Source organism: Equus quagga, chromosome 13, assembly GCF_021613505.1.
Source record: "Equus quagga isolate Etosha38 chromosome 13, UCLA_HA_Equagga_1.0, whole genome shotgun sequence".
Taxonomy (NCBI): domain Eukaryota; kingdom Metazoa; phylum Chordata; class Mammalia; order Perissodactyla; family Equidae; genus Equus; species Equus quagga.
The window spans coordinates 68,088,962-68,225,365 of NC_060279.1; the positions used below are offsets into that span (position 1 = coordinate 68,088,962).

Genomic DNA, 136,404 nt, shown 5'->3' on the forward strand with positions numbered 1-136,404 from the left:
ACCCAGTGTGGTTGCTGGGAATCATGCCAACAAGGTACGAGATCAATATTTCTAAGTGGCTCTATTCCAGAAAGTCAACCTTTATTCCTCAAAAGCTTTCTTTTCATATCTGATTCTGTATGTTTCTCTCAAATATAACATTCCCGTCAAAGCCTTGGTGTTATAACCAATTTTTCCAATTGTGTCCTGTTATAAGGAGAACAGATTCTTATTGGATTTATGCAAGTAACTATATTGCCATGAAAACAATACTCATTCATTAAGAGTTTCAAAATCCTGGAGGGATCCAGTAGGGAAAAAAATAAATAAATGTTTCAATTCTTCTTACAAAGGTATAATTTACCAAATTGATATGTCATAGTTAGCTTGAAAGAAAGGAGAAAAAAGTTTCCTTAAATTTGAAAAGAAACACAGAACATTTTTAGAAATAACAATATTTCAAACAAAAGTCATAAAAATTATAATCATCCTCATCAGTTCATTCAGTCCTGTGTAATTGTTTCCTGATTTTAATCTTCTGTTAGCAGTTTTATGAGGTCATCAGTTACCCTGTTAGAGTTCTGTAATTTCTTTTCTTTACTTTTTTGAGGAAGATTAGCCCTGAGCTAACATCTGCTGCCTATCCTCCTCTTTTTTGCTAAGGAAGACTGGCCTTGAGCTAACATCCGTGCCCATCTTCCTCCACCTGATATGTGGGACATCTACCACAGCATGGCTTGCTAAGCGGTGCCATGTCCACACCCAGGATCCGAACCATCGAACCCCGGGCCGCCAAAGCAGAACATGCACACTTAACCACTGCACCACTGGGCCACCGCTAGAGTTCTGTAATTTCTTACCCAGTTCAGTTTGATAATCAGAAAGTTCATCAGAAGCCTGTATTCTAGAGTGTCAGAATCCTTTCCGTGAATTTCTCTGAAGATGAAACATATTTGCAAGCATCAGAGGAAAAGAGCAACCATCTGCAAATGACAAAAGACTCAAAAGGACAATTGACAAAGGAACTTGGCTATTTCTGTGACATAGAACACTTCAAGATGATAACTAGAATTATGGCTGACAACCAGGATACATCAGAATTTTAGGAATGTTATATAATTTTTAAAACATTTATATCAATAACATTTACCCACATAATACTACCTAAGAAGGTTTATCATCACTTAATTGACAATGCTTCCCATGTAATTTAACATAAAAAATAAGCCAATTAGTGTATTTATAGAAAGAGAAAGAATGAATTTCTTTGAGTAGTCTCAGGAGTCCTCTGAAAACTCTCAAAGAAAAATTTTTCTTCAGGTCAAATGAAAGACTTCATTTAGGATTTGAATTTTGGGGGAAGCTTGTCAAAAATATCAAAAGTTTAAAACACGGTCAATAGGAAACAACACTTACTGCACAGCAATGCTCAGTTATCCATTCAAAGTGGCAACAGAAACAGTCTAGGGCACAGAGAGTTAAAACAGTCAAAAAAAATCTTAATAGAGAGACGTCAGTCTTTTTGAACATAGAAAATTATTTTAACAAAACAGAGGTTTTCTGTCTTTTTAGGTAGACTTATTCAAAACTAAAGAAAAACCTTTTATAAGTTCTTTATCAAGAGTAGACTAAAAGTCCAGGAAGATTATCCTTTTAAGAGAGAGAGAGTCAAATTTTAATTTTTGCCCCAGCTTATTTTTGACACTAAAACTCATCTGCTTAGATTTACTTCAATCTTAACCAACTTGACCATGTATAAAACTTTTTTCTTTTTTTCTTTTTTTTTTTTTTTGAGGAAGATTAGCCCTGTGCTAACATCTGCCACAAATCCTCCTCTTTTTGCTGAGGAAGACTGGCCCTGGGCTGACATCTGTGCCCATCTTCCTCTGTTTTATGTGGGACACCTGCTACAGCGTGGCTTGACAAGCGGTGCGTAGTTCTGCAGGCGGGATCCAAATCAGCAAACCCCGGGCCACCAAAGCAGAACATGCGAACTTAACTGCTGCACCACTGGGCTACCCCTAAAACTCTTTTTAGGGTTACTCTTCCACAGACTTTCCTTAACTTTCTTTTTACATTCCAAATTTGCTCCATGCTTGCTTTCTTCCCTTCTACTACTTTAGGATAAATTTATCTTTCTTAACAAAACAAAAATATTTCCATTCTTTATAACTTCTTCACTGAAAACATACATTTTACTTTCCTTGAAGACAAAGATGTTTTCCTTATTAATTTTTAGTAGCTTTAATTACCTATATTAACTAGAATTTTTAACCCTTACAAACCTTAGTAAAAACTAAAAAGCAAGCAATTATAAACTGTCTTTTACATTAGCATTCTGTGGCTTAGCAAGTTTATAAACACTTTTCCTAATTTCTAGAAACATGCTGCTTCCTAGTGCAATTTTAGTAAAATATAAGACATGTTTACTAATAGACCCAAACATCTTTTAGTTTCTTTGTAATAAGAAGCCAACAGTAGATAAACCTAGACATGCCTAATGATAATGTTTCAGTATTTTGTCTTATTTGAAAAATGACCCAGATAATCAGTGAGTTTTTTATCATTCAATTTTACCCAACATAACCTCAAAGTTTCAAGTTACCAGAGAGATTTTGGAAGTTATCTTAAAGATACATGCCATAACATAATTATTTTTAAAAGTTCACCCAACACTTTTAAAGATTGGCACCTGAGCTAACAACTTTGCCAATCTTTTTTTCTTTTTTTTTTTTCTTTTTCTCCCCAAATCCCCCCAGTGCATAGCTGTACATTTTAGTTGTGGGTCCTTCTAGTTATGGCACATGGGATGCCACCTCAGCATGGCCTGATGAGCGGTGCTGTGTCTGCACCCGGGGTCCAAACCATTGAAACCCTGGATTGCCGAAGCAGAGCATGCAAACTTAACCACTTGGCCATGGGGCCAGCCCCTCGCCCAACACTTTTATCTTTTTCACATCTATTTAGTCTACTCACTCCCAATAATAATTTAGATTGCCTACAAAACTGCATGTGACATTTGGCGAAATTAGCCATCATTTTAAGTTATTATTTTTGTTAACTAGTTTTGTAATACAGATAACATCAGCTTATTTGACCAATAAATGTAGAATTTAGGTTGCATGTCTGCATCATATCCAATGCTGATAACTCTAAGGACATGTCCATTTTAATCAAACCAATAAACTGAAATAAGCTTTCAGTTTCCAAAGATTAATTTTATCATGTTAACTTGAATGACATTTGGGTCAGTTTCTATTACGTTTAGAATTTATGGAAGCACTTAGCCAATTGAATAGAGCTCTTTAGAAATTATACCATCTGAAGGTAAAATATCACACATATATAACACACATACACAGAGTCTCCACACCTATTGTCTTTAAACTGCTATGAATCAAGTACAATAATACACGAGTCATGAATCCAAATTTTGTTTTAAGCCTTTTTACTAATATTTGTGGAGAAGACACTCAAGATGCTAGATTTTTGGTGAGAGCATTCTCATGGCTATTTTTCTTTCCTTTTTCCTTTTCCTCATTGTAGGAATTAATGAGGGGTTAGATATTCCCTGGCGAGTTGGCAAGTTCTTTGAGATAAGGGAAACGGGTGGAACCTGAACTGCCTCTAGAGCTGCATTTACAGTCTTGCAAGGATTTTTTTTAAGGACAGTTGCTCTTCATAGGACCTGTGTTCACAAAATGATGGTGTTAGCATGATCTGAGGGTGGAGTTTTTAGCCTCTTGATGTCAAAAGGTCACTTAGACATCCGTGTGGGCCCAGTTGATGGGTTGGTGATCTCAACTGGCATGAAGTAGACAGGGGATTCTAATTCCTGAAAAACAGCTCACACACCCATTACCATGGTGACCCAGGCTCCAGGGAGAAGTTATCTACAGAAGCCTAGAGGGAGTCAGATAGCATATTGCCTAAGCAGCACAGTTAACAAAGGGTGGGTAAAGAGCTAGAAGCTATAATCGGTAATTGTAAAAAGGAAAAAAAACCTTTAGTTCCTAACTATTCAATCATCAATGGCTAACTGTTTGCCAGTCTCAGGGAGAGTTGAGCAGTTCCCCTTCTCAGCATAAACACACTTTATAGTGGCTTTTATCCAGTCCACCAGGCTGGCTTTTCCCTCGGGAATAACCTCCCATGTATCTGGATCATGTACAGCCATCTATGATTGTTCAATAGTGAGCTGTGGGTCCTGTGTCAACCCAAATATGCTCTTCTACTCTACAGCAATAGAAATCAAAGACAGCCCCCACAGTTACTCTCACAGTCCATTTTAGTAAAGATTCTTCAGGAAGCTGATGATACAATCCACAAAATGAGCCAGCTCCTTTACACCGAACCCCTGGTTTCAGTAGTTTCTTGGTTTCGCCCTCTCCCTACATTGACTACCTTCTTGGTGGCCAGAAGTCTTAGAGGTACTTTCTGTTGCCCCTGCATAGTTTTTCCTTTCCAGATGGCTTTGCTCTTGGGACCAAAGCTCAGATCCCCAACCTGGCACTTTCTTGTACTTTCGTTGTAGCTATTACTGATAATACTCAGGGGATTATATGTTTAGCATGCTGCGTCTTATTTTGCATTTCTTTGTATATCCAATGAGCCAGCTCCTTGTGACTTGGGTCTGCTACCATTTCTAAATTCCATTGGTAACGTTTACCTTCAGCAACTGATCGCAGCACAGCTGCAGTTTCATACTCTGGTGCCTAGGTAGCCATCCAGCATCAAAGGCTCCTCATCCCTGGCCCTTTTATCCTTGTTCTTCCTAAACCATACATTTCCAGAGCCAGGGCTGTTCTAGCAAATCCTGCTTCTCTGACAGTATAACCAGAGGACCAGGAACAGAACTTGCCATCCCAAAATATGCCTCTTTAGCATAAGGGCTATTTTGAGCTGATGATTATTAAAAAACAGCAGACACAGGAAAAGTTATGAAAACCTTGTAGAAGTTACCTTTTTGTAAGATAGATTTACCTTTACAAGAGAAATCTCCGTTTGTAAGGGTGCCTCACCCTCTGTGCCAGGAAGGAGAGGATGACTCCAAATCTCTAGAAACTCTCATCAATGGAGAAGGCAATGACTTAAGTCTGCATAGCAGCTTTACTCTTGTTTCCTGTGCTTTTCCTGGTAACCTCCCATAACTGACCCCATCTTAACAACAGAATGTTAAAGCTATTTTTCAGGGACTGCTTAGCCAGGCAGGAGCACATGAAGAAGAGAAAATTTTGATCTACCAGTCGAAACTGATCCTGCCAGTGCTTCCACATCCCAGCCTGCCCTCCCTGATCCCTTAAACCTTACCCCAGACCTTGGATGGTGAGAGAGATTTGAGAGCGTTTCCTCCTGTCTCCTTGTAGAATGATTTCATAATAAAACCGTATTCTGGGGCTGGCCCCATGGCTGAGTTGTTAAGTTCATGAGCTCCACTTCAGCGTCCCAGGGTTTGGCCAGTTCAAATCCTGGGCACGGACACAGCACTGCTCAACAAGCCATGCTGAGGCGGTGTTACGCATGCCACAACTAGAAGGACCCACAACTAAAAATACACAACTATGTACTGGGGGGCTTTGGGGAGAAAAAGGAAAAATAAAACCTTTTAAAAAAAACCAAAAACGTATTCTTTTCCCACAAGCCGATGCAGTAATAATTGGGTTTTTAAAATGTGCATCATGTAGGAGAACCCCATCTTTGTGCAGTAACACCACCAACTAATTTGGGTTCTGGACCCAATTTCCAAGGTGTATATGTGGGATTTCCCCCACACCAAACAACTCAATTGAACTCAATTCTGAGGCTATGTACCTGGGGATAGCAATAGATTCCACAGGTTAAGGATTCGCTACTACAAGACTGCCCCCAACCCCCACCACTTCAGAGGCCAGTCAAAAGCCCAGGTTACCTGTGCTTATGCCAAACTGGCTATAAACCAGAGGTTCCCGTGAGCCCCTCCTTGGGTTTAATTTGCTAGAGCAGCTCCCAGAACTCAGAGAAACATTTTACTTACTAGATTACCATTTTATTGTAAAAAGACATCACTCAGGAACAGCTGGATAGAAGAGATGCATAGGGCAAGGTATGTGGGAAGGGACACAGAGCTTCCATGCCCTCCTCAGAGGCACCGCTATCCCTGAATCTCCATGTGTTCACCAACCCAGAAGCTCTCCAAACCTTGTCCTTTTGGGTTTTTATGGAGGCTCCTGTGGGGGAGAGAGTCAAATCCTCTACCCACTCTAGGTCCTTCTGGCCAGGCTACAAATTAAGTTGACATGAGACAGACTAACAGTAGAAAATCAAAGAAAGCTTTATAACGTGTACATGGGAGACACTCAGGAAAACTGAGAAACTTGCCAAACTGGCAGAGGCTCTCATCTTAAATACCATCTTGGCTAAAGACAAAGGAGGATGTTGGGGGTTGGGGGGAGTCAGTTATGGGAGATTACCAGAAAAGCAGAGTAATCAAGAGTAAGGTTATTATGCAGATTTAAGTCCTTGCCTTCCACATTGATAAGAGTTTCTAGAGATAAGGTCATCCTCTCTTCCTGCTAGAGAAAGGGAGACACCTTTACAGATGGAGATTTCTTTTACAAATGGAAATGTCTCTTGCAAAAGGCAAATGGTACTTTTCAGAGCTTCTCCCATGTCTGAAGTTCTTAAAAGTAACCAGCCCAAAATAGTCCTCATGCCAAAGAGACAAATTTTGGGGTGGCCAATTCTGACCCCGCACACTTCATTACATAGGCATGACTGATTCAACCTCCAGCCCCTCTTCCCTCCCTAGAGGTCACAGGATGGAAGTGAGAGTTCCAATCCTTTAATTACATGGTTGGCTTCACTGGCAACCAGCCCCTCATCCTTAGGTGAGTTCCAAAAGTCACCCCAATAACATAACAGAAGACACTTTTATGGCTCTCATCACTTAGGAAATTCCAAGTGTTTTAGAAGCTCTGTGCCAGAAACAGGGATGAAGACCAAATATATTTTTCTTTTTCTTTTGTTTTTAAGATTGGCACCTGAGCTAACATCTGTTGCCAATCTTTTCTTCTTCTTCTTCTTCTTCTTCTTCTTCTCCTCAAAGCCCTCGAGTACGTAGTTGTATATTCTAGTTGCAGGTCCTTCTGGTTGTGCTATGTGGCATGCTGCCTCAGCATGACTTGATGAGTGGTGCCATGTTCATGCCCGGGATCGAACCCAGTGAAACCCCCTGGACTGCTGAAGCGGAGCATGCAAACTTAACCACTCGGCCACAGGGCCAGCGCCTATATTTCTTATTATAAGTCACAATTTCACAAATGGGTTTATTATTTCCATGACCATACTGACCCAAATTACCCTCTCTTCACTTGCAATCCTGAGGATGCCAAATTTGACCCTGAGTCCAGAGAATTCCTTTTACAGGGTGCTCCCCCTAATTACAGGGCAGCACTACTACATTTTGTTGGGACTGCCAAAACCATCCAAAAGGCGCTAGAGGGCATTGACATGGTTGCCAGGTATGGAAGAGTTTCCCACCCAGATGCCCAGATACTTCAGGCTCATGTCCCTCTGATACTGGCTCAGCACAAGGTTGATGTAAGGGAAGCCATATTGTAAAAAAGAATCCATATTGTAAGTTTGACTGACCTCTGATTAACTAACTCAGCTGGATATGCACCTTCCAGGAGATATACATGCTCTGTAGATTTTATGGCCCCTCCCAGCTATGATAACTTGATAACTTTGTTCTTTTGAATTCCTTAAGAATGTGATGACCCCCGGGCAGAGAGTCTATGCTGACAGCCATCATCAATGACAACTGAAAGCTCAGGGTATAGGGTGTTGCTCCAGTCTCTGACACATATCCAATAAAACAAAAGATTATCAGGAACTAAGACCAGATGTCTACCCAACCCAGAGACCAGATGCCTCCCCCACCCGGAGAGCAGCCCCCTATATAACTGGCCTATAGTCTTTGTTCTGTAAGATAGTTCTTTCAGACATTAGTCAGCCATCTTGCCCCTTGCTAGCAAGCTATAATAAAACCCTTTCTCTCCCTACCACCTTGCCTCTCGACCTTTGGCATCTCTGGCAGCAGGCAGATGACCACCCGCCTCGGGCAATAACACCTCCACTCCTGCCACTTCTGGAAGGGTCTCCCTTGAACAAATTTCCCTCAGTGGAAAAGGACCCTAACTCCCTCCCCAGTGAACCCCCGATCTAATTTTGCCCCTTATGGGAATACACAGGCAAACCTCTACTAGGAGTTATGAAAACTCATGGTTCCTCACCACGTGATCTCTGGACAGCCAGTCTCTAAACCCCAGGCCCTGAAACCTGCATTCGTGCAGCCACAGCCCCCCTCTGCTGTCTACCTTCTTGCCGCACAGCTGCCCTCTGACCCCAAGCCTGTCCCTGCTACTCCCTCTGCCCCCTTCCCTAACCTCCAGGACTGGCAGCCACGTAAGCCCCTACCCTAGGAAATTGGCAGCCCCCAGGGCTTGTCCCACCTCCTGGGGACAGTCACCTCCATGCCACTCTGGTAATCCATTGGGACGATAGAAATCCACAGTCCTTTTTGGCCCTATTAAACACTGGGACCCAAGTCACTGTCATTCCAAGAATCACTCTAAATTCCTGAACAGGAAGTCCTTCTATGTATGGGACATTGCTGGTAAAAACAATCAAAGGTGTACAAACCCATTCGGATGTAACTATTGGGACCATTCACCTCAAACAGCTTCCTCTGGTGGACCCCTGACTCTTTCTTTCCCTATTATAGGCATGGATGCATAGACACGATGCCATGGCACATGGAATAAGCCCAAGCTCTTGACCTTCCTGGTAGGACTCACCAAATGGATGCCAGGGACACTTCATCACTAGGTCAAGATGGTAAACACTCCCCAAAACCACCGTAAACAGGACACTAAGAGCCTAGCCCATCTTTAAAAACACGGGAATCAGCAAGTCCAGAATCTCCCCTCTTAATAGCCCCATTTGGCCAGTACTTAAGCCAGCCACTAATGAGTGGTGGCTCACCATTGACCATGGAAACTCAGTGCTCATGCTCCCCCGATTAAGGCTCCAATTCTTTTTTTTTTTTTTTTTTTGCTGAGGAAGATCTTCCCTGAGCTAACATCTGTGCCAGTCTTCCTCTATTTTGTATGTGGCTCAGCACCATAGCATGGCCACTGACGAGTGATGTGGGTCTGCCCCCAGGAACTAAACCTGGGCTACTGAAACAGAATGCGCCAAACCAAACCACTAGACTGAGGGGTCCACCCCCAAGACTCCAATTCTTAATATTATAGAACTGATTGAGGACACACAACAGGCCCAAAGAGTGTCCTCCATGGCCACTGGCCTAGCTAATATGTTCTGTTCTGTTCCCATTGCAGGAGAATCCCAGGCCCAGTTTGCTTTTACTTTTTAAGAGGCTCAGCACACATTTATGAAGCTCCTGGTGGGATATTTAAACAGTTCCATAATCTCACAGGACCAGGCCACCACAATTCAAATCCCTCACAGTTGGAAAAGTGCTGTTTTGGGCATTATATTGATAACATGCTGAGGGGCCCCTGAGGAAACAATATGGGTACATTTGCACACTCTCATAGACCACTTACACCAACGTGCCTGGCACCCTCCCCTCACGAGATCTAAGGCCTCTAAGGGCTGAGAAATCCCCCAACAGTCAACCATCAGCTACTCACCATTAAATCACCCCTCCGCTCAGGCACAGCACACACACGTTCTTTCCATGTCCTGGAGGCAACACATCCCTCCTCTCTCACTAAGTCTTCACCCTGTCTGTGCAATCACACTCAAGTCTCCACCTGCCACTGGGACAAAACCCAACAGTGTGCTTTGGAAGCTGCCCGGCAGGCTGTCCAGCAAGCCTCACCTCTAATCCGTGCCCACCCCCCACCTCCCCCACAGTCCTGAGGCGAGTCCTTGGCCACACCTGACTATGCCTCCTGGAGTCTTTGGAACAAATATGATCCTATCTGGCTTCTATGGGGTTTGGACTAAGTGTATACCCCTAGCAGCAGCCCAATACACTCTCCTTGAATGCCAGCTCTTGGCATCCTCTTGGGCTCTTAGGGTTAGGGCCCTTAGAAACTAAGGCCCTAACCGACCCCTACCCAAGAACAACTCTGCCTAAGTTCCTAGAATGCCCCAGGTTAGAGAGGCCTCCCAGCAGAAGCTCTGCGTGGCCACTGATGCCTCATGGTAAAATGAAAATGGTACCTTCAGGAGATGGCTGAACCGGGGCTGGCCCCATGGCCAAGTGGTTAAGTTCGCGCGCTCCGCTGCAGGCGGCCCAGTGTTTCATTGGTTCGAATCCTGGGCGCAGACACAGCACTGCTCATCAAACCACGCTGAGGCAGCGTCCCACATGCCACAACTAGAAGGACCCACAACAAAGAATATACAACTATGTACCGGGGGGCTTTGGGGAGAAAAAGGAAAAAAATAAAATCTTTAAAAAAAAAAAAAAGGAGAGGGCTAAACCTGATGTCAAAAACCTTTCCAAATTACAGGAAGATGTGGTTTCTCCCACTCTCAGCCCCTTGCCCGAGAGCCTTGAGGAAGTGACAGCAGTGCCCCTATATCCTCCTCCTCTGGCTACCTGGGGGCCCCTTCTTAACCGATGGCAGCACCACGACTATAGGTAATGCAGCTGCTGGAGGACTGCGGCATCTCCCCCCGCCCAGCCCCAGGCCCCTCTGCAGACAGGGAGGGTGCTCCCAGCTCAGCCCAAATGGCAGGACTTGTAGCTGTTCACTCAGCCCTTAAGGAGGCCATCAATGGGGCCTTTCGCAGCTCCATGTTTTCAGATTCCTAGGCTGTTGCTAAGGACCTTGCGGTTTGGTCTGGCCAAAGGCTGAAGGACGATTTTCTCATACAAGGCAAGCCCATCTAGGGCACCCAGATATGGAAGGAATTAGCAGGGTCCCAGTTGCCATCACTGTTAACGTTTCTGCACACACTAACCTCCCTACCCCAGAAGCCACTGTCAACAATATTGCAGACTCCCTCGCTAAGCCCTCCACACTCCACCCCATCCAGACGCCTCAGGGTCCCTGCCCTTCCCACGCGACTTCTGGTGCTCAGGGAATTCTTGCCTTAACAACCTGGACTCAAGTGAGGGGACTGCCCCTGTCCTCCACCATAGCCCCGGCTGTGATAGATGAGTGCCTTCTCTGCTCCCAAACCAAACAAGAGAGACTATCCAGATGGGGACATGTTCCCCGGGGAGACTGGTCACACTCCCACTGGCAGGTTGATTTCCTCAGCCACTGCCCTCTCCTGCTGGGGCTTCCTGATACGCCATCATGATCATGGATACTCACGGGGGACTCCTCTTGGCGACCCCCACCCAGAAGTCCTCCTCAAAACAGATCATCTCTTTCCTTACCACTTTTACTCTGTTCCCTTTGGGTCACCAGACATTACCGACTCTGACCAGGGTACCCATTTCACCTCTCAGGAGGCCCACCGTGGGCTCTCCCACACAACAGTCTTCGGAAAGTCCATCTAGGTTCCATCCAGGGGTGGGCCTCCTCGACGTCATCATGGCCTCTTAAAGAGGCTCTCCTCATGTTACTTTCAGGCAAATGATCCCCAAGATGGATCCAACTCTTGCCCCAGCCCCTCATCTTGCTTGATTCTTGCCCCCTGGGCCTTCATACCCCACATACCAGTTATTATTCAGCCCCCCAAATTCCACTCTTGGTCATCTCTGGCAGTCCTCAAGCTTTTTACATGCCAAGATGATGTCCTTTTTATTTTGTCCCCTGACTCCACTTCCCTCTTCCACTATGATTTTTTGATCATCTCACCATCTGCTTCATGCTGGCGACCAGATTCCGGGTAGACAATCCAATATGATCCCCTCACTGTTGAGTGCCCCCCAGGCCAGAAGCCCATCAGGTTAGTGCGAGATCATTTCTCTGGAAACCTTGACAACGGTGAGGACTCTCCAAAAGGAGCCACTTCCGTGCCAGCCATTCTTCCCCAATATAGTGGCCACAGGCTGGCTAATGAGACTAAATTCCCCTAATTTACGATAAGTAGAAATTATCACCGGGAACCAAACAGTGGCACAGTTGGGGTGTCTGAAAGAGGGAAAGAAACTCTCCACTTGGTACATGTGAGCCATACTCAGAGATGAGAGTTTAGCGAGACAGCAACAAGTCGTGGCCTCACCTATGTGAGACAGGGTGACCCACAACCTTCTCTCAGAGCAACCGCCATCAGCAGTTACTCAATATATAAGTAACTCAGCTGGAAGGAACACACCACATGCTCATCAGGTGTCAATGCTCTCTACAGCTGTGGCTGTTCTTATTGCCTTGTATGGCGGGGTGACAGGGTTCCTGGTAGACCCCTCGAGAGTAACTATCACACAGACCCAGTGCTGGAACACCACCACCCCTGCCTGCAGTTGCCCCCTGGGGTGGAAAAGCCAGGAATGTAGGAGAGGCCTATTGGAAGCCTGCTCCCGAGTCTGGGCCTCAAAGAGACTGAATCCCTTCAGGCAATGGGCCCTCCAGAAGAAAGTCCAAATGATATTTGCCCCCCAATTTCTGTACACCAAATATTGCTACAAGCTAACTGGCCCTTTGGCTTCCAGCACATAACACCAATCTGATTTGTCCATTGCCCTCACGGGGTGGCCCCAGGAATGCCTAAACAGCATCCGTAAGATCTCCCTGAGCCTGGGATATGAAGTGCCCAGACTCTTGATGGGCTTTAGCTGAACTCCTCTGGGAACTGAAAGGGCAGCTGCCAGCTCTGTAACCAAACGCACCCCTGATGACCCCAGGGAGCTCTTCATTTGTTCCACGAGCTGCAGGCACCAGTTGGGCACCTCGGTCCTGAGGGAAGCCTCCAGGTTATGGCAGGCAGCCTACCCCAAGCCCATGACGAATACGCCAACTGGATAGCGACATGGGAGGGTCTCCCACACCCTGGGTGGCCACCACTCCAGAGGACCTCAGCCCTGAGTGAGATGGACTCATCTCTGTCTCAGACAACGTCGTCCCAGCCCAAGAGTTCGCCTCTGGAGATGCCTATGCTTCCTACACTGGAGATGACACCCAGGGACATGTCACCATGTCAGAGACCTTGCCACTTGCCCAAATGGCCAAGATGTTAAAATATTCCACAATATTACCCAAATCTTTGAACAGATTCCCAGGGACCCTGAGGTCGTTGCTCTGTTTTCATGATGGGACTCTTCAAGTTGGGAACAGTGGCTATGGACTGGATTTCAGACTGCTGCCTGTATAACTATTATAGGATTGATTACTATAACCCTATTGAGATATGTACTGTCTTGGTTACGATGTGTCCTGTCCCTAACTTTTAACAGATCTGCTACCCAGGCTATTAATGTCCTCACCATGGACTCCGAGGCCTCCGTGTCACAGTGTGGATGGTAGTGTAAGCCCAGACAATCGGCTTTTTGGATTGTGATGCAAGTGCTTGACAAACTTTTGATTGCCGAGGCATCCACTTCAAAGACGGCTATATCAAATAAGCACATGGCAGCCACACAACTAGATAAAGAGGCAGGCTGCCCCCACGCGACACTGCAGGTGGGTTGAAGACCACCTCCCCACCCCGGGCTTGAGAACTCCTCTTGCGATTGAGAGCACTATTCTGTGGGATCCAGAGAGGAACAGCTCCTGCCCCACAAAGCCCACAAGCCAGTTGGAGATGGTCAAGGAGACAGGTGAGCCCAGTGGAGGTAATCAGCCTCTAACAGAGGGGCATGTTAGGTGCCCCGTGGGAGCATGGAGGAGGGAGCATCTAACACGCACTGAGGTGGAGAAGGCCTGACACAGACCTGAGCGGCCGCAGAGTGCCAGACTGTTTACAGAGGCAGCTTAGCCCGCCCATCACCATCCTTGATTTCCTTTGATCACACGGATGGAACGGTGCCCTGTTAGTGGTCCATCTATTCTGCCCCAGGGTTGCTCGGCCCTACTAACCATCTCCAGAACTCTGCGGGGCAGGACCCTGATGCCGCTCATTATGGTCACTGCACCCACCTGGCCCCTACTATCTCGGGCTCCTAGCACATTGCCACCAGCAGCTCGGTTCTGTAGCAGCGTCTCCTACCACCCACCCTGGCCTAGAGAGAGGAGCGGCAGAGGAGCTTCTTAGCCGTGCTGGGTCCCCTCTCACCAGCACACTCCTTCTGATGGGTAGATGGGCGCATCTTCCAGGTCTTCCCGGAGAGCAGCCGTCCAGCGGGCGCTCTGCCTTTCAGACCGCATCTGCTCTGCTGGGCCCACTTCTGAGCCTTATAATCCCTTCTTCCACTGTCTGACACAGTAGTTCTAGCATCTCTACCTCACTTAGAGTGGTCCATTGCTTGTTTCTATGCTTCTAGAAGCCCTCCCGGTAGCGTGTTGGCACTATCCCCTGGGCGCCTGGCCAGGGTGTTAAAAATCTATATCGTGGGAGAGTGCTGCCACAGCAATAACCCCCCCTTATCCAGTTTATGCTCTGTGCCCCCTTGACTCAGCACTCTCAGCGTCCAGTCCCAGACTCACCTGGCCCCTGCCCGCACCCTCAGCTCCCTTGGGATATGGTCTCTGTCCTCTCAGCATCACAGCCAGAGTGGAGGTGTGGGCCAAAGCTGGGGTGCCTGTTGTCCTGCAGGGCCCCAATTCCTCCTAACCAGGGCCCTGACCTTGGCACAGCAGACCTGTCAAGGTTGAGAGTTTAACCTGCAGAGCTTGGCTGCTCCATGCTAAGTCCTGGACCCCATCCCCAGCTTTCTCCGCCGTGTGCCCGCGGGAGGCGCGAGCCTCTTTCTGTGCTCCTAAGGAAGCTCTCTGGCTTTCACACTGAGCTTTTGATCACCTACAAATCACTCTGAGTTTTTTCTTTCTTCGAAGACTTAGTTGTGCTTAGCAACAGCCAAGCAATTTACTGTCCTTACAGTTTATCCCTCCCTCCATATTTCTCAAACTCCTGGTATATGGAACCCACAAGTGAATTCTTTTCCACTAGAACACCAACCAAGTCCATCAGTAGTGGAGGTTTTAACAATTTCATTGTTACCTTGTGCTCCCCCTACCAGCGGTGAAGGGTCCTCCTTGCCAGCCAGGAGTCAGTGGGCCAGCACCGGAATCCCATCCTAGCATCTGCTTTTAAGGTCCCACTCTTTTTTTTTTTTTTTTTTTTTGAGGAAGATTAGCCCTGAGCTAACATCTGCCAATCCTCCTCTTTTTGCTGTGGAAGGCTGGCCCTGAGCTAACGTCCGTGCCCATCTTCCTCTACTTCATACGTGGGATGCCTACCACAGCACAGCTTGCTGGGCGGTGCCGTGTCTGCACCCGGGATCTGAACTGGTGAAGCCCCCGCCGCCGAAGCAGAACGTGCACACTTAACGGCTGCGCTACCAGGCCGGCCCCACTCTTGATCCCAATGGTCATGGTGCGAGCTCCCTAGGGGGCAGACTTTGCGATGCAGATTAGCGTGCAGGATGCTTATCAGGGAGTACTCCCGGGATCGACATGCTGGAAGGGAAGGAATGGACATAGGGTCGAACAGAGGGAGAAACTGGACTTCAACACTGTCCCAAGTTTAGGCGAAGAAACTGGGCCTTTAAACACCCCACTGACCAACCAGGGATGTGGGCCGCCCAGAAAGGAGGCCTGACCATGATCAAGATGATTCTCTTCAGCTGAGGAAATTCCCAGAGAGGCCTGACAGCTGAGGGCTGTCTGCTGGCAACACTCCCAGCAGCTGGGATGTAAGTCGTTCCTGGAGGGACTAATTACAACTCGTCACGGCATCGACTGGACTGTGCGTACAGGTGCTGGCTGACCATCGACCAGGGAATGGTGAACATTCTCTTCAGATCAATTCAGATGTTTCAGTTAAGCAGGAAGCAAGTTCATCTGTGGACGGAGAGATGAGGAGCATGCACTGTGCCAGACACGGTCTAACTCAGACCTGGAATGTGAGGCAGCCTCAGCAGGGCCTAGGAAGCAGACCCTGCTCTAGGGTGGGTCTGTTTGCAAACTGGGACGCACTCCCAATTAGTCTTGGAACTTTGTGCTTGACTGTACTTTTCGGTATAACACCTAGCTGGAAAAAAGTATATCTGGAACAACTGGGGCATATAAATCGACTTTTTCAACTGTAATTTTTATGAAGTTTAAACACAGATCAAGTATTCCTGATAAAAATGTCGCATCCTGATTGAGATGTGCTGTAAGTGCAAATTGCTGGATTTCAATGACTTAGTACGAGAAAAAGAATGTAAAATATACCATGAAGAATTTTAAAACATTGATTACATGTTGAAATGATAGTATTTGGATGTATTGGGTTAAATAAAATATACTAAAATTAATTCACCTATTTCTTTTGCCTTTTGTTTTGTTTTGTTTTGTTTTTTAGGAAGGCTACTAGACAATTTAAAATCACCCCGGTGGCTCACGTTATGTTTTGTACAGGGCTGGGTTAGGACCAAGCCAGAGGCGAGGCACAGCCATGCGGTTTTCACATTGGCCACCAGGTGGCAACCTTATCTCAGGACTGCGTTTTCCAGACTCCACGAGGCTGGTGGAGTGGGTGATCGGCAGAGAAGACAGGTCTTGCTAGAAATTTAAAAAATAACCAGGTTTGTGCTTGCTACTCCTTTTTTTATGTGAATAGTTTTGACGTAGTTATAAAATACAAGTCCTTTGCTCTCTGAGTTTCAGACCCCCTCCCCGCCCCCCCTCCCGCCCCAGCAGTGCTGAGTGTTCCCTGAAAGACTGGGCTTTGAATAATATTTTTAATAGTTTTCTTCAAGCCCACTCCTCTGCCCAACGCTGCTCTCTCATTTTTATTTTCTCCCTTTCACATGTTCATTCTCCACATCAGGTTTAGCTATTTTGGCTTTTTTCATGTCCTTAGTAATTAAATCGTATGCCACCTTAATGTCAACATATTATGACCCACTCTCAGAACACCTAAAACTTCACCAGGCAGAGAAAGATATTGGGAAAAATACTCAAAGGGAAATGCAGAAGGAGCCAAATTCCACTCCTACCAAGACGCCTGGTTAGTGTGGCCTCCTGGCTGCCTCCCCAAGACCACCCTTGTGGGAACTCTAGAGGGAAACTACGAGATATGGAGAAAGCTGCGAGAGGAAAGGATGATTTGAACTTGGGGTTGTGTGTGGTCATCGTGTGACTGACGGCAGAGGCTGTGGGCTTGGCTGTGGGAGGAGAAAATGGGAAATGAACAGAATTGTGTCTGCTTCTCCCCCAAGTCCAGTGCTTTGGGGCAATGAATGCCTGACCCAGGCCCACCCTTGACAGCTAGTACAGGTGCCCTCAGGGTAAATGGGCTGTGCAGAAACTCTGTGCAGGCGAGGAGCTGAGGGCAATAGGAAGACCACCTCCGCAGCCCCCCTCCACCTCTCCCAACCCCCAGCCTTCAGAGCTATGGATTGCATAGCCTGGCCGAGGACTCCTGCCTTCTAGAAAGCTCCATGGGCCAAGCTGGCTCCGGCACGTAGCACCTGAGTTCTACCCCAGGGTGGAGTCCTGAACAGGGAGCATGAGCTACAAAGACAGCTTCCAGAGAAGGCAGGGGGTGCCCGGGTACCTGTAGCCTGGAAAGGGAGCGGTAACACCGCCCCCTGGTGGGTGACATGGAAAATTGCAGCCCCCTAGGCCCACAGAGAGAGACGCAGTCAGTGCTTCAGTACAGCTACTTTTATTGGGGACTCTCCGGGTTGGGATGGCAGGAACCACAGGCTCAGTTGGCAGCCAGGGTCTGCTGAATCCAGGATACGAACTCGGTGACACGGGTGTACACAGCAGGCGTGGAGGTGGAGCAGACGGAACTGCCCCAGGACACGATGCCCACCAGGGTCCAGGCTCCATTCTTCTGGGCGACCAGAGGGCCACCAGAGTCGCCCTGAGGAGGAGAAAGGACTTGTGTCCAAGTCTGAAAGGGGATGCCAGCGCCCTAGTGTGCCCTGGTCTGGCCGAGTCCAGGGCGGGGCTGAGAAATGACGAGTGTGGGCTCAGGCCATACACAGCTACTTAGATCCGGTACAGTGGCAGCCCCAGCTCTGCCACCTACACCTGGAGGGCCTGGGGCAGGTGGCTTACCCTCTCAGCCTCACCATCGTCTGTAAAATGGGCCGAAAACAGCCAGCCCCCGGGGGGTGGTGGGGGTTAAAGACCCCTGGGAAGCCCCGCCCACGCCCGGCCAGAGCGAGCCCTCCGGGGGCATCTGTTAGTGCTGGTCTTGCCTTTCGCTGGGGCACCGGGAAGGGAGCAAGCTTAACAGGTCGTGGCAGGAAGGAGTGGCCCTCCTGGCCAGACCAGGGTGGGGCACAGTCAGTGAGGGTGGGCACGGTGTCACCCTGCCGTGAGAACATACCATGCAAGAAGAGACGCCGCTGGCGCCAGCGCAGAGCATCGAGTTGGCGATCTTGCTGCCCCAGTACTTCTTGCAGTCGGTGTTGGACAGGAGGGGCAGGACCGCCTGCTGCAGCTTGTCGGGGGTCTTGCTGGCTGGAGGGACAGAGCGAGTGGCGTCAGGGCCCCTCTTCCCACCCAGCCCATCCCAGGTGGAAGGGCCCGGGGACGGCTTGGAGTCCTGCCCTGGCCTTTCCAGGTCCTGGTCCTTCACCATCACGGTGACCATGGAAACCGAGCTCCGCCCCTTCCCTTAGACCTGAGCGGTGCCTGTGGGACTCAGTTCCCTTGCGGGTCCACACCAGGCGGGGGGACTCGGCTTCAAGCACAGTCGTTCAAACAAGCCCTGCCCTGCCAGCCCCGGTGCCGTGTGTTGGGCGGAGGGGCCTCGTCTCCCTTTCCAGGCAAGGGGCTCCGCGTCCTCCTGACGGGAGACCCTGGAGGGGACCCGCCACCCTCGGCGGCCGACGAGGGAGCACCCTCCCCCTGTTGCCCTTTCCTGGCTGCTTCTGTCCAGTTAAAGGAGCAGCCGGGCGAGCCGTGGCCTGGGCAGAAGAATGGAGGACGCTGGAGGAGGACAGGCAGGCAGGCAGAGCGAGCAGCCGGGGACGGTGAGATGCTGGCCGCGCTCTCAGGGCCCGAACCAGCCCTGGACATTTGACTGGCAGCCCAGACTTCATGGCGAGCTGTACCCCCCGCCCCAGGCCTGGAGAGAAGGCCGGGCTGGCTGTAGGACGCTGCGGCACTCGACGCAGGTGGTGAGCGGGACATATGATGGTTATTATACTGATGATATCCATAACATATGATGGAATGCTATTTGTAGGTGTTTCTTCAACTTACAGTTCAAGTGTATCACTACTCCACCTCGTTTTTATTCGTGTTTGGGAAGCTTTTAATTAAGAGGGTTTAAAATAAAGAAATAGATTTATGATTGTATTGGAATTTAGACCCCCCTCCCCCAAAAAGAGCCATATGAACCCCACCTGGAGACTCCTGCTGCTCAGGCAGCCCCCACCCCAGACACAGCTCGCGGGTGGAAAGCCCACGTGGTGCTCACCGTCGTACTGGGTCTTGCCCCAGCCCGTGGTGACGCTCAGTGTCCCGGCGGGGAAGTTATCATTAGCGCTGGGTAGGCACACGGGGGACACGGTGTTTGAGAGGCGGGCGGAGGACGCCAGCTTCACCAGGGTGATGTCGTTGCGGATGGTGAGGGAGCTGTAACTGGGGTTCTTGACAACCTGGGGGTGGGGCCAGAAGGACGACATGAGGCCCTAGGATGAATCAGCCATCTGCAGGTTTCAAGGAGAAAAACTCCTTTCCTGGCGGCCCGTTCAGGGGAAGCAGACCCACAGGAGGCCAGAAGGAGGATCCTGACGCCGGCCCCATCCGCATTCGTCTCCTGTCTCTCAAGCAGCCAAACGGTCTTCCTCCTCCTGCTCCCACCCCCAGCCTCTAGGCCGAGCCTCCCAGGCTGGGCTAGCAGGGCCTGGACGTACCTTGGCAATCTTCAGGACCTGGATGTTCTCCTGACTTGAGCCCTGGTCGAACTCCCCAAGGACGACCCGGTGGGAGGTCCTAGAGGAATCACGTGGGGGTTAGGGACTGAGCACTTTCTAGGCTCCCTGCCTCTGACCCCCACGTAGCTGAAAGCGGAGCCCTGAGCCTGGGGCCCTCACGTGACGCTGCAGTGGGCTGCGGTGACCACCCAGTTCTCGTTGATGAGGGAGCCGCCGCAGAAGTGGAAGCCGGAGCTGTACTGGAGGAAGACGTGGAGGTCAGTGCTGGCTGGACGCCAGCAGCCCGGAACCGGGCCAGTACCCCAGGCTGTCCCCCACCATGCACGCAGAATCCCCCCTCACCTGCAGGGACACCTGCCAGGGCCAGGAGCCAGGGACTGCATCTTCCCCATTGACGATCCTGGACAGGCCACTCAGCATGGGCTGGATGGCCGGGACCCCGCAGCCTGGAAGTGGGGGGGAGGGTGAAAAAGGGCTGAGGCCGGGAGCCAGCCTGCAGAAGTTCTGGTTTCTACCTCAGCCCAGGCCAGCACAGGGTCCCCCTGCCACACTCCCTGCTCCTCTAGGAAACTCTTCCTGGTGCCCCCCCAACCTCTAGGCTCAAGGATCCCCCACATGCAGCCTGCTGACCCCAGTCACCTTCCAGGGATGGAGGGATGTGGCTGCTGCCACCCAGGGCCGCCTGCCTGAAGGAGCAGGAAACAGGCAGAGAAACCAGACCACCTGGCTCCAGGCCTGGGCCCACCCCGCCTGGCTGCGGGACCTCAGGCCAGTCACTGAACCCTCAAAGCTCATTCCCCTCAGTAAACTTAGAGAAAACAATGCTGACCTCACAGGTCAGATTCACTGGTACATTGGTTGGGCAAAGGGGGTGGAATTAAAATCGGGTACCCCCAGGTCAACGGGGAATTGGGAACTCTGACACGTTGCTGATGCTGGTGTGAAATGGTACCTTTTCCACAGCTGTGCTCGCTCACGCTGAATTCTCTATGCGGAGAAACTCATTGTACAAAGTTCTAGTTTCTTAATTACTTAATAAAACGAGACTTTGATGACATACCATACAAGGACACGTTGAGGAAACAGAAAACAAACAACTTGAATTGTCCCAGAACAAGGAGAAAAGACAGATGTACTGATATGCCCAGGACGCGTTCGCCTGCTCAGGACCAGACGAATTCTCAGCACTGGCCCCGGGGTTCCGGTTTGGCCCTGGTGGGGGAAGCTTGGCGGGTGCAGCCCCGACGACAGGCCAGGCGCCTGGAGGTCATACGGGCCCTGCTATAGACCCAGCACTGCCTCCTGCCCCTGGGGGGCTGGGGGCGGCCACCGACCACTGGCGGGAGATTATCACCAGAACATGTCATCATCATCTTTTTTTTTTGGCGAAAAAGCTAGAAGATAAACAGTGATGTATTCACACAGCTGAGCACTTTACAGTGACTAACGTGAACTAGCTGGGTCTCCCCATCATCAGGGACAAATCTGCGACATTGCATGGGTGGAAAAAGGCACTTTGTAAAACTGACGTGGAGTAGATACTGTTTAAGTTTCTACAAATTTCATCCATTGTTTATGGATTTATCAATCTGTAGTAAATTTGTAAAACCTCGCACAGAAATGATACGCAGCAAGTTCAGAATAGAGTTCACGTTCCCGGGGGAGGTGGCAGCAGGGGAGTTTAGCTGAATCTATTTTATGTTTTAAAAAGAAATACCTGAAGCAAATGTGCGAAATGGTAACATTCGTTAAATCCGGATGGTCGGTCCATGGATGTCATTGTTTTCTGCATTTTTTACTATTTCCTCTTTTTTTTTTTAATAGGAAACAAAATGCTTAGCAAGTGGCTGACACAATATATAAAATCCCCAGGGTGGAGGCCTTGGGGGTTCCCTTGTGACCATATCCTTACTCTGCCCACAGTACCCACCCTCAGCCACTCCTGGGGCCTCAGACCCCAGCGGGGGCAGATCACTCTTTTCCACCCTCCTGTGAGGGCTCAGGAAGCCCCAGAGGGACGCCTCTCCTCCCTGCAGCCTCAGCTTGCCTGTCTGGGTGTGAGGCCCAAAGGAGCAGGGAAGGGGACTCAGATCTCTGTCTTGGGCCCCAGGGCTCGCTCCGGACAGAGCCCCTCTGACCCCTCTGATGGGGCCAGGCGGTAAAGCCACTGGGGGCTAGGGATGTCCTCCCCAACCTCCTCCTAGGCCTGACTGACCCCCAGGCCCGACACTCACCAAAGGCAGCCCCCACGAGGGCGAAGCAAGAGAGGAGCCAGAGAAAGGCCATGTTGCTGCAGTCAGGGAGAGGTGGAGCACCTGCTGTGGGGTCCCTTTTTACATCCCCTGGGAACCCCCAAGCCCCGCCCAGACCCCCAGGCCTGCCCAACCAGAGAGCCACCCTCCTGCTATCTGGGAACCTTGGGCCATGAGTCGGGCCAAGCCCCTCTCACAGCCCAGCCTGGCTTTCAGCCTGCGACATCCCAGCCCTGGGAAAAGGGCAGCTGCCCTGGCCCAATGTCACCCACAAGCCTTGGCAACGCCGGGCATCCCCAGGGCACTGCAGGCAAGGCCAGCGCCCAGGCAGGGAGCCCGGGCCCCGTGGAGCCCAGCTGTGTGCCGAATCGGCCAGGACGCAGGTGCAGGGGACCGTGACGCTCCCGGTGCAACAGCGAGGATTCCAGCTCCCAGTTACAGGCAGTGGCACCACGGGGTTCAGAGATTCCCCACTGAGCATCACTGGCAGGCCACCAGTACCACGAACATAGGCTGTAGCCTCTCAGCAAAGAGGGTTTTCAATGCAACAGTCATCAAAAAGTAAAGCATTTGCAGATATTCTGGGTGATCAGAGGGTCCCCTCGAAACCGACCCAGCCAAGCAGCCTCAGAGCATGAGGGGGTGTGGGTGTGAGGGACTCGCCCCCACCGTGGCTGCTAGCTGGTTACAGGTTGGCAAACACGCTGCCAGACCGTCCCATGTCTGCCCCTGGGCTCAACTGGATTCTCTTTTTCTGTGATAATTCACAATTTAAGGAACTGGTCATTGCATGAAGTTTTAGTTTCTTATAAAATAGGGCTTTGATTCCACCCCATAAAGTAGCACATTGAGGAAACAGAAAATAAATGATTTTAGTTATAGAACAATGGGAAAAGGACAGATGTACAGAATACGCTGGGGATGCATTTGCGGTAAGTAGAGGCCAAACGACTTCTCAGCATCCTGTGCACAGGTTCCTTCTCCCCGCTGGGCCAGGCCCCGGTCTAGACAGCAGGGCACCCGCAGGGACAGAGCACACGGCACCCCTGCCCTCAGGGGGCCAAGAGGCTGGTGAGAGAGACAGACGCAAAATAAGAATATAATGCGAGAAGTCCAATAAGCAGGGGGCGGGAATGGAGAACCTGCTGCTCCAGCTGTCCGCGTGGGCCTCATTGATGAGACGGCTTGAAAAGAAGGACACGGTGGGCCAACTGAGTCTTCTTCTAAGGCCTCGGGGGCTCTGTGGTCAACAGGGTGGTGGTCACTTTGGGAGAAGCTGGTCAGAGTGAGCAGGGGACGGTGTCACTGTTCTTGTCAAAGTAACGCTGTGGATTGGAACTTGATTCAAGTTTTATTTGTCTTTGATTTGTGAATTTAGTTTTGTTTGAGAGTTGTGTGTTTTCAGCCGGGGGCATATTCAAAATGTTTCTCCACCCCGGGAGCAGGAGCCCTGACCAGTGGGAACAGTGGCCTGGGCAGCGACAGGCTCCCAGAGGCCCTGAACCCCGTCTGCGGGGAAGAGCTGGGGCGGCCAAATTTCAGGGGACACAGAGGGTGTGGCCAGCCGCTGTTTACTGGTTCCGAAGCTTTTTGACATTTTAACAGGCTGTCAGCCCGGGCTCTGTGCTCTGGAATCCATACTTGAGTTCCAGGCCAGGGTGATTTATTGAAATATTAACATTTGCTGGTTTTGCTTTTTTTCCTCCCTTCATTCCAAGCAGGTAGCCAAGCCATCTGTATTTTCCTTGCCTCAGGGATTTTTCCAGAGCAGAAAACAGAAGCAGCCTGAAGTCACTGGCTCTTCAGGTCTGTTGTGAAAGGAAACTTCTGGTGACTTGAGTAGAGGAGGAATGTGGCTTGGAAGGTGACATAAAAGGGGAGGGCGAGCTGCCTATCTACAGAGATGAGCACCCCTGAGGCCCCCAGCAAGAGCCGCCATTTGTGCCTATCTGCTGGTGTGTTTTTCACTTTGATCGATTCCTTTTGGCTCCAACCCATCCCCCATTCAAACCAGACCCTGAGGGGAGCACTCCCTGGGAACAGGATGATCATTTTGTTACAAAGCATGATGGCCTTTGCCTCTTGCCTATAGCCATCTCCCTCTTCCTGTCCACACAGAGGGTTCCCGGGGAGGGTCACCCCACCCCAGCTCTCAGGGGGGAGAACTCTGATTAATGTAAGCCAGTCAAGGCCAAGAGGGGCCGGAGAACCCCAGCCCACCCTTCCTGCACCTTGGCAGTCTTGTGGGGATGTGGCATTTCGGCCGCCGTCTGGAGGCCCCGAGAAGAAAGACAGAGATCCTGACCCAGAATTAGAACCATCGTGAGCTGCGGAGCAAAGCCTGCAGTTGCCTCCCGTCTCTGCTCGTGTGCACTCATGTGAGAAGGCAAACCCCTACTGTTTAGCCACTGCCAGCCATGTGGGTTTTTTTACAAAAAGCATCTTAGGTAAAACAAAATAACCTTAAGAATGGTGCTAGATGGCTTCCATTTTCCCCTCCAGGTCCATCCTCTGCCCCTCTGTACTCTGCTGGCCTCCAGCAGACGGACCCTTAGGGGTGAGACTGCACGACAGCTTCCCGGGCCCTTGGCTTCCTGTTGGTGTCAGCGAAGGGGAGGCCCCAGAAGGAGCAGGGCCCAGAGAGGGGAGGAGAGAGGAGTCAGGTATCTGTTCTCCGGGTTCCTTCCCTGAGAGGCTGCTGTGGATTGGCTGCCTCCCTTGACAGAGGCCACAGCTCCCTTCAGGTGGCCCTCCCTTTCTGAGTTCCATAACTGCTCCGCCTCGTCCCTTCAGCTCTAGGTGGGTCCCCATTGTTGCCAGGACCCTATGCACCTCACTATCCTTTGTTGGTTTCTCTAAGCCCTGCCCACACCTGTGTAAAAATTCCCTTTATTAAAACTCTCCTCAAATAACCCGGTTTGAGTGTGCCATCTGTTTTCAGGCAGGACCATGAGTGATGTAGTAATTGATGCCCCAGGACCACAGAACATGGGATTCTGGGCCTGGGGTGCTCACCCACTGGAGGAGTCCATGAATAGCCTGTTTGCCAGGGAAGATGAGACCCTGGTGGTCCATGGCATGCCGCAGCATCACAGTGGCTCAGATTAACACAGAGGTGGCAAAGGCTGAAGTGCAGGTGGAAACAGGCCCCGGGGGGGGGGGGGGGGGGGGGGGGGGGGTCACGTGGCACTAAGTTCCCACAGCATCGGTGGCACTCACGCATGCTGGGGAGTCATACAAATGGCCAATGAGCAGGGGAAGAGACATCAAAACCGCCAGTCCTTAGGGAATGCAAATCAAAACCACAATGAGGTGTTGCTTCACACTGATTAGGATGGCTAATATAAACAAAAAACAGAAAAGAACAAGAACTGGAGAGGATGTGGAGAAATTGGAACCCTTGTGCACTGTTGGTGAGAATGTAAAACGGTGCGGCCACCATGGAAAACACTATGGCCGTTCCTCAAAAAACTAAAAATAGATTTACCCTGTGATGCAGCAATTCTCCTTCTGGGTATACACCCAAAAGAATTGAAACCAGAGTTTCAAAGAGATGTTTGTGCACCCATGTTCACAGCAACATTACTAACAGTAGCTAAAACATGGAGGCAACCCAAGTGTCCATCGACAGACAAATGGATAAACAAAATGTGGTATATATACACAATGGAATACTATTCAGCTTTAAAAATGAAGAAACTTCTGCCATATGCTAGAACATGGATGAACCTGGAGGACAGTAAGCTAAGTGAGATAAGCTAGTCACAAATAGACCAATACTATTGAGCCCACTTATATGAGGCACCTGGAGTATCAGATTCATGGAGATGGACAGTAGAATGGTGGGCGCCTGGGACTGAGGGCAATGGACGGTTTAATGGATATAGAGTTTCCGTTTTGCAAGATGAAAAGTTCTGCAGATGGATCCTGGTGATGTTTGCACAACAAAATGAATGTACTTAATGCCACTGAACTGTACGATTAAAAATAGTTACGGTGAATTTTACGTTATATGTATTTCACTACAATTTTGAAAATTGAAAAAAGAAAAGCCACAATGAGATACCACCTCGTAACTACCATGATGGCTATAATTTTTTAAATGAGAAATAAGTTTTGGCAAAGATGTAGAGAAACTGGAATCCTTGTACCTTGCTGGTGGGAATGGAAAATGGAGCAGCTGCTGTGGAAAATAGTTTGGCAGTACTTCGAAAAGCTAAACATAGAATTATCATGTGACCCAGAAATTCCACTGTTAGGTGTATAATTCCCCAAAATGAAAGCAGGGACTCAAACAGATACCTGTACGCAAATGTTCATTGCAGCACTATGCCAACAGCCAAAAGGTTGAAAAACCCAAATGTCCTTTGGTGGATGGATGGATAAACACAATGTGGTGTATCCACACAATGGAATATTATTCAGCCATTAAAAGGAATGAAGAACTGATGCATCCTACAATATGCATAAACCTTGAAAACGTCAGGCGAAGTGAAAGAAGCCAGTCACAAAGGACTGGATACTGGACAATTCCATTTACATAAAACATCCATAATGAGCAAATTCATAGAGACGAAAAATTGGATTAGAGTTACCAGGAGCTACGGCGAGAGAGGAATGTGGAGTTACTGTTCAGAGGGTACAGAGTTTCTGTTTGGGGTGACGAAAAAGTTTTGGAAATAGGTGGTGGTAATGGTTGCACAACATTGTGACTGTAATTAATGCCACTGAACTGTACACTTAAAAATGGTTAAAATGGCAACTTTTATGTTATATATGTTTTACCACATTAAAAAAAGTTAATGTAACATACCAAATATACCTACACTTTAAATGGGTGAATTGTACGGCATGTGAATTCTATCTCAATAAAGCTGTTAAAAACCCCTGTGGTGTCAGCAGCCTTCTTCTGATGGCCCGAGAGGCAAACGCAGGGGAGAGGAGCCGCTGAAGGGTGTGAATGCTCCCCCTCGAACGTGGGTTGACCATCGAAAGCCCTGAGCTTCAGAGGGGACCCTCATCTCCTGTGGTCACAGGACGGATGTGGCTGAGGACAAACCCAGAACCTTCAGGCTCTGGGATTTTAAGGGTTGAGGAGTATAGAACCTGTTAAATACCCATCGCTACCAGGTAAGGAACGGGTGGGGGAGGTGCGGATCCCTGAGACATGAGTTGAGGTCCCCTGAGCAGACTGAGCAAGGCTGCAGAACTTTGAACCCCCAAATCTCCATGAACCCCCACCTTGCCAACACAGGCATTTCCAACCCCCTGTCTGAGGAAGCGAGGCTCTCTCTGCATAAAAGATTTCAATGACAACCCAGGGCTGTCACCTCACAAGGCCACCTCAGGTCTTCTCAGAACATACTCCGCCAGTCCACATGGCTTCTAGACCCAAGAAGAGAGTAGATCCTGCAGTAGATTGAAAAAATGGTCCTGATTCTCTACATCTCCCTATACCCACCCCTTTTGCCCTGAAACTTTATATGGAAGGTAAGAGACTGAATATACAACGGACAACGGCCGGACCATATAGAAAAACAGGACTCGGACCCCCCATCTGCAGCCACTAGCCCAGGAAACCCAACAATAACAACTGGCCCCAAAAGGCCAGGACTTGACCAATAACTGACACCTTCCCTAATCTTTGCCCCCGCTGCCAACTCAGGACTAATGAGCAAAAGCCAAGTCTGCACCCCTAACCAATCCCATAGGACGCCCCCCTTCCTGTTAGCCCAACTCCAGCTTCCCTGTGCCAACAGCTTCGGGGCGCCCCTGAAGCCTGTCCGTTTTCCACTACAAAGCTCTCCCTCCTGCTTTTGAGTCTCCTCCAAATGCAAGCGACGGTGGCTGACTCCCTCGCTGTAGCAAGCTCTGAACGAACAGCCTCTGCCTGTTCTCATTTGGGTCGTGGTCTTCACTGATTTCCACGAAGACCAACTGCTGGTGGTGGCCTCCCCCATTCATTTGCCCTCAGGGGTCCAGGTAACCTCGCCTACATTTCCAGCCTGTCGCTGCGTCTCCCCACTGGTATCAGCCCTGACTATGGGGCATTGCCCTCCTCGTGGGTTCTGAGCTTGGTGTAGAGTCTGGGCCTGGCTGCTGAGCCCCAAGTCTGGTTTCCCAGTTCACTGTCCTGACAACACTGGGAGCCTCTGAAGAAACTCATTCTCCCCTTAAGTCCACCAGAGTTGACTGTTTTGCTGGCAACTGAGAGTCCTGACTTCTAAAACAAGCCAGAGATTTTGACTTGTGGGACCCTGGGCTGTTCTGTTGCAAATCCTAAATCCTGAAGGATTCAAGACAACAGATTTGTGCTATTGAAAAAACAAGGGAAGAATCAGGTTTTCCAGTCCCAGAAGAAATAAAGATTCACTGGTGTGGCAGGAAGTGCAGATAACCTATCAATACCTATCCTGCCACACTTCCAGATTCTGTTTGTGGGGTGGAGAAGGCCTCAGCTAAAATGCTTCCTTTCCTGACTCCCTTGCAGCTAGAGGTGGCCTTGAGACACCGTTCTGTCTAATGAGATGTGAGCAGACATCATTGGATGGGGCTTTCCAGAAGAATTTTTTAAATGGGACAGACTCAGTTGGTATTGCTTTTTGCCCTTTCTTCTCCCCCTTCTTTTCCTGCCTGAATCAGATGTGATGTTTGGAAGTTCGGCAGCCATTTTGGAGCCATGAGGAAGATGCCACAGGCTTTGAACTACCACATCAGCTTTGGACTGTTTGCCTTTAGAACTCTTGTTAAACGAGAAAAATAAATGTCTAATTTGCTGAATGTATAGTTTTTCAGGTCTCTGTTTTTCACAGCTGAACACAACCTCAACATACACCTGGGAATTTGAAATACTTGAGAATTTTTCTCCAAAAAATATTAACTTAAGATTCCCTGAGCTAGAGGAGAAAGGAGAGTTTTTGTTGTGCATCTCTGACAACAGGCTTGAGATCCTGCCCATAGCCATCTCCTGTCCACTGCTCGACCAGGGTTGGGGGAAAATAATAGGAAACAAGGGGGTTTGAAGGAGGGCCTTTGCCTTATCACCTCTGAGCAACCTTCAGGGTGGCTCCATTCCTGCCTTGCTGGGGAGTCTGAGAGCAGAGAGGGCCACCTGTGAAGACTAGGAGGCTGGACCTTCCAGAGTCCGCCTGAGCCTAACATAGCAGAGGGAGCAGCCAGATGTTTCCCCCGTGCCTGCAAGGGTGCAGAAATGGCTAAGAAAGAGGCCTAGTCCTGGGGAGGCCTGGGGATGGAGAAGAAAAACGGCCAGCTGCAGCAATGGGGTGCAGGCACCTCAGCAAGCAGCAGTGCGGACACCTGAGGAGGCCCAAGGACCAGCCCCCCCTCCCCATGTCTGGACACATTGCCAGCCGAGCATGACGGGGGGGACCCTCCACGGGCTGAGGTTTGGTTTCAGACTCCTGGCAGAATAAAGGATCAAAGTAGAAAGCACGTTCTCTAATAGAAAAATAAAGAAACCTATATTTCTTGCATGCCCGTGTTTAGGGTTGAGAGTCACCTCATCATAAAGGAGCAAAAACGGGGTGGGGTGGGCGAGGGGCACCCGCCCAAATGTCCCAGCGGGAGGATGGGGAGGGAAATCATGATGTAGTGATGACGGACGGGAAACACCACTCAGCAGTACAAAGGAACCCGCCGCTGACACACCAAGAACACAGGTGAAGCTCAGAACCTTGAGCGAAAGAATCCAGACACGAAGACCATATCTATGGTTCCATTTATATAAATTTCTAGAACAGGTAACTCTAATCTATGGCGAAAGAAATCAGAACAGTGGTTGCTGGTTGCCTCAGAGGAGGCGGAGTTGGAAAGAGGCAGGAGAGAACTTTCCGGGGCGGTGGCATTATTTTACATCTTGGTTGTGACGTTTGTTACGCTGTATATACGTCAAAATCCAACCCTCTGTGCATCTCACCATATGTAAATTATAATTCATATTTCATTTTTAATAAAAAAGAAGGTTGAGATTTGGCCTTCTCAGAGAAGCGGCTTCTTCACCTAAGGAGACTGACGTAGGCGTTCCTGCCTCAGGGAAGATGCCGGGGTCTTGGAGGCCCGGGTCCGGAGAGACGCATGCGCAATGGCCCGCATCCTCCGCACCGCCTCCATGCTGGGCGGAACCTGGAGCCCTGGAACAGTCCCCAGCCCGGGCCAATCCCGGAGGCAGCTGGGCAGAGGTTGCATCAGGGGCCTCCTGTCCCCAGCAAAGCTTTTCCCCCAAACCCAGGCTGCTGGCAGAGAGCTGACCCCGATGCCGCTCCCCGTGCGCACTTGGATCAGGTCACCTCCTGAATAAATTTCGTTGTTACCCCTTTTCCTTGCCCATTAAACACTCTAGACACCACCCACCTGCAACGAGGTAACAAGGGCAGACCTAAGGTTTTCTAAAATGACCGACAACCCTCAAACAAGGCCATCCCTTCTCCTGGGGAGTTTGCGGGAGCAGAGATGGGTGAGCTCCCCAGGAGTCTAGGAGAAGGGGCAGGGTTCCAGACCCGAGAGTGGGAGATTAGAAATATTAGCGAAAAAGCGGAGCCCCGGAAAATAGTCTTCACTGTACACTTGGGTGGCTAAACGACTTCTGGGTCCAGAGATCCATCAACTCATCCATGGACTCTGATGGACGCCGGCCGTGCGGCTGGCCAGCCCCAGCCGAGGCAGAAGTGCTGCCCGCGAGGAGGGGCCCCGGCCCAGAGGCGGAGGAGAGCTGGGTGTTCTTACGGACACGAACAGCACCGGCAAAGGCCTCGAGGCAGGAAGCTCAGGGCACGTCGATCTCTGGAGAATGCCCGGCATCTAACTCTCTGCCCTTGGGGGGTCCTTCCTCGGGTTTGGGGGTCGGCGGAGCGCGCTGTCCCATGTCCGGTGAGCCGGAGGGCTGCGGGTCCCGCCGCAGCCAGCTTCTGGCCCCTCCCCGGGGCAGCAGGGGTCGGGGCACCTGCAGCTGCGCCGGCTCCCAGGCCTGGGCAGGCGGTGCGCCAGGGGCGCGCGGCGGGCAGGGCCCCTGCCACCTGTCGGCTCCCAAGGCCACGGCCACGGGTCAGCTCTGGCTGCTGCATCCGCTCCCCCGCCTGCCACGTCCTCCCCACTCAGGCCCCTCCAGCCCCGCGGCGGCTGCCACCTGGCACCAGGGGCTGCCACCGCGCCTGCACAGGCGGAAAGGCGCCGCGGCGGCCGGAGGATCACGGCCAGCCGCTCCTGCAGTTTCTTCATCAGAGCCCTCCTCGGTCGGCCCCCCTGGCCTCTCTGCCTGGCCTCCTGCCCGGCCTCCTGCCCTCTGAGCTCTTCCGTCCCCTCTGGCCTCGGGGCCTCTTGTGACATTCAGGCGCGTGCAGCCAGGCCTATGCTCTCGCTGTTCCCTCTGCGTGGACGCCTGCGAGCTGTGCTCGGTGCCCGCCGGCAAACTCTTAGGTTGCAATTTAAAGGTCCCCTATTGAGTGAGGCCCTCCTGCCTCGGTATTATTATTAATAATAATAATGATAACTCCCTAGCTGTTAGTAACGTATATTTTACTTTTTTTTTTTAACTCTTTTCCCTAGACTTACATCCTTTTCTGTGTAAGCTTGCTAAAGGCAGGAATTCGTGTTTCTTTTCTCTTGTTGGTCTCTTCCAGTAGGGCCTGGTAAGCGTTGGTGGGTAGGATGGATGGGCTTGCACAGACAGTATGGTTTCATGCAGAGCGGACCACACTCTGCGTCCTGTTTTGTGAGCTGCTCTCCCACCTAATACACCGTGGCCCCCGTCCCTGTCCTCCGACAGTCTTCCAGAATGCGCAAAGGCACCAACAGGCAATTCAAGAAGGAGTGGGACAGAGGACTCGCAGCTTGGATTGTGTGTTAGGCCTGGTCCTAGCGTGCTCAGGATGGGTCGTGCGCTTCCATGATGTGAGACCCATACTATAAGCACCTCCATTTTACATACTTAGAAATGGGATCAGAGAGGGTAAGTAACTTGCCCAAGGCCCCACAGCTGTTTTGTGCTGAAGCCTGTCCTGTGAACCACGGCACGGCAATCATCGATGCAATGGAAATTACAAACAGCCATGAGATGTCATTTTCCCTGTGCATTTTGGGGAGCTTGCCCTGCGCCTGGCAGCCTCACACTCAGATTTCTCCCTCCCCAGTTTCCCAGTTGCTGGGAAAGGACCCCACTGCCCGGCCCTGTCGCCCAAGCCAGAAACAGGCCTCTCTCCCCTTCGCTTTCCCGCCTGGTCCAGCCTCCACTGGCTCTTCCCAGGGCGATAGCAGGGGCTCTTTCGCTGGCCCTTGGGCCCAGTCTCCGGCGCCCCGGGATGCCACATGCTCAACTCCAGGAGCCCGTGGCGCCTGGGTGAAGGGGCCTGGCTGCCTGTGAACAGGCAGCAGGTGGCTTGCCCCTCTGAGCCACGCTGCACACAGCCCACGTGGGCGCCACAGATGCCGAACCGCGCCTTCCCTGAGCCTTCTTAGCCATCCCCGTGAGCAGGGGACGCATCCTCAGCCCCCTGGCCATCCTCGCCCTCACTTGCTCCTCGGTCCCCACACCTCCTCGCTACTTGACCACACGAGCGGGGTTTCGAACAACTAACGGACCAACTGATTTACTCGTCTGAGGTCCTCCAAACTGTGAGAGACTAGCCTGGGGCTCAAACCCTGCCCAGGCCTGGCTGCTGCCCGCAGGACCCCTCCCGAGGCAGGGCCTGCAGGAGGAAGCCCAAGTGTCCTGATCCCTTCCCCTTGGCCTTGACTTGGGGTTGAGGGCTGCCTTGGTCAGCCCCACATTTGTCCCTGGCCCTGGCTCCAAGCCCAGCCACGGGCTGCAGCTGCTGCCGTCCCAGGCCCAGATGCCAGCCCTGCTTGGGCACATCCTGCCCACTTGGGCACATGCCCAGGAAAGGGATTATCACTTCAAGGTCTCCAGATAACAGGCTGGTGTGTGGGGATATAACAGGGAGCCCCCAGGCAGGCACCCAGCACCTCCCCAACCATGGCACCGCCACCTTCCGCTGGCTCCTCTCCTGCTGTGCCCTCCTGGACACAGCTGTTGGTGGGTGCTGGGGCAGGCGGAGACCAGGAAGACTGTCTCCCCTCCCCTCCAACCCCGAGGCCAGCGAGGGGCAGCAGGGTCCCTGTTCCCAATTCCGCCATGTGCAGTGCTGTGAGCCTGAGTCAGTCTCTCTCCTGCTCTGAGCCCCGCCAGCCCCATGTCTACAATGGGGACACTGGGAGGGTTGGGCCAGAGCAGCCAGTGTGAGGCCCTTGGGGAGGAGGTGGACCTTCCTGGGGCTGCTCCCAAGGTCTCGCACCCTGTGCAGGGGACAGGGAGGACAAGTCCAGAGGGATGGAAAGTTCTCTGAACAGTCGGTGGCTCCCAAACATACTCCGATGCTGAGCAGGTGGGAAGGCGTGGCTGGGCCCCACCAGCCCTCTTGGGCCCTTTAAGCTCGTGCTCACCGAGCACTGACCTGTGCTCCTGTGTCAGGAGCAGAGCGAGTTCCCGCAGTGCCCGCTAACACAACTTGCATCCTTAGACCGATGAGGTTAGCAACTGTATGAGCCCCATTTCGCTGATGGGAAAACTGAGACTCAGAGCAGTTAAACGGGGCAGTGAAGGGGCTGAGTTCAAGCCCACATAGCCCAGCCTCCCAGCCCGTGCTTTGGCCCTGCCACCTCCTCACACTCAACCTATTGGGCTCGTCTGGGCTGAAGCCCATGTCAGACTGAGTGGTCTCTGGGGGATTCCTGGGGTGGTGGCATCCAGGTGGGGGGCTCAGAGTCGAATTCGGCCTCCACCCCTCACCTTGTACTGCCACTCCCAGGCTGCCAGGTCCCCATGACCCACCCCCTGCTGACTGGCCTGTCCAGGATCATCAATGGGGAAGACGCCGTCCCTGCCTCCTGGCCCTGGCAGGTGTCCCTGCGGTTGAGGGGGGATTCTATGTGCGGGGGGGCACACACTGGGGTACTGGCCCGGCTGGAGGCTGCTGGTGTCCAGCCAGCGCTGACCTCCCCATCTGCCTCCAGGACAGCACCGGCTTCCACTTCTGCTGGGGCTCCCTCATCAGCGAGAACTGGGTGGTCACCGCTGCCCACTGCAGCATCACATGAAGGCCCAGGGTCCCCAGGAAACCCCTTGGGGTGCGGGGAACACCCTCAGCACTGAGGACTAATCCTTAAACTCCTTCGTTCCTCAATTTCCTTATTTGGAAATGTGTAGAATACTCAAGACCTGCCCGTCTCCCGGGGGCTGCTGGGAGGAAACACAAGCAGCCTGTAGGCAGAGTGGTTTCGGTGGGCAGTGGTCGATATTTTGAGCTCCCATCTCTGTGATCAACACCACACATGCACATGCACACATGTACACATGCCTGCACACGAGTGCACTCACACTCATGCGCACACGTAGCACGTTGCACCCCCAGCCTGGCCCCACCACCTCACAGCAGGAACCCCTTCCTTTTTCTAGTTCTCTCCAGAACCTCCGACATGGTCGTGGCCAGGGAGTTTGACCAGGGCTCAGACGCCGAGGACACCCAGGTGCTGAAGATTGCCCAGGTATGGTGGCCCCCGGAGTCCAGGTGTGACCCCAGGGAGGGGAGGCCCTCAGGAATGGGTGGCCCAGGCTAATGGGGCTGGACCAAGAGCTGAAAACCCCCAGGCTGGGGGAGTGGGAAGGGGCACCCCAGCTCCTCCCAATCACCCCAAAACCCCATCGCAATGGGGCAAAGCAAAAGGCAGAGTGTGCGAGGCTCCCCGCAGGGGAAGGTCTGCACCCCGGCCTGGGCCTGGGCCTCGGGCTCCTGGGGCCACGGAAGGAGGTATGGGATCAAGCAGGCCTTTGTCCAGGGAGCAGCGTGGAGGCAGCGAGGGGAAGCCAGGCGCCCTGGTTCTGCCTCCATTCAGCCTCTTCCCAGACCCCAGCTGCGGCTGTCTGGCCCCGCCCCACAGGTTTTCAAGAACCCCAAGTTCAACAGGTTCACCCTCAACATTGCCATCACCCTGCTGAAGCTGGCCACGTCCGCCATGTGCCTGCCCACCGAGGCCGACGACTTCCCTGCTGGGATGCTGCCACCATAGGCTGGGGCAAGACTAGCCGCCCCGGTGAGTGACCGCCGGCCGAGTGGGAGGGTGGTGGAGGCTGCAGGGCAGGGCACGGCTGCTGGTGCTGATCACTCACCCTGCCCTTTCAGGTACCCACACCCTTGACAGGCTGCAGCGGGCGGCCCTGTCCCTCCTGTCCAACCAACGCGGAGTGCAGGAAGTTCTGGGGCAGCACCGTCATCGACCTCATGGTCTGCGCCGGGGCGAGGGGCGCCTCCTCCTTCATAGTATGGCCTCCTGGGCTCCCTGGCACCCCTTCCCGCCCAGCCTGGCGGGGGGGCGGGGGGGGGGGCGCGGTTCAGGCAAAAGCCCAGGCCAGGGGCTTGGGCAGAGGGAGGAAATGGAAGTAGCAGCAGGCCTCTTCCTAGGGCCACTCTCTCCCTGGGTACTTCCTTCTGAGTAGTTGGGAAGACAGGGCTCCTGGTGGATCACTCATGACCTCAGCAGAGGGGTGCCAGAGCCAGGGGCTCTGGTACTTCAGCCACTATGTTGCAAAATTCCATTGATATCTGCGTCTGAGCAAATGGTACTTCCTGGAGTTGAGCAGTGCACAGTGTGGGCAGTGGAACATGGCGGTCCAAAAGGTCTCCAGGTTGAGTCAGGCAGCTCTTCCTCCCTCATAGTGGCCTCATGGCCAGCACCGCCCACACTTTTTTTCTTATCAATGAAACTAGCTTTATTGACCTCCATTATAGGACCCATCCTAGGGGGTGGCCCAGACTTCCAAGGGAACGAACCAGAGAAGCAGCTGCTGAAGTTTCCTTCATAATCCCTCCAATATGCATGTGCTGAGTGTCTACTGGCTGTCAGGCCCTGGACTGCGCTCTAGGAACAATGTCCAGGGACCCCTGAACCAGGCCCCCTGGGCTGCCAGATCCAAGCCCCCTTCTCCCTCTCCCGCAGTGTGACTCTGGAGGTCCCCTGTTCTGCCAGAAGGATGGAGTCTCGACCCTGGTGGGCATCGTGTCCTGGAGCAGCAGCACCTGCTCCACCTCCAGCCCCAGCGTGTACACCCGCATCACCAAGCTCATGCCTGGGTGTGGCAGGTCCTGGAGGCCATCGGAGCCCCAGGCCCACCCTTGCCTCCTGGCTGACCCTGCTCCCACAAAGCCTCCATAAACCAGTGGAAGACATGTTGACAGTGTCAGTCTCCTGTGTTGGGGCCTCTGAGGCCTCACTCTGCTCCCGAACTTGGGCCTTCACTGGGCCAGGCAGCAAGGGGGTCCCCGGGATGGCCTCTCCTTAGTCCCCCTCCCCAGACAGTGGCCAGAAGGGACACAGCCACATGAAATGGGACCTTGGCTCCCACCCCTCACTCAATGTTCCCACCCTCTGCTGCGGGGTCCTCGCCATCCAGCACCTGCTCAGCATGCTCAGTGCCCCACTCTGGGGAGCAGGCAGCTGGGGGATGAGCCAGCTGCTGGCCCTGCACACCTGTGGTCCCCGGGAACCTTCCCAGGCGCGGCCCCCCGGGGCTGCCTCTGTCCCAGGCCCACACTGGAGCCAGGTGCTGCTCAGCCCAAGGATTCATGATAAGGAGGGGATGGTAAGGCCAGCTGTGATTGGTGGGCTGGGGAAATATAATGGGGGTCCCTCAGGCAGACCCCACACTACCTCCTGAGCCACACACCATGGCCCTTCTCTGGGTTGTCCTCAGCTTCCTCCTCTTTGGCATCAGCTTTGGTAAGTTCGAGGCTCAGGCAGCCCTAGGTCCAGCCTCGCCCACCCCCTGCCCTGAACACCCAGAAGCAGGGAACCAGAGGGTCCAAGTTCTCATACCTCTAACTGGCCCCCACACCTCGGCTGGCCCCCTGCCCAGCTGCCCCTCTCAGCCTTCCTGGGGGTCTCTGCTCGGCTCCCTACTCCTAGGCCTGACCGGGGGCCCCCTCCACCGCCTGAAGGTCCCTCAGGCATCTCAAACTCAAGATGTCCCTTGGACCCTGCCTCGTCTTGGTCTCCTCCATCTACTCAGAAGCCGAGGGGTCGTCTGGGCCCCTCCACCCTCCACACCTGCCACTGAGCTCTGTGAATCCTGCCTTGGGAATGTCTCCCATATCCATCCCTTTTGCCCTGCCCGCTACTCTCTGGACGTGGGCAGCCTCCTTGGTTTGTGGTGCCCCAGGTGGCATAACGCCCTCACCCCAACCTACTCCTGCTGCAGACCCAGGCAGAGAGCACCAAGCACTCAAGCAGGACATCCCAGCCCCCATGACCCAGGACCCTGGGCTCAGAGAAGGATGGACACTCTTCTCAGGGCAGACAGCGGGTCGGGGAGCTGCCCACGTGGGGGTCCCCAGACTCAGCCCCCAAACTCTGGGCCCCAACTCCAGATGCTCTCAGCCTTTGACACCCTCCATAAGGGCACCTGAGGGTGGCTGCCGGCTGGGTGGAAGTGGCCTGAGTGCCCTAACTCTGGATGCCAAGGTGCCACAGAGGGCAAGATGTGCTGGGTCTTCACCTCTGGTCCCCTTGGAACACCATCCACTGACCTGTGGCGTATCCCTGCGCCCCAGGCTGCGGGGTTCCTGCCATCTACCCCGTGCTGAGTGGCCTGTCCAGGATCGTCAATGGGGAGGACGCTGTCCCCAGCTCTTGGCCCTGGCAGGTGTCCCTGCAGGTGAGGGGGAGGCGGAGGAGGGGTGGGTTAGATGGGGAGGGGTCAGGCAGGAGAGACAAGGCTGACTTCCCCTCACCCCTCTCCCCAGACCAGCTCCGGCTTCCACTTCTGCGGGGGCTCCCTCATCAGCCAGCACTGGGTGGTCACCGCCGCCCACTGTGGGGTCAGGTGAGGCTTGGGGAGCGGGGGCCCCCAGGTATCTGGGAACAAGCTTCACCCCCTGCCAACCCCATCCCGGTGGGGAAGGGTCTCGACAACCTGCAGGCTGGGAAGAAGCTGCTCCTCACCTGGCCGCAGGCAGAGCCCCAGTCTGCAGGAGAAAACCTCCAGGCAGCACCCCTCCCCTCAGCCCTCTGCTCATGACAGATGGTCTAGTCCTGTGCATTCAGGGTACAGATGGGGAAACTGAGGCCCAGAGCAAGAAAGGGATGCCCGGAGGTCACCACGCGATTCAGTGGCCCAGCTGGGGCTCATCCTGCCTGGCACACTTCCTGCCCGGGCGCCCCTCTGAGGAGGCAGCCAGGAGCCTGAGCACTGTCTGACGCCTCCTCTCTCCCCAGGAAGACCCACCGTGTGGTGGCCGGGGTGTCGGATCTTGGCTCTGACGAGGAGGCTGTCCAGGTGCTGAGGATCGCCAAGGTAGAGCCAGGTGGCAGGCTGAGGAGGGTGGGCTCGAGCGGCCCCAGCAGGGCTGCCCCTGGGCTGCAGGGACAAGGGAGGGGCCTGGCAGGCAGGGTCACTGGGCACAGAGGACCCCGGCCAGCAGCTCAGGCCTCACCCCACCTGTGCCTCTTGGCCCTGAGCTTTCTTTTCTTCTTTCCCAAGTACTAAAGCTCCTTTCCAAACACTAAAGATTGTTTCTGATTATAAAATAAGTCTGCTCATTGTACAAAACGCAAAAATATAAAAATTACATATCAGCGATGTGTCACGTCATTTTCCCACCAGTCTCCAGAGACTTTGTCCAGCCCCCTGTGTCCTTTTCCCAACACCTTGCCTGACTGGCACTGTGCCCTCTGAGTCTCGGGGCCCATGCCCCCCCAAATCTCCCAGGTCCTCCCTCAAAGGTCTGCCCACCCCCACTCTTGTCCCCACAGGTTTTTGAACACCCGCTGTGGGACCGGTATGCAGTTCGCAACGACATCGCCCTGCTGAAGCTGGCCACCCCTGCCCGCCTCTCGAAGACTGTGTCCCCTGTCTGCCTGCCCAGTGCCAACGCCAGCTTCCCTGCGGGCTCCCTCTGTGCCACCACAGGCTGGGGCAAGACCCGGCATAATGGTGAGTGTCCTTGCAGGTGCTGTTTAGGAGCAAGATTCGTTCTGATTTTCGGTCTAAATTCCAAGCACAATTGTAAATTGCAAGTCATAAATCTTTCCATTTCTTTATTTAAAACCCTCTTAATTAAAAGCCTCCCAAACACGAATAAAAACGAGGTGGAATAGTGATACACTTGAACCGGAAGTTGAAGAAACACCTATAAATTACACTCCATCATATATTACGGATATCATCAATATATAACCATCATATGTCCCGCTCACCACCTGCGTCGAGTGCCACAGCGTCCTACAGCCAGCCCGGCCTTCTCTCCAGGCCTGGGGCGGGGGGTACAGCTCGCCATGAAGTCTGGGCTGCGAGTCAAATGTCCAGGGCTGGTTCGGGCCCTGAGAGCGCGGCCAGCATCTCACCGTCCCCGGCTGCTCGCTCTGCCTGCCTGCCTGTCCTCCTCCAGCGTCCTCCATTCTTCTGCCCAGGCCACGGCTCGCCCGGCTGCTCCTTTAACTGGACAGAAGCAGCCAGGAAAGGGCAGCAGGGGGAGGGTGCTCCCTCGTCGGCCGCCGAGGGTGGCGGGTCCCCTCCAGGGTCTCCCGTCAGGAGGACGCGGAGCCCCTTGCCTGGAAAGGGAGACGAGGCCCCTCCGCCCAACACACGGCACCGGGGCTGGCAGGGCAGGGCTTGTTTGAACGACTGTGCTTGAAGCCGAGTCCCCCCGCCTGGTGTGGACCCGCAAGGGAACTGAGTCCCACAGGCGCCGCTCAGGTCTAAGGGAAGGGGCGGAGCTCGGTTTCCATGGTCACCGTGATGGTGAAGGACCAGGACCTGGAAAGGCCAGGGCAGGACTCCAAGCCGTCCCGGGCCCTTCCATCTGGGATGGGCTGGGTGGGAAGAGGGGCCCTGACCCCACCCGCTCTGTCCCTCCAGCCAGCAAGACCCCCGACAAGCTGCAGCAGGCGGTCCTGCCCCTCCTGTCCAACACCGACTGCAAGAAGTACTGGGGCAGCAAGATCGCCAACTCGATGGTCTGCGCTGGCGCCAGCGGCGTCTCTTCTTGCATGGTATGTTCTCACGGCAGGGTGACACCGTGCCCACCCTCACTGACCGTGCCCCACCCTGGTCTGGCCAGGAGGGCCACTCCTTCCTGCCACGACCTGTTAAGCTTGCTCCCTTCCCGGTGCCCCAGCGAAAGGCAAGACCAGCACTAACAGATGCCCCCGGAGGGCTCGCTCTGGCCGGGCGTGGGCGGGGCTTCCCAGGGGTCTTTAACCCCCACCACCCCCCGGGGGCTGGCTGTTTTCGGCCCATTTTACAGACGATGGTGAGGCTGAGAGGGTAAGCCACCTGCCCCAGGCCCTCCAGGTGTAGGTGGCAGAGCTGGGGCTGCCATTCAACCAGATCCAAGTAGCTGTGTATGGCCCGAGCCCACACTCCTCATTTCTCAGCCCCGCCCTGGACTTGGCCAGGTCAGGGCACACTAGGGCGCTGGCACCCCCTTTCAGGCTTGGACACAAGTCCTTTCTCCTCCTCAGGGCGACTCTGGCGGGCCCCTTGTCTGCCAGAAAGATGGAACCTGGACTCTGGTGGGCATCGTGTCCTGGGGCAGCAGCCGGTGTCTCCCATCCTCACCAGGCGTGTATGCCCGGGTCACTGAGTTTATTCCCTGGGTTCAAGAGGTTCTTGAGACCAATGGAGACCCTGCTCACCACCACCACCCATCTGTGTAAAACCCAAATAAACCCATGAGAGCAACTGCATGCATCTTCACTGTCTTCGCTGGGGTGGGTGAAAGGTGGGAGACGGCTGCCTTCACTCAGGCCCCCTCTGGGCAGTTCAGAGCCTAGATGGCTGGCAGATCACCCAGCCCCACTCTCTTCTTTGTAGAGATGAGGACACTGAGGCCCAAGTTCACATGCAGAACGGTCAGAGCCGGGAGCAGCACCTCCTGATTCCCGGGGCTCTCACCTCACCTAGGGTGCCAGACATACTCCCAGAGGTCTGGAGAGGGCCCCGCCCCAGGACAACGGCCTCTCTGGGCCCCCACCTCCTAACTTGGGAGGCCAAGTCCATGTGTAATTCAAATAAGACACTTTGGAAGAAGTTCCACAGGCTGAAATTATGAGCTTCTTTCTACGAGCAAAGTTCTGGATAAAGTCTGTGAAAGCGACTGTTTGTGTGGAATCGTGTATCCTTCAGCAGTGCCCTCAGCAGTGAGCTCTCTGCCTTGGGATGTGGGGGGCCCCAGAAGGGCTCACCCTGCTTCTGGAGCTGCTCCTGTCCCCACCTCTGTCCTCACTCTGGCCACCTGCCCTGGGACCGTGCTGTCTTTGCATAAGACCTCAAAGCCCAGGCCTGGCCACAGCCCTCCCCGCCCAGCTCCCCAGGTCTCATGGCCATTTGCAGACCTCATCCCCACCTTGCAGGAGACACTCCAGCCTCAACTCCCCAGCCCAGCCATTTCCTCGGGCCTTGGTTTTCTTCTGAAGGAACCCACTTTTTCTTCACCCTCCCAAGAGGCCGCCCACAGCCTCACCATGGAGCCCCCTCAACCCCCACTCCTAGCCTGCAGCATCTGCCTTCCCACCCATGGGCCCTCTTGCCTCTCACACCTCAGGAGGCTGCTTTTCATTTTTAAATTTTATTTAAACGTAGACTATTAGTCAAATGATTGGAAAATCAATAATGAAAAATAGTTTTTTAAGGTTTTTTCCTGGTGCAGAGAAGGAACAGGCCACAGCTGCATTTGCCTTGTGGGGGCAACAAGAACCCTCCAGGGCTGACGTCAGCCCAAGGAGTCACCCGAGGCTGTGCGGCTTGAGGAGCCTGTGCGCCCTTGGCCCGGTCCCCAGCACTGGGACCCTCCCTGGACCTGCAGCACACTCAGGGAAGACCACCAGCCCGGCCTCAGCTCCTGGGGGCCCAGCTCTGCTTGGGCTCCTCTGAGGAGGCACCGTCCCACATCCTGCCCCATCATAAATATGTACAAACCCCTGGACAGTCTAGAGCACCAGGCCCGGGCAGAACTGAGGTTGCCTGTCCCCATGCCCGTGGCATGGCGACTTTCTTGGAACATGTACCCGGGGCAGCTCGGACCACCACTGCCCTCCTCCCCTGCCCTCCATCCCTCTGGTCATCCGCTCTCAGGCGGCTGCCAGCTGGCCCAGGACCCGGCGGAACTGCTGGGTGCTGTGGCCCAGCTCCTTGACCCTGTCCACCATGTCCTGGGCGGCAGCGGGCGACGGGTACTGCAGGGCGGCGGCCTTGGTGGTGGCCACGATGCCACGCAGCAGGTCGCACAGTAGGTTGCTGTAGTGGGTCACCTGGCTGCGCACGTCAGCTGCCTTGGCCTGCCGCGACAGCGTGTCCCCGATGAACACCAGCTTGTGGGCGCTGAGGATGACGAATTTGCTGTGTGCCACAAAGATCTTGGGGGGCTGGTTGGTGGCCACAGCGGTGAAGAAGGCATCCACCGCGTTGGTCAGCGTGGTCAGGTTTGCCTCGCACTGCTCTAGGTAGAAGAGCAGCAGCTGCCGGTCTGAGGGCCCCAGGCCACCTGTCCGCCCGGGGGCCAGGGGCTGGGCTGGTGTCCAGTTGGCCAGGTCGTGGTCTATGGGCCGTGACACTTCCTGCTCCAGGCGCTCAAACTGCTTCAGCTGGGGCAGAGGAAAGCAGAGTAAAAACCGCGGCCACAGAGAAAAGGGGGAAAAAAATGGCTCCCTTCTAAAGAGGGACAGTCCTGAGAGTCAGCAGGGGCGTGGGGAGCAGGCTGTCTCTGTCCCATTGGCGGAGCACACATCCTTACTAACCTTCTAGAGATTCTCCAAATAATTTTGTCGCCAGTCTCAAAAGGTATGATTCCATTTATATAAAGTTTTTTAAATGAAGAAATGATAGAAAAGAACAAAGCACAGCCGCGGGGGTGAGGGACGCCAATCTCTCGGCGTGGGGACTGTCCTCTGGTCACCCAGGATGTGATCATGGGGGAAACTGGGTGAGGGGACACAGGACTGCTCTGGACTCTGCAACTTCCCGTGAATCTATAAATATTTCAAAATGAAAAGTAAAAAAAAAACAAAAAACCCAACACATTTTCTCCTTAACATATACATTATAAAAAGATTCAAATACACCAAGCAGGAAAAAAGACAGCTGTCATCTGGAGTCCTATGCACCCAGAAACAACCTCTGTTAAGATTCCGGAAAATCTTTTACAACTGTACACTGAAGCATTCGCAGATGAAGTGATACAATGGCTCCAAGATGACTTGGCGGGGAGAGGGGGCATCTAAGACAGGATCAGCCGCTGTGCTGAGATGGGGAGGGGCTGGGTAAATGGCACCTGGGAGTCTGTTTTATCCAGTGGGTACCTGAGGGACTATTTTATAAATATATTTACATTTTCCATAATAAAAACTGTAAACAAAAGATTACGATATCTGTAAAATTCCAGAAAACAAAAATTCACACAAAAAATTGGTGAATATTCAACTCATTTTCCTTTAAACGTGAATATTCCTATTTCCTTCTCAATTAGAAAACTGGAGACACACCGTATACAATATTTCGAGCCTACTTTTAGCAGCCAACAATAGGCCATTCATTTCAGGTCAATGAGTACGCATAAAAGCATGTGGCCAAAGCGAACGTTCCACCAGTGGCAGCCCTCGCTGGGGGTCATCGGGGTGGACCAAAATGTCCTCACCAGAGCTGGTTCTGGCCAGGGGGCTGACTGGCTGTGACCGGCTGTGCACAGACCCAGGGACAGACAAGTTCCATTCCACCCACGTTTTCAAGCCCGAATTTCATTAGCGAAACCCACCTGAAACAGCCCTTCCTAACACTGGAACCCTATGACTTGCCCCGCTTAGGCAGCCCCTTCACGAACTTCCCCAGCAAGACAATACCCTCAGTTTTGTTTTGTTTTGTTCTTTAAGATCTTATTTTTTTCCTTTTTCTCCCTAAAGCCCCCCAGTACATAGTTGTATATTCTTAGTTGTGGGTCCTTCTAGTTGTGGCATGTGGGACGCTGCCTCAGTGTGGTTTGATGAGCGGTGCCATGTCTGCACCCAGGATTCGAACCAACGAAACACTGGGCCGCCTGCAGCGGAGCGCACGAACTTAACCACTCGGCCACGGGGCCAGCCCCAGAATACCCTCAGTTTTTTGTTTTAAACGCTAGTGGGTCTTTCTCATTCTCTGACATTTCTTAACAGCTGAATAATATTCTACTGCACGAATATTCATACTTTATTCAACTAGTACTCTACGATTAGACATTTGCGGGGGGGTCCAGATTTTTCTGTGATATGGAAATGGAGCAATAAACATCCTTGTCAATATATTTTATGTGCCTGTATATTACCTGTACTTTATGTCCCTGGCTTAGGAACTCTAGATCTGTAGAGTTTTTCATACATATTCCTACCTTATATTCCAGCTTCTAGTAATTTACCTAAGTGATCAGTCAGATATGTGAAGAGATTCATTTTCAGCACAGTACTGTTTACAAAAGTAATTCTGGGAACAACATGGATGTCCACCAACAAGGGACTGCTTAAATAGATGCTGGAAGATGTCAGAGGAAGATAAAGAGGATCAAGCACATGGCCATTTCTTAAACCATTGGAGATTCCATGCATTATATATATATATATATATATGTAATTATTAACATCTATTCCTTCACCAAGCATGTTCTATGTGCCAGGCACCTCCTAAACATTGTATAGTCTTTACTCATTTAACTCTCACAACGATCCTGAGACGAATACAACTGTGATCCCGCCTTTACAGCTGAGGACCCTGTGGCTTGTGTCCTGGGTCTCTGGGTGGAGCCGGCAGCTTTCTGCTATGCTGTCCTTCCCCCATGCCTGGGGGGAGGGTGGGAGGGAAATTTTATGGGTGACATTTCTGTTTATTTTGCGCTAGTCTGTATTTTAATTTTTTAAATTATCTTCATAATCAGAATAAAGCTTCCTTAGTTTTTTTTTTTTTGTATATCCCTTTTCTACCATCAGGAAATGATATGAAATATGAAGAAAATTCTATGTCTGCAGATAAAGCCAGCAGTATTATTATAATAAGGAAAACTGGGTATCGCATAAACATTCAACAATAATATACATCATGTGGCCTTTAAAACAGTTTACGAGAAACGTTTAATGCCATGGAAAAATCTTGAGAAAAAAGCAGACGTAAGTGCTCACAAAGTATCATCTCAAACACAGAGAGAGAGGCCCCTAGGGGGCAGGAGCAGGACTGGACACCATGCCCAGTACCCGGTGACCACCTCTGGGTGTGGGGGGCTTACTTCTGCTTTTTCACACTTTTCTGTGCATGCTCTATGAAACGTCCACCATCATTACTCTGCAAACAACTTAAACACCTGGAGACAGCACACGGCAGAGCAGGGCGGCCCCGGAGGCTCAGCTCCGGAGACAGGCTCCGAGGGAAGGCTGGGTTCGCTGACAGAGAAGCCTGTGCTGGGAGAAGCCAGGGAACCTGAGTGTCCTCACCTGCTGCAGCTCCAGCTGGCCCTTCCCCTGCCGCATGATGTTGCCCTTTTCCAGCAGCTCCTTCTGGGTCTTCTCAAACTCTTCTTTCCCCTGGACGGGAGACATGAGACTGGGCTGAGGCAGAAGCCCCCACAGGCCCGGTGGGGTGCAGTGCAAGGAGAGCTGCCACCAGGTGGCGCCGCACTCTACACCCAGGCCCGTGCTGCCACCACCAGGCCCAGGGTGAGCGCAGCTTCCTGAGGAAGCAGTTCTCCTGGGCCTCCCTCACCTCCTGCCAGGACAGGAAGGGGTCGGGCACACTCCTGGTGGCCACGGCCATCCTCCCTTCCCTGGCTCCCATGCCAGGAATCACATCCAAGCCCCTCTCCTCAGTGTATAGGGCATGCCCACTGGTCCCTGACCACTGGGCCCTGGGACCTGCCAGCTCTCAGCCTAGAACGCTCCTCCCAGGAGGTCTACTTGGCTGGCACTCAGCTCTCTGCTCAGAGCCCACGCCTACCCCACTTTCCCATTGCCTGGCTTTATTTATTGCCCCCATGCCTGGAAATATCTTTGTCTTTGCTTAGACTTGAGAGTCTATCTCCCCAAACAGAAAAGAGCCACCTCTGCCCTGGTCTCTGGTGAGAGAAGCCTGGCCCCTGCAGGTGCTCGGGAGCCATTCCTGGCTGGCACTGCAGGACCTCTGATGACATGGCCATGTCGGCCCAAAGGCCTGACGTGGAGAAAGGAATGGGCTTCAGGGTGGACACCTAGCCTGGAAGATGAAAGTGAGAGGAGGGCCCAGGAACTCACTGAGGCTGGGGCCCCATCCTCCTTTGGCTACAAAAGCCCTCTGTGTGTCGGGGATCAGGGTCCCCACTACAGGGGTAGCAAAGTCAGAGCCCCAAGAGGCCAGGGTGCTTCCCCAGGGGCCCTGGGAACCTGGGCAGGGCGGGCACCCACCTGCAGGTGGACGTAGTCATAATCCTCCATCCAGCCCCCCTCACTGTTCTCGTACTGCCCGTCTGGCGAGTCCTGGGAGGTGAACTTGGGAGGTGATGGCAGGGGCCGGGATTGGATGCTGCTGGCCTTGTCGGTGGGGTTGGGGTGCAGGGGGCCACCCCCCTCAGACCCTGCAACAGGGGCCTTGGTCCGTCTGAAGAGCAGTGAGGCGTTGCCATGCAAGAAGGAGGCCAGCTGCTTGGCATCCTCAGGCACAGCCCGTGAGCAGGCCACCAGGCGATCCAGGTCTTCAAGAGTGGCCCCAGGGCCTCCGCGGCCACTGTCGAGGGCCTGACCATGGGCCACCAGTGTCTGGTACACGTCCTCCATCTTCTGCAGTTGCCGGCTGAGCTTGGCATGCAGTGTGCGGTCAGAAGTGTGGGCAGCATTGCCCACAGCACTGCGGGCAAACTCCAGCAGCTCATGGACGGCCCCCTGGACAGCAGCCACAGCAGCCCGCAGGTCCGGCATTGGGGGCTCCTGAGGCTCGGGAGTGCTGCGCCAGCCCCCACATCCACCAGCACTACTTGCCAGGTCCAGAAGGTGGGCCACAGTGGTGCTCACGCCCTGCTGCAGCCGTGCTAGGGCCTCCAGGGCCACCTCCAGTTCCAGGGGCTCGCGACCTGGCACTGCCGCCTCCAGGGAAGAGGCTGACTGGCTGCTGCGCGAGCTGCCTGTGCTGGAGGCCGACAAGCGCTTGGCGTCAGCCAGGGCCTCCCGCTCAGCTGGGGGAGGCACCGCGTACACACCGTCGTCGGCCACGCTACCATCAGCCGCCTCAGGAGGAAGAACCCGCTCGCGTGGCACGTCATAGAGGGCACCAGGGCCAGGTCGCCGCAAGCCGGGGGGCACATCGTAGAGGTCAGGAGCAGGGGGCGGCACATCATACACATCCTCAGTTGGTGGCGAGTCTGGAGGGGGAGCAGCAAGGACCAACGGGTGGCGGGTCGGGTCAAAGGGCTTGGCCTTGGCGAAGGCAGGGGGCACATCGTAGGTTTCCTCACGCAGCAGTGGGCCGTCGGGCACATCCTTGCTCACCGATGGAGGAACATCGTACACCTGGGGGGCCGAGGGTTGGTCAAGGCTGCCTGTCCCTTGTAAAGGACTGCCCACCCGGAAGCCTCAGAGCAAGACCTGGTCACACACAGACACAGCCCAGATGCACACATTCATCACAATTCTTGTCCACACAGGTTATAACTCGTTAAGAGTCCAACTCTGAAGCCAGACCTAAATTCAAAATCCTGGTTCTACTGCTTAGTAGTTGTGTCACCTAAGGCAGGTAGGTGACTCAACCTCTCTCTGTGCCTGTCTGCTCACCCATAAGATGGGAGGACTCCCTCACAGGCTCATTGTGAGGATTACATGAGTTAATTCACTGTGTAACTGCAAACACTCAGTGAAAGGGAAGCTGTCATACCACTACCATCACCTCCACCACCACCGCCACCACCATCATCATCACTACCACCACCATCACCACTATTATCATCATCACCACCACCACCACCACCATCATCATTACCACCACCATCACTTCCACCACCACCTCATCATCATCATCATCACCACCGCCACCACCACCTCATTATCATCATCATCATCATCATCATCATCATCACCACTGCCACCATCACAATCACCACAACCACCACTTATATATCCTCTACTCCCTGCATGTACCTGGCTGAGCTATTTGTGTGTTATATTCAGGGTGATGATGGCCCGGTCCCCAGGAGAGTCCTGGTTTGTGCCTGATTCCCCCTCAGAATTACTGGTCACCCCCTTTCACTCTCAGAAGTGTCCTGGTTTGGATGATAAATTCTGTGGTCACCTTACTGATGACATCCTGTGAGATCCTCTCAAGAACCCGCTGAAGAAGGGGCTACAAGGGGCTCTTTCATAGACGAGGAAGCTGAGGCTCCTCAGTTCAGGGGAGCACTCAGTTTCCACATCTGTCACAGAGCGAGTGAGGGACAGAGCCAGGGCCTAGAGTCAGGTCTCTTGGTGCCCCAAGTCCTGCAGATGTGAGCCTCCACCTCAGTGCACACACTCAGGCACATCCAGAACCCTGAGCACCCATCAGGCCTCAGCCCGTGAGGCCCCAGCATTTCCCGACTGCTCACCGCATGATGGTTGGACGGTGGCAGGCCCTTCTCCACACTGGGGGGCACGTCATACACGTCTAGTGATGGGTCCCGGCCATTGGGACCCTTGACAGCCATGGGGGGCGTGTCATATACCTGGGGGCAGAAAATGTGCAGTGACACAGGTGCCAGGGCCACCTGAAGGGATGGAAAGAGCACAAACCCCACAGCACCCACCCAAGGACCATCCTGGCTGGGGCCACGAAAGCCCAGCCTCCTGGGCAGGACCAGGCTGAGGTGCCCCCACCCCTAACCCTGACACCTACCTCTTGGCCATACTGGCTGGGAAGCAGCCCCCGGACAGGGGGCACATCATAGATGTCCTGGGGCCCTGGGGCCAGTAGGTGGCGTGGGATGTCGTACTCGTCCTGCTCTGGCTGGGAGGCCTCAAACACATAGCTCTGCCCCACACGGGTGGGCACCACCACCTGGGGGCAGACAGCCGACGGTCACCACTGGCCTGGGCAGACAGCCTCCAGGATCCACCCTTAGGCCCTCAGAGAGATTCCACTCCGCCGTGAGGGTGCCTCAGAGGCCACTCAGAGGCAAAAGCGTTCTCATCCCTTTGTATTCTCTGCCCTTTCTTCAAAGAAATGCAGCACTTGGGGAATACTAGGACCCCCAGGGTTTGCTTAGAGCTACCTGGCTCTGGCCAGGAAATGGAAGTGGTCTCTCCAGGTAGATGACTCGAAGGGTTCAGAGGAGGGTACATGTGGGTGATGGGGGAGAGGCCACCCTTGACTGGGGCGCCTCTGCCTGATGACACCTTCCAGCCGCATCCTACTCAGAAAGGTCTGCCCAGCAAGGGGCTGTGCTGACTGCAGAACCCAGCAGCTGCCTTTGGCTCCAGGACAAAGGGAGGTGCCGCTGCCAGGTTGTGCCTGCCTCGGGCTGGGCCCAACAGAGGTGGCCTGCAGCAAATCCCAACAGTGAGGGCCTGGGGCTTCAAGGAGGCAGTGGTCTAGCAGAGCAGCAAACAGTGCCCTGGCCCTCCTCACTCCCTCAGCACATCTTGGGAGACTCCTGAGCACAGGGCCACCAAGGACTCCCAGACTTCAGGGTCAGTTCTGGGGCAGATGGAGGGACTGGGCTGTTTTGGAAAGTCAAGTGTGGGTGTGAGGGAGTGGCCAAGACTAGAACCCACTGCACCATACCCACTGCACCGCACCCACGGAGCCACTGAGACCACCACTCACCTGAAGGGAGGAGGCCTTAGCAGACGCACCTCGGCCTAGAGAGGAGGCCAGCCCCTTCCCCTCCCTGGTGCTCATCCCCCGACCCAGGGTCCAGGGCAGCAAGCTGCCGAGAGCCCTTCTTGCCAGCACCCGGCCTGGAAGGGGCAGCGCGGCCTGGCAGGCAGTGGCGTGTGGGCAGCCTCCCTCCCGGCAGGCACCCGGCCCCGTGGGAGGGGCCTGCAGCCTCTTCTAACCCAGGAACGGCACGCCTCCCTCACGAGGCTCCCTGCTCAGCTCTTTGGCCCACAGAAAGGCCTTTTGTTCCCTAATCAAAGGGGACGTCTGGGACAGGGTTGACTCAGGCCTTCCCCACACACATCCCTGGAGGCAGCAGGGCGGAGACAAGGCCCGCCCTCCTGCTCAACGCCCCCAAACCCTGCATCCTGTTCCTGCGCCCAGCCCCTCAGCCTCCATGACATCGACAGCCAGCTCTGCACGCCTGTGTGCCCTAGAGGCACATGCTGGGTACCCCAGGAGCAGCAGAGTGTCCCCCAGAAGCGTGGGCACCAGCACTTTTCTGCTCAGCCTAGGGCCTGGCAGAGCCCCCTGCTGATGCATCCTGTGCCCGCCTCCCGGGCAGCTCAGCAGGGCTGGCCTGCGACACCCGGCCTCTGAGGCTGGCTCTGCGCAGCGCCTCCACAGGGTACTCCCCGCCCACTGCACCCACCCCCGTGTGTCTGGGAGTGCAGTTGGCGGCCTTCCCCAAACTCATCTCTCTGCTTGCGCCCCAGACTTGAGTCTCCTCCAGAGTTATTTTTAGACGCTGGAACCTGCCAACAGCAGGGCAGGCGGGGCAGGCCGGGGCTGGCGGGACGTGGCAGGTTGGCGGGGCCTTGAGGCAGGGCCTGAGGCATTTCCAGGCCCTGCTGGCCTCTGGAAGGCGGGTGGAGACCCAGCCCCACGAAGAGGGGTGTGCGTCCACCCACTCTGCGCCCCGACAGTGCTCCTTAGTCCCATGCTAAGGAGAGAGGGCAGGGAGCGTGGGGGAAAGGCTCTGGAGGCTGGACCCCAGGCCTGGGCTATCAGCCGCTTACCACTCCTGCGTCTGAGTTGGTGACAGTAAGCAGCCATACTGGCCAGTAAACGTTTTTCTGTTAGGAAAAAATAGTAAGGCAGCACCAGTGCAGAAAAGCTCATTAGGGAAGCTGACTCTCCAGAGAGCTGCTGAGCCCGCTAATCACCGGCCACCCTGCTCTGCACCTGAGGCCTCATTAGTAGGATCCGGAGGCCCCTGGGGGTGGAGACACAGGCCGAGTCCAGGAGGAGCAGAGACTCCGACCCAAGACCCACAAGCACATCTCCATGGTGCAGAAGGCAGACAGACACACAGAGGCCGAGAAAATATGCACAACACCCACCACCAGACACACACCCAGAGACAGACAGACAGACCCAGGCAGGCGGGGCCCATCAGGACGTGAAGAGAGAGCAGGAGGGAGAAGTAAAGCTAGAGGCTCATTTCTAGATCCCCCGGGAGCACCTCCAGGCAGCCTGGCTGCTCACCTCCCTTCCTGCAACATGGACATCACTGCACATGACCCAGGCCAGCTCGCCCTGGCACACCCCCAGTCCCACCCACATCTAGGAGCCTCGGTTTCCTCCTCTGGGAAATGGAGCACTGCTGGAGTACTGTGGGACACAGGAGGTGGCCATCTAACCTCTCATACAGAGTGAGGGACACGCCTGGCATGGGTCCCCTCCCCGCGCATCAGGAACCTGGGGAGGCAATGAAGCTTCCCAGGGTGAAATCCAGAAGGAATAGGAGTTCAGCTGTGCCTCCCACAGCGCCTGACCCAGCACCACAGCTGTCTCCTTAGGCACAGCTGTGGCCCCTCACTCAGAGGCACTCCCCCTACGACAGACTCACAAAATCACCTCCCCCTCTGGGGGCCCCACCTGCTTCTGTCCTCAGCTTCCTAAAGCCACTCCCCAGCCCTAAGGGTGCTGACCTCTCCCCTCAGTCATGCAGGCCACTCTGCTTCAGGCTCCCGGCTTCTGACCCCTCCTGGCCACCAGCCTTGTCATTCACTCTCCAGCTTCCTGGGTGCCTGGGCCCCATCCACCCACCCACAGCCCCGGCAGGGCACTCCTCAGCCCAGCTGACCCCTACCCCTGGAACCAGGAGCCTCGGTTTCCCAGACTTCTTGAGGTGGAAGACAAAGCTTACGAAAGCACAGCCTTGAAATGTGGGCACAGACACACCAAGATGTTCATCGCCTGGCTGTCTGTGAAAGACTCGGGCAGTCAAAAACCGCCTAGAGCCCCCAGGGGAGGGGGCAACACAAGAAAATCAGGGGCAGCCGTCACTCACAGTCATGCTTAGGGACCCAGCAAAATGCTTTCGACATCTAATGTTGGATTTACAACCTCAAAATGCAAAAGTATGTGTACAAATCTGTGAGAGACAAATAGACAATATGCTAGACAAAATATGCCAAAATTTCCCAGTGATTACCTCTTGATTGGGGAATCTCATCTCTAGGCTTTTTCATACATTATGCATTTTCTGTGACAAACAAGCATCGTTTTCACAATTATAAAATAAAAGCAGACGCAATGAAGGCTGCTCAGCCAGAAGCAATGAGGCTTCTCAGGGAGGGTAACACAGGGCTCTCCCTCCTGGGCCATCAGCCAGGTCAGGGCCCTGAGGGGCAAAGGCTCTGGGCAGCCCCACCAGTGGGCCCGGGAGAGAGAAGCCCAGCCAGGTAAGCCCAGAGGTAGTCGGCGAGCAAGCCCTTGGCATAGGAGCGGAACAGAACCAACAGCCAAAACATGGGGTCGAGTCTACAGCCCAACACAAGGGGTTCACAGCTGCTTCCCAGACCAGGGGGCTTCCACGCCTGCCCCAGCCTCAGAGATGCACCAGGACAAGCTTGACTGAAAAGATGGGGAGGGAGAGGAGGGAGGGGAAAGGGTGTGCCTCCCTGGGATGGGTGCAGGGCGTGGACTGTGTGTGTGAGTGTGAGTGTGTCGGAGAATGGACTATGGCCTGTCCCAAGGCTCGCCGGCCAGCCACTGCTCTCTGCTGCCTCCCCACAGGACAGATGCTCCCCTGGCAGAGCTCTGCTCCTCTCCCTAAAGCCATCTTGGGAGCAGCCCAGTCTGGGCTATCCCAGTCCAGAATGACAGGCTTCTGCCACCGGCCTGTCTCTGCCAGGCAGCTGAAGGAGCAGGTAGAGCAGGAAGCAGGCACCAGTGACCCAGGGTCCCCTGGTGGTCAGCGTCCATGGAGCCCCACTCTCAGCCTGCCAATGACCTCCAGCCAGGTTTCCTGGGTGCCAAGCTCCACCCTGTGGGTAGGGACAGGACAACACAGCCTGCTGATCCACTGCCCAGCTGGCATGGACAAGCCAACCCTAGACCGGCTCTGAGGACAGGCTCAGTGCCATGGGGTAAACGCCCACTTGGCTGCTGTCTCTCCAGATAAAGGCGGTTCTGGATTAGACATGGCACAAACACGAGGAGGGGGCTGAGTCCCAGGAAGCTGATCCCAGCAGAGCCAGGCCACTTCTCCTAACAGCCAGCTGCTGTGCCCACCACCTGCTCTCCCACTAGGGCCTCTGGGGCACACCACCCACCGTGGTCTCCATCTGAGGAGGGGTGAGTCAGGAAGCTGGGGCTGGGTGCCCTGCGGCATGGGCTGAGTTGTTCTGCATCCTCCTGAGTGAGCTATAACGGGGAAGCAGCCATGGAGGAGACAGAGCTGAGTATGACAGCTCTGTTCTCAAAGCCCACGGGACACCTCCTCTGCTTCCAGGCCTCAGGAAACGCCACTCCCTAACTCTTGAAGGGACTTGGCATGGGAAGACACAGGCCAAAGGGAAGAAAAGTTTGCTTCTGATCGAGCCCAAAGCTGAGGGTGAGGCTGAGGGTCTGGCCTCCTTCTTCAGTCCCGCCGCCTCCTCACAGGCAGATGGACTAGGCACGTAGGGGCCCACAGCAGGCCGGTGTGGAGGTGAGGGTGCTGGGATCAGAGCCGTGTCCCCCGGCCCAGCATCCCATCAGCAAAAGTCCACAGGGACTGGAACCAGAGTCTCTCTCAGGGTGACCCTATTATGGCAATCCCACAGGCAGTGTCCTCCCCACATTCCAGAAGTCACAAACAGGTCACCCTGCAGGCACCCGCTGGCACACTAACATGCCCCAGAAGAGGAGACGGGCTGGACACCTGCGGAGCAGGGCTGGTCAGAAGATGTGCTCCACCCTCGTCCAACGGGCTGACACACACACCCAGGGGAGGCCCTGGGCACGAGGTGGATGGCCTCTCCCCTGTCCCTCCCTCCTCTCCCTGCTGGCCAGGATGCAGCCATGCTGGCTGGAGCTCACACAGCCGCCACCCTGGACCATGAGACACGAGCCCTACATCAAGGATGGCAGAGCAACAAGACGGAAGGAACCGTGGCCCGACAGTCTGCCATCAGTCCTGTACTCCTCACTTCCAGATCACGGTGTGTGAGAAAGAAACGTCTCTATCGTCAATCCACTTTTGGGTTTCTGACCACCCTCGCCTAGCTGCTACACTGCGCCCCATACTTGACTTTTCCCCTCACAACCCTCTTTTTCCTGGGCTCCCCGCCCCAGTCTGGACCCCTCAATGCTCCCCAAACCCTCCACTCTGTGGGCAGAATGACTTTCCTAGGACACCGATTTGGGCAGGTTACTCCTATGCAAAACCTTCCCCCCTCAGGAAGGCAGCTGGTCCTTCAGGGGGCACCAGGCCCTGGGAGTCTGTCCCCAACCTGCTGCTCTGGCTCATCGGCCAAGCCTCACCTGCCCACTTGGAATGCAGACACTTTTCCATACCTCCAGGTCTTAGACAAGCTGCATCCTCTGCCTCACAGTGACACCTCCCACTCCTGAAGGCCACCTCATCATCCAAGGCCAGCTCGGAGGTTGCACTGCTGGGCTACCCCAGCCTGTTCACACCCATCTTCACCAGAAGGATGAACACATTCCCCAAATGTTCACTTCCTCCCGGTGACACCAGACCAAACATGCAGGCGCTGCTGGAGCCCCGGAGACCCCAAGCGTGCTTATCTGGGCCCTGCTGTGACCAGAAACTGGGGCCCGGGCGAGCAGGGGCGCTGCCCAGCTGTGCCAGTGTGGCCTTACCTTTGCTGGTGGCTTCGTCCCCTCCCAGTTGCGTGCGTCCAGGGAAGGGGGGACCTGGTAGATGTCATGCCCTATCCCAGCAGAAGGCGGCACCTGGTAAATGTCCTGGGCGGGACTGCCAGGCCCTGGTGGCACCTGGTAAAGGTCGGGAGCTGGGCTGGGAAATGGGTGATGTGGCATCTGCTTTGAGAACGTGGACGTCTGCTTGGCCGGAGGAGACTGGAACTGTGGGCTGGGCCCAGGGGCTTGGTAGAGGCCTTGCTGAGTCTTGCTGGGGGTGGGCACCAGGTAGACGCTGTCGGGCTGGGGCTGGTATGCAGCAGGCAGCATAGGCGTGTACTGGGTAGCCGGGGTGTGCAGGCCAGGCTGGGGCAGGGCTGAGGTGGCAGGTGGGCCGGGGCCGGGCCCTGCCGGCTTCTTGTCATGCATGCCCACGAGGATCTTGAGGCGGTTCCCGGGCACAATGCCTTGGCGCCCATGCAGTGAGCAGAGCCACCAGCCGTCCAGGCCCTGAGTGTCCCGCTCTAGCACCGTCATGATGTCGCCCTTGCGGAAGGAGAGCTCATCGGGGGACTCGGCCACGTTGTCATACAGGGCTTTGGCCAGCACATTCTGGGGAGAGAGGACACAGGTGGGCATGAAGGCAGGAGGGTGTGCACTGAGTGTGCACTTGGTGGGCCACTGAGCTCCCACCCCTCCAGGACTGTTGAGGCTTCTGGCCTTGGCACTGAGAAAGGAACTAGGCAGGGTTTGGCAAGATCCTGGCGCCTCCTCCCCCACTGCCCCCCACAGAAAGGTCCTGTTGATTTTGTGTTTTTTTTCAAATAAGCCCAGAGAACACCTCAAAATCCTCTTGACTGCTGCCACCACCTACACTCCAGGGATGGCACTCAAGATACCCTTAAAAACCACCCCCAAAGTCACACTACAACCCAGACCAACACTGGGGCGAGTAGCAATAATGACAGTAATGGCCACCACATTCTGGGAAGAAAACAGGATGCATACCCTCCCTGCTCCAACTCATCAGTCCTCCTGCCCTGCCAGTGCAATCAGCCAAGAGGAAAACACGAGAAAGAAGGGGGGAGGGAACACACAGAGACAAACGGTCATCATCTGCAGACCATATGATCATCTATGTAAAAACCCAATAAACTAGAAGAATCAATAACTGATGAGAAATGTCACGGAAAAGACGTCGCACAATAACAACAAAGGCTACAAGCTCTCCAGGAATTAATCAAGCAAAGGCTGCACGAGACCTCAGAGGAAAAAATGCTTACGCTCAGACAAAGGGCTCAAGGGAAAACCCGAATAAAGGGGAAAACATACCAAGTTCATGGTGGGATGATGAAGCACTGTAAAAAGCCCATGTGCCCAAGCTTACTTAATAAATTACAATTACAATAAAAATGCCAGTAGGATTTTTTTTTTGATATATCAGACCAAAGAAAAAGAATCCTTCTAGAATTAAATGGGGGACTAAAGGTCCATGAACAAGCAGGTCAATTCTGAAAATGGTAGGCAAAGGAGCACTGGCCGTGAGGACATGCCACACTCTAAATCAGTGAGCAGCACTGGGACCTGCAGCCAGGACAGGGCTCAGAAGAGGCCCTGCTCTACGGGAACTCGGTACCACATGGCGAGGGGAAAGGTAAGACTGCATCAAAGGTGACAGCAGGCAAACTCAGTCACTGGAGGAAGAAAAACCAATTTGGACACTTGTCTCACATTTAAAACCAACGAGCAACGAAAGACCTAAATGTGAAAGGTACAACTCTAGAGCTAATAAAAGAAAAAACAGCAGGAGAATATCTTTGTGACCTTGATGTGGGAAAAAATTATAAAACAAAACCCCAAAAACAAAGACCCCAAAAATACAAAATATAAAGTAACAACAACAAAAACAAATAGATGGATTCAACCTCATCGAAATGAACAGTTTCTGTTGGATAGTGGACAACACAAAGCTGACAGGGTGACAGGTCACCAAATGACAAGAAAGTGATTTATCTAGAATCTGGAGATGCTCCTACAAACCAGCAAGGATGAGACAAGAACACCAACAAAACTTGGAGTGAGTTCTCTGAAAGGGAAAACAGAATGGCCAAGATCTCCACAAAGGATGCTCAGGGTTCCAGCCAGCAAACCAGGACACGCACATCGGTGACTCTGCTCTGTGCTCCAGTAGGTGTCCAGGTATCTGGTGAGGAATGTCAGGCATGCCCTCCTGACTGAGAAGAACAAACAGGAGATCTACAGCCCAAAAGCCTTTACGTAAATGTTACAAACGTCTATAAAACAAGTCTACGTATTTTTCACAGACACTTATCCAAGGACAGATTCCAGACACATTACATTAGCATGGGCGCTTCTGGAAGAAGGAAGGGAATGAGACAGGCAGCAGGAATGAATGGGGAAAATGAGAAAAGTGCTCTCATACAGACCGAGGCCCGCCAAAGAACAGCACCCCTAGCCTGCCTTTACTCCTGTGATGCTCACAGCTACCCCAGAAGTGGGCACCGCCATGAGGCTCCCTTAGTCAGCAAACCCTCCTGGAGCAGGGACATGTGCTCCATGGGGCCCTGGCACGGAGAGGCCCTGCAGCCAAACAGCTCTGGGGAACTTGAGGGAGGCTGTGGGACCAGAGGCGGGAGGACCACAGCACAGGCAGACATTGAGCTGGCAGGCCCAGCATGCCACTGGGATAGAGAACCCGGGCAGGGAGGCCTCTTCCTTTTCAGTCTTTGGCCACTGCTGCCACTGCCCCCCGCCTTATGCAGGTGCCAGGCTCCGGTTGGGCCCAGAGATATCACAGAGGGTCCCCAGCTGGAGCGTCAAGGTCAGTTCCAGGAAAGGGCAGGAGCAAAGGGGTGCCTGGGTGAGAGGCGGCCAGGGCTGCCTTGGCCTCCTAGGGCAGCAGGAGGCCCTGGCTACCCAGAGAGCTCAGTGGGCTCAGCAGAGGCCCAGGCCTCACACATGAGAGAAGCCAGGCCTGTGGAGAGGACAGTGCCAGGCCATCTAGGCTCTGGCCCCACCAGCCAGGCCTCAGCTCTGGTTGCCCTCCTCTTAGTCTCCTGCAGTCTGAGGACACAGAGCCTGGTCTAGACCCCTGATTTGGAAATGGGACCTGGGTTCTGGCTACCCACTTGCTGTGTGACCTACCCCGCCTGGGCCTGAGTCTCATTCTGTCCCCTAGACTCCATCTCCAAGGGGTCAAGCAGGAGCTGGAATTCTAGGTGGAAAAGAAAGGCCACATCCCCCTTGGGCAGAAATAGCAAGTGGGAGCTGGGGCCCTACTCGAGAAAAGAGTAGGGGTGAGGCCTCAAGTCCAGGAGGGTCTACCCCCTCCCTCCACACCAGTATCTGCTGCCAGAAAGTGCCCCTCTGGGCTCCATCTCCCCCGCCTGCTGTACGGAGGATTAGGGAAGAGGACCGAACATCACCAAAGAGGACGGTGGCCCAGAAAGGAGGCCCAGGCAGGCAGCAGGTGCTCCAGGCCCCACGACTGCACTCTCAGGCCTGCAGAGAACCAGCAGGGAGCCCATTTCTCCAAAGCAGCTCAGAGCCTCCGGCCCCAGAAAGGGCCAGAGGCCAGGGCAAGGCCCAGGGCAGAAGGCAGTCCAGGCAGATTCAGCCCAGCACCAAGGCGAGCAGCAGGACAAAGTCCTTCAGAACTGCAGTTGCTGCAACGCTGTCCACACCATGATCACAACAGAGTTGTCAACGCACTGAAGCGTAAGTTATGCCTCAATAAAGCATCAAACTTAAAAAATGAAAGAGGGTAAGAAAGAGTGTTAATGTCTGAGATGAAGGGGGATGCTTTCTCTTCCTGTTTTTCAGAATTTTTCAATTTGTATTTAATGAGCATTTCTTGACTTTGGGGTTGAAAAATACACATCCTGAAAAAGAAAACAGTGGACTACCTCCCAGGCTCCAAGCCAGGATGGGACAGAGGAGGCTGAAGCAGGTCGAGGCCAGAGCCCCGGGAGGAGCAGGCAGGGGTGGGGGCTGCCCTGCAGCCCACCGGAGCTCACGGGCCATCCTCAAGCTGCCTGCAAGAAAAGCATTTCCCAAATATGGTCTGCTGCCTGCCTCAGGGAATCACATCCCACCCTCCCCCAGTGACCCCAGAACACAGAGCCACCCGCTGGGTCCCCTAGCCCCTACCCTAGTGACCACAGGAAGTGCCAGCAGAGTGAGTCACAGGAAAATTCCCCTCAGGCCCAGTCAGAGGGGGCGGGTGCAGACAGAGGGGACTGCCCCTCTGGAGGCCCCTCACCTCTTAGGAGGAGGGCAGCCCAGGGAAGGCTGGCAGAGGGGCCTCACCCAGGCCCCAGAGGGCAGGGCTGGGCATTCAGGAGGGCTAGGGGGCTGCAGAGCTTGGCTGAGGGCAAGGCAGGCCGTGGAGGGGGAGGCTCCACCTGAACCCAGGACAGCTACTGGGGCCTCCTGTGCCCAGGTGGCCAGCCCCCACCCCCTCGGCATGAGCTCACTGAGCAGTCAAGGCCAACTACGGTTACAACTGTATAGTCTGGGGTGGCACGGGGCCAGGCTGGCAAGCACCTCTTGGGCTGGGCACATGGTCCCAGGCGCCTGGCACCAGGAGCTCCTCTGCGTCAGCTGGTGCCCCCGCCCAGAGCCCCAGAGGCAGCCTCTCCACAGCCCAGCCCTTGAGTCCTGGGTACTGCTGGAGCCAGAGCGCTCCAGCAGGCTGAGTACCCGCCCCTTTGGGCCTCGAAGCCTCCCCAGCTGCTCCTCCTTCCTTCTCTCTCGAGTCACTCCACAGCAGCTAAGACCAGATCTCGGCCTGGCTCTCCCCCTGGGCAAGTCCTTTAGCCTCTTTGAGCACCCAGATGCCCTGTGCTAAGACGACAATCCTGGTTTCATAGGATGGTTCTTTTGCTTAAAAAAAGATTTGCCCAGCTCTTGCTCTCTGCCAGGTGCTGGGCTAGGCTCTACGAGATGGTGTAGGCCCAGCTAGACCAGGTCCCTGCCTGCATGGGGCTTACATTCCAGCAGGTCAGACAGACACCAAACAACTTGCTAGGGTGGGGGAAAAAGTGGGGTGCCAAAAATAACGTGAGACAGGGCCACTGCATAGAGGGTGGTCAGGGATGGCCTCTTCAAGGAGGAGACACTTCAGTTGACTCATGAAGAATGAAAATCAGGCAACCATGAAACCAGCCAAGGAAGAGCATGCAGGTAGAGGACCAGGCATGAGCCAAGCTGCTAGAGCAGGCAGAGGCCGGGGGAGACAGGGCTGTGCCCTCCGCGGCAGGCAGGTGGGGGCCAGTCACACTGCAGGATGCCATGGGATGATGCACAGAGAGCTCAGTTAAGGTTATCCAAATGGTGACATCTCATGGTAGGAGAAGCCCAGCTAGGGCAAAGCCCATACCACTGAGACGTCCTGCTCTGGACACGCTCCCCCAGGACCCAGTGTCTTGCCCCCAACTTGGAAGAGGGGCCAACCCCCGCTAAAGCCTGGCTTTCAAGCCTCTCTCACTGCTGGGCCAATTAGGTGCTTGCCCCCAAGCGTGCAAGGGGACAGCACTGTGACCTCTCAGAGGGCACACTACCAGGGCACCATCACAGTCCAGGCAGACACTGCCAGCCATCTATGTCCGAGGCACCACAGAGACTGCTGCCTGACTTCCTCAGTCTCTGGCCACCTCATTCTTGCCTCTAGGAAACCTCTCGCTGTCCTCCTTCAGGACATGACTCTGGTGCCACCCCTCCAGGAAGGCTCCTGTGCCCCTCCTAGGGCACCCGCTCCCCACTGCCCCTACCTCCAAGTGCTGACCTACATGTCTTGTTATTGCCCACTTCATGACCCCCAACCCCGGGCGCCCAGGATGGGAGGGGCCTGTCTCCTTCAGCATGGAATCCCCAGGCATACACACAGCAGGCCCGGCCCAGAATGGGCACTGAGCACGTGGCTGCTGAAGAGGCAGGCTCAGGCAGAAGCTCTCCTTGTGTCCTGCCCTCCTTGGGAGCAGCATAGCCACACCTGTGGAAGCCAGGAAGGCCTTCTGGGGCTTGCTCACGCCAGAGGGAAGGGGCAGAGGAGAACCCCCCCCCCCCCGCCCCCAGCCTGATGCCAACACTCCCCAGACAGTGGCCAGCCAGCCAGGCCAGCTCAGAACAACACCCTGGTTGTTGCACATAGGAGCCAACAGGGTTGCCCCACAGGCCCTGCCTGCCACTGAGAATGGCCCTCATTGTGTCCCGGGGTCCTCTGGGCGACAGAGCACAACAGCCAGGCGGGCCCTCGGACATGGAGCAGCTGGGTCTTGGCCTCCAATGGGCGTGTGTCTGGGAGAACTGCAGCCCTCTGATGGGTATTTGGGTCTCACCCTTGGCTCTGCCAGCTCTGGGTATCCCCAAACCCCGACTCTGGGGGAGGGTGCTACCTGGTGGCTGGGAGTGGTGAAGGGAGAGATGCGACTGATAGGGTCACACAGTAACAACACTGAGGAAGAGCACTGACCGTGTCAGAGGCAGGGGTTGGTCACCTACTTCAATCGTCTCTTTTAACCTTATGGGACACTATGATTATCTCCATCCTATACATGGGGAACCTGAGGGCGCAGGACAGTTACTTGACTTGCCAGGGTCACAGTCAGAAAGCAGCAGAGGCAGATCTGGAAGGCTCTTGGGGTAATGCTTAGGTTCACGGAAGCCAGGAATAGAAACTTCACAGGCCTTTTCCATCCCTTCTTGTCCCCTACCCCAACACACACCCACACCCCAGCCCCAAGCACAGAGTGTCACACACAGCAGTCATTCGAGAAACACTAGTTCCCTTCATCCCAGAGCCATCTCAAACGCAGGCCAAGTTTATTTCTGGGGTATTCTGTTTGCTTGTCCCAAGGAGCCCCCGGTGGTCAATGGATACAGGCCCAATGTGCATGTGCCCGACTAGCAGTCTGTGCCCACAACCCCTGCTCACTTGTGCCCTGGGAATCCCCCTGGAGGGGCAGCAGCTGCAGGCCCACGGGCCAGGGTACTGACCAGCCCCTCGCCCTGCCTCACAGGCTCTGATGGGGCCCTGAGGGCAACAGCTATGCCCTGCCCATACATCCCCATGCCTTCATCCTGGGCAGAACTCCAGGACTAGTCAGCCTTAGCATCACTCTCCCCTAATACTACCAGGTACAACTGAGTGGCCAGGGTCTGGGCTCAAGGCCTCAGTGCATGGCTGGCAGGGAGCAAGAATATGGCTGAGGCCACATTCTAGAGCCATCCCAGGAGTGTCTGAGGCTCAGAGAACAGAGCAGGTGCCCCATGCCTGACACTCAACAGGCAGAAGACAGGTCTGTAGAATGAAGGACTAAAAACCCACTGGTGGTGGGGGCTGGCCCCGTGGCCGAGTGGTTAAGTTCGCGCGCTCCGCTGCAGGCGGCCCAGTGTTTCGTTGGTTCGAATCCTGGGCGCGGACATGGCACTGCTCATTAAACCACGCTGAGGCAGCGTCCCACATGCCACAACTAGAAGGACACACAACAAAGAATATACAACTATGTACTGAGGGGCTTTGGGGAGAAAAAGGAAAAAATAAAATCTTAAAAAAAAAAAAAAAAAACCCACTGGTGGGAGGCCACTGCCAGTAGCTCCCTCAGACAAGCACAAGCCACAGCCTGGCCTTGGCTGCAGCAGCAATAGCAGATGCCTCTGTGTCCAGGGTCAGCTCTGGGCCAGAAGCAGGCCCCTGTCCCAACCCCTGCCTGGGCGTCCCAAGCACTGTCCCTGTGAGGCTGGGCAGAGGAGAAGAGGTGGCATAGGGAGGACCCTCCTGCTGCAGGACATGGCATCTGCAGCCCCCAAGACACCACAGATGGTGGGAACAGGCAGGCCTGGGGTCAGAGTACCAATGAGCCTGTGTGAGCAGCGTGAGGGCCGAACCCTCCACTCTCCAGCCCATTCCAGCTGCTGGCAGCTTGGGAATGGTCCTCAACCCCCTGAGAACCCTCACCACTACCCCCCAGCCCAGGGAATTGACCCAGGCTGGGAAACTGACCCAAGGTGGCAGATCCCAGACCTGTGTGCCTGACCACCCATCACTCTCCTTTTCTGTCCCTGGGGCCCTGCAGGGAAGACTCACAAGATTCTTGAGTGGACTGGCTTGTTCACTCTCAGGATTTGGTCTCTTGGCAGAGGGCTCAGCATGAGGCTGACCTTTACTTCAGGGACAGCACCAGGCCCAGCATAGGGGTAACCCCCGCCTCCAGCCCCAGAATTGTCATGATGGAGGAGGAGAGGCAGAAGACAGCCCAGGTGGGACAGGGATTTCACTCCTTACAAGGCCATGGTTTCTCCACCTTGACATCTAAAGCCCCCTAGAGCTCTGCCACTCTCCAGTCCTGAGTAACTTTCAGCAACCCTAAAGCAGCACCATCTCTGAGCACGAATGGAGGGGAACACAATGGCACAAAAAGTAGGGTTCTCTAGATCAAATAAAAGTACCAAACCCCTGATTTCTGGGATGGGCAATGGAGATGGGGGCCTGAAACAGGGCCCTGCCCCTTCACCCTCTGAGCTCCTCCTGCCCCAGCCCAGAACTTGGCTCCACTCCTCAGAGGTGGGAGGGAGTTAGGGCAGGAAAACAGAGGAGGGGCCAGGGCCTTTCCCCAGTGCTAGAGGGCCAGAAGAGGGGGCTGACAGAGGGCCCAACCCCACCCCCTTGGAGCGAGACCCCACTGCAGCCCCTTATTTGGGGGCCCTAAGAATCTGGAGGAGGAGGAGCTTGCCCAGTGTCTTTGCTGGAGAATGATCCCTATCATTCCCACCCTACATCCTACCCTCCAAGTCTGCCTCCAGCACTGCCCCTCGCCCCTCCGGGCAGCCTTCCAGGGAGCGCACCTCGCCTGCAGCTGGTTCTGACTGCCCCAACCGGATGTGGGCTCCTGGGGGTGGGGCAGGGAGTTCTCTAGGCTCAAGAAAAAAGAGTGGTGGGACCTTCTAAAATAACAGTGGATGCCAGGAGGGGGCACAAAGGCACAGCCCTGGAGCCAGAGGGACCCCACCAAGTTGGCAGCCCCAGTGGAGCATGACAGCACCCTGAGGACCAGAGCGCCCCCAATCCCGGTGGAGGGGGGTACATGGGGGCAGAGCAAGAGATTAAGTTCTGGATCCAGTTCTGTGAGGACAAGTACCCGTCCCTCTCTGTGCCACAATCTCCTCATGTGTACCATCCGTATGACTGGTGGGGAGAGTGGTTGTCTCAAGTGCCTTTCCAGCTCAAACAGGATGCCCTACTGGCACTGCCCTTACCTCAATCCCTTGCCCAGGCCTGGAGAGATGGTGCCAGCCCACAGTGCTCACTCTACTCAGCACAGTCATGGCCAGAAGCTCCAGTTCTCCTCCCAGAGCTGAGAGTCACTGTCTTGGCAAAACCTGGGGCTACCCTGCCCTTCTCCACTCAGCTCCCACTGGGCTCCTTCCTTGCCCAAGGCAAGCGGTAGTGGGTGCTAATGTCACGAAAGCATGCCAGCAGCTCCTCCCAGACCTCTCTTACCTGCAGGTTCCACCTGCACCTGAGTCCCGCTCCTGGTCCTCCCAGCACCCAGCACACACCTGCTCTTCTAGGCCTGTCAGCCCTGCCATCTCTCGACCCCACAGTCAGCTCCCCATCCGGGAAAGGAAATGAGCACGGGAGGGCGTGTCTCCCAGCCAAGGGGGATGAGGAAGATCTCCTCGCCCGCAAGGCTCAAATCTGCAAGGAAGCAAGGAAGCCACAGCAAACCCGGAGAGTGCCTCCCAGCCTAAACCCTTCCTCATGGTAGGGGTGCAGGAAAGGAAACTCCGGGTTCTCAAGACGGGGCCGCTGTCCTCAGTCTGGGATCCGAAACCCCAACATCTCCTCAGGCTCCAACCCGCCCATGCTCCCCAACCACTCCCAGCCCTCAGCAAATCTCAGCTTCTCCGGCTCCCTCCAACGCCGCCTGGGGCTCTGCCTCGCGCAGCAGCAGCAATGTGGAGCAGGGAGCCCGGGCTGCGGACACTCGAGCGGCAGCCTCGCCCCTACCCCGGCTCCGCGCGCGAGCCGGAGGCTGGGACCCCGGAGGCGCTGTGCGGTCCTCGACTCCCGCAGCCAGAAGAATCCGGCTCCTGCCGCCGTTTTTGCAACCGGGGAAGGTAAAGGCCGAGAAGCGCCAGCCGCCGGTCCTGGAATCCAGCGCGGGAGGGCGGGGGGTGAATCATTAACCGGCCGGGGACTGGCGCTCCCGCCGCGCTGACATCTCCACGGACGCCACACGCTTGCTAGCCCAGCCCTCAACACCTAGCCTGGGGGCGGGGTAGCCCCCACTCCAAAACACACAGATGGAGCGACGGACGGACCACCACCCCGCTTCCTGGAAGTTCAGACCTCCTGGAAGTTCACCGTCCAGGGACCGCAGACCCCTCCTCGTAGCCGAGGGAACTGAGACTAGGGGGCAGGGCTCGCAGGCCCAAGGTCACCCAGCAGACGGCAGCCAGCAGGAGGAGAGCGGGCCTCCCGCCAGCAACTTTCCCGGATCCAGGAACTTTCCTGCCGGCCAGCGGCCCCTGAGTCCGGCCCTTCCAACCCAGCCCGGGGCGCGCAGGCTCTGGGATCCTCCGCAGTCCTCGCCTCCGGACGCCCGGGCCAGGGCGGGAGGCGGGTTCCAGGACCTCGGACCCCGGCCCGGTCGCGCCCCCGCGGAGGCGCCAGCGGCCAGCGGTTCCCAGGACCCGCAGGTCCGGCAGGAAATGCCACTCGCTTAACTCTTTCCCGCCTGGGCCCGACGCGGGGGCGAGTAGGGCGGCCGCCTCGAAGCCGGTTCGCGGACCCCGCCCCGGCCGCCGCGAGCCGACCCTGGCGGCGCCTGTCACACTCACCAGGTAGTTCATCGTGTCGGGCCGGCCGGGGACCCCGGCTCCCCGCAGGGGCGCACACCCAGCTGCCCGCGCCGAGCGCTCTCAGGGCCCCGAGAGTGCCGAAGCTACCCCGGTCCGGGTCCGGTGGCCTCAGCCACCACGCCTGCCACTGCCGCCACCACCGCCACCCGGAGCCGGTCCCCCAGCGCTCCGCCCGCCGCCGCGGTCCGCCCGGCCCAGCCCGGCTCCCGGCATGCCCGGCCGCGCGGCCATTGGCTGCTGCGGCTCCCCATGCAAATGAGCCGCCTGCCCAGGGGCGCGGGCGCTGCGGGCGCGCACAGGCACGGGCACGCGCGGTCCACTGGAACCGCGCGCCCCTCCTCCCCCGGCCCCCGCCCCCGACACTCCCAGCGCCAGGCTCTATGCGCCAGCCTGATGCCAGGCTTCAAGCTTAGTACGCGGGACATCTCCTTTTCTCCAAATGCACGTCCCCGCCCTCCACCATGGGCGAGAATGCTCCCCTCCTCAAAGGCCTAAGCCAACGCCCCCTCTTCTGGGAAGACTGCAGGGATTGCACTCCTCCAAGCCTCAGAGGGCCCGGCCTCAAGTTGACTTCTGCCTTCCCTGCCCACCAACCCCCAGGTATTCCGCGCGTGAGCAGCCGTGCGACTCAAATGTAAATCTGCAGGGAAAGGGCAAGGGGCATGCCCAAGCCAGCAGCAGGCTAATTATAAGGGCCAATGCACCGACTCCGGTGCAGCCTACCATATAAGAGCCCGGGGAAATGGAGGCTCAAGGCAGGGAGGCTGGGGACTCCAGCTGGTCTCCATAACCCAGGGGGTGCAAAGCCGGGGCTCATCCTGTTCCACCAGATATGTGCCCCGTGGCTCCAGGCCACCCAGGTTCACTGAATTGAATCCAGCCTCTCTGAAGCACCCGCTGCGGTCTGGGTTCTGCGCTAGGAGCTCTGACCCCAGCCCTCATCCCTCCGTCAGCCCTGTCCAGGCCTAACACCTGTGCCTACTCCCCAACAACTCTGTTTCGGAGACATGGGTGGGAGAGGTGACAGCCAGGAAGGAGGGGGAAGGAAGAACCACCACAGAGAGACTGAGTGGAGAGCACCACAGTTCTCCTGAGTCCCCCCTCCCTAGGTTGCAGGTCAGTGACTGTCACCCCACCCAGCAGTACCAGGGTGTGCCAGAGTCCCTGAGCATGGGTCAGCCTTGCAGGGAAATCCAGGATGGAACCTGCTCCAGAATGGGACAGTTTGGTGCCTTATCTCTGGGATCCTCAGACAGTCAGCATCCTGGGCCACTTGCTGAGCGTGGACACCATGAGGCAGCTTGCAATGCCAGGGAAGCAGTGGGGCAGACCCAGCTTCGCCCAGCAGAGAACCCTCAGGCATGGCCTATAAAACACATACAAGCCCTAGGTGGACCCCTCCACCTGACACACACCTGACACCCAGGGCTCAGCCGACTCAGCCCCTGGCCAGGTGTGCCACCTTGGGCAGGCCCTCTTGCATCTGTAAAACAAAGGGGCTAGGCTAGGGCAGCCCAAGTCTGGCTGGTTATAGGTCCCCTGGAGAGCTTGTTAAAAACCAGATTCCTGGATCCCACCCCTCCAGAAAAACTGGGTATGGGGGCACTGGGACATCTGCATTTCTTCAAAGCATCCTGGGGACCCACTGGACAGAGCTCACAGCACAGGGGTGGGTAAGGAGCAGTGGGATTTGGACACAGTGTGACTCAGAGTCCCCAAGAAGGAATGGGACAACTAGCTGCCACCCTATGCCCTCCCCAAGACTGGCCCCCTTGTCACCCGCAAAACAGCCCACTTCACCACAGGAGCCAGCTCTCAGTGACACACCACCTAGGGCCTCCCCTCCTGCGTGTTCCCAACAGCTGTGCCCGAGTCAGGCAGGAAGCTGTGGGCCTGGCCCTCCTAAACCCTCACCCTGTCCTCAGCCTGGCTGGCACCCCAGGTTCCAAGGGAAAAGATCAAAACCAGCTGGGACATATATGAGTTATCTGACTGTCTGTGCTGGGGGCCTGTCTGTGCTGGGGGCCAGGGGAGTCTTCAGGTTTTCCTTGGGTCTCCCCTCTTGTGGGGAGGGGCGAGGACCAGGCCTCACGGCTAGGCAGTGCCCTGCTGGCAAGGCTCTAGGCAGAAGGTCTCTGCGGGCATGGGCGGGGACACAAAAGGCCTGGCCCTCAGCGGACTGGCCCTGCTGCGTCCTAGCTGGCCTTGGGAGACAGGAGGCGGCTGGCTGGGACCAAGGGAACAGGAGACCCTCCCGTTTCCCGGGCTGGATTAAAGGGCCCTGGGGGCGGTGCTGCTTGTGTGGGCGGGTAGGCGGGGGAGGGGAAACCAGCACAGGAGAAGGCATTTCAAAAATTTGCTCCTTTTCCACTTAAACTCCCTTCCCCCCCAAGCCTGTGCCTCCCAGAATGGCATTTCCGCTTTGTAATCAAGGCCTCAGGATCTGTGCCCCACTGTGCTGGAAGGGGGGGTAGTTAGAGGGGGAGAGGAACGCCACCCGGTGTGGGGGGGGTGGATGTGGGAGGGGTGCCCACTGGGCAGGCTGAGGGAGCAGCACCCTGTGCTCATTTCATGACCATAGCCATCCTGCAAAACAGGCTTCCTGATTAGCCCCATTTTACAGATGAAGAGGTTGAGAACCAGTTTACAGCCCCTCACCCCATCCCACAGACTCCCAGCCACAGAAGGGACAGAGCAGGCGGCCAGGGAAGGGACAGTGGAGATGCCAGACCACAGTCCACCCAGACTGCCCTGTGCACCTTCAGGACAGGCCAGGAAGGAGTCAAGGGCAGGTGCACCAGGCTTGGAAAGCCAAAGACCCTACTACACCCAGAGACACCAAAGGACAGGCAGTTGAGACCCAAGCACAGGCAAACACAGCTGAGTTCAGAACTGGGGCCCAGAACCTCAGTGTGTGAGTGGGGGTTCAACCCCAAACGGGTGCTGGGGAATGTGCAGGTAGGAAGGAGAGGAGCCACTGACGAGGATGAGCCTGGAGAAGGAGTTGAAGGACGGAGCTGCAGGCGCGCTGCCAAGGTGCCAGCACTCTCCCAGACCACAGTCAGTCACCCCCAGGAGCGGCCTGGCAACTCCAGCCAGGCTGAGGATGAGCTCACCGGCTGGAGGGGCATTCACCAACCCCTCCCCTCAGGCCTGGAGGAGCTGTCTGTTCAGGGAACATGGCAGGCCCAGCGCCCGGGAACACTGGTTCTCATGTGTCCATACAGCGTGCAGTGGGGCGAAGGCTGCTGCTGAGCCCAGACCCTAAGTGGGAAGAAGAGCTTGGGAGCTGGCTCCCACTCTCTGGGCTTTTTGAGCCTAATGCTTCAGGTCAGACCCACTGCACGAAAAAGTATTCTCGCTTCAGGCCCAACAATGTCTACTGCAGCATTTACAACAGCAAAAGTGGGGTGCATAACCCAAATGCCCAGCTATAGGAGACTGGTTAGGCAAACCACAGCCTCTCAAAGAAGCATTGTGCAGCTATTAAGAGGGCACTTTCAAAGACCAAAATCATGCAAGAACGTGTTTATGACAATGTGAAAATAGCGGGCTAAAATGGCTTGCGCAGTGTGCCTGCAAGCAGCCCCTTCCCCCTCCTAAAGCCTTGGCTTTCCCAGCTGCACAAGAGCATGGCTGGATGTGTCAGCTGATGGCCAGCCGGTCTGGGAGCTGGGAGCGGCAGCAGGAAAGGATTTCCTGAGGCCGGAGGTGAGTGCTGCCAGCCCCAGGGACAGGAAGAAATGATGTATCTGGAGGGCCATGAGGAGTTGACGCCTTCCCCCTGGGCTGGCCACTCACACTGGCAAGCTTAAAACCCAACCCGCCTGCAAGCTGGAGTCAACCCCGCCTGGGCAAGGGTGTGGGGACTGTGTGGATGGCCTGGGGAAGAGGTGAGCCTGGCTGCATCAAGAACCTCTGTCACACACAGGCCAGACACTCCCACACCTGATGTCAGTCAGTTCTCACTGCAGCCATGGGGACCAGGGCAGAACTACCACTACCCAGAGGCTCAGAGAGGGGCATGCCTTGCCCGGATCACACCACCAGGAACTGGCAGAGCTACAACCATAACCTACCCACCCCTCAGCTACTGAGGCGTGTCCCCATGGAAAAGCACTCAGGTGACCCCAGAGTAGAGTGTGTACTCTTAGGGCAGGTCTTGGAGCCGTCAGCCATAAAGAGCTTTCCCATCCTCCCCTGCTCCCCGAAGGTGGAGTGACCAGCGGGGCAGTTCATTCGTCATTACAGTGGTGACTCTGACTGTGGGGAGGTGGGCGGGCCACACAGCCTGGAGCCAAATCCCTCCCAGTCACCTCCTCCAGGGCAGGGAGGCTCCAGTCCTCAACCTGCCATCCCTTCAACGTCCCCCCAGGAGACCTGGGTGCAAGGGCAGGACCAGGGCCACAGGTGTGGGCACCGAGCCACCAGGTGCAGGGACATAGCCGAGGGATAAGGGAGGGTGTGTGGGCAGAGGGGACCAACTCCCCAGATTCAGGCCTGGATCCCAGCACATCCAGTGCCCCCCACCTTCCCGCAGCCTCCCCTCCTCCCTCTAGCTCTGTCAAGGACCAGAGCAGCACACTCTCCTAATTCTTTTAATGGCTTTTCTAATTTGAAAATTAAAAAGCAGCAGAAGCACCTGCAGGGAGGCGCCTGCTTCAGAGCAGCTCTGTTCACAGCAGGTATGAGGCTGGAGTGGGGGTGAGCCTAGCTGGGCCCTTGGGCCCCAGCACTTCCTAGGGGCTCTTCACCCCACCCCAGGGTGCTGACCCCAGTAGCCTGAGCCCCCCTTTTCTCTTCTGCATCCCCCTCTTCCACCTCCCCATCTCTCTCTGAAAACCACCCCTCTCCCAGCAGGGGACCCCTCTGGGTGCTGGCAGGTAGACGTGGGACTGACAACCAAGCCCTCCCATTTGTGTAATAAGAAGACTGGAGCCTAGGTGCACTTTGCCCTCCCTGCTGGCACTGGGACACCACTCCCTGCATCCTCACCCCAAAGCAGCCTCTCAACACTGCCTGGGGGAGGAATCCGGCTGGCAGAGGAAATGGGTTAAGGGGAAGAAAGGGGCTCAGTCCCAGCTGGGGGAGAGGGAGGAGGGGGAAGGAGGGGCACAGGACATGTTCCTGTCCCCAGAGAGAAAGCATAGCTGCTGGTGGCAGGGCAGCTCAGGCTCACAGCCTGGGCAGGCAGGGACAAGGGTGTGGTCAAGACCCGCCCCAGCCAGCCATCTGTGCTCACCTCTCCCCATGGCAACCAGCCCCAGCATATCAGGGCAGCTGGAGGGGGGCGACTTCACATGCCATCTGCTGCCCCCTCAGGCCTCCTTCCACAGGAGCACAGGTGCCCACACCCACAGAAACCCACAGAGGGGCAGAAGAGTTGCCCAGCCACTCAGCTGGGGTCAGCAGGCCAGGGGGCCAGTGGGGTCACAGAAGGGGACCTTGGGGGCTCTGGGAGCAGTGCAGTGAGAGTACAGGAAGGAGAGAATACAGAGAAGGCAGACCCCACAGTCACTGGGTAAGGGCTGCTTTTTCTGCCTCCTTGGACCACACTGTGGGGCATCCCACAGGAGCCTGTTCCAGCCTACAAAGAAAGGCTCCATTTGCCCCTGGGGACCCAGGCTCAAGTCTTCACCCACGTTTAACCTACAAGGACAGGAGCAGAGACTGTTAATGATTCCAGCTGGCATGGGACCCTCAGCCCATCACTGTACCTTTCAGAGCCACGTTTGTTAAGCGGGTGGTACATTTCTTAAGCGTAACTGCCAGCAGCAGCCCTGCTCACCCTCACCCCCAGGCTGTGAGACTGTAGGCACATTAAGGCTGCCTGGAAGGGCTGGCCCAGTGGTATAGTGGTTAAGTTCGCCTGCTCTGCTTCAGTGGCCTGGGGTTTGCAGGTTCGTATCCTGGGTGCGGACCTAGCACTGCTCGAGCCATGCTATGGTAGCATCCCACATAAAATAGAGGGAGACTGGCACAGATGTTAGCTCAGGGCCAATCTTCCTCACCACCCCCACAAGAAAAAAAAGGCTGCATGGAGCACCTCCCTGGCACACACCAGCCTCACGTGCCAGGCACTAGGGCACTCCCTTGGGCCTGCACCCCTGCATGAGTGGCCTCCACTCAGCCCTCTCTGCTCTCCCAGCCCCTGCTCAGGTGCCCTGAGCTTCGGAGCCCCTGAATCACAAGAGGAATAAAACCTCCCGAGATTCTGGGGCAAAATCTTTCCATGAATCTCTGGTGCCTCCAGATCCACTAGCCAATGCTGGCCGGCCGTGAGGGCTGGGGAGTGGCTGGCTCTGGGGTCTACCACTGTACTCATTACAGTGAGTCCTTCGGCCCCTCCCACTGAGCAGCAGCTGGGCGCTGTACTAGGACATTGCTGTGAGAATGTGTCCATGTCCTGGGGAACTCACACTCCAGGGTGTGTGCCGGGGGGAGGCCACAAACAGACAAACATGGGAACATCTGTGGTGACACAGGCTCTGAAGGAGAATAAAGCAGATGGCAGAGTGACGGCGAGGGGCTATTTTATACAAGGTGCCTGGGGGGGTCCTCTCTGAGGAGGTGGCATTTGAGCAGATATGTGAATCTTTTGCTAAGGCTCGTTAGGAAGAAAAAAATAACAGTAACTGCCAACAACCTCAGCGTGAAGAGCGAGGACAGAGGTGTTAGGGACACAGGGGGTGGCTCTCAAGCAACCCCCCACACCCACCTCAGCTTCTTGAGTGATGAGGTGTCTGTGGGGCTGAGGGCTCCCAGAGTTGATGGGGAAGCAGCAAGGAGTGTCTGCGAGGTGGGGTGTCTTGGCAGTGGCGGGGGGCGGGGCAAAGAGGGGGAGGCCAGGAATCTGTCTGGACCCCGGAGGGTGGAGGGATGCAGTCAGCTCCCAGGACAGGCTCCACGCTCTTCTACCTCCTGTTCTCCTAGCAGCCTCTCCCCACCAGGACCTCTAGAGTGGTCAGGGGTGTGGAGGGAAACACAGGTGACTCAAAAACCTAAGACGCTTCACCTCGTCACCAACCCAGGAAGAGGGAATTCACACCCTAGACAGCTGGGCAGGGCTGTGAACAGGCAGGTGTGTGGTCACACGCTTTCTGAACACGCATGTAACTTTGGGTGGGGGTCCAGCATTTGGGGGACAGACCACTCTCTGGGCATGCCTCAAGGCACACATGATGGGAGATGAGGTTTTATAAACACTGAAATAGGGTATTACACCACCAATGCCAGTGTTTCAGTACTTAAAAATACACAGCACACAAAAACTAGAGACAGGTACCCATCAGCAGGAGGATGGATAAGCACGTACATTCATATTCATAAATGGAACACGACTCAGCACGGCCACAAAGGGAGAACTATTGATACACGACACGTAGAAGAAAATCTCAAACCCACTGTGCTGAATGAAAGAAGCCAGACCTCCAACAGTACCTACTATATACGCTTCCAGTATACAAAGGTCAAGAACAGGCGAAATGAAGCCATGACAAGAGAAATCAGAATGTGGGCCACCTTATCGGGGCTGAGGGACCCCTGACTGTAAGGGGCACTGACAAACTTTCTGAGACGATGGACACATTCGTTATCTTGATTTGATTGATGGTTACATGGGGTCTACACTAGTCAAAACTCACCCACCTGTACACCTAACATCTGTCCATTTCACCATCTGTAAAATCCACCTCAATAAAAGTCTCAACTGGAAAAAATAAAGTACAGACAAAAAAAAAAATACACGGCATTAGGAATACCAAAAATAGGTATTGTAATCCTAAACCCACCGTGTCACCCTTTTTGCTTAAAGTTAAACTTGTATGCCTACCTTCCGCACACATTGCACAATTCTGGCTCTTTTGACCATCCTAGCCTATTTGTGTCTTTCACTATAATCTGCTTCAAGTCCTTCTTGGAACTTGGTGGGGTTTAAAGAATAAATTAAAATTAGTGAAAAGCCCCCTCAGCCCCTAATCCCCCTCAGAGAAGGGATTTAACTTGAGAGCTGATACTCGTGACCCTCTCTCCCGCCACAGCGGGCAGCCACTGTCACCTCTACCAAGGTTCCCAACCTGTCCCCAGCTCCTTTTTCTTGAAGAGAGGGAGACAATGGCCCAGCAAACAGCGACTAGAAGGAAGCCAAAGAAACAATGGAGATTGACTAGGATGCAGTCAAAGCAAGCAGCTGTGCTGAAGCCAAGTCAAAGGCTGGGGAGGCGAAGATGCACACAGAGAGGGAAGGAGACAGCAGGGCAGGTGCAGCTGACCATAGGGAGCCTCATGCCCTGTGGTGGGAAGAGGGGGTCAGCGGGTGCTACTCTCACAGCCTTGTGGCCCACCTGCCTCACGCGCAGGCATGAGCCCCCTCCCTTAAGGTGCCAGGACCCACCTCGGGGGTTCTCTCCTTCCGCTGAGGGCCCTGCCTGTCCTCCGCTGACCAGGCTGCTGCAGACCACACCTGAGGACAGGCCTACACTGCCTCAGTGGCTTCCACTGCCTGAAACTCTGTACCTACTCCTGGGGGCACTCCGAGCAGAGTGTCCACCTGGGCTGGGGCACAGGGGGCCAGCTGGTGGCCCCCTAGAGGTCACTCTGTTGGTGGGGTGAGGACAAGTACCTGCCCGTCCAAGGCTGAGGGGCACGGGTCCTGCAGGCAGGCCAGGGCAGGGAGGGGCTGGTCATCCTACCAGTCAGGCCTCGGCGGGAGCCACATCAACCATAAAGAAAGGGCCTCTGGAGCAGACTGGGCAGCCCATGGAGAATTACAGGGGCAGGGGGCTAACCACCCCTCCCCAAGCTGCTTGTGCAGGAGCCAGGAGTGGGTCTTGGCCACTGCACCAGCCAGGCAGGGCAGGATAAAGATAACAACCTCGACAACAGTGGCTGCTATGATTTCTTACCTTACTAAGAGATTTCTGTACCCTTGCCAAGTTCTCACAAAACCTCAAGAGCTCAGTACTGTTAACATTCCCCTAATACAGACAAGGAAACAGGCTCAGAGAGGTTTAGTAACTCACCGAGGTAGAGAGGAGCCAGCACCATGCATTCTAGAGCCCCTGTCCTGGACACACCAAACATGCTTCCCACCCCAATGCAGCCTCTCTGGGAACCCCACTCAGCCCCCAACCAGGCTCCCAGGACATAAGCTGAGACGCCATGCTCTCTGCACAGGGACACAGCCACGGGTCTGCAGGGGCTCCTCAGGGCTCCCGGGGCGGCCTCCTCAGCAGGCGGCCAGGGCGAGCTGGGACAACATGGCAGAGAGAGAGGAGCCAAGCGAGCCCAGGTTACCCTGAGGACGCCTGCCATCTGGAGAGGAGCTGCCAGCAACCAAAGACCCCAACAATGAACGCACAGTCACAGAGGGGGCTCCCAGAGGCTTCCCGGGGCAGGGCCCTCTGCCTGACACTCGAGGGTGAGCAGGAGTGACTGGAGGTCACTTCCTGCAGAGGGAGGGCCAGGCAGGGCCAAGGCCTGGTAGGAGGAGGGGATGTGGCAGGAGGGGTGTGCCGGGTGCTTTGGGGACTGAACTGAGGACTTTGGACTTGGACACGGCCTCTTCCCACTGTCCTCTCTTGAGCCCGTTCTACTAGGCCCCAGCTGCCAGCGGTGAGCCCAGGGCAGTGCCTTGCAGCTCCCTGCCCAGCTCTCCTAGCACAGGAGGTTGGCACAGAGCCAGGCACAAGGGGGGCCCTGGGATTGCTGGTGGGTGTTCAATCAGGTGCCACGCCTGGCCCACTGATCTCCATCGACCACTGCTGGGATGGCGCAGGGCTAGACCACCCTGCCACACAGCTCTGGGCAAGCTGCCTGGCCTCTCTGCGCTCCCACTGCCTCGTCTCTCAGAGGTGCTGAAGGGGTTACACAAACTCATGCTTGGAAAGCCACAAGCAGAGGGTCAGTCTCTCAGCAGCCTTCGCCTCTGGGGACAGCTCCACAGGCCGCAGCCCCCACAATTAGAGAGGCCACGCAGGATGATGCTCACTTTCTGGCTTTGGATCCTGCCAGACTTCATTCCCACCCTGGCTCCATCTCTCGGTGGCCATGCGACCCTGGCAAGACACAGGTCCTCCCTGAGCCTGTGAGGCCCTGAGCCCAGCGCCTGGCACACAGGACGCACTCCACACACATCCTCCACTCCTTGAAAGGACCTGTCCCTCATTCAATAAAGGAGCAGCAGAGGAGGGGGCTAGAATGACTGTGCCTATTTCACAGACAGGAAACAAGAGGCAGGAACAGGCAGCAAGGAACTTCTCTACAAGCTGGAAGCTGACCTCTCGCCTGACAGTGCCAGGGGCAGCCAGCATCCTGTCACTCCTAAACACTGATCACGCCAATGCCCACCAGGGGTTGGAGGTGGGTGGCACAGCCATTTTCCTTTCAAACACTTCCTGCCTGCCCAGAGGGAAGAGACAGGCCTGGGGCGCCAGATGGTCATGCCCAAGAGGAAGGCAGATGTCAGAGAACAGCCAGGAAGTGCATCTCCAGGTGCTGTGTGAGCACTGCCCTCAGCTCAGGGTAGAGGAAGGAGCACTGAGCAGGGAGTCAGGAGGACCCTGTGTGCCTTCCCCTCTCTGGGCCCCAGACCCCTGATCTCTGGAGGGTCCCCCTGCTCTGACACTCGGGAAGTCAGTCCTGGGTCAACCTAGCCTGTCCCAATGTCTTCTCTCCCCACCATCACCTCCCATTCCATTCTGAAGCATCTTGTAATTTCCATGGGCCAAAGTGCCTGCGTCAGCCCCATCCAGGAAAAGACTGTCCAAATGAATGGGTGTGCTTAAAACCCAAATGCGTCCGTGAGCACCACATGGGCAGTCACCATTCTGGGTTCCAAGAGCAGGCGGCTCGGCCTGGAAGCCTCCAAGGGGCCTCACCACTCACCAGCACATGAAAGCAATTTTCTGAACATTTCACGGCTGCTCCAGAAATGAACTTCTCCTCCCAGCCCCGCAAGCTCACACGCTGCCCAAGGTCTCAGGGGAGAGTTAGGGTGATCTGAAAGCCCAACCACATAGGGGACAGAGGGTGAGAACCCCGCTGACCCTGTGCAGAATCCCCGGGGGCTGTGGCTGCAGGAGAGAGGGTGGGAAGTGACTTGGAGCTGGCAATGGTGTGGACAGACTGAGCAGACCTCAGCTGCAGGTCTCCACAGCAGTGCCTGTCTGTCCAAGTCACACCCAGTCCCTGGTACGCCTGCCATTCCTCTCTTGTTACAGATGGGGCTACTGAGGCGCAGAGCCCAGGAAGGCTGCCCAAAGTGCTGTAAGCCAAGGGGTCTGGGTGCCATCTCAGACTCCATGTCCAGATCTCTGCTGTGACTGGGGACAACCAAGCCAAATCAACAGCTGACCTCCCCAACTGAGGTCTGTCCAGGCTCTGATGTGACCTGAGTCACATTCCCTGTTCCCTACTGCCCTGGAGACACAGGACCTCAAGCAGGCCCAGGTGGTCCACCGCATCCCTCCGGTCAGTGCCCACAGGGTCAGGGCAGGTCCCTGGGCCAAAAAAGATCCAGAGTTTTACAGGAAAGCAGAGCAGGAGAGAAAAAGGGCTTGACAGGCATTTTCTGTTTTCTTTCTTTCTTTCTAAAGATGAGACAATTATGCTCTGAACCAGAACAGATGGGGGGGGCGGGGGTCACATCGGCACAGCCTGGAAGCCCTAATTTCTTCATCTGTAACTCGGCATTACCGCTTCTGGAGGCGGGCAGGAGCGGGGATCTTTAATTCCGTAATAACAATGCTTTGCACTTACACAGCATCTCTCCTCCAGTAATCTCCCCACACTCTATGGTGGTTAATTAAGAGGCCACTTGCCCTGCCAGGAAGCCCCAACTGTCTGCTTCAATGTAAGGACCGGATTCCCCAGGTGAGGAGCAGTCCCAGAAGCAAGACCAGGCAGACAGGCTTCTGGCCCATTGCCCCTTCCTGTCAGAGGGAAAAGCCCCTAACTCAGCAGAGAAACAATGGCTGGAGACCACAGCTTTCCAGCCTGCAGAGGGCACTCCTTCCAAGCAGGATGCAGGGTGCTGGCCCCCACCTCAGTCTGTCCATCTGTAAAGCGGGTTGGGGCCTGCACCTGAGGCCTCCTGACAGCAGGTAGCCAGGATCACTTGCCACCCTCAGATGGTGGGGCCCAGATGCCTCCAGATTGTGGTCTAAGTGTGGAGCCAGGCCTGGGGGCTGCCCAAGCCTGCCTGCTGGGCCAGGCAGAGGGGGTGTCAGGCAAGAGAAGGTCCCTGGCTAGGAGGGAGGGAGGTGCCAGGGCCCTGCACCCTGGGCATCCAGCGGCCGAGGAAAACTTCTCGGGAAAGTGAGTGCATCAGCTGTTCTGGGGGACAGGCACAGATCTCCACTTGGCCAAGCTGTCCTGGGGTAGGGGTGTCTCGGGAGAGGTAAAGACTGGCCCAGGGCCAGCTATCTTGGTGGGATCCTTGGAGTACAGGAGGACAGCTACCTCAGGTAAGGTTTCCTGGGTGACAGCACACACCTCCCTCCCTCACCCAGCCTAGCCGTCCTGGAGAGGGGGTTTCAGGGAGCAGCACAGACCCCTCCCCACCAGGCCTGGCCATCCTGGTGGGGGAGAGGGTCCTGAGGGACAGCACTGACTCCTGCCTGGGCCAGCTGTCCCAAGGGTTTCCCGAAGGCCAACAAAGACCTTGCCAAGTCAGCCTTCCTGGGGGGCTCCCCGAGAGAACAGCACGGACCACAGCCCAACCCGGCTCTCTAGGGCGAGGATGAAAAGAAAGGTAGGGGCAGAGAGGCCGGCTTGGGGGAGACGCCCCCATCGGCCCCCATCCCCGGCCCGAGATGGCCCAGGTGGGGCGCCTCCCAGCCCGGGAGCCCCTGGGGCATTAGGCCTGCAGCGGGCGGCACGAGGTCGCAGGCCCGGCCGGGGCAGCAGACCCCGGGTCCCGGCCGGCGGTCGATACTCACCGGCACGGACATCTTGGCCGCCGCTCCCAGTGCCCTGGCGGGCAGCGGCGCCAGCAGGCTGGGGGCTCCGGTCTGCCGCACAGCTCAGAGCCCCCGGTGCGGGGTCCGGCGCTCTCGGGGGGGTCCCCGCCGGCTGCTGCGCGCTCCCGCTGGCCGGACAGTCCGGCGGCTCCAGCCTGCGCGGCGCATGCGCCACCCCGCACCGCCCCTCCCCCTCCTGTCTCCTCCGCCGGGGGGCCGCGTTAAAGGCGAGGACCCTGGACCCCGGCATTTTTCTGTCGGCCCAACGCGGCGAGGCGGCGAGGTGGCTCGGTCTCCACCCGTTACCCATCCTTCAAGGGCCACCTCGAGTCGCACCATCTCCTGTTCGCCCACCCGGTTCTGGAGACCAGAACCCCCACCCCCGACTTTGTCCAGCCCAGGGTGCTGGGCGCCTGCCATGTGGTCCTTGCCGGGCTCCCAGCCTCTCTTCTGAAGGCGATTGCAGGTCAGTCAAGCAGGGCTCCTAGGAACCCTTCCCACTGCCCCCGCTGAAAAGCCAGAGACCCCAGATACCCCACACGCGGCCCTGCCCAGGGCTCCTCTGCCTACTCTGCGCTCCCCACTGCCCCTCCCCCAGGGACGGGGAGCTCCCGATTCCCCCGGAACAGCCTGGCTCGTTGTCGGGTCACCCTGACAGAGCTGGACTGGCTTTTAGGAAGGATCCTGTCTCCTGGTCACCCCCACTCATGGGCCCACCCACAGCCAGGCCGTCCCTACGCCAGGGGCCAGCCCTCAGACACTAGAAGACAGGCTTTGGGGCCAGAGATTTCCTTTCCCCAGGTTAAATACCCCCGATTTCTTCTGCTGTTCCTCATCGGACACAGTGTCCAAACACCGTACCGACAGGCAGTGGGCACATATATGTGCGACCTAATTTCCCCACCCCCTGCCAGGTACGCCTTGCTGTTCCCATGTTATATTTAACATGCTAGACTGAGGCTCTGAGACCCCTCAGCTACCTGAAGGCAGAACCAGGGGGCTGACCACTCTGTTCTGCTACCCATCACAGACAGCCTGTCTCTGCTCCCTGGGGACCCTGCTTGGGCAAAGCCAGACCTGAGAATTGGCTGCTACTGCCCAGGTAGGATGAGTGAGTGCCTAGACCAGGGTTCCAGGGGCCAGGGCAGTGTCCGGGGAGGTCAACACTGCTGCCCACCACCTGGAGAAGAAAGACAGAGCCGGTTCCATAATGCTGGCTGGCAGCAGCATGGCTCATGGTGGGGACATGAAGGACAGACAGACAGTGCCAGCCCCTGTGGGGGCAGGTGCCCAGGGGGACAGGCTTATTCTGTCTGCCAAGTGTGCAGTATCAGGAGGCCTAAGGTGACTGAGCAGAGGAAGGGAGCAGTGACAGGTGACAGGTGGGTTTCCCCAGAGACCCAGATCTGGCCCCCAGCTCCCCAGACCTCAAAATCCCCCATTAGCAGACCATCCTTTGGGGTTTTGGAGGCTTTTCAGTCTTCATCTCCAAGAAGAGGGGCTGCCTGGGTCTTTCTCCTCCTGGAGGGTCCTGGGGAGAGTCCTAATAGTGGCCACCAGCCGTGAGAGGGGTAATAGATGTGCAAAAAAGGGGGAAGTTGAGGCCTGCCATGATTCCCAGGTCCTGGTTCTAGGACTGATGAGCTGGGGTCCCTCCCTGCTCCAGCTGAGCAGGGTTGCCCTGCTTTACCCCTTGAGTGGGGGCTCCGCAATTGTGTACCTCGCTTTCCCCAGCGCAGTGCTGGGCAAGTTCTTGTTGGAGGGGGCAGGCAGGGCCACAGCAAGCAGAGGGGGGTCTGGGCTGACAGCTGCCACCTCCTCAAAGGGCGCTCTGTGTGTGCCTGGCAGGCAGCCCTGCCCGTGCCCACCCGCCCGAATCCAGCTGGCACAGGGGCTCCTGAGCTGGGAGCAGCAGCTCAGCCTGGCACCCGGGCTCCCAGCCACACACGGCCGCTGTCTCTGAGGCCCCCACTGCCACCCTGGCCCCCTCCCTCACTGAGCCTCCGTCCTAGCGCCCTGGCTCCTCCCCCCTCCTTCTCTCCTACTTGAGCTGGATTCTTTTCGCCCACTGTTTCTGTCTCCTCTCCCATCGGCCCCATCTCTAGGTGCCCTGCCAGAACTGAGAGAACAGTGAGAAAAAGACCCCTTCCACCCTGCTGGTATAGAGAAATGGAAACCCAGGGGAGGGTGGCAGCTGGGGCCAAGACCTCCAAACCACCTGCTCCTTGCCTCCAACTGACCCCCAACAACTGCTCATGGCTGCTTACTCAGGGAGGGCACCACTAACTCATCCTTTAGCGCAGAAAGAGGGATCCCTGGCTGGACCCTCACTTACTCCAAGGCAGGGACCCAGGGCCTTGGGTGTTGGGTTGGGGGCGGCCAGAGGAGCCCCATCAGGGCACTGAGTGGCCTCCCTTGACACTACCAGGTGTCTGGGAAAGCGGCAGATGCTCCTCCCTCACCACCCCCATGCATCCCCCACTTTCCAGCAGGCAAATGATCCCAGGATGACTCATTCAGTCCTGCAGAGACCAGGCTGTGGGGGCCTCATGACTAACAGTTCACACCAGAAGCAACTGCTGGGTGGGCTGAGTAGACACCAGCGCCCTGAGAGGGGCCTTGAAGGATGACCAGGGCCCCAGGGAGACAGGGGTTATTCTTGTCCCTGGCACTGGGAGGGAAGGGAATTTGGACATGGCCACAGAGTAAATCTGAGCAGAGACAAGCTTCACGCCTAGTTCTCCAGACACCAAGCCCCGCCTCTGTTGCCTGGAGCATGCTGTGTCTAGAGTGGCTGAGGCCTGGGAGATGGCTTCTTCTCCCCCAGCCTCCCAGGGTAACTAGGGACCTCTCTGGCGGAGGGGCTCCTGGCCCAGGAGAATGTATGAGCCTTTGGAGGCACCTGTGGGCACTGTGTCATAATCCTACATTAGCATGGTGCATCCGTCACCACTGATGAACCAACATCGACACATCCTTATCAACTAATGTCCATGCTCTACTCATATTGCCTTAGCTTTTCCCTACTGTCCTTCTTCTGTCCTGGGATCCCTTGTTACATTTAGTCTCCTTGGGCTCCTCTGGGCTGTGCCGCTTCTCAGACTTTCCTTGTTTTTGATGAGCTTGACAGTACAGTGGAGTACTGGTCCGCGATTTTATAGACTGTCCTTCAGTGGGGATTTGTGTGATGTTTTTCTCATGGTTAGACTGGGGTTATGGCTTTTTAAGAGGAAGACTCCAGAAGTAAAATGCCCTTCCTCTCACATCGTATCGAGGATATCAACAGGACTTCTCTCTGTTGATGTTGACCTTGACCACCCGGCTAAGGTGGTGATTGTCAGGTTTCTCCACTATCAGATGACTCTTTTCTCCCTCACTTTCTCTACTGTACTCTCTGGAAGGAGTGACACTCCACCTCCTTGAGGACAGAGTATCTACAGAAACTATTTGGAATTCTGTGTGGGAAATTGGTCTCTTCTCCTTCATTTATTTACTTATTCAATCATTTATTTATATCAGTATGAACTCGTGGGTATTTATTTCATAGTTTGGATTATAATCCAGTACTACTTTATTTTCTTGCTCAAATTGTTCCTGCTTTGGCGATTGGGAGTTCTTTCAGTTGGCGAATCAGATTTTTCAAGAGAATCTAGAAATCCAGATTGTTTTATAAAATCTCTGGATTTTTGAACCATTGACTGAGTAAGCCCAACAAATTCTTTCTCAGGCCAATCCTGCGCAGCTCTGGGCTCTCTCGAGTCAGGTGACCTGGTTTGAATCCTGCTCTGCTCCTTGCAGCTGAATGACCTTGTGTATGGGAGTTAACCTGCCCGGGTGTCAGTTTTCTTATCTGTGAAATGAGAGGATAAAACTCCCTGGGTGGTTGGGAGGATTCGGTTGAATGACTCAGGTAAAGTTGAGGGCACTAGAATCCTTGCTTGTTAAGCAGCAGGGGCCATCATTGCCACATGCACGAGCCAGGTGCGGTTGAGCAACTCCCGATGGAGGGCAAGAACTGAGTCTGTTTTGGGAATACCTATATAGAGACTTCAGGGTTGGGGGTGGCTGACGGGACCCTGGGAGCTCTGGAATGGATGAGAAAGGCAATGCCCCACCCCAAGCCTGGTTTTCAACATAAGAGTCGAGCTCTACGATTCTGTAGTAATATCACATCGACAGGATGGGGAGTACCCAGAGCCAGATGTCCTGTCTTACTCAGTCTAAACTGTTAATGACTACCTCTCTTCAGGAAGGCAAGTCAGACTGGCACAGAAAGAGAAGCTCAGCCGAGTGGAGTAGATGGGAAACCCACTGGCCCGCCAAGCTAGCCCTTGGTCCTGGCACCACTTCACATGCACTTCATGACCTTAAGCAAGTCCAGTTTTGTTGTTGTTTTTTTTTTTTGAGGAAGATTAGCCCTGAGCTAACTACTGCCAGTCCTCCTCTTTTTGCTGAGGAAGCCTGGCCCTGAGCTAACATCCGTGCCCATCTTCCTTTACTTTATATGTGGGACGCCTACCACAGCATGGCTTTTGCCAAGCAGTGCCATGTCCGCACCTGGGATCCGAACTAGTGAACCCCGAGGCCACCAAGAAGCAGAACGTGCAAATTTAACCGCTGTGCCACCGGGCTGGCCCAGCAAGTCCAGTTTCCAACATCCTTGAGGGTAATTTCACAGTCTGGTCAAAGGTGGGCCCTGGGGGCTGGGGCAGGGAACCTCCTTGTCTGTCCTTCATGCACAGAACCTTGGGTATACTCTGCCTAGGAGTCATCTGGTTAGGAGAGGGAGTAATGTTCAGGTCATCAGGCTGCTGGGTGCAAAGGAAGGTGTCCCTTAGACAATGGGGCTTTAGGACCTGGTTGCAAGGGGGAGATGCATTAGTTTCTCTCTTTTTTTTTGAGGAAGATTAGCCCTGAGCTAACTACTGCCAATCCTCCTCTTTTTGCTGAGGAAGACTGGCCCTGAGCTCACATCCATGCCCATCTTCCTCTACTTTATATGTGGGATGCCTACCACAGCATGGCGTGCCAAGTGGTGCCATGTCCACTCCCGGGATCTGAACTGGTGAACCCCAGGCCACCAAGAAGTGGAACATGGGCACTTAACTGCTGTGGCACCGGGCCAGCCCCGGGTTAGTTTCTTATTGCTGCTGTAACAAATACTATAAACTTAGTGACTTGAAACGACATGAATTTATCTTACAGTTCTGGAGGTCAGAAGTCCAGAATGGGTGGGCAGGGCTGCATTCCTTCTGGAGGCACTAAGGGAGAATCCCTATCCTTGCCCTTTTCAGCTTCTAGAGGCCCCCAGCATTCCTCGGCCTGTGGTCCCACATCACTCCAGCCTCTGCTTCTATCATCTCATCTCCTCTGACCCAGGCCGTCCTGACTCCCTTTTATGAGAACCTTGTGATGACATTGGACCAGAAAATCTCCCCATCTCAAGATCCTTAATTTAGTCCCACCTGCAAAGCATCTCTTGCCTTGTAAGGGAAGCTAGTCATAGATTCCGTGGATTCAGGCATGTATGGGTGGACCCTGGCCCCCGCAAACTGCTCCCCCACTGGGCACCACAGCCTGATCTTCTGCCGTGGCTGAGTTGGGCCGCTGCAGGAATGTTCCCACTCAGCTCAAGCAGCATCTTGCTGCTCATGGGAACAGCTATAAGTGATGTGTGGCTCCAGCATGCAGTCTGGCAAGATGAGGCAAAAACCCCCAACAGGCACAGACCCTTTGACCCAGAAATTCCAGGAATTTATCCTAAAAAATGCCCTCATAAGTGGCCAAAGACACATGTGCAGAGACACGACCTGCAGCGTTCCTCATGATCAGGGAAACGTGGGAACGACCTACATGTTCAGTAATGGGCAGCAGTTAAACAAACCATGGAACATTCACATGACAGAATCCAGTCCTGGGCGCCACCACAAATGATACAGGATGACTTGGAAATATGTTTATGATATACTGTTAAGTGAGGGAAAATAGGCTTCCAAATAATAGAGACAGTTGGCTCCTATTTTCATAAATTCACATATTTATATTTGTCATCGTTCTGCATTGGGAAAAGTGTGGAAGGACAGATACCAAACGGTCAGCTGTGGTTATCCTGGGGAGGGGGTAGGATTTCTTTCACCATTGGGCACCATTTAGGGAGGGCCTCTAGAGGCTTAGTACTGTGTTGGTTAGTAAGTAGGGCTTCTTCTGTCTTCATGGATTATAATCTCACGGTAGACTACTGGTTTGTTTTTTGGAGAAGGGGAGGAGGTTTTGGTGTAACTAAAATTATTTTCCCTACTTTCTAATGTTTCTCAAATGAACATTACTTGTGTAATTTTCTTTTTACAGTATACACTTTTCAAAATTATGGTAAAACATACATAACATGAAATTTACCATTTTAACTATTTTTAAATGCACAATTCAGTGGCGTGAAGGACATTTACAATGTTGTGTGACCATCACCACTATGCGTTTCCAGAACTTTCTCATCATTACAAATAGAAACTCTGTCCCCATTAAATAATAAGGCCCCATTTCCTCCTCCCCCAGCCCCTGGCAACCACCATTCTACTTTCTGTCTCTATGAATTTGCCTATTCTAGGTACCTCATATAAGTGCAATCATACAATATTTATCTTTTTGTGTTTGGCTCATTGCACTTAGCAAAATGTTTTCAAGTGTAATTTTTTTAAAAGAACACCTTTTGAGGGGAAAATGCAATTGCCAAGTTCTAGCAAATGCAAGCCACCCTGGACATCTTCCCAGGGACCCTCTGGGGCCTGGTGCAAGGATCTTTCCCAGGGAAAGACACCAAGTGAGGCCGGGGAGGGGGTGTAACTGAACAGCGAGCAGAGAAAGGCCCTGGAGTCACACACACCAATTCTCGCAGCCCCATCACCCTGGAGCAGGCAGGAGACAGAGGGGGAGGGACTTGCCAGGGGCCCCCAGCTGAGCTGGGCAGAACTCAGGCTCCCACCTCAGCTCCCAGCGCCCTGGCTGCTGGCCTCCTGGTCTTCTAGGATGTTTGTAAACATCCAGAGACCAGAGCCCCTTCCAGGAACAGGCCTGCCTACTTGGTGACTGTGACAAGTGGAATTTCACTCTGCTGGAAACAATCCCCAGGGCTTTGTGTTTCTGAATCCAGGGATGAAGCCGCCTGGCTGATTAGTATACATTCTCTAAATTATTAAAGAGCCTGAAAGAGTGGCTGCCACATTGGGGCTACCAGTGTGAGTCCCCAGAGCAGCAGTTCACGTTCTCAGTGAGGCAGCAACGCCAGGTCCCCAGCCCCCATCAGTTGCTCTGCTTCCTGGAGGGCAAGGGTCTGCCCCAGGGGTGCTGGGAAAGTCTCCCCACTCCCTGGGAGTGAGACTGACCCTTGTGAAAACAGGAAGGAACTCATTGTAGGGAGCCAGGTCTGCACTTTGGCAAGAACCTGGACTCCCTGTCACCTTTGACCTCCAGTGGCAGGGTGGGGCGGCAGGTCTGGGAGCCAGGCGGGCCTGGGTTCTGATCCTACCCTGAGAACTTCAGCATGGGATTTTTACTCTCTAAGCATGTTTTCATCCCATCTCTTAAATGGGGCTTACTGAAGCAGTGAAGCATCCTACAACTCCAGGGAGGCCCATTGCTATTTTATTCTACGTGAACAACCCCCCCAGCCACCGCGCCTGCCAAGAGTGGTGCAGTGGCCCTGGTCCAAACGTCCTGGAAGGACTGGAATATAAGGCATATAAGGGCTGGTGTGGCACCCTGAGCACGGGAAGCATCAGTTAAATGCTGGGGCTGTCAGAATTGCTGACTCAAGTCTCTCCACCCTCCACCCACCAGCCTTCCTTTCTGGCTGAGCTTTCTACTTCTTATGCTCCCCTAAGGCAGGAGACGAGACACCCACTCCCAGAGGATAGTCCCTGCATTTACCGATGGGGGATGGGGCCGAATGGAGGGAAGGCTGATGCTGGAGGCTGGCCCAAGTTCTGGCCTTGAGGATAACCTCAGGCAAGTTCTTTGCACAAGACCCTTGGGCTCAATGCTTGACAGAAGGAATGTCTGATAGGAGATTCTGGAAAGACAAGGCTGCACATCATCCGATGACAGACCTTGAGTGGATGGAGTGATGTTCACTGCAGGGCATCCCTCGAGTGCCAGGCTAAAACCGAGACACAACGACAGACACAGATGGAGAAGCTGGACTTGTGGGCTCTGCTCTCCTGGGCTGCCTGGGATGGCAGAGGCTTCCTAGAGGAGGTGGCACTAGAACAGGAGCTTGAAGGAGGAGCAAGAGTTTAGGGGCCTGTGTAGGCAGCAAAGCCAGTGTGGAGGCTCCCCATGAGGGTCCAGCAGCCTCAGCCCTGCCTCCTCCTGGGGAGAGACAAACCAAGGTTTCTGGAAGCAGAATCCAGTGGGAAGGCCTACTTTCAAACCCTGCCTCTGCCATGCTCTGCCATCCCACCCTGGCCAGTTACCCCCCTTCAGACCTCGATTTCCTCTTCCGTGCAATGGGGCAATTGTGCGGGGAGCTCAGAGAGAGTGTTAGGGAGACCTGGGGCCGGCCACTTTGGGATCCACACCTGTTTTCTTAGAATGATGTTTTTCTCCCCTGCTTAACAAATCTCTCAGTGTTTTAAGGCATCAGGACCAGACTCCCGCTGGGCACCTGTATCCTGGCAGAAACCCGGACATGGAGGGAAGGGAGCCCCAGGTGAGCAGACCTACAGAGAAATATTGATTGTATACCTAATACGTGCAGGACATTGTAGGGGTTGTCATTTCTTAGAAGCAGAGCCTGAGACAGGGGTCCTTTGAAAGTAGCGTCTTGAGAGAAGAGGAGTGAGTGGGCAGGAGGGAGCAGGGGAAGATGTGGACAGGGAAGTGGTGCCCTCAGCTGGAATCTAGCTCCAGCCTGGTCCCCAGGGAGCTCTGGACTGGGAATTGCACCACAGAACTGGTCCCACCTCGGGGCAGGGGGCTGGCCTGTCAGGCTCCTGGTCAGCCACACACTGACCATTGCCTGGCGTGGGGTGGGGTGTAAACTCTGACCAGGCAGGCTCCATTTTGCCAAGGGCAATTTTCCAGAGAAGGGGCAGCTGTGAGCAGTCGGCAGCCAACTCTCCCAGCAGCTGGGGATGGGTGCCCCCGAGAAAGGGAGTCTGGGCCTGTTCCCTTCAGTGTGCTCACAGAGGTGAGTCGGCAGTTGTACACGTTCTTCTGCCCTTAAGGAGCCACTAGCGTATCGACTTCCCTGTCTGCACGGGCTCTTGGGCATATTTGGGGAGTTGCTTGCAGAAAGGCCCTAAGTAAAGTAAACAGGTGGGGATGAGATTTCCAGAACTTTCCTGTCCCTCTCCTCTTCCCCACTCAGCACCCCATTCAGTGTCCCACTCAGCGTCCTGGGACACTCCAGGGAGGAAAAGGCTCAACCCAAACCCTTCCCCTTCCCTGCTCAGGAAGGAGCCCCAGGGGAGAGGAAGGGGCTTCACCAAGGCACCATAGAGTTAGGGCTAGGACCCAGGTCTTCTGACTTCCAGTTCTTTCCTGGCAAGGGAGAAAGCCTATGACAGATCCTCCTGTAAGGAGGAGCAGAGTCTCCTTTTTGGGGGGTGAGGGTGGGCAAAGCTCCCTTGGTGAGCAGAGGCAGGCTCCCTTCTTACTCTCTGGCCTCGGGCATGTTGATTTAGCCGGCTGGATAACCCAGGCTACAGTCAGACCAAGGAACAAGGATGCAGCAATCCTGGGGCCAGCCAGCAGCCTGGAGGGAAGCTAAATGCCATGACTTAGCTTGGAAAGAGCCCAGGGCAGCTGCCTGAGGGGTTCTTAACGGCTCGGGGTGTCGTTCTTGCTGCCAGTGTCTTAGGCTCTAGAGAAGGATGTGACTTTTGGTTTTAAATGGTTTCCTTCCAGATAATCCCTTCACCCATCCACAAGGAAGGAGTCTTCACCAGCCCTGACGCCTATGGTGGCCTAAGCCTAGCTCATCCTGGAAGGCGGGGGGTCTTGCTGCAGCTGTCAGCGAGGACCAGTGCTCCACCTGCAAGCAGAGAAGCCCAGAGCAGCTCTGACTCTCAGACTGCTCCATCCTTACTGGCTCCTTCTTGTCCAAGGATGCACTGAATGGAGCAGTTGCCACAAGTGCAGTATGTACTGCTTCTTGATTGTCAAGAGGCACCCCCATTTTATAGAGAGCAAAAGTGAGGCCGCCTGAAGCAGCCAAATTTACGAAAGAAACAGTGGTGGCAGAACTGATGCTTGGGGCCTGAACTGCAAATGTGGAATCCTCTGTGCAGGTCTGATTGTCCCAAGTCAAGGCCAATGTGGTAGATGGAGAACAAAGGGGCAACTGAAATGAGAAAGGGGGTGGGCAAGTGATCGCAGGAAGAGGAGCCTCACTTTGGAAGGATAAAGACAGAGAGGGGATGAGATCAGAAGCTATGCGGTCATGAATACTACTTAAAGGCAAACGTGGCCTGGCTTCTCAAACCTCAGAACCCTTGAGAAGCGTGAGAGAAGTGAAGTCCCACCTCTTAACTGAACAAAACTCACTAACCCTAAGAGGTGAGAGGATAAATGGATTCAGAAAATGTTTAGAGCAACTCATAGACGGGTGTGCCACAAAACTAGGTTTGTGATTGGGGCATATTCTTGCTGCATTAGTCAGGGTTCTCGAGAAGCAGAAGCAATAGAATAAATATAGGCTGAGAAGCCCCACCATCTGCCGTCTGCAAGCTGAAGACCCAGGGGAGCCACCGGCGTAAGTCCCAGTCCAAGTGTGAAGACCCAAGAACCAGGGGTGCCGATGGACAGGAGGAGATGGATGTCAGCTCAAGGAGAGAGCAAATTCACCCTTCCTGCACTTTTTTTGTTCTATTCAGGCCTTCAGTGGATTGGATGATGACCACCCACATTGGTGACAATGATCTTTACTCAGTCTACCCATTCGAATGCTAATCTCTTCCAGAAAAACCCTTACAGACATGTTTTACCAGCCATCTGGGCATCCCTTAGCCCAGTGAATTTGACCTGTAAAATTAACCATCACACCCGCCCTGTCCAAATGCCCCTTCCAGAGACAGAGTCCTGGGCTGGTACCACAGAAAGTTCTCGTACTCAGGGATGATCTAGTCCAGTCCTTTCCACGGATGGCCATCCTCCTCAATGCAATCAGGTCTCGCCCAAAGCACTGGGCTCTGTGCTCAGAGACAGGCAGACAGGGCTTCCTTGCTGAATCTTGATTTCTCAGAGGGTTTACACAGGAAGAGAGGGCCACAACATGCTGGAGAGAGGGAGACCTTTCTGGGAGGTAACTGGGCATTATATTTCAAATCCTTGAAAATGTGCGCCTTCCCTGACATGACAACCGCACTTGTAGAAGTAATCTATAAATAATCAGGGCTGCAGATCAAGATCTAAAACAGGGCAGTTCATCACGGCATTATTTATAATAACAAAAAGTAGGTAACCCAGTGGCTAATGGTGACTATTGGTAAAATAAATCATGGTACAACCATGCAACGACATACCATGCAGCTGTTAAAAATTGTGTTCTCAAAGAATGTTTGAATAAATGGGGAAATGCTCATAGTATATACCATAGGTTAAAAAAAAGAGAATACAAAACTGCATATACCGATGCAGTCCGATAGAATTCCGTGATGATGGAAACGTTTGACATCTGCACTGTCCAATATTGTAGCCACTAGTCACTTATGACTACTGAGCACTTGAAATCTTTGGCTAGTGTGACTGAGGAACTGAATTTTGAATTCGAATAAATTTAAAATTTAAATAGCCACACGTGGTTAATAGCTTCAGTATTGAGCTGCACAGGTACGGTATAATTCCAACTGTATTAAGAAAAGGTATGTAAAAACAAAGGAAAAAAGATTGAAAGAAAGTATCTGGAAATGCATAGTTTTCTCTGTTAGTGAGATTATGGGAGATTTAAATTTTAATTTTTCTGCTTTCAAATATTCCGACAATAAACAGTTTCATTCTATAATGGGAACGATAAGAGAGGGGTAGCAGAAGGGGGAAGAAGAGAGAGGAACAGCCATTGCAGGCACGGCTCCTGTTGGCGGGAAGGCCCCAGCGCTGGCGGAGCTGGCCAAGCTGGCCTGGGAGCCGGGGTAATCTGCCTCGCACAGGGCTTGTTTTGACAGGAGTGTTGTGCCTCTGGTGGCTTGGGGCTTCTCCAAGTGGCAGGGCCACCTAGCTGACACGCTACAAACTCGATTTAGCTGGTGTGAGCATGTGTGTGTGTGCACGTGGGTCTTGCCATCTGTTGCCAACCTGGCAGTGAAGCGTTGCCTCCTCAGCTGTGTTTGTTGAGACTTGGGCGGATTTTGTTGTTTGAATTTCTTGCTTGCTTCCCAGGCCTTACTTCAGCTGCTTCTCCGAGTTCCTGTTAACTTTAAGGAGCTTCCAGCTAAGCTCTTTGCTGGCCCTCCAAAGCCTTTGAGAATCGGAGAAAGCTCCTGCAGGTGGGTCTCAGCAGACAGCACGGAGGAGACCAGGGCCTACTCACTATGGTTTGCTGGTGCGTCAGGAATTTAGGAGTTTGAATTATTTGAAGTGGCAAGAATAAAGGAAGATGGAATTTTCCTAAATACATAGCTGGAGGCTTTTTAAGTTTTTATAAGTAGGGAGGCCATAGTAGTGGTTCTCAAACTTCAGAGAGCTTAAGAACCGCCTGGCTGCTTGTTAGAAATGCAGATTCTTAGTGTTAAACCCCCAGGATTATTTACACCCCCCTCCCCACCCCGCATTTTACGGATGCAGAAATGGCAGGCAGGGGAGACAGAGCGCCAAGCCATGGCCTGACGGCACCTGCTAGTCAGCAGAGCTGGGATTAGACTCGGCTGTCCTGACTCTCCAACATGCGTGTCTTTCACTATATCCTGCTGCCTCTCAGCTGCCTGCGGCTGATGTTTGCCGTTAAGGAAAGCGTTAGATCAAAGTGAGGTCCAACCAATACTATAACACCAGCTCGATGTCCAACCATTCAATTCAATCCTGTCCCTGACTACTCAGAGTTCCACTCTACTCCAACAGAACTGTGAAGTCCAGCTAGAGACAATAGTAAAGATGAGGCAATCTGATTAGGCAATCTGATGAGGCGTCTGGGACAGAGAGGGCCCACTCTGCCCTAGACAGTGCCCTCAAGCACCCAAAGAACTTCGACTTAAAAATGTCTTCCAGCGGCCGGCCCAATGGCCAAGTGGTTAAGTTTGCACGCTCCACTTTGGTGGCCCAGGGTTTCACTGGTTCGGATCCTGAGCGTGGACATGGCACCGCTCGTCAGGCCGTGTTGAGGCAGCATCCCACATGCCACAACTAGGACCCACAACTAGAATATACAACTATGTGCTGGGGGGATTTGGGGAGAAAAAGCAGAAAAAAAATTAAAAAAAAATGTCTTCCATTTGCCAGTTAGGGTGCCTCAAACGTGGGCAGACTTAGGTTATAACGCAAAGATGTTAACTGGGAGAAGTAGGGCATTAAATCATTAACAGAAATTAGTGGGACTAGTCAAAGAGGATAGCTTCCTGCCCTCCCTGCAGAGGAGAGCAGGGCAGCTGGCCCAGCAAGTCTTCCACACCCTGAGGAGTCTGGCTACACCTCCCACTGAGAGAGGGCACCCACAGTAGCCTCATGTCAGAGCTGTGGCCCAAGGGCCTTGGGGACAGCTCAGGATGCTGAGCAGAGTTTCAAGAAAGACAGCTCCATAACTTCCACTAGAAAACCCAGACATTGACTGTAATTCACTGTGGTGTCTTCAAATCTCAAGCTCATTTATCCAGGTCAGGAACCATTTATTTGCATCTAACAAGTCGAGGCCTGCCGCACCTTTCTAACACATGGCCTGTTTGTGTCTTGTCTCTGTGCATCTGTCGAGGCTGTGTGGGTGAAGGAAAGGCTGACTCAGCAGGCCTCGCACCATCGGCTGTGCTGAGAGGGGGCAGAGGGCCTGGCACAGACCCCTCAGCTCTCCCATCTGCCACCTGCTTTTCAGAGAAAGGGGAGTTGGAGGGCACCCATGTGAGTCACTCCTCTCCTGAGGAATGTTCCCAGGAGTTGCTTGCTGGGGGTCATTCTGGAATGCCTGCTAGCCCAGAATGGAATGCGGAGAAAGCTCCTTGACACCCAGCAAGCTCATCACCATGGCAACCCTTCCATCCCTGAAGTCCATCCCTTGGACCTCTCTCTTGTAAGGAGACAGACAGAGGTGATACAAGTTTAAATGTGGGCTCGCTTGTCTTTCTTTTTAAAAAATTACCTTGAAACATTTCAGTAAATAGGTATAATGAATAATGTAAGAAGTATCTGTGTCCTCATATCCCAATTTAAGATAAAACCTCATCTGCAAATTAAGCTCCTTTTTTATCTTTCTCTGATCATGTAATCTTCCCTATCCCATGAGAGGTAACCACCATGCTGAGTTTGGTGTTTATCACCCATTTATTTATATATGACTATGTTTATATATGTATTTTTATGTATAATGATATATATATTCTGAACCAATGTATAGTATCTTCAGCATGTTAAAATTTTTTTTTTATTGAGGTGAGATTCACATAACATAAAATTAACCATTTTAAAGCTTACAATTCAGTGGTATTTAGTGCATTCACAATGCTGACAACCATCACCTCTACGTCCACATTTTGAACTTGTATAACTGGGATCGTATGCTAGGTCTTTCGCAACTTCCTTATCGCATCAATGCTGATTATGAGCTTCGGCCATTTCATCGCTGTATCATATTCCACCGTGTGACTATTTCACAACTGATCCTTTCTCCTAACGGGCGTTGGTTGGTTTCCAAGTTTTTATGATCACCTCGTCCTACCTCCTTGTGCACATGCTGGTGCTTCTCTAGGACATCAACCCAGGAGTACAGTTGCTGTGTCAAGGGCCAAGTGCAGTTCCAGATTTATTCACATAAGCTTGGCTGTCTTGAGGGGCTGGAAGCCAGGCGCACAATTTAATTATGGTAACTTAACAGTTAGGTACTGTATTTCATTAATGAAATGCTGTCAGGGAGGCAGAGCAGGATTATTAACATCATTCTTAGCAACTTTTTGAAGACGGAATCTGAGACTCAGAGGATCTCAACCTGGATCACAGCACTAGGATTTAAGGTTAGGGGCAGGACACCAACCCCAGTGTATTTGACCCCAATAATGCTCTCCTTGTGTTAACCTCCGTCCTCCCCTCCCTCACATAGCTACCTTGTACCTTACTTGAACAAAGATCAGTCCACCCTATCAGCTGAGATCACAGGGAAAGCTCACTGGCAGACCAGAGGGAGGAGACCCTGCAGGAGGGTCTTTGTGGTTAGGGCCATTCCAGGCTGCAGGGGACCAGGGAGGAATCTTCTGGATTTCCACATCCCTCTTTCTTTGTTGTGGTCAATTTGCCTGTGCACAAAGACTGCATCTGACAGTATTTTTGGATCTAAGTTGGGCTAAGAGGGCACACAAAAAAAAGCTGCAGAAAAAAAAAGACTTTACAGAAAAGTCTGAGGCAGAAACTCTGGGCACGCCTATAAGCCAGGGAAGGAGGTACCGTGGGAGTGGCACTTAAGATACCCTGACTCTCCAAGATGCAGTCACCTGGCACCCAATCCCTCCTCCCCTCACTCCCTGCCAGGCAGCATCCTAAAGAGGAGAGGGCAACTCTGCTTCCACTGCTTAGTACGGAAACTTGGTTCTGGAGCACAGCGTATGCATGAGTGACACCACCATGAGGCCTGAGGCTGTCTAGGTGAGGCAGCGCACTACCCCCATGCAGAGAGTGGTTCGGATGCTGCCCCAGGGTGTAGGCAGGACTGGAAGCTGAAGCCAGTGCACCTAGGCCTTTGCTGTACTTCTGACACAAACTTTTGGCACCAGTGTGTGCCAGCTGCCATTCTTTTCAACTGCAAGCACCTCCTCATCTTTGGTTCTTCTGATCCCTTACAATCAAGTCTTTCCTTTCCAACGTGAATCCTCCATTATGGAACTGGGATCCAGCAGGCGATGAAAGGCTGTTTAATCTTGCCTGCACCAGACCCCCCCATCTTGCCCTTCAGTCCTAAGATGTAGGTGTGATCACTGGCTTTTCTGCAGTTTGACCTTAGGCAAGTTTCCTCTTCTGAAAAACGAAGAAAGGATCTGATGAGATAAGCTGTGAGGAAGCACTGGCACAAGGGACCACTCCATCATTTGTTGGTGAAGCTAAGAGCTTCTGATCCTTCCCCAGGAATCCACCATCTCATACCAATTCCTATTTGTTCACTTCTGCTTTCTGGTAATTAAAAAAGAGTCATGGGGCCAATCCTGGCGGCCTAGTGGTTAAGTTCGGCATGCTCTACTTTGGCGGCCTGGGTTCACTTCCTGGGTGTGGACCTACACCACTCGTCTGTCAGTGGCCATGCTGTAGTGGCGGCTCACATACAAAAAGAGGAAGATTGGCAGTGGTTGTTAGCTCAGGGCAAATCTTCCTTGGCAAAAACAAAACAAAACAAAAGTCATGTACTTATCCAACATGCCTGAGCCATTCCAGTTCTGGCTAAAGGCTGCGACCAAATGCCTGAAGACTGTACTCTCAAGAGCCTGTTCTGGGTCCTTTCCCTCCTGCCACGCTACGCCAACCACACTGTGCCACGCTAACGACCCCACATCACACACCTCCTCTGTTCAGCTGACAGCACGAGGCAGCACAGCACCTGGAGGGCCCTGTCACCTGGCCTGCCTGGGCACCAGAAGCACCATCACTCCACTCCTTTCTAGGAAGATTCTCCTCGTCCTTCTGTGGGGTCAGCCTTCAGCTAGCCTGCTGCACCTGTGCAGTTCTCATGGCCTCAGGCACCAGCTAAGTGCCTGCCAGGGTTCTTAGTCCAGCTCCTCCTCCTCAGCTCTGACAGTGTACAGCTCTCTCAAGATTTAGTTCTTAATGCGGTCCCTTCTCCCCTAGAGATCTTATACAGAATTCCTAATTAGAACACCTTGTTCCTCAGGAAATAGGTGAGAACACATAAAGAAGCTTGTTTTATTCTTTGATCTTACACTGTTTTAGGGCAGTTTTTTCAGTAATGGGAAGGTACCAGATGCCCTGAAAATCTGACACACCCATCTGGGACAAGGAGAAGACAAAGACTGATGGCAAGAGCAAGGCCAGGAACCTCAACGCTCAAGGATTCTCTGGACTCTGCAGGCCAGCCAGGAAGCGTCCTCAGGCCGTCCTCTTGTCCTTCACGCCATGGCAAGGGAGGCGCATGGTCACCGACAAACGGCTGCTGAACTGCCTCTCAGCACTGACTCAGTCTTTCCACTTCCTGCATATATTTTCCTTGACATTTCCCAACTCCTGGATAAAGGGCCATCACTTCCTTTGGGAGTTGGGCAGATTAGTTTTCACTAAATGTGGATGTGCAGAGCCAGATAAAATACTATCCACTTGTTCTTAAAAACTATGGGCTAGATGGTGTCTGCCATCTTGCAAACAAGACTCAGATAAAAAAGGTGATTCTTGATTGCAGATAACACAACTCAATCAGCCCCACCACTCAGCCTGGCTGCCACGGGCCCACTGGGAAAGGCCAGGCATTTGCTGAGGCAGCTCTCAGTCCTTTGGAGAGTCAGGGAGGAAGAGGTCAGGACAGGTAGCAATGCTGACTGAGAAAGTAGGTCCTGCCAAGGACAGAGATGGAGCTCAGGCAGGAGCACAGACGACCAAGAGGAAGGCCCAAGGGTGGTCCATGCCTGCCTCAGGCGCCCACATGGAGGCCCACACCTCACCCTCTCCAGATTTCACCACTTGCTGAATCATGCAGGTCTGCTCCTTAGTGGCTGTGTCATTTCCTTCATATTTTCTCCTACACCTTAGTCCTCTGCCTGGGTCCCTGACTGGCAGCCAAGGCACATTTCATTCTGCAGCCACAGTGCTCAGCCCACTGTGGATGGTCAGGAAGGGCTAAGAAGACACACATATCCTGGGGTCTGGTTTACACCTACGAGAAACAATCACACATTTGGAGACCAACTGCGCACGTCCAAGGACCTGTCTTGCTGGCAAATTCCACCATCCCTTGGAATTGATCCACAACACTATGAAGTGAATATAGGCATCAGAGGAGGTGCTTCAAAGTCTGAGAGATGAGGGGGCCAGCCCGGTGGTGCAGCAGTTAAGTTCGCACGCTCCACTTCAGCGGCCTGGGATTTGCAAGTTCGGATCCTGGGTGTGGACCTACGCACCACTTATCAAGCCATGCTGTGGCAGGCGTCTCACATATAAAGTAGAGGAAGATGGGCACGGATGTTAGCTCAGGGCTAATCTTCCTCAAAACAACAACAACAAAAAAGTCTGGGAGATGAGATGACATAGAATCTGTACAGATTAGTTTCCAAGTTGTCAAATAAGCACAGGATCTTAGGAGGTGGAGAGCAGGGCTTCTGAAGGCTGCCCATTCTGTCCTGGAATGGCTGGAACACCTCAAAGTCCTTATAAACAGCTCAATTCTGCCTCTCTGGGACAATTGAAAAAAATGATTATCAAAAACTCAAATCTATATAAAAGTAGAGGGAATACTGTAAAGAACATGATGTATTCCTCACCCAGCTTCAACAGTTACCAATACACGGCCCATCTTGTTTCATCTCTAACCCCACCCACTCCTCTGGGACAACTGTCAAGACCAAATGGAGAAAAGCCTATGGATTTATTACAAAGAACTGAGTGTGCTGGGTACCCTGGTTGGCTGACCTATCACCTGCTCCTAATTCCTGCCCTGCAACCCCCCGCCCCAGCCAGCTTCCATGACAGAGGCTTTTCCAGCCTCCCCTACTGCTGGGGGTGGTCAGATGATTCAGCCATGGCCAATGAGACAGAAATGAAAGCCTGCTTTGAAACTGCTTCTAAAAGTCTCATTGTAAAATGATACACGTATGTGCATACATACACACACATGCACATTAGCCAGAGGAAGCTGCTTCATCAGTTAAGGTGAACTTAGTTCAATATGAGTGGCTTTTAAGGAGGTTACATGTAGATCGAGAGGGAGGCAGGTGAAGTCAAGGCAAAGGAAATAATTTTAAATGTGAAAGTCTGGGAACACTAAAGTAAGGATCTACAAAGCTGGGAGGAAGGGCATCTGTAACAAGAATGGTGCAAACAGCTATGAATTCTTGACAAGTTGCCAGATTCTGTCAGAAGAAGGGGCTGGGCTAGAGGAGCTTTTCAAAAGACTCACGAACGCGTAAAAAGTCATCTAGTGGAGATCAGATGCGTGCAGCAAACCTGTCAGGAAAAGACTCACCAAACCAAGAGGGCGAAGAAAGGAGCCGACCTTTCTGCAGAGCTGTAGCATTAACCTAATACAGAGTACAGAGGGAGAAGCCTGGATCATGAGTAAAACAGGCAGGGCCAAGGCCCTGCTGTGGCCATCACTGACATACTTGACTCCTCTCTCTATGCCTTCGGAGCAAAGCGAGACTAGCTAACCCACCTGTGTGAAGAACCCCAGCATCCCACAAGGCAGCCATCCACAAGGCCGTCAACAAGGGACGACACACCCGAGGATACACATGGCACGACTTGCATCTCGGTCTCAGCTGGTGGCTCCTGTAGGTCTGGATGTCCCGCCCTAATCAAAATGCTGGATAGTCTTAGGTTAAAGGACTTTCCTGTTATTCCTGTGTCCCCGTGTAGGCCCAGAACTGAGGCCTGTTCTGACGCTGGCCTGAATGCACTAGTACCAGTTCTAGAATCCTTTATCATCATGGATGTGGACAATGTGTTCGAATGTAGGTTGTAGACTACCTTCCCGAGCAATAAAGTTCGTAACCCCATAACCATGTAGGGTCGAATATTAAAGGACTGGATGGGGAGGCCTGTGCTTATAGCCCTCAGGTGTGTCATTAGCTCATCTCAACCCTTACAAGGTACTGGTGTTCCTCATGCCTTTACAGACCAGAAAATGGAGGCTCAGAAAGCTGAGCTGTGGTCAAGGTCACATAGCTGATAGACGTCCAGGCAGGAACTGGATCCCAGTCTTTGGAACCTTAACCTTCCTCTCAAACTATCCATGTTACTTAGGACACACACACACGTGAGCACACTCACAACCCTACCTTCCCTCAAACCTGTCCATGTGACTCAGGACACACACACGCACACACACACACGGAGCAGGTTGTGGGGTTTACAGCTCTATTACTATGAAGTTTGGAATTTAAATTTTCCTACAGAGTATAAAAAAGAAAGAGCCCTTCACAGTCTCTTTTGACAAACCAAAAGCTAAAGAATTATTGAGGTGAGAGCACATCTGAAGTTGACTTTAGGAAGAGGAAAAAGACTGAAGGGAAAAAAATCTCTAATTCAGCAATAATATATCCTTATTTTCAGCTTTACTCTATACCAGTAAATAGGAATCCCATTCAGGATGGAGAAGGAGATCAGAAGAGAAGCACGAGCGGAACTGAGAACAAAACTGCCCAGGACCTGGGGTTCCGCAGCGCTGGTGAGCCTCCTTCCCTCGGTCTCCACAGCAAGGCTGACTCAGAGAGAGCCCCACGGCGCCAGAAACGCACACCCAGGCCGGGCAGCCCTCCTCCCCTAGGCCAGCTCAGACAGGTCTGGGGCATACTGCCTTGCCCTAGAGGACTTCGCAGCAAAATAAGGGAAGGTGAGTGTGCCATCATCTTCGCCAGCCTCTCAAAAGACCAACTTGTACTTAGTTATTTATTTTAAAGGACAAACTTTTAAAAGTAAAATGAATGAAACCACGTGAGATCAAGATACAAAGACACAGATTCAAAGTACAAAAAAAGACCTTGCTGGGAAACAGTCAGTGAGAAATACCGGAAACATTTCACAGATGCACAAAAAGCTCACATTGTAAACCGGATTAAGCTGCTACTGATTTTCCCCCATAACATTAGGGTTTCATTTTGCTCAGCCTGAGATCCCGCTCAATTTCAAACTGCCTGTGATCCACTCGGTCTAGAAAAGCTTTCCGTTCAATGTACCTAGAAGAAAACGAAAAAAGATGTTTGTCAGCAGAATCCAGCCAGAGAAATGCCTCCTCTGCACTATCCCAGCGCACCCCCTCCCTCCGGTGTGAATGGGGCCACTTGGCCAGCGCGATCATGGGGTTACAGCAAATGCAAACAGATGACAACAGTTGGTGCCCAGACTGACCACCCACGACTCTTTCAGTAACATCCAAACCACTCATGTTGGATCTAAACAAGGATGTTTCTGGTTCAGATGTATAAGAAAAGAAAATGAAAAGGAGAAAGCAACAACTTATCAAAGGGAAAGCACATCAGAGCCTTGGTGGCAGGAGAATGTTCCAATTTTGTAACAAGGTCTTAAGGAAAGAATGCAGGCTTAGTCAAGCCCAGGTTTGGAGCCGTTACTCATTAGCTGGGCCACGCTGGTCAAGGACTGAATAGCCCTGAGCCTCAATTTTTCTCAACAGCAAAACAGTGATGCCATATTTCCTGGCCTTAGTAGTGTGCTGAGTTTGTAGGGGAGAGAAAGCTATGCATGCTGCATGTATATGTCAAAATGTTAAAAAAAAAATGCATCTGAAAATGGAAGAAACAGGGTAGTAAAAACCACCCTCTTGGACTGCAGTGAAGGGGCAGAGAGCTGAGCTACATAAAGAGCTCGCTTCAAAAGCGATTTAACTGCCTTCAGCTACTACCTTTCCCCCCACCTTTCTCTCCTCTTCTTGGCTCCTCCAGGTCGCTTCTGTGAGCTTGACAGAAGAGGCCTTTCCCTCAATTCCTCTAAGGGGTGGGATTAAGCGTCTGCTGCCTACAGTCCACATCAAAGGTCAGTGCTCTGGCTCCCAAACCTGGGGCCAGGTCCAGGCTTCCCTTGGTCCTCCCAGGCAGGATGGGAAGGCAGCACAGGGCTGAAACGGGCAGGCTGGCGGCTTAATGAGACACAGCTGCATTTTAATGCACCTTCTTGCCATAAAGTGTGCCGAGATTTGCCTGGGGGGAGGGGATCTCTGCTGCTCATTAATCTATTGAGAGAGCAAAATTGCCATTGAAAATGGGAGACTTAATTGAATCTCTGCACTAATTTTCCTTTTGTTGCACTGTGGAAAATGTGCACCTGTCATTACAAGGTCATTACGTTTATGGTGAGAACATTCCCAGGTTCAGGAACCTGTGCTGCTTTGCTGAGCTCAGGGCTTCGCTTTCCCTTCCGGAGCACTCTGTGAAATGCAGTCCAGCCTCTCTGCTTTCCAGCCAAGCCTGCAGCCACTAACCCTATGCCTTACTACAGAGGGGGTGGCGACTCTGAGTTCGAATCTTGACTCTGTCACTTGCTGGCTGTGTGACTCTGGGTAAGCCATGTAACCTGCCAACTCTGTTTCCTAATCTGCCAGAAAGAAAAAAAAGGATAATCATCCCTTTTTTGAAGGGCTGTTGTGAGGACTAAATGAAATAGTGTATATATAATGCCTAGCACAGGGCAGGTGTGCAACAAAATGGCAGCTAATGTTGTCACCATCATTTTGGGAAGCCAGCTTCTGCCAGGGTCCTGAGGACAATGACCCAAGAGGAGCAGTCAGCTCTTTTTTTTTAAAGATTGGCACCTGGGCTAACAACTGTTGCCAATCTTCCTTTTTTTTTTAAGGATTGGCACCTGGGCTAACAACGGTTGCCAATCTGTTTTTTTTTTTCTGCTTTATCTCCCCAAACCCCCCCTGTACACGGTTGTATATCTTAGTTGCATGTCCTTCTAGTTGTGGGATGTGGGATGCTGCCTCAACGTGGCCTGACGAGCGGTGCCACGTTCGCGCCCAGGATCCGAACCCTGGGCCGCCACAGCGGAGTGCGCGAACTTAACCACTCGGCCACGGAACCGGCCCCTCAGCTCTCTTGATGAGTGTTCTCAGTGACTAACAACCACTACCTGGTCTGGGATCAGAGATTAAGCTGCTGTGTCAAAACTACCAAGAGGCCAGAATGGCTGGGAGCACAAGAGCAGAGCCTGCTCGCCTGATATAAGCCCTCGGGGTCAGGTTGTCAGATTTAGCAAGTGAAATGGAGGATGCCCAGTTACATTTGAATTTCAGATTCCCTGGCCGACAGGAAGCCACAGACACCATGGACCCCTTCTGATAAAGAGAGAAAACAGGAGACTGGTGGGGAAATAGACACACCACAGAACAAACTCGCATTCCACCTAACACTGAGGGACCCATGATTCTCCAGAGGGGGCTGTTAACCCAAATTGACTGATGGGCTTCGTTACACTCCAACCATCATCCCTCCCCACCCCAGTCAACTGGTCCTGGCTGCAGACTGTGATGGGGATCAATGTTTTGACAGCAGTGTGCTTTACCTGCCCCTTGAAGCTCCAGCAGAAAAAAAGGGGTGAACTGTGGCTCGAGAAGAATTTCAGGCATGTTTCAAGAGAGCCACTACCAGATACTACCTATCTGAGAGAGCGGGCCAGGGGAAGGAAGAGAAGTATGCAGCTTTGAGCACTTGTGGTCTTTCTTCTTGACTTTCCTTTAAAGAGGAGGAAGTCATACTTAATTTAGGATGCTCAGTGAGCATGAAGAATGGTCTTGCAGGTTCCTGGAAGCTGTTCTGGGTCCAGCTGACCTTGGGACTATCAAGAGTGAAGCCAGGCTGGGTGCTCAGCAGGCAGAGTTCAGGTTTAGAAAAGGCCTCAGGCAGCAAAGAGGGGCACATGTGCAGAATGCAACTGAATTCCCAAGGGCAAGCCGGACAAAAGCCATCAAGGCAGGTTTGGCGACTTCATGCCCCTATTCACAGCCAGCTGCAGCTGCTGATAGGATGCTTGTGATGGCTTTGGTTTACTGCCAAGAACTGAGCAGGAACAAAACTTCTATTGGACGTGGACTCCCCTACCACCCAGAGATAGAGAAGGTGTTGAGGATGAGAGTGGCTCTGACGTTTACTATTTGTGTGACTTTGGGCAAGATACTTAATTTTCTGTGCCTTATTTTTCTTCTCTGTAAAACAGGAATAAAAATTACAATATCTCTGACAATACAATGAAACTGTGAGAAGTGCTTTGTAAACAGTAAAACCAAAAATAGCTGTGAGCATCGCGGGGTTCTTGCTTCCCATTTCTAACTTGACTGTATCACTGCAAAGCCTCAGAACTTGGGACAGCTGGAGCAGGGACCAAGAGACCAAATGCTCCAGAAAGAGGAAGGGCTCGTGGGGAAGGCCACCTCCTCCAAAGTGGCCCAAGTGGATGGCCTATTTAAACCGAGCCTCAGGAAGTTCTCAGGTGCGGTAAGTGGGTTACAGTCCCAGCACAGAACCACCAGCTGACAAGTGCAGTGATGCTTTTCTGGCCTGGGCCCAGCACTCCTGGGGACCCAGCTTGATGCAGCCCAGTCCCCTGGGAAGCCGGGCTTGGGGTTGAGGGTGTCATCCCTTTCCCCTACTATTGCCTTACGTGGCCCATTTAAGAGGCAGCAGCTCTTCTCTTGTTTAATAAAATATGCTAACAGCATCAAATCCTAAGGGATTTTCTAGCTTTTCCTTTCAGAACCAGGTTAGACACAACCGACTCTGACATCTTTTTGATCTTTCAATGCAAATTTTACTTTTCTGCTACCAACTTTCTTGAGATCCAGGCCAATGGGGAGAGAGGGAAAAATGGAAGACAACAAGGGTAGAAAATGCTTCTAGGGGCTACATCAGTACCTACTTCTGGGAACCCATGCTGCAAATGAAAGAATGGCTATCTCTCCTCCCAAGAAGTCAGAGGTCTTTGAAAGTAGGAGGGCCCAGGGGAGTGCTGACCTGCAAGAGCTCTGTTATATGGTCATCTGTCCAGGAGAGGCCTCCTGCCCACTGGCCAGGAAAAGAAAGCACAGGGAGTGGCAGGGAAATCTGAAGCAGGGACATGAAGAGGATGTTTTACGGCTGTTAGTTTGCTCCACGCAGAGCCAACGTTCAGTTCCCCAAGCAAGCATTCAGCGCAGCACAGACATGAGAAGGAAAGCAGGTAAACTTCAATTCCCAGCACCAGAAAGCAATGGGCAATGCAGGCACTTGGAGACTAGAGCAAAGCTCTGTGATGGACGTCATATGTACTTTTTTTTTGAGAAAGATTAGCCCTGAGCTAACTACTGCCAATCCTCCTCTTTTTGCTGAGGAAGACTGGCCTTGAGCTAACATCCGTGCCCATCTTCCTCTACTTTGTATGTGGGACGCCTACCACAGCGTGGCGTGCCCAGTGGTGCCATGCCCGCACCTGGGATACGAACCGGCGAACCTCGGGCTGCCGAGAAGCGGAACGTGCGCACTTAACTGCTGTGCCACCGGGCCGGTCCCAGATATGTACTTTTTTGCCCTGAGAAATGCAACTGAAAGAAGCAATCTCCCCAGTATTGCACAAGCCCATGGCACCCCACCCTCGTGGAAGAGGATGTCACTCGCAAACCTCCCAAGGGCTAGAGTGAAAGTGTGGTGATTTTAATTAAGTTTCTTCTCCACTGCTTTCCTCCCATTTCACCTCAAGGTTGTGCTGGTTCTGAAAGAGTGACTTGGTCACGGAGATAGATTCCTTGGAGAAAAAAATTATTTTCTCTGGTCTCTCCTTCATGCCCCGCCAAATTACAAACACACCTGGCTTCCAATCACCCTGCTCCATGACCTTCAATTTGACTGCCAGCAGCAGCAAAGACCAAGCCCGTATTTCTCTCATTTTCTGTACATTGACCCTTTCCTCCTAAGCCTGCTGATCTCTGCCTCAGCAGTGCTGGAGAGACACACTGCTGATGGTGAACACTGCCGGGGAACCTGTGTGATTGGGCTGGAGGGAAGCAACGCTAAATGCCTGAGTGCAGACTGCTGACACCAACCCTGAAAAGCTGGACCATGCTGGCCTGGGCCCTGGGAGTCTGGGACTCAGAGAAAGAGCAGCGATTCTTTGCTGTGCAGACAACTGTCTTTGTTACAGGCATTTTGCGTATGCTTTCTTTTTTGTTTTTGGTGAGGAAGATTGGCCCAGAGCTAACATCTGTTGGCAATCTTCTTTGTTTTTTCTCCCCAAAGCCCCAGTACATAGTTGTATATCCTAGTTGTAAGTCATTCTAGTTCTTCTATGTGGGACGCTGCCACAGCATGGCTTGATGAGCAGTGTGTAGGTCCATGCCCAGGATCCGAACTGGTGAACCTTGGGCCACCAAAGTGGAGTAAGTGGACTTAACCACTTGACCACGGGGCTAGTCCCAGGAACAGGCATTTAAACCAACTTCATTGACTGAAAATGATGCATGGTGGAGACATCATTCTGATGTATTGCACCCTTCTTTTCTAGGTGGTTGATTCTAATCCTACTAGGGCCCCAAGCAAAACCATGGTCATCTGATCAGTACTGGGATGGGCACTTGGACAGTGCTCCAGGGGCAGGTGTTCTTCAGGTGCTGGTGATGCAGTGTGAACCAGACCCTGCCCCTGGGGGCTTACTAAACATCAAATAAGACACTACAACACCCGTCAGTTGATACTAAGTGTGAGGGAGACAATCAAACAGGGTAGTGGGATTGAGGGTTCCTGGGGGAGGGCGGGGGCCATCCCAGAGAGTGGCAACAAGCTGAGCCCTGAGTGACAAATAAGAGCCTATCGCGGAGGAGGATCCCGAGGAGCACTAGAGGCCAGGCTGCCTTGTGCGGGGAGAAGAGGAAAAGAGGTGGGCAGGGCACAGCACGGGCAGGACCTGGAATGCCAGGGTAAGGAGCTGAACGTGGATTGTAAGTGCAACTGGAGGGCTTTCGGCAGGGAAGAGAGGGAAAATGATGTGTATTTTTAAAAACTTATTTTCACTGCTATGTGGAGAATGGAGAAAACGGTAGAGATATTGAAGCAGGGAGCAAAGCAGATGTCTGTGGCATGTACCGGAGTGGTGGCAGTGGGGCAGACACCAAGATGGACAAACTGAATGTTATACTACAGAATTGTCTATTGGACTTTCAGAACATGAGCGGAAAGAGTGGAAATCAAGGATGACTCCTAGGTTTTTCTTTTAACAGTTGGATGGATTATGATGGTGCCATTTTCTGAGAAGTCTGAGGAAGGAAGGAGTCCATTTATGCAAAGAAAGTGAGCATCTGGTTTTGGATGTTAAGTTTGATGTGTGTCGGACATATAAATGGAGATGTCAACTAAACAGATTGTATGGGAGTCTGGAGCTCAGTGGAACAGTCAGGCAGGGGACAGCTTTTTTGGGAGTCATCAGCAGAAAATGGTATCTTAGGGGCCGGCCTGGTGGCGCAGTGGTTAAGTGCAGACGTTCCACTTTGGCAGCCCAGGGTTTGCCAGTTTGGATCCCGGGTGCAGACATGGCACAAACTGTTTGGCAAGCCATGCTATGGTAGGCGTCCCACATATAAAGTAGAGGAAGATGGGCACAGATGTTAGCTCAGGGCCAGTCTTCCTCAGCAAAAAGAGGAGGATTGGCAGCAGATATTAGATCAGGGCTAATCTTCCTCAAAAAAAAAAAAAAAGAAAAGAAAAGAAAAAAAGAAAATGGTATCTTAGCATGGAATGTGAGGAGAGACAGCCCTGGGACTTCCCAAGTTTAAAAGCCCAGAGAAAGAAGAGACCAGCTGGGGAGACTGGAAGGAGATGCTCCCAAGCTGTACCTGCTTGGGAAAGTATTCCTGAAGGGTTGGCAGAAATACACCAGGAAGAGATTTAAAGGAATAAAAGCACCTAGCTTTCCAGTAAAACTCTAGACTTGGCAGGGTCAGTAATGGCAGACAGAAGAAAGAAGAGCAAGCAAAGGACCTGGGGGAAGAGGGAGGAGATTCCTACTTATAAACATGCTAGACATTTCCCCTACTTACTTAATTCCCACAGTAAACCTGAGAGGTATACTGAAGAATTTCTGCTTTATAGATGATGAAACTGGGGCTAAAGCACATGGCAGGTTTGTCGTAGAGCCAGGATATGAATTCAGTTTATTGTAAAATATAACGCACACACACACACGGATGCACAAACACGCACACACAGAGCAAAGTGTTTAAAATGGGCAAGGCAATGAATCATTATGAAGCAAGCGCTCATGTGGCTATCACCAGGTCGAGAAGCAGAATGCTGGCAGCCTTGAGGAGGCCTCTGCATACCTCTTACCCCAACACACACCCAGCCAAGTGTGTTTAACTCGCCCACATTTCCCTGCTTCCCTTTCAAGTTTCTGTTTCCTTGGCATTGCAGTCTAGTTGTGCCTGATTTTGAACTTGACGTAAACAGACTTATACTGTGTATTCTTTTGTGACTTGCTCCTTTCACAAAATGACCTAATGGACACATTGGTTTTGCCTATTTTTGACCTTCATATAAATGGAATCATACTGGGTGAACTTCTCTTTGTTACTATGTTATTGAAATTTATCCACAATCATTCCCATTGCTAAAGAGCATCCAAGTGTGTGAACATACCCCAGTTTGTCTCTTATACTATTGATAGACATTTGAGTTGTTTCCAGTTTTGGGATATTATGAAAAGCACCATTATTTAAATTCTCACACGTCTTTTGGGGGAACATATAACTGAACTTCTGTTGGGAATATAGCTAGGAGTAGAACTGCTGAGTCACAGGGAATGACTACACTGAGCTTCAGTAGCTAACGCCAAACCGTACATTCGAATCTGAATTGTTCTATCTCCCAGAGAAAGTGAATGTTTTTTATCATTATGAGAAGACCGCTCTCTTTATTTCCGGTAATGTTTTTGCCTTAAAGTTTATTTTGTCTTATATTAATATGGCTACATCAGCTTTATTTTGGTTAGTGTTTGCATGGTTTATCTTTTCTCCCATCTTTTTATTTTCAGCATTTCTGCATCCCATTGTTTTAGCTAAGTCTCTTTTAAACAGCAAATAATTGTTTTTTATTTTTTAATTCAACGTGCCAATCTCTTGTCTTTCAACTGGAGCATTGAGTTTATTGCCGTTTAATGGAAGTTCTGATAAATTTAGTTTTAAGCCTACCGCATGGGGCTGGCCCCGTGGCGGCGTGGTTAAGTTTGGGTGCTCCACTTCAGTGGCCTAGGGTTTCACCGGTTCAGATCCTGGGCACAGACATGGGGCACTGCTCATCAGGCCATGCTGAGGCTGCGTCCCACATAGCACAACCAGAGGCACTCACAGCTAGAATATACAACTGTGCGCCGGGGGGATTTGAGGAGAAGAAGAAGGAAAAAAAAAAAGAAGATTGGCATCTGAGCTAACATCTGTTGCCAATCTTAAAAAAACAAAAACAACCAACCAACCAAACTCTATCACCTTATTTTGTACTTATTATTTGTCCTGGCTGGTTTCTTTAATTCTCCTTTTGTGTCTTCTTTTGCTTAGTTAAAAAAAAAAAATCATTCTATTGTCTCCTTCCATTACTTTGGAAATTAAATACTCTGTTTCTACTCTAGAAATTTCAATATGCACCCTTAGTCGACACCTTCCCCGTCCTTCTAGACAATACAAGATCTTTGGAAAACTAAACTCCATTTATCCTCGCTGCCCAACTTTTACGTATTTGTTGCTAGCTATTTTAATACTATCTTGCTTTAACAACTTACAAGACATTAATGTATTGTTTTATATAGTCAATGCTCATTTAAGTTTACCACATATATGCCTCTTTGCTCTTCAGTGATTCTTAGACCTTCCATCTGGAATCACTTTTCTTTTGCTAGAGTATATCCTTCATCCTTTAGGTGAAGACCTGCTGGGGGCAACTCTCTCAGCTTTTTTTTTTTTTTTTTTTTTTGCTGAGAAAGATTGGCCCTGAGTGACCATCTGTGCCAATCTTCCTCTATTTTCTATATGGGTTGCTGCCACAGCAGGGCTGCCACTGAGTGGTGTAGGTCCCCGCTCAGGAACTGAACCTGGGCTGCCACGGCGGAGTGTGCCGAACTTAACCACTAGGCCATGAGGCTGGCCCTCTCAGCTTTTACTATTCTGAAAATGTCCCTATTTGCCCTCATTCTTGAAGGAGATACACACAGACACACACACACACTCATTTATCTATATCTACACACACACGTAAAGCAGAAGTCTAGGTAGATAGTTGTTTATTTCAGCACTTTGAATAGATCATTCCAGTGTCTTCCGGTTTGCACTGTTGCCGATGAGAGGCCATCTGTCAGTGTAATTGCCCCTCCTTTCTTTTTTCTGGCTGCTCTTAAGATTTTTTCTCTTTGTCTTTGGTTTCTGCAGTTTCATGCTGACATGTCTAAGTGTGGATTTCTATTTCATCTATCTTGGATTCTTTGGGTTTTAAAAAATCTACAAGGAGGTTTTTTTTTGTCTTTTCCCATTCTGTTCTCCAGGCTGCTTAACTTCTTTTCCATTATTTTGTCTTTTTGTCGCTCTGAACCATCTTCTGGAGAATTGCTTCTGACTATTTTCCAGTTCATGGATTCTTTCAGTTGCCTAAGTACTGTTAAGTCTATCCATTTAGTTTTTAATTATGGTTATTGTACTTTTCATTTCTAGAAATTCTGTTTGGATCTTTTTCAAATCTCCTAGGCCATAGTTTCCCCTTCCTCAAAATATTTTCAGGTTTGTTGTTTACTTCTGTAAACACAGTAGGCATAATTGTTTTAAAATCTGTATCTGCTATTTTCATTGTCTAAATTCTTTGCAGATCTGAGCCTGCACCTGCTGTTTCTCAAGGTGCCTTGTTTCCTTATGTGAATATTTTAAGATGGCAAATTCATCTTTAAAAAATTGGACAATAATCATCCCATACTGACGAATATAGCTTTGAATTCTATCAAATATTTAGAAGGGGAAAGACATGATAGCACTTACTGAACTGGAATTACTATCAAAACACAAAAAGCATCATATAACCTTTTAAACTCAATCCAATCTTATTTTAATCAGGACTGCGTAACAGGAATATTAATCACCATTCTTGACCTAAATTCTTATATATGAGATCAATTTAAATACGGTGCTTGTAAAAAAGTCTTGGTCTCATAATAGACATGGCAGAGGCTGGTCATTACTTATAGGTAGCTTTTCTGAGATGTGATCAGTATGACCTTTCCCCCTTCTTAGTTTCAGCGAAGATCACTTTTGTCCCAGGGGTATGCTTCTTGGATTCTCCACATATTCCTTCAGAGTATTGTACTGCAGGTGATGCCTTTGCTCTCGCTGGCATCTGCGTACGAGAATATGGGGGCCTGACGTGCCTCTGCCCAAACAGACCTTACAGGTTTGATTCTTGTGCTTCCCTCCCTTAACACTGTGGCACTGGGCATCCTTCTTAACAGAAATCTTCTTGCCTTCTCAACATGCCCTGTTTTGAAATTGGCTGTCTAGATACATATGTGCTGGAAAGGCTCACCCAGCAGCTGGTTGTCTAGAATTGTGACACTGCGGTCTAGTGATTCTCAACCCTGGCTGTGCATCAGAAGTACCTGAGGAGCATTTAAAGACACAGATATCTGTGACTCTTGATTCAGAAGCTCTGTACAGGGGCGGCTTTGTCACCTGAACTTTGGAAAACTCCCCAGAGGATTCTCATGCTTAGCCAAAGTAAGAACCAGAGCTACAGTCCCTTCCCTGGACTAGGGGTTGGGCCCTTCAATCTGCCTGCAGGAACTAGGGAAGGCACGGGAGTTGAGGTGCAGGGGCAGGTATTGGAGAGGGCAGGTGAGAACAGCCAAAAGCAGAGCAGAGTCATCAGAGCTGCATTGGAAAAACACAATCAGACCCGTGGTTTCACCTGGCCAGGGAGAACGTCTCAGAGAAGGAGGGAAAAGCAGAGCACTTAGAAGGTGCATGCTATTATTTGTTCCACAACCCAATTATGTGATTTTCCATTGCCTGAAAAAGTTCTCATTGGGCAGATGTCCTTTTTAATTTTGTTTTCTCTTCCAGTGTACATTTTATTAACTCTCCCTTATCTTCAACAGCATCACTCCTTATTTTTATAAGACCTCCATTAACTCGAGCAGAACGAACATTGTCCAACCTATATAATCAGTGCTCAGAGACGCAATAAAGTGTAGCACACACTGGCAGTTCCTCTGCTGCCTTAGATCACTAGGCAAATGTGGAGAAGAGGAGGGAGCTGTGAGCTCCTAGAGCTGAGTCAAAGAGGGGGGAGGTTTGGGGTGAATATCAGAGACCTTCTCTAGATAACACTGACTTCTGCCTGTGCTTTATCCTGGGCCTTCCCCAGAAGGCTCTGGCACTCCACCTCTGTCCTGTGGCATTTCATCTTTGACAGACTGACTTAGAAGTCTGCTAGTTAAATAAGCTCATAAAAGCATTAAAAAAAATTTTTTTTTAACATACTGATCAGTTTCCAGGTTCATTCAAATAATCTTGAAGCCTAATTCAGAAATATAACCCCCCCGGGGCCGGCTCCGTGGCTGAGTGGTTAAGTTTGCACGCTCCGCTGCAGGAGCCCAGGGTTCGGATCCTGGGCACAGACATGGCACCGCTTGTCAGGCCACGTTGAGGCGGCATCCCACATCCCACAACTAGAAGGACCTGCAACTAAGATATAGAACTATGTACCGGCGGGCGGAGGGGCTTTGGGAAATAAAGCAGAAAAAAAAAAAAAAAAAAAGATTGGCAAAAGTTGTTAGCCCAGGTGCCAATCCTTAAAAAAAAAAAAGGGAGACTGGCAACAGTTGTTAGCCTAAGTGCCAATCTTTAAAAAAAAAAGAAAAGAAAAAAAAAGAAATATAACCCCCCAAATAAACACTCCAGTTGTCTTTATTATAATTTAGCTTATAAATAACCTGAATGTCTACAACTTCCTGCATGGCCTTCTGTAACATGCACTCCGCAAAGGGCTTCATGTACTTACAGATATGTATTATACATATATTACCTATATTATCTCATGAGATCATCACAACCCCCCTGAGGATGGTATCATTATCCCAATTTTACAGGTGAAGGAACTAAGCCTCAGAGACACCCCCTGTACTACAGAGAGAGCCCTTACTGATGTGGTGCAGAGATAAGCACCCAGGGCTGTCTGCTGGGCCTTGTAACAATTCCTTTTACTGTCAGGGGCCAGAGTGTTGACCTTGAGCCATGGACCCACTTCCGTAATAACTTTGTTCCTTAGCTCCTTCTGAGGTTCCTAAGTACTCACCAAATATCATTTCTTTCTTGATATTCCTGAATACACAGTTCACGCACATCCTCCTCGTATTCCAAAGTGAAAAGGAAGGGGGTGCAAGTGATGGCCTGAATGGCGTCTGAGGGCTGGCATGTCACACAGGTTGAAGCCAAGGGTAAAGCCCCACCCTGGGCCATAAAGACATGGATAAAAAGAATCCCATGATAACGTGACAATATCTAAGCACGCTGTTGGCTCTGCTTTTGAATCATTCAACCAGTCTGGCTTCTCAGAAGGCAAATAATTCAGATCAAGCCAAGGCTGATACAGTGAGACAGATCTGACCATGTGAATCGATGAGGTGACTTACAGTTCATGGGAGCTGTAATTCAGCAAATTCAGCTTGGCAGATGTGACTGTCCCTGAGAGAAGCGCTGGTCACATGCCCCACCTTCCTGCCACTTTCAGTGTTTCTCTCACTAACAAGACCCGCCCCATATTATTTATTCTTTTTTTCTTTCACAGATTTCATTTTTCCCTTCTCTCCTCAAAGCCCCCAGTACACAGCTGTATACTTTTAGTTGTGGGTCCTTCTAGTTGTGGCATGTGTGATGCCGCCACAGCATGGCTTGATGAGCAGTGCCATGTCTGTGCCCAGGATCTGAACCAGCAAAACCCTGGACTATCGAAGCGGAGCACGCAAACTAACCACTTGGCCATGAGGCCAGCCCCCTGCCCCACATTAGAACAGAGCTTTACTGACAAACCAAGGTATTCACATTTTTCATTTTACCATGAAAAGCTCCTGCTTGCTTAAATTGGGTGGCCTGTTTGCAATAAACTATTTCAGAGTTCTTGAGATTTTCTTTTTAATTATTTTTGTGTGTGTGAGGAAGATTGGCCCTGAGCTAACATCTCTGCCAATATTCCTCTACTTTATGTGGGATGCTGCCACAGTGTGGCTTGACGAGTGGTGCTAGGTCCACATCCAGGATCTGAACCTGAGAAACCTGGGCCACCAAAGTGGGTGTGTGAACCTAACCACTACACCACCGGGCTGGCCCCTATTAAGATTTTCAGAGGCATGGAATCTACTTCTTACCCTTCCTTCCCTCGATTATGGATGGCTAGTTCTTCACCAATGCCCTCTTCCTCCTTGAAGCTCTCCCAGTCCAATTTGGACTTCTCTAGGGTGCTCATCTTCTGCTTCTTGGCTCCAATTTTTCCCAAAAGGCTGCTCATGCCACTTGATCTTTTTAACCTAGGGAAAGCAAAAACATGAAACATGTAGCATGTAAAAACTATAATCTCTTGATTAATGGTTTTTCTGATTGGCATGGGGCTCCCTAGATTAGAGCTATTTATCTTAACAGCAGCTATGTTTGTATCCAGGGCATTTCCTATCTAGTATGGAGAATACCGTAAGTAGACCAGAATTTGAATGCACTTTTTCTGCTTAACATCTCTGACCGCTCTAAGGACCCGGGGATAGGAAAATGCTGAAGACCTCTGTATGACATGTCTCTGCTTGCGAGGAGGGAGAAGGACGGCATGATTCAGAAACAGCCTTAGAATCACAAGCCTAGGTTCATATTCCAGCTGTGTGTGACTTTAGGCTAATTATTTAACCACATCTGCTTGTTTCCTAATCCACAAAGTGAATACTTACCCACGAGGCTGTAGTGTATCTTATATGTAAAGTGCTTAGACAGCACCTGGCACAGAGTAAAGGTGCAATAAATGTTAGCCATACTGAATCACCATCATCATTTGTGCGCTAAAGCCCCAGGGAACTCATTTAAGAGAAAGAGAAGCAAATCCCAACACTGATGAGCAAGAAGTCTTGATTATCTTAAAAAGACTCTAAGATCAGTTTTCTTTCAATTCCTGTGCATCAGGGTTCTGGTTTTTCCCAGGAGGTGAACATTCCTCACCATGTAAGCAGGAAATATACAGCCTGTGTCCTACTTGCTGGTGATACTATCACGGACTGTGGGAGAAACCCCAAATGCCCAAGTTCAAGTCTTGGCAGGTCAAATGCTTCTAGTCAATGTTAAATGTATGAGATACAACGTATGTATGAGATAAAACAAGAAAAACAGAATACAGCTAGTTAGTAAGAAGGTGGTATTAGGGAAAGGAACTACGGAAGGAACATGGCTTTTGGTCTCTTTATGAAACTAAAACAAGTTATATACCAGCATGCAGGAAACTGGAAGTTATTTTCCACTTTACTGGGATATGCAAGAGAGTCAAAACATTTAAAAACTCTATGAGCTAACATCACAAGGCCTACTGATAATAATACCTTTCACTTGCCTAAAATATTAATTCTTCAAGAGCTTTCATAACCATTTTCTCATCTTCTTCTCACTATGGCCTGTGTAAGAGGACCACTGAGTCTCAGAGTTGGAGGAGCCTTCAAGATGATCTAGTGTCATAGTAAGCATTTTGAAATCCTACCTCCCCACAGCACCATGCCAGTGAAGGATAGCTCACTACCTCTGCCCTGGAGTGAGCCGACAGGCCAGCGTCCACACTGAACACAAGACTCTTGGGGCTGAACAATTCCCCTCCCCACTCTCATTCCATTCATGCTGGTTGAGAGAATGTCAGCTTCCCTGTTGTCGTCGTATCCCATTACATGCTGTTAGCTTAAGATCAACTCAGAATAGGCTGGGCAGGTTATCATCATTCTTATTTTGAGTTGGACAAATAAAGTTCAGAGAGGTTAAATGATACAACAAAGGTCAAACTAATGGAAAATGCAGATCCAGAACAAAGCAAGGGCTTTCCAACTCCTAGCGCGATATACCGTGTTGTCTCATCTCTAACGTGAGCATTTACTTGAGATATTTTCTGACAGTTATTTTACTCCCCAATTTACCTAAGAATTTTCCAAACAGCTCTTTATGAGCTTTCAATTCACATTTTCTAAAAATTCTTTACCAGATAACTCAATCTCTACAACAATCTCTCCATCAACACAAGTGTGCGTGCGCACACACACGCAGACTGCATTTTACCAGCAGAGCATAAGTGGAGATATAGAAACTTAATATGTGGGGCCGGCCCCGTGGCCGAGTGGTTAAGTTTGCGCGTTCTGCTTAGGCGGCCCAGGGTTCCGCCGGCTCGAATCCTGGGTGCGGACATGGCACCGCTCGTCAGGCCACGCTGAGACGGCATCCCACATGCCACAACTAGAAGGACCCATAACTAAAAATATCCAAGTATGTACTGCGGGATTTTGGGGAGAAAAAGCAGAAAAGAAGATTGGCAACAGTTCTTAGCTCAGGTGCCAATCTTAAAAAAAAAAGAAACTTAGTATGTCTCAAATCTTTTCACTTCTTGCCTGCCTCACTGCGACGGCCCTGGTTCTCATTATTACATTCTCTCACCTGGATGATTCAGCAGCCTCTTCACTGGGCTCCCTGACTTCTGTTGTATTCCACCCTCAATCACCTGCTCCATCCTGGCATCTAGTTTACATGCTGTCAACAGAATAAATTTTCTAAAACACAAAGCTTATCATTCTTTCTGCTTAAATGTCTCTTCCTTGACCTGTTATTTCTCTTACAATAAAGTCTAAACTCCTTAACTTGCAAAGTTCTTCCTAATCTTCTCTCGCCACATCTACCATTGCAATGCATGCTCCAGCCAGAGTCCTGAACCTGCAGTTCACCTCTACCTGCCTCCCTTCCATTCATCTGGTCTTGTCTCAGCTTGGAAGCTACCTCCTCTAGGAAGCCTTTGCCAAACCTTCCCCAGTCTGTGGACTGGATACCCACTGGAGGGGTCTCTCCTGCACCCCAGCTCTCTTCCTGTCACAGCACTGATCCTTTCCACTGCAGAGGCTTGAGGACTCTAATTTCAGCTGCTGGCATACTGGTCAGTTCTGAGCAAGCTCAGTCACTGTGGACAACATCCTAGCAAAAGCACATGCCTCAGGGCTTTCCATTTCTGGCTGCAGGGTCTCCTTTGACCCTGCCTACATGTCACAAGCACTGCCTGGAAATGTTGTGGAGTTCATGCCATCAGGGCCACTCTCATGGGGGACAGGAGCTGGTGGCTAAATGGCCCAGCTGCCTGTCCTCACAGAGGCAATTCTGGGAGTTACAGGTTTCCTCTGCTATCCACAAGTTCCTATGAAATCTTTCATAAGGTGAAATGGTGTAAAGAGAAGAAGCAATTACCTGAGGACACATCTCGCTAATGAATGCACAAAATAAACTGAGATAAAGCACAGATGCTCACAGACAGTTCAAAGCTACGGTGGCTTGATGCTGAGTATAATCCTGGGGAAGGAGCTTGGCCATGCTTTCTCGCTGCTTGGAGTGTGTGCTGCGTCTCTGATGGTTCGAAGCAAAACAAATGCTGAACAGTATTGTCGTAAAAGCAAAAATCCTCTTTGGATTTCTTTCCGTTAGAGAAAGTGGGTACTAACGTGGGTCTTCCATAAAAGTGAAATTGGTGTAAAGCAAACTTTCGAAAAGTGGGGGAAGCCTGTATGCTGAATGCTCCTCAGAAGTTCTGGTAGCATCGAGCCCTCATGGCCTTGGAAACACACTCTTGGATCAGCTTTTCCTCCTTCCCTGACTTACTCTTCCTACCTACTCACTGCTGCTTCCTGGGATGACTTCCTAAGTAAACTACTTGCACTCAAAGCCTCAACTAAGGTTCTGCTTTGAGGGGACTCTAACTAAGTGTTTAGGAGAAACATGATTTTCCCCGTGCATGCTCTATCTCTCTCTCAAGTTTTCGGTCTCCAAATCGCTATAGCACGTGGATCTAGTTCTGCAAACAGCTGAAAGCTTGATAAAGTTAACAAGGTCACCTGAATCCTAGAACCAAGTAGTGGGAGACAATAAGATCTTCGTAGAGGAAAAGGTGTTCAGAACACTTTTAAATTGGGGAATTCTAAGGGAAGTTAACTGCCACTCATATTAGCCAATGAGCTCTCAACAACCCAGGGTGCCCCATTTCATCCGGGCAGCACCACAGGCTTTGTACGCTCTCTCTTCCTCTTGGCCTATATTTCCGATGGTATTCCCATATTTCACCATCTTTTTGAGAAGCACTTTGAGAAGTCTATGAGAAAATGATTTCTGGCTGTATAGCAGTGAAGTGGGTTCCAGAAAAGGAAAATAACTATAATCCTCCTTTGCCTTATTCACCATTAAACATCAGCAAAATGTCCCCTGTGCTGTTATCCTTTAGGGGAAAGTTTCTAGGTGTGCCTTCATTGGATCATTAACACGGTTTATGATTTCCTAGTTTGATAGTCTCAAAAGCAAAATTACCTGTCTTTTATTTGAGGCTAAATCCAAGTGAATGACACATTTACAGCAGCAGCCGGAACATGCAGAGGCTCAGCATAACTAGGAGGCTAGCACTTTCTTCCTGGAACCCGGCAAGGGGGGGGTCTCTGCAGGCTTTCCAGCTCTCATACTCGCTCTCTCACCTTGACATGGGGCTTTATCCTAGCACAATCCTGGCATCGTCGTTCCATCACAGCTTTCAGGAAGGCAGATTTACCATGACCTTGGCCCTCTCTCTCCTGTGAAGGTTCATCAATCAGGCTTTCAGGAACTGAGGCAGGCAAGAAAGAATCAGCTTCTGGGCAGGGGCTGCTGGCTCTCTCTGCCGTGAAAGAACACTGCAGAGAGCACCGCAGTGGTATGTCTCCCCTCTAAGGACTGTGCCAGCTAGGAGTGGGGAAATCAGCACTGATTTTCCATAGGCATTTGGCAGCTGTGTATACCAGAAAACTGTGGAAAGGGGGAGGTCAGAACTCCCTTGGAGACCACTCTGCTGTCAGCAGGAACTAGTGCAGTTTCAGACACCAGATCAACAGAGCCACTGACTTCTCTTTGTTCTGGATCTTAACCATGAAGGCAAGGTACTACCAGAAAGTGGACTTTGAGAGACCACCTCTCCCTCAGCCATGGATTTTCTGGTCTTGGTTCTAAAGCGTGGTGAGCTGTGTCACAGAAGACCACAGTCCTTCATTCAAGAGAATCCTCATCCACCTGCTGCAAGTCAAAGCTCAAAGAAATGCACCATGCACTTGCTCACTCACAGATTATATCCAGAATGTTATACTCAGATATGTCCAGAATACTGTTGCCAAGATGTTTTCAACATAACAATGACATTTCAGCCATGTAAAGACTAATCCTGTCCAAGGAACACGGCCTTCATTCTATCCAGCTGGCTTCCATGCTGTAAGAGACCATGGCTGAGTGCAGGAGGCATATTGGTGAAAGAGACTTGAACCAAGCTTTTCTTTCCTATTCTGTCCGGTCATCCCTCAATCAGCAACTATCTTCAATTCCTTTCCTACCACACCTGGCCCGGTGACCTATCCCAACACCAGATACCAACCAAGACCTCGCACAAAAAGATTCAGAAACTCGGAAAAGCTTAGGACAAAAAGGCAAAATTACAGTGGTCTTTTTTCTTCCTGAATTCACAGCTTACAATAATTTGCTACAACTTATTCCGCTTTTCTTTAGTCCCAGAAATATAAGTTTAACAAAATTCTTTGCAACTAAATGATAATGTCCATCCTGCTGATTTTGTTAGAAAGATACGATAGTAACTTGTTTTCTCTGCTTCAGCCCCATGAGGATGGACTCAGATTTACTTGTAGCAAAAGCACAGCTCTATGTGGCCACCATCAATGATGCTCTGGATCTTGCTGTTTATTTATAAGCGGTACTGGAAAGGAGCTGCAAAAACAACTTCTTAAGTGGAAAAAGAAAGGATGACAGGACACAACAACTGGTTGTGAAGGAAAAGTGGGAAGATCTTTCCTCATGATCTTCAAAATTGGCCTTAGGCATACAGCTGTCCCACAGAACAGAATTTTAACTTTGAGAATGAATTTAGAGTCATTCATTCATTTTACTCATCCAACAGAGATTACTGAGAAATTACTGTACACCAGACATTGTGCTTGGAACTGGGGACACATAAATATACATGAGGCATAATCTTTGGCTCCAAGAAGAAAATCTAATAGAGATCATCTTACAGGCAAATTGTAACCACATACTCTGAAGGCATAAAAGAGGGAGCAGCTGAGAGGCTGTTTTATGCAAGTTCCTTATTTCAGAGATGAGTTAACTAAAATCCAAGAAGGCTAAGAAACCTGCCAAAATTCACAGTGGGAGATTTGGGACTAGTACTCAGTGTTTTTGACACCCAGCCTGTCTTTTCTACCTTGCTGATGTTAGAGCTGGGGATAGACAACCTTTGAGTCCCTTCCATGCTCCAGTTTCTATCATTGCTAATTTTGGGGGTGTATTCTTATTTTCCTGTTGTCCTGGAGCTCACTGTACACAGGACCTATGTCTTACTCATTCTTGACTCACCCACAGTGTACCACAAAGCCTTGCCATGGGACGTGATCACTCCATGTTTAACAAACTAAATCCCTGTGATTTGACAATAGGCTTATCTAATTGAATTTTTTCTCATGACAAAAATATTCAACACTATACATGAACTGACAGGCCAGAAAAGGTAGCTCCAAAAGTGGACCAGCAAGGATAGGGTCAACAACATGAGCACAAAAGCACTATTGACCTTTACTTAGAACTTCAATACACACAGCCTGGCTCAAGTCTAAGCCTTCCATCTCATAACTCACATAACCACTAAAATGCAAATTATTTGGAATAAAGATTCTTTGGCAGAGATATGGAGTTTCCTTAGTATTTGTCATCTGTTTACAAGGCAGTAGTGGACTTTTTTGTAACTCACATGAACTATTTTCCAGAGTCATACATGGGTCTGGAAGTGGCATGGTACTCCCTAAGAAAGGGGAAGGAAGTTTATGAGGATAATTCTTCAGTGAGAGCTGTCTGCTTGGAACTGCTGTTCTCTTTCAGATCTTCTTTGGATTTAGCTGAAATCTGCAAGGATGAAAAGCAAAGCCCCAATCCCTGGGCCAATTTCACTCTCCACCTGGATAAATCCCTGAGTAATCTGAAAGCCCAAGCCCAGACCACTCAGGGAAATGGCCCAGAAGCCAGTGGCACATTACGGAGAGACTTAAATACCATCCACTTCCCAACACTGCACTGACAGTACCCTACGGGACATGGGGCTCAGGAACGTGGAAAACCAGAAGTAAGACAAGTTCCAAATGATCTTAAACATTCTGTGGCTTGAAAAATTGTCACTACTCTTAAATCTATTATTGACATTGATACAGTGCCAGAAAAAAAAAAAAAGGTGGCATCTATTAGCAAAAGGTGAAAATAAAAGCTGGCAAATAGTAGCAGCTTCACAGTCTTTATACAAGCACAAAATGATTTGCTACTCAGTTTTATTGCTCTTATGCCAATCCAAGAACGAAGGGCACTTAAGTTTGTCTGATTTCATTTCAGCTGCTCTATATCTTTATACGTCTATAAAACATACCTGATTATTCTGATGGCAAAAGTCCTGAATTCTAATCTCTTCTGAAACAATATATTACAGAAAGCCCTTCCCAACTCTTTCTTCCAGAACTTTTAAGCACAGAGGTGTGTTTGCCCTGCTCTCACCTCTCAGCTGATGCTGGGAAGGCTAATTATTCCAGCTGACTTGGTCTACTTAAACAGACAGCGCTTCCTATCAGACGCACATTTATCCATTCTTCGTCAGGAAGACATAAACTGTTCTCCCCAAAGCAGTAGATGTCCTCTAACTGCACAGTCTCCTGGTCTCTGTTGTGATTAAGGGCATTCATTTTGAAACAAGTAACTGAGGTTAGGGGCTCTCAAGTGACACTCAAATGGACTTTTTCTCTAGGACAAGCTAATTGATCTGCTGGGCAGTATGTTTATTAGCATCATATGCCAAGAGAAAGTTAATGTCCCTCTTCTTTGTGAAGAATAGTCCTCTACTGGTCTATTGTTCTGCTGAAACCAGCCAGCTCAGTGGGCTCGGGTCCCTTGCCACAAAGGGTAATTGTTTGTTTTTCATTGTTGTTTGTTGTCTTAAAAAATTAATCTGCCTAGCCCAGACCTTTCAGAGAGGGTCAAAGTTAGACAAATGTTAGGAAAGAATAGGTCCTTTTCCTTGGGGCACATAAGGCATCTGTAATGCTTCACTATATAACGCAGAGAGAAATGCTGCATGAAGATTCAAAAGGATTTGTATTACCAGTTGGGTGTGTAAGCTTTAAGGCAAATGAGTACTCCACTTCTGCTTCTGAGGGATGGACTAAGATGGCACTCAGTACAAGAACTCTAGTATGGTCTGGTGAAAAATTTTCCCTATCTTTCTAGTCTGAAAAATGTCAAACTGACAGAAAAGTTGAAAGCAGAAAATAACTATTATCTGAATATTCTTCACTTAGATTGACCAATTAACATTTTGCCACATTTGCTTTCTCTCTATATATACACATAAATTTTCTTTTTTGGAAGATGTGGAACCATTTTTAAGTAATTTCCAGACTTTATGCCACTTCACGTTTAATTTGGCATGTGTCTTCTAAGGACATTCTCCTCCATAAACACAACAGATTATACCCAAGATATTTAACATTGATATAATGATGTAATCCAATTTAAAGTCCATATTCAAATTTCCCTTATTCCTCCCCAAATGGCCTTGACAGTTGTTCTCTATTCCCTCCCATCAAGCACCACATTTGAAGTCTCCTTAGTCTCCTTAGTCTCCTTTAATCTTTTAATCCAGCACGGTCTCCTGCCTTTTCTTTTTGTTTGATTTTTGGTCTTTGATGTCATTGCCAGTTTTTTGAGTCCAGGTTGCTTGTCTTACAGAATATTTCTCGTTTAGGATTTGTCTGTTTCCTATGCCAAATGTGCCATACAGATGAAGCTGGGTACTTCTTACTGCACCATCACATGTTGATGGGCACACAGTGTCAGGTCAGCCCAGGACTCAGGATGCTTAGTGTGTGTGGTCCCTTGGGTAAGGTGGTGATTGCCAGAGCTCTAATTTTCTTCTCTGTACATTCTCTCCTCTGTAATTAATGTATAATATGTAGGAAAATACACTAAGTAAGTTCTGACTAATTCTTATTTCTGATGCCTGACTCTATAATGCCCTGGTCATGTCTAGGGACAGACTGTGGTGAATGGATAGGAAAGGATCCTACTGGAAGGACAAATATTGAGAAAACCCCAAAGGGATCATAAAGCTCTGGCTGCATGAAAGTTTCTAAAAAGTGACAGAGAAAAGGCCAAGGGTTATGGGATCATCAGTAGAGTCCTAGACTGGACATGCCAATGGCAAGTAAAGAGGTTTCTGGCCAAAACTGAAGCATTCACCTAGATACCTGGATACTCTTCTCAAGGGCCAGGGAACTTGGTAAGCATAAGGATTAAATGACACAAAGTCAGTAGCAAAGAAAAACCCTTCTGGCCCGCCCATGAGACCTCTAGGAAACGATACTTCTGAATTTGCCTTCTCCTTTGTTCCACTCCCATGTGGTTTCATCTCATTCCCTGGGAAAGAGATAATGCCACATCCCTTCCTGCCTCTGCTCCAGCAATATCCTTCCTTACACCATTCCCGTGGAGGATCATGGCAAAGTAGAGAAGGGCTTCCATTATTTTATAGCAGCTGGGGAGTGAAGAAGGCCTGGGGGCTCTCCAAAGAGGAAGTGTTTAGTTTATTGGGAATGAGGATTATGCCTGAGGAGGATGCTTTCCCCGAGGTGCAAACTACTGTTGCTTTAATTTGTATGATCAGGCACAGCTGGGAAGAATAATTTACTGACCAATATAAACAGACCATTTATATTTCTGAGACAGAATTTTAAAGGAATTATTAAATACAGCTTGTAACAAAGCCCATAATGACATTTTTCTTTATGCAGAACCCTGGGAGCTCAAATGAGAAGGGCAGAGCTTGTTTTCCAGATACTGGTTCAATATGGGCTCCCAACCAATCACAGCCACAGAGGCAAAGAAGCGATGAGGCAGAATCAGGACCTGGCAGCTAACAAGTCAATGAGCTCTCGAAAGGAGAGCTTTGCTGGCTTTCTCCTGTGACAGTGTGAAGCCAGAGTGTGTCTGCAGACTACCTGCCTGGTCTGAGAGAAACTGCTATCAGGAAACACGGTTGGGCAAACAGCACCTCTTTCAAACTAGCCAACATGAGATGTAAAACACAGGGCACGGAAGATAAATCTGCCTCAATTATGGTTGGTTTGGCTCACTGCTGATTAGGGAGTTGGCATACTTCCTCAAACCATAGTATTCTGCTTTACTGACTTTTAGCTTTCTTTTCCCCCTGGCAGGTCTCTATCTCCTCAAGAAAATGTCTGAGGATGTCAACATAAAATAAGTTTCAAATTCCCGGGAACCTCCCAGGTTGAGATCAGGTTAAAATTTCAGGATGTGGGAGTATCCTCAGTCAGACCAGAAATAGTCCTTTAGTCTTATAAAGACCTCACTGAAAATGAGTCATGCCTGTGCTCCTTTCTAGAAATGGGGGGGAGGGGGACACATTAACCACATCGCTTTAAATGAAACGCATATGAGTTGGCTAGCATATATTTTGCAAAATTACTCCCCCTTCCTCCCAAATTTCTCACTGCTACTAAATAAGCATGCTAAATTCCAAATGAGAAGGATACGGATGTTGGATACAGCTCTGACAGGAATGAAGCACACTTCAATGTGTGCTTTATGGTCCTTTCATTAAACGAGGCTGAAATGGTAAGAAAAGTCATTTTTCAGTGCTTGGTGCTCCTGCTGGGGCCCTGACTCCAAATCCCTTTCATGGCAGCATCTGCAACATCGCTTGCTCACTCAGTTGCCGGGGTATCTTCTCTGGCCTCCTAAAAACCACAATCCTGATAACCTAAATGGCCAACTCAGTGAGGTTCAGACCCCAACCTGCCCCTCTCCCTGGGGCAGCTGCTACCTCTCCTCAAAAAGGCAGGACCCACCATCATCAGTACCAGCAGTCTTCCTTATGTCACGAACCCCTCATAATCCAGGATTTGATTATCCGCACAAGGGTGAACCAAAGAAGGGGGTTGTTTCAGCCTGAGCCCAAGATGTCACTTTGCTAAGGGTTTGAGATGGATTTTAACAAAGAAATATCTGTTCCCATAGAGTCTAGTAGAGAAAGCAGAAAACTTTCTTTTTACTGCATGCAGGAAATGGTTTTCATAGATGCTAACCACAGCTGGGCAATCTGTACAACCACAACATAGTTTCTCTTTAGTAAATGGAAGATTTTTACCCATTGCATCACTGACCACCAAAAAGAGTTCCCACCCTCCATCTCTAAGGCAAGAGAAAACACTAAGAAGAGTCTCTTTCCTTAATCTGCCAGCCAGGGGCTGCTAAAGCAGCTTTTTCATTCAGAAATACAGACTGTTCTACAAGGTTCCTATCACCTGACTCTACTGCCAAATGAGGCCAGTTTCTTTGCACTCTGGGACCCCCTCAGAGCACGTGCCTTTATGACCACGATGCACAGTGGATCCTAATGTACATGTATGACCATGGGTGATGGCCAAAAAGTTTGAAAAAGGTGCTCTGGCAATTGCTGGCTGGAAGATGAAGGTCTGCTGCAACAAAGCTGGCCAATTCTGCCATGCATACATGGTATGAAGGAATTAAAACAAAACCAAACAAATGCAATCAACTACAGGTATGAAGGGCAGACTATTCAGTTCTTCGATTAGTCCTTGTATATTAACCATTTGCTCTGGGAAACTTGGCATCACTCTCTCCCTGCTTTGAGAGCAAAGCCTCTGATTCATGGCTCGTTGCTCTGAAGCCAGTAGAGCAGCCTGTGAGAGTCTGTAACCCTCTCATGGGGAGCCAGTGGCTTCATGATGCCCTTCCGGTCACTGTGAAGCTCAGCAGGTAATTCACTAAAGACTACATGAGTGTGTTCATTATTCTCACTGCCCAGATGAAGGAAAGAGGCTTGGAGCTAAGGGACACTGACAGTCTCATCTGAACGATACAATTAAAACCAAAAAGGGCACTCATGCAAAAAACCAACCAACCAAAGTCCCAAAATGACCTAGTCATACTGAGAAGAGTTTTCTTCTAAGAGTGAAGAAAACGGAGACAATAACCCAAATATACAAGCTACTTAACTTATTTGTATTCTGAAAAAATGCTGGAAAATCTGATGACCAATCATTTCTTTTTTTTTTTAAAGAGTGGCACCTGGGCTAACAACTATTGCCAATCTTTTTTCTTTCTTTCTTTCTGCTTTATCTCCCCCAACCCCCCCGTACACAGTTGTATATCTTAGTTGCAGGTCCTTCTAGTTGTGGGATGTGGGTCGCTGCCTCAACGTGGGCTGACGAGCGGTGCCACGTCCACGCCCAGGATCCGAACCCTGGGCCGCTGCAGCGGAGCGTGCAAACTTAACCACTCGGCCACAAAGCTGGCCCCCCCGCCCTTTTTTTTTTTTGACCAATTATTTCTTATTCTCAGCTAACACTTTTAAAAACAGCTTTATTGAGATATAATTCACATACTAAATAATTCACCCATTTAAAGTATGCAAGTCAATAGTTTTTAGTATATTCAGTAGTGCAGCCATCACCACAATCTAATTTTAGAACATTCTGTCACCCCCTCAAAAAACCCTCATACCAGTTAGCAGTCATTTTCCCAGCTCTAGGCAACCACTTTCTGTCTCTAGAAATTTGCCTCTTCTCTCAGCTAATACTTTTAAATTATAAATTTAAGACTATAGTAAAGCATTCAGAAGCAACATCTCTCAGTTGGTATCTACTACAGCTTCCTATAGGAAATACATTTAAACTCCTGATTTGTCCTCTGCGTTGATGGTCATATCTAAATTTCTAAGGGCCAGGAAAATCAGAGATCTAGACTTCAGACAACAACACTGGAATACATGAGCACTGCGTGTACTGTTAAGTCCCACACATTACCAACACTATTTTGGAGCTGTGTTTTTAAAGCCGAGGGGCATAGTGGCTTTGCCTTCAGTGCAGAAACCTGCCCCTGCTACTTAACCTTTTTTTTTTAAACCCTTGGTGGGTTAATTTTTCTCTGAGCCTGAAGTAACCAATAAGTAAAATGAGAATAATAACTACCGTGAAGGGTGATGATTAAATGAGATACTCATCAACTCAGCCCTTATTTATTGAGTGCCTTCAGGGTGCCAGACTCCTTGCTGGCCACTGGAGACAGAGACACAGATTTCTCACCCTCATTTAATTCATTCATGCAAGAGACGGATAGGCAAACAAGTAATCGCATTACAGAAAACTGTTACACAGCAAGTGCTTTAAAAGTGTGAGTTGGGGAAGGCTGTAGAGAGGGAGGGGGAAGTGTCTAAAATCCGAAGGATGAGAAGGAATTTGCTAGGGTGACAAGCTGGGCTAGAGAAGTCCAGAAAGAGGTAATAATGTTTGCAGTGTATGTGAATGCACTTAGTACAATGCCTGGCACACAGCAGATAATCAATACTTCCCGTTGTCCTGACTCTTAACCTCTTATGTCCTTGAAAAGATGCTCTCTAGAATCCAGAAAGAAATTAAAATCTTGCTGTTGCTAGAGAAAAATCAGTGGGTCTGGGACGGTAGGAATTGCTTGTTTATCTTTTTTCTGAGGGAGCAAAGTACATTTTAAATTTTGACTCTTTTTTCCCCCCAAACGTTTCATTTTGAAGAGCTTCAAACCAAGAAAAGGTGATTTCCTTTAATCTAGAACAGTCCTCTTGGCCTGCAGAATGGCCTACAGTTTGGACTTATCTGATTGTCACTGTTAGTTTTTTTGAAGGCATCTGGGAGTCTTCTAGCATGTGGTCCTTGGACTGCTTTTCTCCATCTACACTCACTTCCTGAGTGACGTCATCCAGTCCTAAGGCTTAAATACTAGTTACATCCTTCTGACCCTCAAACGTCTAATCTTCAGCCCAGACCTCTCTCCCTGACTCCAGCCTTAAATACCCAACTGCCAGGAGACACCTCCACTTGGATGCCCAGCAGACCTTGCCTGCAGCAGCTTTCCACATCTTAGTAGAGGGCAATGACACCTGGCCCGGTGCTCACCTCTCAGACCTCCTGGATGACTATCTCCCCTCCCCCATTCATTCCACTTCAGGCATGTTCCCGCCTCAAGTCATTACTTGGCCCGATATAGTCTCTTCCCAGATAGCATTTTGGTTAACTTTCTCACCTCCCCCAAGGCTTTTGCTCAAATCTCAATTTCTCAATGAGGCTTATCCTGACCATCCTATTCAATACTGTAACTTTCACCCTCACTCCACACTCTTGATCCCCTTACCCTCCTTAAAAAAGAGATTTTCTTTTCTCCATAACACTTAATACTTTCTAACAACCATATAATTTATTTATTATGTTTACTGTCTATCTCCCTGCTGGAATGGAAACTCCACAAAGGCTGGAACTAATGTCTGTTTTGTCCACTGATATAACCCAAGCACCTGGCACATGGTAGGCACTCAATAAATTTTAGTTAAAAGAATGTATGAATACTGGGAAAACATATCAACTTTGAACATTATAAAAAGAATTCAATAAAGATACCTACTAAAGTAACAATCCTCTGTGTTGGCTAATCTTGTAGCTGTTGCCCATCCTTCGCTAGATTTTCTACAGGAGAACTAAGCACTTCAGAGCAGGCACAGGAAAAGCATTTGTTCATTACAACAGATGGCAGACCTCCTTGAATGGCTGTCAGTAGCCTGGCATTCGTCCTAAGCTGGCCTCAGCACCACCCCATGAGAGTCTGCAGAATGTTCTACAACTTTGTCATACATTGTAATCTGGGGTACAGGGGCAAAGATAGCTTAACTGAAACACAAATAAGAGACAGAATTAAGCAGAATGTTAGAAGAATCTTTGCCTTTTTTTGGTCCATGATAACAGAATTTGCAAAAAGAAAAAAAAAAAGATATTTGGATTCATTTTACGTGAAAATGAAGTTCTTGAACAACCAGGTCAGGAAACCTACTGAAAGACTTAGCTGTGTGGTAAATGAGTCTTTCTCCTTGCCTCACAGCCGGGCTGCTTCTGTTTGTTTGGTTTTGGGGGGCTAGTTTTAAAGTCATGTCCACTATTATGACTTATGAGCCAGAAGCAACGCCTGAGTCCAGTCTTGAAGCTAAAACCAACATTAAATGGATGTAACTGCAACAATTAGCTAACTCAATACTCAGTCAATTGAACAATTTCTTGTCAGAATCTGCCATAAAGAATTATTCAGATATACAAATTTGCTACAGGCAGCAAGCTGAGCTGCAGCAAAGGCGACCACTTCCTCCAGCTGTCACAACTGACCATGTCAAGGTAAGAGAATGATGCAGATACTTTCTCTCTTGTTCACTAGGAATCTGAGCTGGTAAATACAGTGGAAGGGATAAGATGGTAAAGAGCAGCTAGAAAAAGATGCAGAAAGGAATTGGTGCTTCTCACTGCTTGGAGTCTTGGTGCCTGGTGAGAATTCCGGGGATAAAAAGAAGATCCTAAAAACTTCCAGAGAGAGGGGTGGAAATGAGGTCTCATACAAAGATTCAAGACTTCCAAATGGCTTCAGACTTCTAGAAGCCTGACCGTGGAACAATGTCCTCACAATTCTGAAGGAAAATCATTTTCCATCCATAATGCTATACCCAGCAAAACCACTAATAAAAATGTGAAGGTAGAATAAAATTGTTTTCAGACATGCAAAGTTTCAAAAATTTATCTCCCATAAATCATTTCCTCAGGATGTTACTGGAGGATGAGATCTACCAAAATGGAAGAATAAACCTAGAAAGAGGAAGACAAGGGATCCAAGAAACAGAGGAGCTCCGGAAAGAGGGAGAAAAGGCAGGGCCAGAACAAGAGCTGCACAGAAAGCCAAGAGAACAAGGAGCCCCAACTGGAGCAGGAGGATGGAAGACTCCAGAAGGGATTGGGCGGGTAAGGGATAGAAACGACAGACTATATAACATAGTTGAGAACAGTACTGAGAGGGATTTTACAGCCCTGTTGGAGAGTGTGGAAAATATCTGTGATACAGGGACACAGAAAATCAAGCAAACTAACAAATGTACATAAATAGACATGAAAGGAAATATAATCCTGGTCCATATCCTGGATCAGTAGTGAACAATACTAACAGTGATAATAATGTCATTAAATTGGGAGAATGGAAGGAGAACTGGGAGACTGAGGCACAGAGGTGACAGAAGAGTGTTAATTCCTCCTCTTCCAAAACAGAGTTGGCACGCCTTAAAAACTAGAATTAACAGGAAATTAATAAATAAAACCTAAAATCGATAAACCAAGAAATAGCAGTATTCTAAACACATTAGTTTAACACATGGAGAAAAAAATAGCAGAGCTAGCTAAGAGTTTAAAGAGGTTGCCTTTGCGAAGCAGAATCAAGGACTGGGTCAGGAGGTTGCATAGTATACTCTGACTTTTCAAACTATGTACCTGTTTGACTTTCATTTGATAACCAATCTGGGTTAATAAATCTTAATATCCCTTTTACCAGAAAAAGAAGAGAACGGAATTTTTCTGAGGAGCCACCAATCTGGCCATATGAGGATCTTGGTCTTCCTAATTTTGAATGTGTCCTCTTTGACCTCCACTGCTGTTATCACTTAACGTGTTTCTTCTTTTTTGAGGAAGATTGTTGCTGAGCTAACACCCATGCCAATCTTCCTCTATTTTATGTAGGGTGCTGCCACAGAGTGCTAGGTCCATAGATCGCCAAAGCAGAGTGCACAAACTTAACAACTATGCCACTGAGCTGGCCACTGTTTATTCTTAATAAAGATTTTCTATATGTACAATCCTTTCCATAACATCAAAGTATCTGAATTGAGTTGTATTTAATAGCATTCAGTGTGTTGGTCACTTCTTCATTTGTTTTAATTAATGTATTTACTCATTCAAAATGCCTTACACATCTGCTATGTGCTAGCAACCATGCTGATGCCAGGGATGCAAAGAAAAATCAAGGCTCAGTACTATTCTTAGGGAGCTGTAGCCCCTGACAGTGCCTGACAAATAACAAGAATGAAATCTTCTTTGTTGTTTCTCCCTAAACACCTTTAATAATATATTTTAGTGCTTCCCATGCTAAGAACTACCTGCTTCAGAATCCCCTTTGGCTATTAGAAATGCAGACTCCTAGCCTATCCCTGATCTCCTGAGTCAGAATATCCAGGAGCAGGCCCTGGGATCTGCACTTACTAGGAGCACACTACGATTTGAGGGCCACTGTTTAAGAGAAGGTTCCTGATGTCTCCCATTGAAGTGCACTACCACATAAGTAATTATCCAAACATTACGGTTTGAAGAGAAACCGAATGGGCTGTCTAAACATTTGGGCAAGGCTATGGACTCACTTTGGGCCAGTAAGGCCAAGTCACTGAGGAGTCACAAAGCTAGTTTTCAAAAACAATGACAGATATATAAATTTAGCTTAGAGGTGAGGCCAGGATGGGGGTGGTTCTGTCTTCTACATCTGCTTCTGAACTCCTCATTAGGCAAAATCACTCAAACTTATTGCTATTTCTCTATTGGAAAAGTTGGTGAAATGATCTGATCCCCAGTGAGTGTACTGCTAAAATGACGAAAGAGATGAAAGCTAGAACATTCTTCCAGCACTTAATATGAAAGGTTTTGCAGAAACATATTTCTCAGGAGGTTTTGTATACTGTTAATTAAAATATGAAGAGCACAAAACTGTTTATAACTCTCACAAGATGAGAATTCCCCTCATTTTTCTAACAATCAAGCTCCACTGTCCATCTCAGGTACACTGAGTCCAAGCAGCACAATTTTGCTATTATTCTGAAGGTGCATCTTCGGCAGACAAGTCAGCTCTTATGATGACAAAATGAAGCAAATTCTAGTTACTAAAAGTAGGAAAAAACACAAAGTGGGTCTTATTCACCAGGGCTACTTCAAGGGGCAATGGGACTTACTAACCACAGCTATTCAGGATGAGCCTCCTCTCCCATAAGGCACTGCTCCACCTGCTGTGTGTGGGCATCAAACACTGATGGCCTCCAGCTTATAAGGGAAAATCAAAGGAAGGAGCAGCACCACAGCGCCTGGAACTTGCCCCATCCCAATGGTGGTCAAATGCAGTCTGTTTCACCCCCCTTCCTGGGCTCAGCAAGTGTCAGGATTGGTGCACTGACAGCAAGGGAAGAAGGATGAGAGGCCTCTGGCTCAGCCACTTTTGTCTTTTCCAGCAGGCCTCCCCCTACCTTTTTTTCTGGCACTGAAATTTACGTACAGTGAAATGCACAGATTAAGGGTAGAGTTTATTTTCCACCAGTTTTAGCAAATGCATACCCCTGTGCAACTCATAACCCTACTCAAAATACAGAATATTTCTATCATCCCGGAAAGTTCCCCTCCCAGTCAACAGTCCCTAACCCCTACCCCACTATTCTGACTTCTATCATCACAGATTAGTTTTGCCCTATTTTGAATTTATGGAATAATCTGGTACTTATTCTTTCGTGTCTGGCTCTTTCATGCAGCACCATGTTTCTGAGGTTCATCCATGCTGAGTGTATCAGTCCATGTGGGGGTTTTAGTGTTTTGTTCCTTGTTATTTCCACTTTGTTTATCCATTCTCCTGTTGCTGGGCACCTGTGCTGTTTCCTGTTTTGTGCTGTCATGAATAAAACATGCTTGCACAAGGTTTTGTGGTAGAAATGCTTCAATTTCTTTTGGATGAAAACCAAGAAGTAGAACTGCTGGGTCATAGAGTAGGTATATGTTAAACTTAACAAAAAATGTAAAACAGTTTTCCAAAGTTATGAACTGTCGTAATTTACACTCCTACCACAATGTACTAGAGTTCTGGCTGCTCCACATCCTCATCAACACTGAGTATTATCAGGCTTTTTCATTTTAGCCATTTCAGGGGGTGTGACCTGAGATCTATTATGGCCTCAATTTGCATTCACCTAATGACTAATAATGATGAACACTTTTTTTCATGTGCTTATTTGTATTCTTTTGTGAAATGCCTGTCAATTTTTTTTTTGCCATTTTAAAAATTGGTTTGTCTTTTTTATTATTGTCAGCTCTTTACAGATACATATATGTCAGATATATATTTTGCAAACATTTTCCTTCATTTTGTGCCTTGTCCATTCATTTAATATCTTTTGATAAGCAGACGGAGGGGCATCTGAAAGGCTATTGGGTCACATTAAAAGGGAGAAAAAGTACTAATGTTATAAATTTAAAGAAACAAATTGATCAGCATTTCTTCTTTAAACTATTTGCTTTTAGAAGCTAAACTTCAGAAAGCCAAGAATTTTTGATGGCTGTCCCTTCAGATATAAGCTGTGCTGCAGAGCCAAAGTAAATCACAGGAAATGGCTAAAAAGGGACATGCCTGTCAAATGAGAACTAGGAAGGGAAGTCCTGAAATGCCACTGAGATTGTCATCAAACCAGAAAGTTTTTGTTTTTGTTTTAAATAAGGGGAGGGAAGTGAAAAGGTGACGAAAGGAAGTCTTTAAAGCCTTTCATACCACATTCTGGTTATTAATACAGCCCATTCCTCCTTTGGCTCTCTCCAGAAGCTGATTAAAAATAAGGAAGGAAGTTGTGGTGGTTAGAGCAAACATTAAGATGGCACGCAGACCTCTGGGCTGCACTCCTAATTCATTTGCTGTGCGTGCTGCCCCCACCCTGGATAAATCACTCCTTCACATTTTCTACTTCAGTGACTGAGACACAGAGAGACCAATTTAACTTTGTGAGAGGCCATGAGCATTATTAATCATTAATGTCCTGCAGAAACCTCTGTGGAACAGAGGTAGTGCAGTATTACTAATGATCATCTGGAGAGGCCAACAATCATTGCCACCTTCCCCCATGGATCCATGACTTGCCTCCTCCTTGTAGCACCTGACCCACGGCAGCTGTGGAAAGGTTTGGGGTATTTTTCTTCTCTAGTAATTAATTAATCCAAACAGAACCCTTTAAACAACAGGTGAAAAGGACCAGGAAAGAAGACAGTAACAAGGATAAACTGTTGCAGCAATCCGACCTGTCCAGACAACCTTGCCAGCCTGAAGTGATCTAGAGAATATCTGCACTTCCCTGGGATGCCCCAGAGAAAGGCTGCGGGCCAGCCGACTTAGCCTGGGGCTGCAAAGCAGAAGCCCACAGCTGGAGGCTGTGCACTGTGTAGAGATTTCCATCAGAATAAAGTGAGGAGAAGGGAGAAAAGGTCACGTAAGGCACAGTAAGAAGTCACTTGCCCCACCTTTTACTATTCATGTTAAACTCTGCTGAAACAAAGCTAAAAAAGGTGGCATACTCCCAGCATAATCTAAACCCTACCGAACTGAAAAAGTCTGGAGACAAAGAAAAACACCATATGCATATGGTCAAAATTCAAAATGATCAAAAAAGACGCAGAGAAAAATAATGTCCTACCAATTCCCCAGCTACCATCTTTTTTTCTCTGAAGCAACCATTATCACCAGTTTGTGTCCTTCCAGAGATGTTCTCTGCAAATGCAATCATTGACAGTTCATAGACTACTCCCTCCAGTAGCTGATTTCCTAGCACTGTAGGAAGAACCTAATTTCCTAGCTGATCATTTGTGACAAATCTCCATATACTTATTTTTCATCCGAGTCTGGAAATAAAGCTCCGCAAATCAGATTTTAAAAATCTGTTTCTTCCTCCCAGAGCTATTTCATGCACGTACAAACAATGCGTATTTGTATATATTCTCCCCTCTTTAACATAAATGGTTGTATGCCCCCAACACTATATGGCTCCTTGCTTTTTTCACTTAGGTATTTCAGAGATCATTACCTATCAGTACATAAAGCACACCCTCCTCTTTTATTCAAAATGCATGTTCTATTTTATGAAAGAACCATCATTTATCAGGCAGTCACTACTGATGGACTGTCAAAGGCAATCTTTTGCCACTACAAACATGGAGAACCACATCGTTGTCAAAGCACTGTTATCAAAACTTTGGGATATCTGCCAATCTGGTGAAAAACAGCATTTCCTTGTCATTTAAATCTGTATTTCTCTTTTTATTAGAAAAATTCATCTTTTCTAATGTGTAAGAGTCATTTGTATTTCCTCTCTAGTGAGCTTTCTTTGTCCTTTTAAAGAGTGGGCAGGGGTCGGCCTGGTGGCACAGTGGTTAAGTGTGCACGTTCTGCTTTGGTGGCCTGTGGTTCACCGGTTTGGATCCCGGGTGCGGACATGGCACTGCTTGGCAAGCCACGCTGTGGTAGGCGTCCCACGTACAAAGTAGAGGAAGATGGGCATGGACGTTAGCTCAGGGCCAGCCTTCCTCAGCAAAGAGAGGAGGATTGGCAGCAGATGTTAGCTCAGGGCTAGTCTTCCTCAAAAGAAAAAAAAACAACAAAAAAAAGACTGGGCAGTTGATATATTTCTTATTAATTTGTCGAGGCTCTTACAAGGGAAATTTGCACATTGTTTGGATTTGCATTGTAAATAGTTTTCTCCTAGGCTGTTATTTGTTTTTGTTTATGGTAGTCTTTGCCATGCACAAGTTTTTTATTTTTATGAATTTATCAGCACTCTTTTGAGGAGGGGGCACACAGCGCAGAGCTGGGTCGGAAACAGTGCTAGAGAAAGAAGGCAGGACCCAAAGGTACAACAGGTACAAGTGCTGGATGGACAGGGGAGCTGCTGCTTCCAAACCTTCTCCTTTTTTAGCCAAAACCTGTCCTACTTTGAAGCACAGGTCATCAAGCTTTACTGCCCTGTGTCCCTCCTTATCGTTACCACCTACTAACTTCTCCAGTCACTCCCCTGTTGCTGACTGACCACTTCAGCCCACCCAGCTTGCTCTTGTCCTCCCTCTCTGTCAGGAGACTTCAACATCCACAGATGATCCAGAGGTGGCCTCCCAATTTTTCTTTCTCAGAGCCAAGTAACCTTTTCTTTAGCCCCACTCAGCCACCTATTCACATGGGCATTCTCTGATACCCAACAGAAAACCTCCACTACCTTTCTTTCAAAGGTTCCACTTAGCCTTCTTGGTTCAAATACTTTAATACTTCCACTAGCCTCAGTGGCAAATCCAGGAAGGAGTAGGAGAGAATTTGGAAGCAGTAATGACATAAAAAGGAGACATTTATTTCACTTCCAGGTCTTGGGAAATGTGAAGTGTAGGAGAAAAAAAAGCTTCTGCCTGAGATTGCTTGCAGGGGAAGTAGTGTTTCCAGGAGACCATTGGGCCCAGTTTCAGTGAAGGTAGAAGGAAAAGCGATCATTCATCAAAGAAGCTAAGACCATTGCGCCGTCCCAGAGGTGCAGCGGTTAAGTGCGCGCATTCCGCTTTGGTCGCCCAGGGTTCGCCGGTTCAGATCCTGGGTGCAGACATGGCACCGCTTGGCAAAAGCCATGCTGTGGTAGGCATCCCACATATAAAGCAGAGGAAGATGGGCATGGATGTGAGTTCAGGGCCAGGCTTCCTCAGCAAAAAGAGGAGGATTGGCAGCAGATGTTAGCTCAGGGCTAATCTTCCTAAAAAAAAAAAAAAAAAAGCTGAGACTGTAGGGGTTCAGAATGTCACCCCAAAATATGCCACTTTGGCATATTGATTATTTTGAATTAAAGGTACTTGAGAAACAGCCAGTGCAAGGAGATAAATCCCCCAAAAGGAGATAAATCGCCCATGTGAAAGGTACCCTCCTCGTACCAGAAGAGTAGAGGGCATCCTTATCACCAGAGACAGGGTCTTTAGGGCTGAGAAGGCTGTATAAACAAACCTTGTTACTTCTTCACTAATTTACTACCTCATGCCCTTTGTCTTGTCAATTCTTCACAAATTTACTGTTCCTTTATCTAAAAGGTATAAAAGCTTCCTGCTTTGGTTACTTCTTCGAGTCTCCCACACGAACGTAACCACTTGGCCACAGGGCCAGCCCGTTTTTCTTTTCTTAATCTGTTTTATGTCTATTTAATTATTAGACCAGCCAAAGAACCTAAAAGGGAATGGAAAATTTTTCTGCTCCTTCAAAACTGAAGGGAGATCACTGGGTCCCAAAGTGCACGTGGGTATGAGAGGATAGGGAAGGGCAGAGTGGGGATGAGCATCTTGAAGATGAGCATTATCTGGAGGCTGGGACTTCTGGTGACAATCCTAACAGATGTCAGAGCACACTGTGATTGAGACCTCTGGGTGGCTTTTTGCCTGTGTCTACAGATGTCACTGCTGTCAGGAGCATGCAGTGGCTCAAGTTCCATATTACTAACCTACTGCGTTTTCTAGTGTGTGTGTGTGTGTGTGTGTGTGTGTGTGTGTGTGTGTGTGTGTGTG

General features: G+C 51.5%; 4 protein-coding genes, 1 long non-coding RNA gene and 1 pseudogene across 8 annotated transcripts in view; 3 read left to right on the forward strand and 3 right to left on the reverse strand.

The window, feature by feature from the left end:
- Positions 1–17,745: 17,745 nt before the first annotated feature.
- LOC124250912 (chymotrypsinogen B-like) lies at positions 17,746–22,222 on the reverse strand. The gene is made up of 7 exons (XM_046683209.1): positions 22,171–22,222; positions 20,279–20,382; positions 20,096–20,175; positions 19,916–19,994; positions 19,477–19,657; positions 18,379–18,512; positions 17,746–17,907 (listed from the first exon to the last, which is right to left on the reverse strand). Exons 1-7 carry the CDS (start codon positions 22,220–22,222, stop codon positions 17,746–17,748), a joined length of 792 nt encoding a protein of 263 aa, XP_046539165.1.
- A 10,850-nt stretch (positions 22,223–33,072) lies between these two features.
- LOC124250216 (chymotrypsinogen 2-like) lies at positions 33,073–36,408 on the forward strand (annotated as a pseudogene).
- Positions 36,409–36,920: 512 nt separating this feature from the next.
- LOC124249999 (chymotrypsinogen 2-like) lies at positions 36,921–40,911 on the forward strand. Its single transcript, XM_046681669.1, has 7 exons — positions 36,921–36,972; positions 37,803–37,906; positions 37,995–38,074; positions 38,467–38,545; positions 39,004–39,184; positions 40,109–40,242; positions 40,714–40,911. The coding sequence occupies exons 1-7, from the start codon at positions 36,921–36,923 to the stop codon at positions 40,906–40,908; spliced, it is 825 nt and encodes a 274-aa protein (XP_046537625.1). The 3' UTR covers positions 40,909–40,911.
- Positions 40,912–41,831: 920 nt separating this feature from the next.
- BCAR1 (BCAR1 scaffold protein, Cas family member) lies at positions 41,832–79,125 on the reverse strand. Of its 4 annotated transcripts, none has more exons than XM_046681665.1 (7): positions 78,994–79,125; positions 55,172–55,783; positions 49,091–49,252; positions 48,804–48,920; positions 46,639–47,736; positions 45,697–45,786; positions 41,849–42,834 (listed from the first exon to the last, which is right to left on the reverse strand). In XM_046681665.1, exons 1-7 carry the CDS (start codon positions 79,003–79,005, stop codon positions 42,322–42,324), a joined length of 2,604 nt encoding a protein of 867 aa, XP_046537621.1. In that variant the 5' UTR covers positions 79,006–79,125; the 3' UTR covers positions 41,849–42,321. The 4 variants fall into 4 exon arrangements, with proteins under 4 accessions (XP_046537623.1, XP_046537622.1, XP_046537621.1 ...); XM_046681664.1 differs by lacking the exon at positions 78,994–79,125 and adding an exon at positions 66,035–66,339 and having other exon boundaries at positions 41,856–42,834; XM_046681667.1 differs by lacking the exons at positions 55,172–55,783; positions 78,994–79,125 and adding an exon at positions 50,021–54,604 and having other exon boundaries at positions 41,832–42,834.
- Positions 79,126–79,303: 178 nt separating this feature from the next.
- On the forward strand, positions 79,304–92,314 carry LOC124250001 (uncharacterized). The gene is made up of 3 exons (XR_006891509.1): positions 79,304–79,480; positions 87,637–87,718; positions 88,918–92,314. It is a non-coding gene; the product is annotated as an uncharacterized LOC124250001 (long non-coding RNA).
- Positions 92,315–99,724: 7,410 nt separating this feature from the next.
- CFDP1 (craniofacial development protein 1) overlaps positions 99,725–136,404 on the reverse strand; it is a 127,772-nt gene continuing 91,092 nt past the window's right edge. Inside the window, exons 6-7 of the mRNA XM_046681668.1 lie at positions 113,215–113,373; positions 99,725–100,025 (exon numbers count right to left, since the gene is read on the reverse strand). Of these exons, the coding sequence (XP_046537624.1) occupies positions 99,935–100,025; positions 113,215–113,373 (250 nt within the window). The 3' untranslated portion in view covers positions 99,725–99,934. The remainder of the gene's footprint in view (positions 100,026–113,214; positions 113,374–136,404) is intronic.

Coding starts and splice junctions, on each gene's coding strand:
- BCAR1 (XM_046681665.1), bottom strand. Junction 45,787..46,638: donor ATGACTACGTCCACCTGCAG/GTGGGTGCCCGC, acceptor TCTCCCGTCCAG/GGGAAAGAAGAGTTTGAGAA. Junction 42,835..45,696: donor GCCAGCTGGAGCTGCAGCAG/GTGAGGACACTC, acceptor CCTCTGCCCCAG/CTGAAGCAGTTTGAGCGCCT.
- LOC124249999 (XM_046681669.1), top strand. CDS start 36,921: ATGGCCCTTCTCTGGGTTGTCCTCAGCTTCCTCCTCTTTGGCATCAGC. Junction 36,973..37,802: donor CCTCTTTGGCATCAGCTTTG/GTAAGTTCGAGG, acceptor CCTGCGCCCCAG/GCTGCGGGGTTCCTGCCATC. Junction 37,907..37,994: donor CCTGGCAGGTGTCCCTGCAG/GTGAGGGGGAGG, acceptor CCCTCTCCCCAG/ACCAGCTCCGGCTTCCACTT.
- LOC124250912 (XM_046683209.1), bottom strand. CDS start 22,222: ATGGCCTTTCTCTGGCTCCTCTCTTGCTTCGCCCTCGTGGGGGCTGCC. Junction 20,176..20,278: donor CCTGGCAGGTGTCCCTGCAG/GTGAGGGGGGAT, acceptor GTCTTCCTCCAG/TACAGCTCCGGCTTCCACTT. Junction 17,908..18,378: donor GCGGCGTCTCTTCTTGCATG/GTATGTTCTCAC, acceptor TCTCCTCCTCAG/GGCGACTCTGGTGGCCCTCT.